The sequence below is a fragment of the Cornus florida genome, unplaced genomic scaffold (genome assembly GCF_030987335.1).
Source record: "Cornus florida cultivar Cherokee Brave unplaced genomic scaffold, ASM3098733v1 CherokeeBrave_3.0.0_Hap2_Chr03, whole genome shotgun sequence".
NCBI classification, from domain to species: domain Eukaryota; kingdom Viridiplantae; phylum Streptophyta; class Magnoliopsida; order Cornales; family Cornaceae; genus Cornus; species Cornus florida.
In genome coordinates, this window is record NW_026775573.1 from 202,072 (window position 1) to 346,250 (window position 144,179).

At 36.8% G+C, this 144,179-nt stretch overlaps 6 protein-coding genes and 1 non-coding gene across 8 annotated transcripts; 3 read left to right on the top strand and 4 right to left on the bottom strand.

Annotated features, from left to right (window-relative positions):
- Window positions 1-13,138: 13,138 nt before the first annotated feature.
- On the top strand, window positions 13,139-13,244 carry LOC132302091 (small nucleolar RNA R71). Its single transcript, XR_009480730.1, has one exon. It is a non-coding gene; the product is annotated as a small nucleolar RNA R71 (small nucleolar RNA).
- Window positions 13,245-54,937: 41,693 nt separating this feature from the next.
- On the bottom strand, window positions 54,938-60,056 carry LOC132298870 (rho GTPase-activating protein 2-like). Its single transcript, XM_059795205.1, has 5 exons — window positions 59,146-60,056; window positions 57,425-57,545; window positions 57,110-57,229; window positions 56,152-56,382; window positions 54,938-55,930 (listed from the first exon to the last, which is right to left on the bottom strand). Exons 1-5 carry the CDS (start codon window positions 59,637-59,639, stop codon window positions 55,241-55,243), a joined length of 1,656 nt encoding a protein of 551 aa, XP_059651188.1. The 5' UTR covers window positions 59,640-60,056; the 3' UTR covers window positions 54,938-55,240.
- Window positions 60,057-65,537: 5,481 nt separating this feature from the next.
- Window positions 65,538-68,004, top strand: LOC132300911 (uncharacterized). Its single transcript, XM_059798218.1, has 3 exons — window positions 65,538-66,558; window positions 67,159-67,289; window positions 67,852-68,004. Exons 1-3 carry the CDS (start codon window positions 65,538-65,540, stop codon window positions 68,002-68,004), a joined length of 1,305 nt encoding a protein of 434 aa, XP_059654201.1.
- A 5,810-nt stretch (window positions 68,005-73,814) lies between these two features.
- LOC132298871 (CDPK-related kinase 3-like) lies at window positions 73,815-84,490 on the top strand. Of its 2 annotated transcripts, XM_059795207.1 has the most exons (12): window positions 73,815-73,873; window positions 73,989-74,945; window positions 79,535-79,665; window positions 80,403-80,444; window positions 80,552-80,660; window positions 80,827-80,905; window positions 81,487-81,783; window positions 82,215-82,324; window positions 83,011-83,118; window positions 83,318-83,380; window positions 83,809-83,976; window positions 84,067-84,490. In XM_059795207.1, exons 2-12 carry the CDS (start codon window positions 74,394-74,396, stop codon window positions 84,199-84,201), a joined length of 1,794 nt encoding a protein of 597 aa, XP_059651190.1. In that variant the 5' UTR covers window positions 73,815-73,873; window positions 73,989-74,393; the 3' UTR covers window positions 84,202-84,490. The 2 variants fall into 2 exon arrangements, with proteins under 2 accessions (XP_059651190.1, XP_059651189.1); XM_059795206.1 differs by lacking the exon at window positions 73,815-73,873 and having other exon boundaries at window positions 73,951-74,945.
- A 2,308-nt stretch (window positions 84,491-86,798) lies between these two features.
- LOC132298872 (cytochrome b5-like) lies at window positions 86,799-93,135 on the bottom strand. The gene is made up of 4 exons (XM_059795209.1): window positions 92,989-93,135; window positions 92,786-92,886; window positions 87,419-87,485; window positions 86,799-87,282 (listed from the first exon to the last, which is right to left on the bottom strand). Exons 2-4 carry the CDS (start codon window positions 92,870-92,872, stop codon window positions 87,032-87,034), a joined length of 405 nt encoding a protein of 134 aa, XP_059651192.1. The 5' UTR covers window positions 92,873-92,886; window positions 92,989-93,135; the 3' UTR covers window positions 86,799-87,031.
- Window positions 93,136-94,807: 1,672 nt separating this feature from the next.
- On the bottom strand, window positions 94,808-96,517 carry LOC132298873 (vegetative cell wall protein gp1-like). Its single transcript, XM_059795210.1, has one exon. It carries the CDS (start codon window positions 96,423-96,425, stop codon window positions 95,148-95,150), a length of 1,278 nt encoding a protein of 425 aa, XP_059651193.1. The 5' UTR covers window positions 96,426-96,517; the 3' UTR covers window positions 94,808-95,147.
- Window positions 96,518-100,092: 3,575 nt separating this feature from the next.
- Window positions 100,093-102,015, bottom strand: LOC132298874 (uncharacterized). The gene is made up of 4 exons (XM_059795211.1): window positions 101,602-102,015; window positions 101,139-101,402; window positions 100,715-100,874; window positions 100,093-100,470 (listed from the first exon to the last, which is right to left on the bottom strand). The coding sequence occupies exons 1-4, from the start codon at window positions 101,869-101,871 to the stop codon at window positions 100,292-100,294; spliced, it is 873 nt and encodes a 290-aa protein (XP_059651194.1). The 5' UTR covers window positions 101,872-102,015; the 3' UTR covers window positions 100,093-100,291.
- Between the last annotated feature and the right edge of the window lie 42,164 nt (window positions 102,016-144,179).

The following is a 144,179-nucleotide window of genomic DNA, read 5'->3' on the forward strand; positions in this document are numbered from 1 at the left end:
TTATCCATAGTTAGACTAATTTATGTTTAATGTGTGTTTGTGGGTACTTTCCTAGAGAAATGGTTAAAATCGAGATTTTATGATGATATCGAAGCTTACAGAGTCGTTGTCGGTCATTCAGAGCAAGCCGAGAGCTTAAATGGTGAAGTTTGAAGATATTCAAGTCTTAGAGCTCAAGCACAAGTGTTAAGGCTCAAGCATCACAACAAAGAAAGAAGAAAAGTCAACAAGGCTCAAAAGCTCGAACCTCGTACCTTGAAGCTCGAGCCTTAACCAAAGGTGCTCGAGCCTTGACCCTCAAGCTCGAGCATGAGGCGTCGAAAATTAAAAAGTTGATTTAAATTGTGACGCTGTGCTCCCAGGCCTCGTGCCTCACCTCTAGGATCGAGCACCATCCATGAAGAATCGAGCACTAACAACTAAAACTCGAGCCTAGTGTCCTGAAGCTCAAGCCTGGTGTCCCAAATGCTCAAGCCTTGTACCTAGTGCTCGAGCCCAAGAAGTTTGGATCGAGCAATGTTAAAAGAAACCAGTCCCAGAAATATTCTAAGTGTTGAAGAAAAAGACGCTTCAGAAAATAGTTGAAGAAAATTGGCTAAGTGTCAAAATGAAGATCCAACACCATTCACTGAAGCTCGAGCATCCATTTAGAGAGGCTTGAGCCTTGTTCCTGCAACTCAAGCCTGCACCTTAAAGCTCGAGCCCTGTGTTCCTGAAGCTCGAGCCTTCCATGACATGTCACATTTAAAGTACGGGATTGCTCTCTTTATCAACCATATCTCATCCCAATTGGGCCAGAAGACCTAAAAGCCCACCAAATATTATTTTCTTCTATAAAAGAAGGCGTAAGCCTTGATAGAAGGGGTCCAAAATTTCAATCTCTTTGTCGATGTTTTCAGAAGGCTGAAAGTGTGGTGGCTTTTAGGGTTTCTACAACCTTAAGAGTGAAGATCCTGAGAAGAGAACTGTCGTCCGTGATGAAGGAGATAAACTCAACACAAATGATATCCAACCTTGTCATGAGTAGCTAATTTCTCTCTTAGGGCACTGATATAACCCAACCTAAATACTATGGTTTGATTGTTTTAACTCTGGGATTAATTTTAATATATGTATTTTCTTGATTATATGAATATGAGCACTTGAGACAACTTAAGTGGTTTTCATACTTTAATAGATTATAAACTGTTACTACCTTATCTTATATATAATAGTCTATTTTCTGTTCCCAACCTACCTTGTTGTACGGTATCTGGCGGAGCCCTACTGGATACAAGAATAGAGGTCTTATAATGGTATTCCAACGTATTTTGCAAAAGAATGTTTTCATAATCTATGCTTAGGAAAGGTGGATTGCTTGCAGCATAGTTAACGTAGTTAAAGTAGTTAGAATAGGTAGGCGGATAATCCACGCTAACCGCAGATAGGTTATAGTTAGCTAATTTTGTAAAACATCTTTCTTTAAAATCCGAATTGAACGAATGTTATTGAGTTCAATTCCTTTGGAAAATCTCATTATTAAATTCCCAGAGTTAGTATAATTAACTGTAGTATATGGTTGTGGTGAAGTCAAAGCCCTAAGATTCATCTCTCTCTGATCACTCAATTTATTTACTTTGTTTTTATTTAATTTTTAATTATAGTTTGTTAAACCATGACAACCAACAAACTTTCCAACCAAGTTACCTGTAAACCATAGAACAAAGTTAAAGACTAAATATAAATCCTTTCTCCCTGTGGGTTCGACATCTCTTTTTGTAGCACTATTCTGCAAGGAATCATTCTATTGCGAGTAAAATTACACAATAAATTTTTGGCGCCGTTGCCGGAGAAATTAGTTTTTATTTTAGTTTTTAATTAGTTATTTTGGTTTACCAGTCTTTGGACTCTCTGATATCTCACCTTACTTCTTTTTCTTTTCAGGTACAAGACGCTTGAGGGAGAAAAAGCTTCGGTTTATTTAACCTTTTTGTGAGTTCTTATTGTTTTCTATTGCTTCGAATATTTTATTTTTACTACTGTTAGGATTAGTGGAACCAGTGCACGTTAACTCGCCATAATCGGACAACACTTTTAGTGCATAATCCTGAAATAGAGAGAACTCTTAGACAATTAAGAAAGCTTAAGAAATATCTAAATTCGATAGGAAGTTCTTCTGATAATATGGCTGAACAACGTAATGCACCAGGTAATAATGGTAATGGGAATGGAAAACAGGTTCTACCTGTCCCTCTACAACCATAATTGAGGGACCATTTATTCCTACCACGTACACTTCTCCTTCATGCTTTGTTTTTTCGGATGCTGATACAACCCATTTTGAGATCAAGCCTACTATGATCCAAATGCTTCCTACCTTCCATAGGTATACAACAGAGGATCCCTATAAGCATCTGGATGTGTTTTTGGAATTGTGTTCCACTACCAAGTTGAATACTCTTACCAATGATTCTTTTAGAATGTGACTTTTCCAATTCTCTCTCAAGGAAAAAGCAAGAACTTGGTTGCAGTCCCTTCCAACAAATTCCATATCTACATGGGATATGTTGCAACAGGAGTTCTTGAGGAAGTACTACACTGTGGGTAAAACCACGCAAATGAGAAGAGAAATCATGGCATTTTCCCAAATCTCGGGAGAACAATTCCATAATGCATGGGAGAAATATAACGATCTTCTAAGAAAGTATCCACACCATGATATTGCTAAATGGCACTTAATACAGATCTTCTATGATAGTCTTACTAATTCTTATAGAAATATGGTCGATGCTTCCAACAATGGAGCCTTTCTGCGAAAGAGTCCGGCTGACGCTTGGGAACTGTTTGAGGCCCTAAGTGAGAACTTAGTACAACACGCTTCTTCCTCTAGGTCTAGGTCTTCACCTGGAATGCATAAGGTTGAAAAACTTTATGAGGTATATAAATCTAGTGAGTTAGCCGCTCAAATAGAAGCCTTAAACCGTAGGTTCGATCAAATTTTATCTTCTGGCTTTGCTTATGTTGCTAATCCACAAACTACCTTACCCAAGGAAGTTTGTTCCATTTGTATTAATCCAAACCATTTTGCTGATGCCCTATGATGGGACAATCACCTGAGATCCCACAGGAGAAAGTGAATGTTGCATTCTCTAGACCAACCTATAATCAATATTCTTCTACATATAATCCTAGCTGGAGAGATCATCCCAATCTATCATGGCGTAATCCAAATCAAGGAAACACTGTTCCCCAACCTCAGGGGCAGTATCAAAATTCATCCAATCCTATGCCATAAAATAATTCTTTCAACTAATCTGGTATTTACCATCCACCTCAGTTTATGAATTAACCCACTCAAGCTCCGAATCTTCCACCTCCTCCTAAAAACTCTGCGTTTAAGGAACAAGTACTCAATGCTTTTGTTGATCTAAAAGCTAATACCCAACTTCTTAATTCTCATTCTCAAGCTATAGCAAAGCTAGAGGCACAAGTTAGGCAAATAGCGAGTACTCTATCTCGAAAAGAGGATGGAAAGCTGCCTAGTCAGCCAATAGCCAACCCGAAAGGGCAAACTTACATGATTGATGAAACCAATTCCTCAGGTATTCATCATGAGCAAGTTCAGGCTATCATTAAATTGAGGAGTGGTCGAGTGTTTGATAACCAAGTTAAAAAAGGAAAAAGAAAGGCTTAGGATTCCCATAATTCCTATTATTCATAATCCACATCCCAATGATGTTTCCTCAAGTGCTATTTCACAATCTACAAAAGGAGTTGAAGGTGGAGTCACTTCTTCATCTGCTCCTAACCCTGAGACGGCTTATGAGCCAAAAGCACCTTATCACGAACGTCTCAAGGAACCCTCCCACTTTGGTAAACAAGGGGAGAAAATTCAAGATATGATGGAGGTCTTTAAGCGGGTCAAAATCAATCTTCCTCTGCTCGATACTATAAAGCAAATTTCAGCCTATTCTAAATTTTTAAAGGACTTATGCACTCTTAAAAGAAAATCCAAAAGCCAAGTTCCTAAGAAAGTTTGTCTCACCGAGTATGTCAGTGTTATTCTTAAGTACAACACTCATATAAAGGTTAAAGATCTTGGAGCTCCTATAATTTATTGCACTATTGGAAACAATGTGATAGAGCGAGCACTCTTTGACTTTGGAGCAAGTGTTAATCTTATTCCTTACTCGGTGTATGAGAAATTAGGGTTGGGAGAGATAAAACCTACGTCGATTGTTCTACAGCTTACTGACCGTTCTGTCATACAACCACGAGGTATTGTTGAAGATGTACTGCAATACCCCTAATTTTACAAAGGATAGTTCTGGAATTTCATTAATTATTTAATTGCAATTTTTAATGGTTAATTGTCTAATTGTTTAATTTTGCTTAATTTACTTGAATTATTTAATCTAATTGTGATTATTTGATTTATTTGAATTACTTATTATTACTTAAATGATGTGTCAGTTTGCTTGATTATTTGTTTAATTGATTTTTCATTGCATTCATTGTTTAAGTTAATTAGTTAATTATTTTATTTGACTTTATTTAATTAAATTTCATTATTGTTTTGCCTTAACGTGTTTGTTTATTGTTGCTTATATATAGTTACATTAGGTTTAAACTATATATGGGTAGCCGACGTTGTTTATATCACAGGATGGTTTATGGGCCGAGTTGGGCTCTACCTCTAATCTTATAAGGATTAGGGTTTTAGGGATTAAAGCTTATAAATACATCATCATAATATAGGTCTAGGGTTACGATCAAAGCACTTAGTTCATAGACGTAACCTAAGTTCTGTAAACACATAAACAGAGGGTTGAGAGCAGAGTATTGAAAGGTCTGCCAAGGGGAGAAGTTAGGAGGGCAATGGGAAAAGGCTAAAGGCAAGTTCTAACCTCATCTCTTTCCCTTTTACTCGTGTTCTTTGCATGCCTAAGTAGTTCCAGGAAATCATTAAACGGAATTAATTGACTATGCATGTTTAGAACTCATAATATCAGTATGCGCTGAAACTTGTTGTAAACTATTTGTTTTGTGTCCAACTGTGTAGTTGTTCTTTTAAATTACTATTAATCAATGCATAAAGGAGGTAGATGGGTTTTCTCTGGGTAGGTCTGAACACAAATAAAAGTGTTAGAAGCTGTAACAGAGAGGGACGGATGCAGTGCAGTCAAACGGAGACGAAACAAGCAGACAGAGGAGACGGCTCCATGGAACCATAGAGCCAGCTCTATATGGTTAGGAGCCCGCTCTACCATGTTTGGAGCCGGCTCTAGCATAGGCGGAGGTGGCTCACCTTGTGGGAGCCTGCTCCTCTTATGTTTTTCCAATTTTTTTGGTTTTCTGCGAGGTTTGGACTTGTTGTTGACATAGCAGATGTGTTTAGGAGCTGTGAATGGGAATTTTGGTTGATGTCTGAGACAATATAGATCTTCAAAGGGCTTGTTAATGCATAATAAACCAATTAATGTTCTTGTTTGGAACAGTATATAATTTCTAGGTAAATTAGTGGATTATTTTGGATTAAGGATTTAAACTGCACAATTTAGTGTGTAGCAGTTTATCTGTGGATAGAGTTATGGGTTGGTTGGTTATGGTTCTGGAATGATTTATAAGCATGTTAGATCACAGTATGGTTATATGCTATAATAAACCAAGAATGTGTAAATATATTAACTGTCTTAATAGCTCCTACACAACTGAGTAGTATTCTAAGGTAAGCCTATAAATTTATCTACTGAGTTACGCTTATTTGGAGTTAATTGAGAGTACATGTATGGTTTGTATTATTAATCATGGAACTGTGTGGAGTGGTATTAATTAGGTCTATTAAATTACAAGGTTTAACATGCTTAATATGAAACAGTTGATGCTTACATATAAATGGTTTACTGTTCACCGTTGGATATATAAATTTGTTGATAATTATTTTTATTACATGTGTTGTCAACTGTGGATGTTGGATTATTGCTGGATATACTATATAGTTGAGAATTACATTTATTACCAGTGTTGTCAACTGTGGATGTTGGATTACATGCACCGGTATGGGACAGTGGCATGCCTAGGTTTGGATTAGTTTCAAAATACTAAATCCTACCTACACGGAATAAGGGAATGGATATTAAAATAAATCCTACTTATAATTGAGTCGAAGAAGCTGCATAAGCTGAATGACTACTCGGATTACTCATGAGTTATGTTAAGTCAAAGAAGCTGCGCAAGCTAAATGACTAACTGGACTTTTTATGGTTAGAATGGATTTTAAATATATGTTATGGTATTGCTAGCTGAGCTTGAGTCTCAGAGTCGTCGGTTAGGGAGCGTATATGCAATAGGATGCGTAACTGGATATGAGAGGTTGAGGTATACCCTGTTAGGTCTAGGTACTCATGCCCACCTTTGGGTGCGTTTTCGCATGTTATCTTCTATTCAGGTTTAGACCCCCTCCGTAGTCTAGTGAGAGTCTTGTAGTGTGGATATAGTTATGTATCGGACTATTAGCTATTGTTGAATTACTTAGAATGCATATGCGTATCGAGTTTCTGCTTGGATTGTAGTAGGTTAGAACTTGTTCGTGGGCTTGACCCACTTCTATTTTTCAGGTACACGACAGTTCCAGACTTAGACCTGATTGTGCTAAGCAGAGATTACTACTCACTTTTCCGACGACGTAGGACTCTCTCCGTAGTTTATTTTTGGATGTTTCTTTCAGTTGTCGTTATTTCATTTTGGATTATTATTAGGGGTCTACTAGAGATGGATTTCCGAGTTGTTTAAACTATTGGAGGTATTTGGATTATTGGGTTTTAAGTATTTATTTTAAAGAACTTTATTTTAGTTTCTTCCAGCATATAATATTTATTCTTAATTTATTTTTTCATCTGTGTTCGCTTTTAAAATATTTATTGTTTGATATTGCCTCGGGTTTGGGCCTAGGCCTGATTAACCTGTGTCTCGAATCCGAGGGGTATCACATGTACTCATAAAAGTGGACAAGTTTTATTTTCCGGTCGATTTTCTAGTTCTTGATATAGAGCTAGTCCACGATTCCAAAAAGTATATTCCAATCATTCTTGGGCGACCTTTTCTAGCCACGTTGAATGCTTGCATTAACTGTAGGACTAGAGCCATGGATTTATCTTTTGGGAATATGAAAGTCAAGCTAAACATCTTTAATGCTATTTATCATCCCCACGATGATAGTGAATGCTTCTTCCTTGATGTTATTGATGAACTGGTTGAGGAATCGCTCCCAACTATTTTAGTCAAGGATCCGTTAGAAGTTTGTCTGAATCACTTCAACAATGAAGATTTCGATATCGATGCTTCAATAGTTGAAGTGAATTCTTTGTTTAACTCCATTCCTATTACAGATTTTTCTCCATGAAAATCTAGGTTAGAGCCTCTTCCACCACTTACTAGTACTCCGCCTATTCCTTCTTTAGAGTCTCCACCTAAGCTTGAGCTTAAGCTACTACCGAAAAGCTTAAGTATACTTTATTGGGTTTAAATGACACCTTCTCGGTGTTCATTGCTTCCAATCTTACAAGTTCCTAAGAAAGTAGTCTCTTAAAAGTTCTTGAGCAAAATAAAGAGGCTATTGGGTGGAGTGTGGCTGATTTAAAATGAATTAGCCCTACAATTTGCAAGCATCAGATCCATTTGAAGGAAGATTCCTGAACATCTTGGGAACTCCAACGAAGATTGAATCCTAATATGAAGGAGGTGGTATTGAAAGAAGTTGTGAAGTTGCTAGATGCGGGAATAATCTACCCCATCTCAGATAGCAAGTGGGTGAGTCCTACTCAGGTAGTACCTAAAAACACGGGTATTACAGTAGTTTAGAATTCTGATGGAGAATTAGTTTCGGTCTATGCCTTACGCATTTGGAGGCATTATCTATTGGGAGAGTCCTTTAGATTATTTAGTGATCACAAGAGTCTGCAGTATTTGTTCACTCAGTGACAGCAGAATATGAGACAGCACCAATGGTTAGAGTTTATGAAAGACTATCATTTCTCTATACAGTACCATCCAGGGAAAGTGAATGTGGTGGCAGATGCGCTCAGTCGCCGACCCTATGGTAGCCTTTCTACATTATTCGCCACTAAGTGGGATGCTTTGAAAACAGTTGATAAGTTGTCCGATGCTTTTATGGCTTGTACGCTAGTTACACCTCCTATCATTCACAAGGTACTGCAGGCACAACTCACAGATCAGCAGTGCATTGATAAGGTTGCAGAGATAGCTTCTGGGGAGGTTCCATTTTATCATATGGGGACTGATAAAGGCTTAAGGTACAAAGGGCGTTTAATAATACCTTCTGCTGACGATTTGAGGAAGGATGTGATGACCGAGACTCACCAGTCTGAGTTTTCCGTTCATCCAGGAGGAGACAAGATGTATTAGGATATGAAATGGCAGTTTTGATGGGCAGGTATGAAGAAGGACATTGTTATCTTTGTCTCTAAGTGTAGTACTTGCCAGATGGTCAAGATCGATCACCAGAGACCCAAGAGCTCTACAACCACTATTTATACCGGAGTGGAAATGGGAGAGCATTTCTATGGATTTTGTGAAGGGATTGCCTAATTCGTTCAAGAATCACAATTCCATTTGGGTCATCGTTGATAAGTTTACCAAATCAGCTAATTTCTTGCCTATTCGCACTGATTACACTTCGGAACAGTTGGCGAGACTTTACATTACAGAGATTGTGAAGTTGCATGGCATTCCGTTATCTATTATATTAAATAGGGATTCTAGCTTTGTATCAAGGTTTTGGAAGAGTTTTTAACAGGCTTTGGGTACAGAGTTACATCTTAGGACTACTTATTATCCTCAGATTGATGGACAGACTGAGAGGGTTAATCAGATAATGGAGGATATGCTTCGTTCTTGTGTCCTTGACTTTAAGGGCCACTGAGAGGAGTATTTGTCACTTGTGGAGTTCGCATATAACAATAGTTTTCAAAAAACTATTGGTATGGCACCATTTGATGCATTATATGGCCGACCATGTCGATCTTCTGTTTGTTGGATGGAGGTTGGCGAGAGCAGATTTTTGGGTCTTGAGTTTATTAAGGACACCTCTGAAAAGATCGCTCTTATTAAGAATCATATGCGCACTATCCATAGTAGGCAGAAGAGTTATGCAAATTATCGTACTTGTGCATTGGAGTTTCAGGTTGGAGATTAGATTCTACTCAAAGTGTCCCCATGAAGGGAGTAATGCGCTTTAGGAAAAAAGGGAAGTTATCACCGCGTTTTGTTGGTTCTTTCATGATTACTGATCGGATTGGAGCTGTAGCTTATCGGTTGGCACTTCCGGACCACTTACATCAAGTCCACAATGTTTTTCATGTTTCCATGTTGTGGAAATTTTTGCGAGATGAGGATCGTTATCAGTATATAAATGTAGGTGAGATTGAGTTGCAACCAGATGCAACATATATGGAGCCACCGTATCGCATTATTGACCGTAAGGATCATGTTCTTTGTAATAAGGTCATATCGTTAGTATGTGTCGAGTGGAGTCACCATAATGAGACTGAGTCTACTTAGGAACGAGAGGATGTCATTCGCTCACAGTTTCCAAATATTATGGAAGAAGGTAAGGGCGAATTCCGAGGACGGAATTCCTTTTGTTAGGGCGGAAGAATATAATACCCCTAATTTCAAAAGGATAGTCTCGGTATTATTTTAATTGTTTTAATTGCATTTTAATTATTTATTTGATTTCTTGGCTAATTGTTTACTTATTTAATTGATTTAATTATTTGTTTAAATGTGTTAATTGACTTATTTATTTAAATTAAATTGTGTGCTAAAACGTATATTCGACTTCTTTGTTTAAATTAAATTGTATGTGATGATGTGTATTTATTTAGGAATTTAATTGTTTTATTTTTGTTTTGTTATTTTTATATTTTTAAGGAATTCGATATGGATAGTAGTAATGGACCAATCAATTGAGTCCCATGAACTACTTGGATAAGGGGGGTTTAATTGGTATAGATAATTACCCATGGATAGTTGTATATGTATATATAATAAATAAATAAATGTATATATATATATATATATATATAAGAAAAGTCCTTTAGTAATAATCTGATGTATATTTATATATTATATATAAAAAGGAATATACATAGATTATACGTAACATATATTTTTAGTTACCTTTTTAGTATTTAAATTTTATTATGATTATTATTATTATTATTATTATTTTATTAGTTTGACTTGGATTGGGAAAAAGAGTAGGGTTATTATTTAGTCTATAAATATATAATTATAGAGTTGGAAAAGGGGGCCAAAAATATATCACGTAATATATTTTAGAGAGAGAAAGAAAGAAGAAGAAGGAAGAGAAAGAGGAATAAGGAGTTTAGGGTTTTTATTCGTTTCTTCTCCTTTGATTCATACCCTATGCATGCTAGATTAATTCTAATTTTTTTTAAATAAATTAATTTGATTTAATTACATGAATTAATTTAGAAATTAAAGTTCATGTGTTTTAATAATGGGTTTGTGATGAATTTTTATATTTTAATAAATTGAATTTTTTAATCTGTTTTAATATGTTAGGTGTTTTAATAATTATGTTTAATTATTTTTTTAAGCCCAAACTATTTGGTGGCTTGCATATATATATATATTTAAGCATACTTTTACATGATATATTTTGTGTATATGTATTAAGGTAGATGTTGTGTTTGCATTAAACAATTTTTGTGATAATATAACCATTGATGGAACACGCCGAACGAGGAAGGAAGCATTAGCATTAGTTTTGTTAACTGCTCATGCTGACAAAACCAACGTGTCATGTTCAATTCTCACCTGGCTAATTAATCCATTATTGTAGTTTGGAAGTAGGTCCCTGTATACTCTGAGTGCTAAAAAAGTTTACTTGCAATAAATGTCTTGCGTAATTGTAATGAGCTCACCACCAGTCAAGAAAAGACCAAAGATATTTTAACATATTTTATGGAAAGAAGAAAATGTCAATCTCATTATGTGTCAATCTCATTAAGTTGAAAAAATGAAGCAATACTATTGATGGTATGTATCAGTTTTGTTGTTTTTAAATTGAAGTCTCTTTCTTTCCATCAGGCCTACACGCTACCCGAGAAGGAAAAAAAAACAACAAGTACAAACTGATATGCTTCTGTGTTAGGAATGAATTAGTTATATAAAAAATAATAATTCTAATAATTATTATTTTTATGGGATAAATTAAATGCCTATATTTAGAATTATTATTTTTCTGTTTGTTATTCAATCAAATGCAAGTGATATTTATATGATAGATATCATGTTTACTTAGACTATTTGATAAAAATAATAATAACAATAATAATGCATCTTTATATGGATATGGAAACCTTTATTTGGTTATGATATGGATTAACGCACCATTATGGGATAGGGGCGTATTAGGGACGGATTAACTTAAGAGTTAAGTCCTAACTATTTTTAATAAGGGAACGGATTAACCATAGTGTTAAGTCCTACTTATTCATGTCAAATCAATGGAATAGTTGGATAACATATTATTAAAATAATAATTGGATAGTTTATTTTGATGGTTGGATAGAACAGATTTTACATATATAATTATATGTCATGATATGAGCTTAAGTCTCAGGATCAGTGGTTATGGTGTGTATATTGCCAGGGATGTGTAGCTAGATATGGTGTAGTTGTGTACCCTGGTAGGTCTAGGTACTCATGGCCACTACATGTGCGTTTTGCATGTTGCCTACTATTCAGGTTGAGACAACTCTATAGTCTAGTGAGGTTCCTTTAGTGTGTGTATATCTATCTATGGACTTTTTAGTTATTGTTGAATTAATTAGGATGTGTACGTGTATCGGATCTCTATTTGGGATGTAGTAGATTAGAATTTGTTTATGGGCCTGACCCATCATTATTTTTCAGGTGTTCGTCAGTTTCAATCTTAGAAATTGTTTGTGCCGAGCAGAGACAGTCATTTACTCTTCTGACTCTACGTAGGACTATTCTTAATGTTTTATTTCAATTCAGTTATTTCAGTTAAGATATTATTAGGGGTCCACTAGATGGATTCTCGAGTTGTAATAATATTGGAGGTTTTGGTTTATTGAATTGCTTTATTCGCATTTCGAGGATTTATTATTTAGGTTTCTTTCAGCTTATTTATTCTTTATTCTTTATTCTTTAAATTCTTCTTGTATTCTATGCTTGTTTAAATATTAATTGTTTGGTATCCCTTGGACCTGTGCTCGGACTTGATCACCCGTAGATCTAGAATCGAGGGGTATCACAGCTATTGGCTGACTAGGCAGCTTTCCATCCTCCCTTAGAGATAGAGTACTCGCTATTTGCCCAACTTATGCCTCTAACTTTGCTATGGCTTGAGAATAAGACTTAAGAAGTTGGGTATTGGCTTTAAGATCAACAAGAGCATTGAATACTTGATCCTCAAAAGCAGAATTTCTAAGAGGAGGTGGAAGATTAGGAGCTTGAGTGGGTTGATTCCTAAACTGAGGTGGATGGTAAATACCAGATTGGTGGAAAGAATTATTTTGTGGCATAGGATTAGATAAATTTTGATACTGCCTTGTGATTGAGGAACAGTGGATCCTTGATTTTGATTACGCCATGATAGATTGGGATGATCTCTCCAGCCAGGATTATATGTAAAAGAATATGGATTATAAGCTGGTCTAAAGAATGCAGCATTCACTTGCTCCTGTAGGATCTCCGATGATTGTCCCAGTATAAGGCAAGTGTCAGCAAAATGGTTAGGATTAACACAGACTGAACAAACTTCCTTGGGTAAGGCAGTTTGTGGATTAGCAACAGGAGTAAAGCCAATTGATAAGATTTAATCGAACTTATGGTTCAAGGCTTCTATTTGAGCGGCTAACTCACTAGATTTATCTGCCTTATAAAGTCTTTCAACCTTATACATTCCAGGTGAAAACCTAGACCTAGAGGAAGAAGGATGTTGCACTGAGTTTTCACTTAGGGCCTTAAATAGTTCCCAAGCGTCAGCCGGACTCTTAAAGCTCCATTACTGGATGTATATACCAAGTTTCTATAAGAATCTATAAGATTATCATAGAAAATATGTATTATGTACCATTGAGCAATATCACGGTGTGGACACTTTCTTAGAAAATCATTATATCTTTCCCATGCATCATGAAGCTGTTCTCCCGGGATTTGGGAAAATGCCATGATTTCTCTTCTCATTTGTGTGGTTTTACCCACAGTGTAGTATTTCTTCAAGAACTCCTGTTGCAACATGTCCCATGTAGCTATAGAATTTGTTAAAAGGGACTGCAACCAAGTTCTTGCTTTATCTTTGAGAGAGAATTGGAAAAGATGCATTATGAATGAATCGTTGGTATGAGTGTTCAACTTGGTAATCGAACACAATTCCAAAAATACATTTAAGTGCTTACAAGGATCCTCTGTTACAAACCCATGGAAGGTAGGAAGCATTTAGATCATAGCAGGCTTGATCTCAAAATGGGTTGCATCAGCATCCGGAAAAACAAAGCACGAAGGGGAAGTGTATATGGTAAGAATAAAATGATCCCTTAATTGTGGTTATGGAGGAGGAACAAATGGAACCCGTTATCCGTTACCATTACCATTACCATTATTACCTTGTGCATCACGTTGATCAGCCATATTATTTGAGGAACTTCCTATGGAATTCAAATGTCTTTTAAACTTTCTTAGTTGTTTAAGAGTTCTCTATATTTCTGGATCATGCACTAAAGGTGTTGTCCGATTATGGAGAGTTAACATGCACTGGTTCCACTAATCCTAATAGCAACAAAAATAAAATATTCCAATAACAAAAAATAGTAAAAACTCACAGAAGGTTTAATAAACCAAAGCTTTTTATCCCTTAAGCGTCTTTATCTTCACTGCTAACTTGTACTTGAAAAGAAAAAGAATTAAGCTGAGATATCAGAAAGTCTGAAGACTAGTAAACCAAAATAAACTAATTTAAAACTAAACTAAAAAAAAATCTCCCCGGCAACAGCGCCAAAAATTGTTGTGTCGGTTTGTGTACTGATTAAAATTTAATTAAACCACTCGCAATAGTACGAATCTTTGTAGGATAGCACTAAAAAGAAGGTGTCGAACCCACAGGGAGATGAGAGTTTATGTTCAACCTTTAATTAATTCTTATTGGTTTACAGGTAACTGGTTGAATTGTTAGATTTGTTGTCATGATTATAAACTACTGAAATAAAATTAATACTGAAATGAAACTAGAGTGATCAGAGAGAGGAATCTTAGGGCTTTGACTTCACCATAATTATCATACTATGGTTAATTGTTTCAACTCTAGGGATTTAATAAATTATAGTTTAAATGAATTGAACTCAATAACATTCGTTCAATTCAAGTTTTAAAGAAAGGTGTTTTACAAAATTCAGTTAAATATAACCTATCTACGGTTAACATAGACTATCCACCTACCTACTCAACTACTTTACAAATAATCCATCTTTCCTTTGCATAGACTATGAAAACATTCTTTTGTAAAAACGTTTGAACACCATTATATGACCTCTATTCTTATGTCCGGCAGGGCTCCGCCAAATACAGTACAGTAAGATAGGTTGAAAATAGAAAACAAACAGTTATATCTAAGACAAAGTAATAACAATTTGTAATCTATTTAAAACAATAACTCCGATTGAGTTGTCTCAATCGCTCATAGTCATATAATCAAAACATAATATACATTAAAATATCTCAGAGTTAAGAACAATCAGACCATAATACTAGATTGGGTTACATCAGTGCCCCAAGAGAGGAATTAGCTATGCATGATGATGCTAGATATCATCTGTGTTGGAGTCATCTCCATTGTTACGGACGACACTTCTCTTCTCAGGATCTTCACATTCTAAGGTTATAGAAACCCTAAAAGCCACCACACTACCAGCCTTCTGAATAACACCGTAAAAAGGACTTGAAATTTTGGACCTCTTCTATCAAGGCTTACGCCTTCTTTTATAGAAGAAAATAAGGATCTAGTGGGCTTTTAGGTCTTCTGGCCCATCTGTAGTGAGACACGCCTCAAAACGGAATAATCCCGTAACTTGAAATCTAATCTGCCATGGAAAGCTCGAGCTTTAAGAAGTCAGGTTCAAGCCTTAAGTTTCAACCTCGAGCTTTAGGAACAAGGCTCGAGCTTCTCTGCATTCATGCTCGAGCTTCAATAAATGGTGCTCGATCTTCACTTTGACACTTAGCCAATTTTCTTCAACTATTTTTTAAAGCGTCTTTTTCTTCAATACTTAGAATATTTTTGGGATTGAAATCTTTTAACATTGCTCGATCTAAGCTTCATAGGCTCGAGCACTAGGTACCAGGCTCGAGCTTTAGGTACTCAAGGCTCGAGCCTTAAGTAATAGTGCTTGATCCTTGAGGTTAGGCACGAGACCTGGGAGCATGGTCCTTCAATTAAAATTAACTTTTCAACTTCCGACGCCTCATGCTTAAGTTTGAGGGACAAGGCTCAAGCACCTTTAGGTAAGGCTCGAGCACCCTTTATTAAGGCTCGAGCACCAAGGTACAAGGCTCGAGCTTCAATGCCCTGTTGACTTTTCTTCTTTTCTTTGTTGCAAGGCTCGAGCCTCAATGCCTTGTTGACTTTTCTTCTTTTATTTGTTGCAAGGCTCGAGCCTTAACACTTGGGCTTGAGCTCTGGGGTTTGAATTTCTTCAAACTTCACCATTTAAGCTCTCGGTTTGCTCTGGATGACCGGTAACGACTCTGTAAGCTTCGATATCATCATAAAGTCCTGGTTTTAACAATCTCTTTAGGAAAGTACCTATAAACACACATTGAACATAAATCAGTCTAACTATGGATAGGAGTATCACTTTAGGCCTTAACATACGTATATTTAGGGGCTCGAATATGCAAATATTCAGCACTCATCAGTAATAATCTCATTCACAACTACAAAAAGTGAATGAGTTGTTTTCAATCACAAGATTAAAATATCTAAGATAAGATAGAAAAATATTTGTAATTGAATTAAAGCTCTAAAATCGATTCTTATTGAAAAATCAATTAAAAATCCTATAGATTGCACAATCATGCATGATAAAAGTTGTAATCCAATAAATAAATACAATCAAACCAGTGTGCTAAGCTAGGGTTACATCACAACCCTAGCAAAGCATTTAACCAAGCATGACTGGAATGAAATTCTTTATGGTTGAGGAAAACATCTTCACCGCCGTGGATTGATCCTTTCTTGCTTCTGAATGCTTTTTTTCTGATCTCAACCTCTAGCTCCTCTGTATGATGATGTTTCAATGCTATAAAGGACTCCCTTTAAATAATAAAATATCAGTCCTAAAGTTCCATTTTTTATATAGAAGACATACATAAAAATTCTGTCAAATAAGCACTTTAAAATTCGTACAGACTTCCAGCCCAATTTTGACAAGGTAAATAGTTGTTTTATGGAATCCTCGTGAAATACAAAACTGTAGCTCTTCGAATTTCCTTTCAACCAAAAAAGGAATTTAGCTGTTTCGACACTCGAGGAGAGAGATACAGCCAGATTACCAAAACTGGTTCAAGTTACCAACTTTGGCGAAAGTTTCCTTTTTGGAGAAAGATTTTTCCTTTTCTTATTCTTTCCATTCTCATCAACTTGTTGCTTCTTTTGGGCTATTTTCTAAGTATAATTAGATTTGGATCTTCAGCATTACTCGGTCCTACGGAATGTCATCTTTTAAAGATCAGAATTACTGGTCTTGACTGATTTTACAAATAAAGCCCTGAAATAAATAAAAATAATAAAATAATGTAAAATCACAAATAAACTATTATTAAGAGAATAAAACATGTAAGTAAAAAGGCTAAAATGTATAACATTTAACGCCTAACAAGGATGTCAGGTAGAACCATTCAGTATCGGTATTGGCATCAGTACCGTCCATGTACGGGACAAATAATATTGGTTGTCTGATCTGTTGGTGTGTTCAGGAACTACTACTACGTCTTTAGTCCCTTGAAAATGACCATCTTCCTATGCCAAGAAGATACTGCCAAAATTATCGTTGCAAGTTCGCCAAAATATGTCAAAAACCCACCGTTCATGATCTGGTCAGCTTTGAACTATGAATTGAAGGCATTCCTGAAGGGTTATGGGTGTTTTGGGGACATTAACACAATTGAAGAAGATAAAGTTGAGGAGATGCTTAACTCATCCATCATTAATTTGTAAATAGAGAGATGAACTGAAAGGAGTGTATTAAAGAGAGGCAAAGTCGGAATATTTTAATGAAAGGAAAATGAAGGATCATAGATGATTTTTTTCCTTTTTGGATAAATTAAATTGACTTCTTCAGTCAAATGACACTGACCTCACTCCTTGTTTAATAAATAATACTAAACTCCCCTAAAGTTTTTATCCTGAATATGGAGATTTTATAAATAAGAATGTACATTACAATAATTTTAAGAAGGCATACCTTCTTTTACAAAACATGAGTTAGAATAAGCCCATTTCCAGTAGACACCAAACAACATCAAAAACATTATAATAAAAAAATAGTTAACAAATCGTGTAAACTAAAATTGAGATACGCAAGCACATCCCAAATGATGGATTGAACAACATACTCAGCCTCATCTTTGTAACCATTGTGGAGGGCTGAGTTTCTCATTAACCAAATCTTCCATATAGTAGCAGCGAACAGAGCACACAAAATCTTGGACTTAGTATTATGTATGCTAGTTTGCACCACAAACCATTCCACAATCTCACTAAGAGAGCTGACCCTCGGCCACTGCAGGTTAATCAAAATGAACAGCTTACTCCAAATAGCTTTGGCATACACATAATTACAGAAAAGGTGATTATTAGTGTCTTGATACTCAAAGCAGTTGTAGCAGATAGCTGTTAGGATAATCCTCTCTTCTGAAGATTAACCAGTGATAAATTCTTGTTATGCAAAATGATACTGACTCCCACTGAAACCCATGGTCGACAGCCTTTCCAACAGAGTTTGCTCCAATTAACTTTTTGTTTTTTAGCTCTACAAATATTCCATACAGATTTTAATGAAAAAACCCCATGCCTCTAAGAAATAGTATCAGTACCAATCCTCAAAGCAATTCTGTGAATAGCAGTTCGAACCTCAATAGCATAATGTAAAGGTATACACCAAATTCCATCTGCAATAAAGACATCCACTGTCTCTGCTCTATTAATTTACCTGAACATAGTAGCACCAAATCTTTCAATCAAAGTTTGATTATCACACCAAGGATCAGTTAACAATTTGAAAGATAAACCATTCCCAACCTTGAAGTCCATATTATCCAATAAAGTCTGTCTAGCTTCAACAATTTGCTTCTAAATTGGTGAGTCACCAACCCTTGCAATCATATTCCAAAAAGAAGACCTGTTTAAATAAATAGCTTGAAGCCATTGAATCTAAAGCTTGTCCTTTTTCTGCAGAAAATCCCACCACAAAGTGATTTTTGCAGCAAAATCAATGTCTTTGATTTTTCTGATGTTAAAACCCCCTTCATCCACAGGGACAGTAATAGAGCTCTATTTTACTTGAGAAATTTTCTTCAAGTCTTGTTTGCCATTCCAAAGAAAATGTTTAAACTTCTTCTTCAGCTGATTTTTAATCCCCAGGGAACTTTAAAACCAAATAACCCGTGATGCAAGTAGGAATACATAACTGATTTAATCAATTCCACTCTACCAGCCAAAGACAAGTTATAGTATTCCAATGAGCTAATCTGGCATTAACTTTGTCCAACAAGCTACTGAAATCTCCTGCCTTAACTTGTGATTTGACAGAGGTAAACCAAGGTATTTGAAAGAGAAATTTTCAGTTTGAAATTGAAGAATAGCAGCCAGTTTTCTCTTGCATCTAACTGATTTAGAAAAAATGACAAAGCTTTTCTCTTGACTAACCTGTAAACCAGATGCATCTTTGAATTTTCTGAACAATTCTGCTATTGCTTTTGATGTTGAGATATCAGCCTTAACCACCAACAGAAGGTCATCTGCATAAAATACATGAGAAATCTTCAGACCTGTATTAACTACTAATTTGCAAAGTTTAATCCTCCTACTATCAATGTACTCAGTCATTAAAGTACTGAAATATTCAGTAACTAAAGCAAATAATAGGGAGATAAAGGGCAGCCTTGGAGAATCCCTCTAGAAGCTAAAAAATAACCTGTAGGCACACCATTGCACAAAACAGAGAATTTTGAAAAAAAGATATAAGCTGTAATACGTTTTATCCATTGATCACTGAACCCATGAGCCTTCAGCCTGCTTAAAATTAAACTCCAATTAACAGAGTCATAAGCCTTCTTCAAATCAACTTTTAAAGCCATATTTGAATCACCAAATTTCTTTCCAAAATCCTTTACCAGGTCTGAAACCAAAAGAATATTATTATGTAATCTCCTATTCTTAATGAAAGCAACCTGCTCAGAGCCAACCAAATTAGGTAAAACATCACTCAATCTATTGGCTAAAATCTTGGCAATGACCTTGTAGACCAAATTGCATAAAGCAATAGGTTTGTAATTTGAGATTTTATCAGCATGATTCAATTTGGGGATTAAAGCAAGGAATGTAGAATTGATACCTTGAGGGAATTGACTAGTGTTAAAAAAGAATAACACAGCCTTAATCACATCTGCCCCAACCACACTCCAATACTTCTGAAAAAATTTAGCTGGGAAGTCATCTGGTCCTGGAGCTTTGTCATGATGGAATCCCATTATCACTCCCTTGATTTCCTCAACAAAAATAACACTATCTAGCATACAACATTCCTCATGATTTAAGCTCTTCCTAGCTGGATTAGAATCTTGTAAAATACCCCCTCTGTGTTTGTAAAGATCATTGTAAAACTGAATCAACCACTCTTTAATAACATTAGGATCAGAGGAGACATCCCTATTCACATTCTTTAGATGAGTAATAGCATTTTTCCCTCTACGTTGTTTAACAATATTATAGAAAAAGGTTGTACATCTGTCCCCCTCTTTAATCTATTTAATTCTTGATTTCTGAGCCCACATAATCTCTTCAAGATTAAGAACATGCTGCAGATGACCAGAGGCTTCCCTTTCTATGTTTATACTATCATGAGTAACAGGCTGCAACAGCATCTCCATTTGAATTTTGTATAAGCTATCCCTTGTTCTTTTGACTTGATCTGAAACACTTCCAAAATTCTTATTCCATTCTTCAACTGTATTCTTTATAGCCCTAAGTTTCTGTTGTAGGACATGGAATGGATTACCAGCCCCTACCCCTATGGACTCCCAAGCCTTTTCTAAAATGTTCTTCAACTCTTCTTGCATGCACCGTATTTTCAAGAATTTGAAAGGTTTTGGCCCTTCTGAATAGTTGAAATACCAATTAATGCCCATTCCATAGTGATCTGATAATGAGGCAGGAGTAAAGTAAGCCTTTGTATCAGAATACTGCTGCAGCAACAAGTCATTAGTCAGTACTCTGTCAAGCTTGGCATTGATTCTTGAACTCAGATTTTGTTTATTGCACCAAGACCAATCCCCATTATTAATAGGGATATCATCCATCTTTAGATCATAGATAACACTATTAAATTCATCCAATCTGCTTTGAGGAATTCTCAAACCTCCTTTTTTCTCAGAGTTAAATCGAACAATGTTCCAATCTCCCAAAGCTATCCAAGGACCATCAATTATAGCAACTTGCTCCTTTAAATCCTTCCACAACTCCCTTATTTCCCCAACTCTATTAGCAGCATAAACAGCAGTAAAATAAACAATTAAACTAGATTGCAAATGCTTAACCTGTAACAGCATGGATTATACATCTTCATGCAGTAAAATAACATAAAAAATGGATCTATTCCATCCAACCCAAATCTTTCCCAAATGATTAGACCTGTAATTAACTACCCAAGTCTAACGAGGACAAATTTTCTTTTGTATTCTAAGAGATTTACCTTCCTTAACCCTAGTTTCCACAAGGACAGCTAAGTAGTACCAATATCTCTGCTATCTGCATCCTCTTACAAATCTTCATCATACACACTATTTGGCACCACAGAAGAATCCTCATTCTCCATATCAACACCATCCACCTCTTGTACCTGTTGCTGAAGGACAACCTCAGGTATAATCTCAATTTCCTGACTTGAGATACTTGGAGAGACAACTTTGGATTCAACAAGTTGCTATTGCGAGATAACATTAACCTCCTCCATAACAGGACTAGTAACATTTTCCAACTCCTGGGCCACAGCTTCATTATCTTCTAACAAGGCAAAAGAGTTCTTCGTAACAATAGTATTGTTTGTTTACAGATCTCTTACAGGTATATTATAAGTAATCTTGTCTACAATCTCACCTTCGACTGCATTTCTCTTTTGTTTAACCACCTACCTATCCAAAGTTTTTTCTAGGTTTGGACTGTAACACTTTTTTTGGATAGTTGTCTTCTATGTGATCTACTCTACTACAGAGTTTGCAAACCACTGGTTTCCATTCATATTCAAAAGATAAATCACAATCAGTGCCATATATGTCAACCATCATTGCTTCGGGTAAAGATTTCTTAACTTGAACCTCTACCATAACTCTGACAAACAGCCCTTTGTCTCTTGTAGTGTCAAGGTCATCCATATAGATAGGCCTTAAAAAGGATGAACAAACTTTAGACACATAAATCTTATTACGACAGTGAACAGGCAGATTGTAAACACGAAGCCACATCGGTACAGTTTCAAGAACTTCCTTTTGGAAATTGACGTTCTTGCACCATTTTTTCAAGATGATTGGTCTTCCTTCAAAAGTGTGGATCCTAGACAAAACTTTCCGGACATCAACATCGTTCTTAAATCGCACCATGAAAAAGCCGTCCTTAAGGTAAACTAATGTGAAGTCTTTGGACCAGTACTTCTCCACAAAAGATTTAAAGTATGGATAGTAAGGCTTCCTTCCCATTACGTATCCAATAATAGATGAACGCCAATATGAAACTTTTGCACCACGACATTCATGACGATATTGCAAGTTTTTAAAAGAAGATTGGGATTCATCAAAGAAACTACTATATGTAGGTTTACTGGGGGTAGGGTTCCAGCTTGGAGCTCTTGCCGGAGGTGTTGGAGAGGAGGTTTGACCCTCTTTCATGCTACAAACTCCCCTTACATGCTGCAACCCCTAGCAAGTTTTGTCGCCCTAAAATGAGAGAAAAAGGGTATTTTGGTAACGTTTAAGGATTTTACATAATCACATACCCTGATAACATTTAGTACCACTCCGTTTATAGCCGGTCAGTGTAGTCAACATTTGTAATTGTTGATGGAAGCAATTTTTATCCTTTATTGTTCCTAAATTACCCCATTAGTTGTTGTAAAGACAAATCTGACGCTTTTTTACTCAAGTAAAATTCCCAAACACCTAGCCCTCTACTTTTAAGTTCATTTGAGAGACTCAGCCATGGATTTTTTAATATATATATATATCTATATATATATATGCAGTAAGTTCAACCATGGTTTAATTTTATTATTTTTACTTTTTATTTTTGTGGGTAAATAAGTTCAGCCATGATTTCTTTCAACTCAATTAAGGTTTTTTTTTTTTTTTCGTATTTGGCAATGATATATGTTTATATAATATAGGGTAAAATGTAATAAACCCCTCTGAATTATTGAGGTATTGCAAGAAACTCCCGAAACTACAAAAACAACCTGTTTTTGTTGCATTTTACCCCATTAGAATAGATTCCGATACCGGAAAAATCAAAAGACAATGCTACCCTTTTGAAAAACAACACAGTTTCAAGCTTGATACACTTGACTTGCTAACTTGGAATATAAAATTTTAAGAACCAATTAAATAGTGCCAACACACAAGAGATAAGCCTACGTGTCTATGTAATGACCCGGTCATTTTTCTTCCTTTCCTTTTTCTCAAATTTTACGGATAAATTTTTTTCTGTTGAATTTACTTTTCCGAGTTCGGCTTCTCATCACTTGGTGTCATCTCGAGTGCTCGGGAATGGTTTCTGAAACTGCTTCCTTTGGATTGACAACTTCCTTTTAAGGACTGCGTCATTTTCACTTTTTTTTTTTTCCCGACACTATTCCCTTTTTGTCTTTTTCCCGTTTGTCACTTTTTTGGCATAACCTCACTTTTCATGTTCGGAGTTGAGTTTTGACTTCACGAGTTTTCATTTCAGTTGATTTCCCGAAAACGCGTAACTTTACTTTTGGAGAAAAGCTCGCCGGTTGTTTTTTTTCTTCCCGCAGGGGCGAGGACGAAATGATTCTTCAGAAACATTTATATTTCTTGGGGTATTTTTCATAAATATATTTTGAGATATTTTGATTAGGGGTTTTTAAAAAAATATCATTTGGAAGATATTTTCATTCTGGATCAATTTTGCAGTTTTCCCTTTTTAGAGAGCCATTGTGCAATTAACGAAAGTTATTACAAAATGCCTCGTTTTGAGCTTGGATCCTTGTACAGGATTCATTTTCACTTTTCATTGAGTCGCGTACTCTTAGAATTGTCTTCTAGTCGTTTTCCCCAATTTTAGGGTTTCCGACCTCGGTTACCGCCGGACTTGTTCGGGGCATATCTTTCTGCACGGGACTCGATTTTTGATGTCGTTTCTTTCGTTACTCATTTTTTTCTCATTTTGGTTCTTTTTCATTCATAGTGATTTACCATTTGAGCGCGTTTACGCAGATTTCACTTTTTTGGACCCGGCGGGACCCGTTCGGGGCAATGTTTGAGATTTCTAAAAATAGGAGGTAGGTGAGAAATTTTTAACTTTCTTCTCTCTTCTCCATGGCCGACCAGGAGCCCTATCATGGCTGCCACCTTCTTTTTTCCCTTTAACCCATTTTCTTCTTTAATTTTTGCCTCGATGACTTAGACTTTGTTGTCGGCATTAGCGAGATCTTCATTTCCCCTCTATTAGATCCGATTTTGACCATTTTTGAGTTCGAGTTTTGAGTTCAAATTTGGATTTTAGTGATACCTCAAGGGTGATTGTTGTTCCCCTCGTTGTCCCCGTCGTAACCCCAAAGCATCGTCGGATTCGGAGCGGTTTCCTTTAGGTGGCTTTTGAGATTTTCATCTCAAATGGAGGTAGGGGATGTTTTAGGTTTATATTTGTTGTATTGAATGTTTTCCATGCTTATATAGCTTGTATGCATGCCTTTGTATTAATTCTAGAATTTAATTTAATTATTTTCTATGTGAAAAATTTAATTCACATGATTGTATATATATAGTGTGAAATTAACTTGTGGCATGCAATTAAATTAGACTTGATATGTTCATTAACGTATATTAAATTGAAAATATTTGAATAAGTTTTAAGACTTTTATTTAAATATTTACTTTGGATGAAATTTAATTCACATGGATGTACCTAGCATGTAATCAACTTGTAATTGATATTAAATTAGGCATTGATATGTTCATTAACATATATGAAATTGAAAATATTTAAATGAGTATTGAGAACTTTATTTAAATATTTTCTTGTATGAAAGTTTAATTCACCTAGTTATATCTAGCATGAAATTAACTTGTGATATGCTATTAAATTAAACCTTGTCATGTTCTTTAACATACTTTAATTTGACAGCATTTGGATGGGTTTAAAAATCTAGAGATTTTAATTAAATGAATTAATTAAAATTTATTTAATGGTTCCATTAACTTGATTAGTTTTTAACTTGATATTTGCAATGACTAGGACTTGTTTACTAGTATGTATTAATTTGGAACCATTTAGAGTTACTTTAGAATTTAGAGATCTAATTATCATGTTTTAATTAAATTCTACTTTATTGTTCCAATGGCTTAATTATGTTTTTAATTTGATATATGTAATAACCATGCGATGATCTTGACATATATATTAATTAGGGATTAATTAGATGAGATTTGATATCTAGAGAAATTAATTAGTTTATTTAATTAATTTCGAATTCTATTGCAATAATAACTTAATAATGTATTTGACGTTGATAATATGTTTAAATCATGATTCTGAGTTTGTGTTATAAGCATGAAGTTATGTTTTCAATATTGAATAACATTGTTATAACGTGTAATGAATCGCACACTGAAGATTCGACATTTTTCATGCCATAGTAGTTGTGGACTTAGAGCATGTATTGTATGTTTCCAAAATTGAATTGTGCATGGTAGATAGCTTTTATCTTATATATACATGATGATATATACATGGTTGCACAACTTCTTGATTTTGGAAACTTGGGATATCAAAGGTTTAACTACGGCAAGGATATGGTTCTAGTACGAGGGATGAGAGCTCCTCCCATAAGTCTGATAAGCATCAAATTATTCATATTAAAACACCCTTAATTGCATTAGTTAAGCCTATTATTTGATCTGTTTATATAGATTAATTACATTTTTATGTTTTTGTATTTTTGCAGGTCTTATTGCTAAAAAAGAATAAGAATAAAGTTTTAAAGGGTTTCTAAGCACAAGTCATATCAGGCCTACATTTCAAGTGATCATCAAAGAGAAATGACATGAAGAGCGATGGATGTAACCGGAGCTAAAGAGAGAAGTCTGTGTCAGAGTAGCATGCCTGGCGTCAGAATGCCATCTTCCAGAAACTCGCGTCCGGACGCCCATTTTGGCACCCGGATGAGGTGTACCCTCTTAGGTCTAGGTACTCATGCCCACCCTTGGGTGCGTATTCGCATGTTGCCTTCTATTCAGGTTGAGACCCCTATTATAGACTAGTGAATGTCCCTTAGTGTGGATATATTTATATGTATGGACTAGATAGATATTGTGAGGTGTCTACGGTGTATCTGCGTATCGGGTCACTGTATGGATTGCAGTTAGATTAGAACTTGCTCGTGGGTCTGACCCACTCATTTATTATTCTTTTCAAGTACAGGACGGTTCCAGCCTTAGAACTTGATCGTGCTTGTCGAGGACAGTCTCACTTTCATCTGAATACGTAGGACTTCTCTCGATGTTTCTAGCATTATCTATTTTCAGTTTTCAGTTTCAGTTGAACTTTTGGTTAGGGGTCCATCAGTGGATTCCCAAGTTGTAACCTTGAAGTTTTGGAGGATTGGAGTTTCATTTTTCAGTTGTCCATGGAGGATTTTATAATTAATGTTTCTTTCAGTTTTATTCTATCTTTATTGTTCTTTTTGTCATCTGTGTTCATTTTAAAATACTTTAATTGTTTGATATTCCCTCGGGTTTGGGCCTGGGCCTGATCAACCCATGTCTCGGATCCGAGGGGTATCACAGTTGGTATCAGAGCACTCCAGGTTCAAGTGTCTCTAGGACGTTTCGTATTAAGCCTTCCGCGTAGCGTTTTGTTTATATAGAGCTTATGTTTAGGATTCGTTGAATTCTTTTACGGTTCGTTTAAACTCGTACTGATGTCTATCTTTCTATGTTAACAGCATGGTTAACACTGGAAGAGGACAGAACATGAACAGTCGACAGAGGAGAGCGGCACGTAGACAGCAGGAACGTCTACAACGTCGACAAATGGAAGAAGAGCAGCAAATGCCAAGGTTTCAGGAGGAGCTGGAGGAAGTTTAACAGACTCAGGGTCAGGACAGAGATTCAGAGATTCCTCCATACCTCAATGACCTTGTTGCTCGGGCTATAGAGGCTGGGGTAACAGCTGCACTCCGGAACCAGCCACAGGTTCAGCAAGCACCTGTACCAGCACCAGTGGTTCAGACGGATTCTTGGGGAAAGGCAAGGAGCTCTTTCACAAAGGGGAGTCCACCTGTGTTCTCAGGCTCCACCGATGCGAGAGCAGCTCACCAGTGGAAACAAGACATTGAGCGTCATCTTCGTTTGGTTCAGTGCACGGAGGTTCAAAAGCAGATGCTTGCTACTTTCAAGCTAGTTGGGGATGCACTACAGTGGTGGGAGTCAATTACCACCCCAGAGGAGAGGATGACATTGTCTTATGATGAGTTCAGTGTTCGCTTTGACGAGAAATATTTTCCCTATGCAGTCAGGGCAACTATGAAGACCGAGTTTCTAAGTCTGCAGTAGGGAAACATGACAGTGGCAGAGTATGAGCAGCAGTTTACACGCTTGTCTCTCTTTGCACCGGAGGAGGTGGATACAGAGGAGAAGAAGCGTAATAGTTTCGTCAAGGGACTGATGTGGTCTATCAAGAGAGCTATTACAGGTAGTCCAGCCTATTCTACCTATGCTCAGGTGGTAGACGCCGCGCTACAACAGTATCAGTTAACTGTGGACATAAGACAGGCTCGTGGTGAGAAGCGGGGTGATAAAGACTCTGCTAATCAGTCAGCTGAAAAGGGGAATGGCAATGGTCACCGGCAGAATGACAAAGGCAAGTTCCAAGGGCAACAGCCTTGGAAGAAGCACAAGGGTGGTTCAGATGCTCACCGGAATGGGGCACCTATTCAGAGGCAACAGAATGGAGGACCACAGGCAGGACAGGGTCAGCCACAGGCTAACCGACAGAGGAGGCCATTTGGTACTTTCCAGGGTAGTTGTTACACTTGTGGAGAGTATGGTCATACCACTAGGCAGTGTCCTAAAGCAGGACAGGGACAGGGACAGGGACAGTATGTGCAGCAGGGACAGAGGGCGCCAATGCCTTTACCAGCTCCACAGGTTCCACGGGTTCAGGGACAGACACATCTGGCTTTACCGGCACCGCCGCAGACTCAGGGACAGGTATCACAGCAGTTGCATTATGGCAGGATGTATAACCCCAAGCCACAGGATGTTCAGGCACCTCAGACTATTGAGGGTAAGTTTCCTATTCATGGTTTACCTGGACGTGTTTTATTTGATACGGGTGCTACACACTCATTTGTAGTTAGGACTTTTGTTGCTTTATCTGGGATGAGGGCGAGGGTATGCACTAGACCTCAGGGTATTTCTACACCATTGGGTGATATAGCTATTATACATGAGAGTGATGGGCCTGTGACACTAGATATTGGCAGACTCAGGTTTCTAGCCAATCTACTGGTCCTGGACATGCACACTTATAATGTGATACTTGGGATGGATTGGTTGTCTCACTACCATGCCCAAGTTGATTGTTTTGATAGATCTATTATTTTTACCATACCTGGTCAGGATATGTATGTAGTAACTATGCCACATTCTAAAGGAGGCGGTAGCACCTATTTGTTCCATGTGGAGGAGGAAAAGGATGAGGGGATTACTGTGTCATTGGATAACATACCAATTGTACAGGATTTCCCGGATGTATTTCAGGATATTCCAGGGTTGCCACCTAGTCGCAAGATTGATTTTGTGATAGACTTAGCTCCAGGCACTGCGCCTATTGCTAGGGCACCCTATAGGATGGCACCAGTAGAGATGAGAGAGCTGAGGGATCAGATTCAGCAGTTACTCAGCCAGGGTTTTATTCGTAGGAATACATCACCTTGGGGAGCACCGGTTCTGTTTGTGAAGAAGAAGGATGGTTCGCTTCGTCTGTGTATAGATTACAGGGAGTTGAACAAGGTTACGATTCGAACAAGTATCCTTTGCCCAGGATTGATGACTTGTTTGATCAGTTAAGGGGAGCCACATACTTCTCCAAGATTGATCTGCGTTCTGGGTATCATCAGCTGAGGGTTAGGGAGCAGGATGTTCCTAAGACAGCGTTTCTCACGAGATATGGTTCTTATGAGTTTCGTGTTATGCCGTTTGGGACGACTAATGCACCTGCAGTGTTCATGGACTTAATGAATAGAGTCTTCCGAGCTTATTTGGATCAGTTTGTTATTGTCTTTATTGATGACATCTTGATCTATTCTCGGTCGGAGGACGATCATGCTAGACATCTTTGCATAGTCTTGCAGACGCTTCGTGAACACCAGTTATATGCCAAGTTCGAGAAGTGTGAGTTTTGGCAGCGGGAGGTGAAATTTCTGGGTCGCGTGGTGTCAGAAAAGGGGATAGCAGTGGATCCGGCCAAGGTTTCAGCGGTGGTTGAGTGGGGACAGCCTACATCACCTACTGAGATTCGGAGTTTTCTCGGTCTGGCCGGATATTACAGGAGATTCATCCAGGGGTTCTCCAAGATAGCAGGACCACTCACTCATCTGACCAAGAAGGGTGTATAGTTCGTGTGGGATGAACACTGTCAGCGAGCTTTTGATGAGCTGAAAAGGAAGCTGACTTCTGCACCGGTTCTGGCTACTCCGCAAAGCGGGATAGAGTATCTTGTTTACACGGATACGTCATTGCAGGGTCTTGGATGTGTATTGATGCAGGAGGAGCGACCGATTTCTTATGGATCTCGGAAACTTAAGCCTCATGAGCTTAATTATCCAACACATGATTTGGAGTTGGCAGCAGTGGTTTTTGCCTTACGTACTTGGAGGCATTATCTGTTGGGTGAGTCCTTCAGATTATTCAGTGATCACAAGAGTCTGCAGTACTTGTTCACTCAGCGGGAGCTGAATATGAGACAGCACAGATGGTTGGAGTTTGTAAAAGACTATCATTTTTCTATACAGTGCCATCCAGGGAAAGCAAATGTGGTGGCGGATGCACTCAGTCGCCGACCTGTTGGTAGTCTTTCTGCTCTATTCGCTATTGAGTGGAATGCTTTGAAGAATGTAGATGAGTTGTCAGACGCTTTTATGGCTTGCATGGTGGTTACACCTTCCATCATTCGTAAGGTTTTACAAGCACAACTCACTGATCAGCAGTGTGTCGACAAGGTCACAGAGATAGCTTCCGGAGAGGTTCCATTCTACTATGTTGGGGCTGATGGAGGTTTAAGGTACAAGGGACGGTTAGTGGTACCTTCTGCTGATAATTTGAGGAAGGATGTGATGACTGAGACTCACCACTCTGAGTTCTCTGTTCATCCAGGAGGCGATAAGATGTATCAGGATATGAAACGGCAGTTTTGGTGGGCAGGTATGAAGAGGGACATTGCTCTTTTTGTTTCTCAGTGCAGTACTTGTCAGATGGTTAAGATTGATCATCAGAGGCCGCCAGGAGCTCTACAGTCACTACCAATTCCGAAGTGGAAATGGGAGAGCATATCTATGGATTTTGTGGAAGGGTTGCCAAATTCTTTCAAGGGGCATAATTCCATATGGGTCATTGTGGATAGGTTGACCAAGTCAGCTCATTTCTTACCTATTTGCACTGACTACACTTCGGAACAGTTGGCGAGGCTTTACATTTCAGAGATTGTGAAGCTACATGGCATTCCATTGTCTATTATATCGGACAGGGATTCAAGCTTTGTATCTGGATTTTGGAAGAGTTTTCAGCAGGCTTTAGGTACGGAGTTACACCTTAGTACTGCTTATCATCCTCAGACTGACGGACAGACTGAGAGGGTGAATCAGATTATGGAAGATATGCTTCGGTCGTGTGTCCTGGATTTCAAGGGCCACTGGGAGGTATATTTGCCACTTGTGGAGTTTGCTTATAACAATAGTTTCCAGAAGACTATTGGGATGGCACCTTTTGAGGCGTTATACGGTCGACCGTGTCGATCACCTGTTTGTTGGATGGAGGTTGGAGAGAATTGATTCTTAGGTCCTGAGTTCATCAAGGATACTTCTGAAAAGATTGCTCTTATTCGAGATCGCATGCGTACTGCCCAAAGTAGGCAGAAGAGCTATGCTGATCATCGCACTCGTGCTTTGGAGTTTCGGGTTGGAGATCAGGTTCTTCTCAAAGTATCTCTTATGAAGGGTGTAATGCGCTTTGGGAAGAAAGAGAAGTTGTCACCGCGGTTTGTCGGTCCATTCATGATTACGGATCGAGTGGGAGCTGTGACTTATCGGTTGGCACTTCCGGATAACTTGGATCGCGTTCACAATGTATTCCATGTGTCCATGTTGCGGAAATTTCTGCGAAATGAGGATCGATATCAACATTTCGATGTTGGGGAGATTGAGTTGCAGCCGGATGCAACTTATTTGGAGCCACCATGTCGTATTGTTGACCGTCGGGATAAAATCCTTCGCAATAAGGTTATCCCTTTGGTTCGTGTGCAGTGGAGCCATCACAATGAGGCCGAGTCCACTTGGGAACGAGAGGATGTCATTCGCTCGCAATTTCCTGAAATATTGGAAGAAGGTAAGGGCGAATTCCGAGGACGAAATTCCTTTTGTTAGGGGGGAAGAATGTAATACCCCAAATTTTAAAATGATAGTCTCGGCATTTATTTATTATTTTTATTGTATTCTTGCATGATTATTTGGTTTACTTATTTTATTTAATTGTTTACCTGTGTGACGTGTATTTAATTGGTATCTATTTCTTTGTTCTATTTATTTAATTGATTATTCGTGTATTTAATTGTATCTATTTATTTGTTTAAATTGCATTCTATTTATTTAATTGATTATTAAAGGTTTTAATTTAGGAAGTATTTTAATTAACGATTTTTCAAAATTGAGGGTTTAGTTTCTTTAGCTGACACAGGATTTAATTAAGTTCTATGGGCCGGTTAGGATTTAGTTAGGGCTCTAATTAATTTAGGGTTTTGGTATAACTCTATAAATATATGGGTATATGTCTGCCGAGGGTTTCTAAAACCCTATTCACCATATTCCCGTATACAGTAAAGAGAGAAGTTGAGAGAACAGAGCGTCGTAACGGTCTGTCAAGGAGAATAACAGAGAGGACCAAGGGAGGTGTTTGGTGGATTAGATCAGAACCAGAGGAGGCTAGAAGGTAGTCAGTGGTTGCCGGAAAGCTTAGAACAACGGCGTCAAGGTTCTGTTTATAAAACTGTACAGGCAAGTTCTTCTCTTTCTCCTTCCCTTTGGCTTGTGTTCTGTGCACCTAGACAGTCTCTAGGAGATTAATTGGCCTTAAACTGAACCATGCATGTTTGATATATGATTTGCTTGATCGTTTTATCTGTGCAAAATTTATTTACAAAATAATTATAGCGCATATGTTTTCTTGACTCTGTTTTGGCATAACGTCCCACTGTTCTAATTTTTATTTTGAATCTTACTGAAATCAATCAAGGTCTGACTGGATACTAGACGTAAATTAAGACTTCAAATTTAAATTGGAGAAAGAACAGAGGGGTGGGATAAAACTGATCTTGCAATTTAGTTTCAGTGCCGTTCTTCAACAACGCTAGTTTAAATGGCCTGATTAAACTCTGTAATTGCTTTCAAAACTATTGTAAACAATCTTGAGGAATGCTTCTAGACTAATTTACGAGTCCTAAGGTTGGTTTTAAAAACTAACAGAGGGTTAGGAATAAGCCGGAGAAGGAGCACAAGAGCTGAAACACGCACCGGGGACGAAGGCTCACACAGGAGGTGAGAGCCGGCTCCATGGAAGTGGGAGCCGGCTCCCACAACAAAGTGGAGCCGGCTCTAGGGAGTCCTAGAGCCGGCTCTAGGCTGGAAAAGAGCCTGCTCCAAATTCTGGAGCAGGCTCCCTTGGTATTTTTAATTTATTTTACGATTTTTTTTAATTTTCTACATACTATGTTCACTGTTGGAGCATGGAGACTGTTGGAATGAATTTGGAACTTTACAGAGGGATCAAGGAATGAATTTTGAGTGTTATTAAGACCCTAAATTGAGTAAAGTTTAATTCTAAGTTGTCGGGACAAACAGTGTAAAAATTAAGGCACTTAACAAATGGAAGTTGAATTAATTGTTGAATTAAAATTCAGCAATTTGATGGAACATAATGTGTTTATAAAATTTGTTTTAGAATGCATTCAAGTGCATGATAAGGTCATTTAATTATTAATTTTGATCTATGCATGCTTAGGAGGCTAGTTGCTGAATTATTAATTTGTTTACTGCAACTATATGGTTAATGCTTGGATTTAAACTGCTGAAATATTTAGACAATCTTCTGAATTGTTTTAGCAATTTATTGGTTAATAATAGGATTATTTAACCTATTCACATGCATGATGGAGTCCCTGACATATTAAATTTGGTCTATGCATGCTCTGGATGTTAGTTGTTGATTTGTTAAATCGTCTCCTGCAACTATATGGTTAAATGCTTGGATTTAAATTGCTGAAGTTTTAAATAGTTTTCTGCAATTGTTTGGATGGTAGTTTTTGGTCTGTACATTATTGAACTGTTATATATGTTGTAATTTACATGGATATGGAGGATGGTATGTACCGGTATGGGACGGTGACATACTAGGGACGGTTTAGCTCAAAACGCATAAACCTAGCCTAATGGATTAATGGAATGGATTGAAAGATATCGAATCCTAATTGTGGCTAAGTCAGATCAGCTGTAACCAAGTTGGATGACTTCCTGGATTAACGGATGGTAGTTAAGTCATATCAACTGAATAAGTGGAGTGACTAACTAGTTAGTTTATTGTAGGTCAGTTTAATAAATAGTTGAACTGCTTACCCTGGATTTGGACGGACTTTATATATATAGGTATGGTACCACGAGTTGAGCTTGAGTCTCAGACTCGTTGGTTAGGGTGCGTATATGCAGTGGATGCGTAGCTGGTTATAATAGGTTGAGGTGTACCCTGTTAGGTCTAGGTACTCATGCCCACCCTTGGGTGCGTATTCGCATGTTGCCTTCTATTCAGGTTGAGACCCCTATTATAGACTAGTGAATGTCCCTTAGTGTGGATATATTTATATGTATGGACTAGATAGATATTGTGAGGTGTCTACGGTGTATCTGCGTATCGGGTCACTGTATGGATTGCAGTTAGATTAGAACTTGCTCGTGGGTCTGACCCACTCCTTTATTATTCTTTTCAGGTACAGGACGGTTCCAGCCTTAGAGCTTGATCGTGCTTGTCGAGGACAGTCTCACTTTCATCTGAATACGTAGGACTTCTCTCGATGTTTCTAGCATTATCTATTTTCAGTTTTCAGTTTCAGTTGAACTTTTGATTAGGGGTCCATCAGTGGATTCCCAAGTTGTAACCTTGAAGTTTTGGAGGATTGGAGTTTCATTTTTCAGTTGTCCATGGAGGATTTTATAATTAATGTTTCTTTCAGTTTTATTCTATCTTTATTGTTCTTTTTGTCATCTGTGTTCGTTTTAAAATACTTTAATTGTTTGATATTCCCTCGGGTTTGGGCCTGGGCCTGATCAACCCGTGTCTCGGATCCGAGGGGTATCACACCATGCCTACGGAAAATGGTTCATACTACAATCTAGTTTAGGTGGATGAACCATGCTAACCAAAGATGGGTTATGCTTAATCCTGAATGTATGATCTTCTTGATAATGTTGTGGTAGTTTTATGCTCCTACACATCATTTTATGTATATAATTATCAATCCCCAAGTTGAGTGCAAGTTCAACATGTTTATGAGGTTGAGATGAAGTCAATTCCCTAGCATAAGTTCAATCCATTTTTTTTGACATTATTTATTATTTTCTGAAAGTTAAATTCGTAGGTTAAGTGACAAATCAATTGATTTATCATTTCTTTTATCAAATAGAGGAAGTAGTTTTACAATTCTGTTTGCCATAAACTAGCAATCCTTGTGGTTCGACATCCCCTATTCTAGCATTAATCTGTAATGATGAAAGTGATATTATTATAAGTGGTATTTTTAAGTGGTACACATTTGTGCACATCAACTTTTTGGCGCCGTAGCCGGGGATTGTATACGGTTTTGTAATCAATTTTAAAAATTGTTTCAATATTTGATTGTATATATCTTTTCATGTTTTTGATGTTTTTGTGTTAATAGAGACTAAAGACTTTCCAGAAGATTTAATTGCGAAATTTGAAGTTTTAAGGACTTTGGGTAAGTCTTTGAAGTTCCTAGTTATATTTTGTTAGGCCCTTGTCGAGGCTATTGCAAATTTATTATTTTATTCAAAGCATAGGTCCTTGTCGTGGCCAATTTAATTTATTTTAATTATTGTTGAATTGAGGAGAAAGGGATCAATGTATGTGGATGTATTGGTGAAGGGTTCTTGTGATTGTTGTGTTTGATAGTTGATGGTAGGTCGTAGATCATTGTCTTTACTACATCTTGAGGAACCAATTGATATCGCTTTACTTGAAAGAACTCTTAGGCAGCAAAGAAGGAAACTTAAGGATCCTAAAATTTTAAGAGAACTTAAAATTGAAGTAGATAAAATGGCTAATGAACATGATAATCTCGGAAATCCAAATGCTGAAAATGAAAATTTAGCACCAATGACTCTTAGGGACCATTTTGTACCCTCTACATACATATCTCCATCATGCATTGTCATGCCTAATGTTGAGGCTCATCATTATGAGATCAAATCTACCACAATTCAAATGCTTCCAACATATCATGGGTTTAATAATGAGGATCCTTATAAATATCTTGATGAGTTTTTGGAAATCTGCTCTACCATCAAGATGAGAGATTTTCCCTAAGATGCGCTTCATATGCTTCTCTTCCCATTCTCTTTGAAAGATAGAGCAAAATATTGGTTGAACTCTCTTGTTACTAATTCCATCACTTTATGGGTCTAATTGCAATAAGAATTTCTTAAAAAGTATTATCCTGTGAGTACAACCAATCAAATGCGTCGTTCCATTTTTAGTTTTTCCCAAATTGATGGGGAAATATTCTATTAGACGTGGGAGAGACTTCAAGATTTTCTGAGGAAGTGTCCGCACCACCAAATTTCAAAGTGGCAATTGGTGCAAGCCTTCTATGATGGTTTGAGAGAACCACATAGGCAATTAATTGATTCTTCATATGGGGGCATGTTTATGTCCAAAAATCCAGATGATGCATGGACTCTACTTGAGAATATAAGCGAAAATTCTATGTAACATGGTTCTCGTAGAGCTTCTACATCTAATGTGGTTAAACCCTCAAATCTGTGTCAACCACGGATTCTTAGGGAAGAATCTTCTCAAGTGGATGCCATAGCTCACAAAGTTTTTCAGCTTGTGGCACCACATCTCTCATCTTCTCAAAATTCTTCATCAAGTGTTATGTGTGCACATTGCATAAGTACTTTTCATAATGCAGAAAATTGCCCCATACCGGAGTAATTTTCTGAAGATATGCCAGAACAGGCAAATGCCATGTTCTCTTACCCTGAAAATAATCCTTATTCTAATACATACAATCCGGGTTGGAAAGATCATCCAAATTTCTCGTAGAAAAAACAAGCCCCATAAAATTCATCATTTCAAGGTCATGGGTAATCAAATCAATCTAATTCTCAGTCCATGAACCGGCCATTTCAAGCTTCTTTAAGCTATCGTCCTCCTTCCTACAATTTAATTTTTTCCAATCAAATCATGTTCCTTCGCAACAGTCTCAATTGGATGAGCTAGTAATTTCCAATAAGCAGATAATGGCTACTCTTAGTGGTTTGCAATCAACTGTGCAATTGGTTAATACTCACTCTCAATCAATAGCTAATATTTAAACCTAATCGGGACAAATGGCTAATTCAATAAATCAGCTTCACAAGAAGGACACAGGAAAACTTCCAGCTCAACATATGGTGAACCCGAAAGGGCAGTATATGATTGATGAGATCACTTCTACGAGTGGATCAAATCTTGAGCACGTTCAAGCAACCACCACACTTCAGAGTGGAAGAGTTGTGGACAACAAGGTAAATGAAAAAGCTGAAATTCTTACTCCCAAAGATTCAACTTCTTCATCCAAAAATCTGAAAGATAGTCCAAAAATTCCAAATCTGCCAATCCAAAATGTTGAGACATCTTATGAGCCTAAGGCTCATTTTCCTCAACACCTCATAGAGTCCACACATTTTGGGAAAAAGGGTGATAAAATTCAGGATATGTTTGAAGTCTTTAAGCAAGTAAAGATCAACATTCCTCTCCTTGACGCCATTAAGCAAATTCCACCTTATGCAAAATTTCTTAAAGATTTGTGTACTTAAAAACGCATTTCTAAGAGCAATATTCTAAAGAAGGTGAGGTTAACTGAGCAAGCAAGTGCTATCATTCAGTATAATACACCTCCAAAGTTTAAGGATCCGGGTGCCTCGACAATCTCGTGTGTCATTGGAGACAATAAGATAGAAAATGCCCTCATTGACTTAGGATCAAGTGTAAATCTGATTCCTTACTCAGTATACTTGCAACTTGGCTTAGGAGAACTCAAATCCACTTAGGTTGTCCTGCAACTTGCGGATAGATCTGTAAAGCAACCTCGTGGTATCATTGAAAATATACTCATCAAGGTGGACAATTTCTACTTCCCAATAGACTTTATGGTTCTAGATACTAAACCAGTCTATAATCCAATAAAATATAGTCTTGTAATCCTTGGTCGACCTTTCTTAGCTACAGCTAATGCTTCAATTAATTGCCGAACCGGGGTGATGGATATTTCTTTTGAAAATATGAAGGTGAAGCTTAACATCTTTAGTGCTTCTCAACATCCTTAAGGGGAATATAAGTGTTTCTCTCTTTATATCATTGATGAAATGGTTAAAGAATCTCTCCCATTTATTTTAAGTCAAGGTCCTCTTAAAACTTGCTTGGCTTATTTTGACTTTGAAAATTATGATATTGATCAATCCATTTGTGAAGTCAACACTTTGCTTGAAGCCAATGTAATCTCGGACTTTCCTCCTTGGAAAGTGCCAAAGGAACCTCTTCCATTAATTTCCAGCACTCCTCCTGTCCCTTCATTGAAATCTCCACCTTAACTTGAGTTAAAGCCGCTTTCTGTCAATCTCAAGTATGTATTTTTTGGTGTAAACAAAACTCTTCCGATCATCATTGCATCGAATCTTTCAAAAGATTAAGAAAACAGCCTTCTAGCAGTGCTACAAGAGCACAAAGAAGCTATTGGTTGGTCGGTGGCTGATTTAAAAGGAATTGATCCTTCCATTTGTATGCACCGCATTCTTTTGGAGGAAGAAGCTAAACCTTCCCGAAAGGTGCAGCGTTGGTTGAATCCCAACATGAAGGAGGTTGTTATGAAAGAGGTAATCAAGCTATTAGATGCGGGAATCATTTACCCCATCTCGGATAGCAAGTGGGTGAGTCCTAGTCAAGTTGTTCTAAAGAAGTCTGGCTTCACTGTTGTTGAAAATTTAGCGGGAGAACTCGTGCCACAACGTACTACCACTGGTTAGCGTGTGTGTATTGATTACAGAAAACTAAACTCTGCAACTAGGAAAGATCATTTTCCACTCACATTCATTGATCAAACCCTAGAGAGGTTAGCTGGTCAACGTTACTATTGTTTTCTTGATGGTTATTCAAGTTATAACCAAGTGGCTGTAGATCCTCAAGATCAAGAGAAGACCATCTTCACTTGTCCTTTTGGAACTTTCGTTTATCGTTGCATGCCCTTTGGGTTATGTAATGCACCAGCCACTTTTCAAAAATGCATGATGTCCATATTTTCTAATATTGTTGAAAAATTTCTTGAAGTATTCATGGATGATTTTTCTGTCTTTGGATCTTCTTTTGACTTTTGTCTCCATAATCTATCACTCGTCCTTCAAAGATACAAAAAAACTAATCTGATTTTAAGTTGGGAAAAGAGTCACTTTATGGTGCAAGAAGGGATTATCCTAGGACATATTATCTCTAAAAGAGGGATTGAGGTCGATAAAGCAAAAGTTTAATTAATTCATAGCCTTCCTCCTCCCTCTTCAGTGAGACAAATTCGATCTATTCTTGGTCATGCAGGCTTTTATAGCCGTTTCATCAAAGATTTTAGTAAGATATCTCGGCCTTTGTGCTACCTTATTGAAAAGGACACTAATTTTAACTTTGATGAAGCATGTTTGGAAGCTTTCAAGAAGCTCCGTTCGCTACTCTCTTCTGCCCCAATCATGAAACCACCTAACTGGTCTCTCCCCTTTGAGATCATGTGTGATGCATCCGATTATGCATTAGGTGTTGTTTTGGGCCAGCGTGTGGATATAACTTCTTATGTTATTTACTATTCTAGCAAGACTCTGTCAGATGCTCAAATGAATTATACAATAAATGAGAAAGAATTGCTAGCTGTTGTCTATGCCTTGGATAAATTCCGTTCATATCTTCTTGGATCCAAGGTCATCGTTTTCACGGATCATGCCACATTAAGACATCTACTTATGAAGAAAGAGACCAAACCTCGACTCATTCGTTGGATACTCTTACTCCAAGAACTCAATATTAAGATTAAGGACAAGAAAGGAACTAATAATGTAGTTACAGACCATCTTTCTAGGTTTCTTATTGAAAACACTTCTGATTTTATCCAGTTCATGACCCCTTTCGGGATGAGTAACTGTTCCAGATTTCTCATGAGTCGCCTCCTTGGTTTGCTGACATTGTCAACTATCTTGTGGTTGGAAAAATTCCATCCAAATGGTCTAAGCAAGAGAAAGACCGGTTTTTCGCTCAAATCAAAAATTTCTTTTGGGAAGACCTGGAATTGTTCAAGTATTGCCCGGATCAAATAATCTGGAGATGTATTCCTGAATCCAAAGTCCAAAACATCTTGAAATTCTGCCACACTCTTGAATGTGGAGGACATTTCAGTGCCAAAAAGACTTTATCTAAAGTCCTTCAGAGTGGATTTTATTGGCCTTCATTATTCAGGGATGCTTACAACTTTTGCAAGTCTTCTACACGATGTTAAAAGCTTGGGGCCATGTCAAAAAGGGACATGATGCCATTGAACTCCATTTTAATCATCGAAATCTTTGATATTTGGGGAATAGATTTTATGGGACCATTTCCATCTTCATATGGTTATTTTTACATTCTCCTAGTAGTGGATTATGTATCTAAGTGGGTAGAAGCTGAGGCAACCACAACCAATGACCATATTGCAGTGGTCTGGTTTATTCAAAAGAACATATTCAGTCGTTTTGGTACACCTCGAGCACTCTTAAGTGATGGAGGATCTCATTTTTGCAATCATTATATTTGATCTGTTCTCTTTAAATACTCTACCAATCATAAGGTTGCCATGCCTTACCATCCTCAATCGAGTGGTCAAGTGGAAGTTTCCAATTGGGAAATCAAGCATATTCTTGAAAAAACGATTCGACCAGATCACAAAGATTGGTCATTACGACTGAACGATACGCTTTGGGCCTACCGAACTGCGTTTAAGATGCCAATTGGCATGTCACCATACCGGATTGTTTACGGTAAGGCATGTCATCTTCTGGTTGAATTAGAGTATCTATAAAGTGATTTAATTTTAATCTTGATCAGGCCGGCTCTAACAGAAAATTGCAGCTCAATGAGCTAGAAGAAATCCGGAATGAGGCTTATGAAAATGCAAAAATTTAGAAAGCAAAGACTAAAGCATTCCATGATAAATATATCATTAAGAAGTCTTTTGCTTCAGGTTAAAAGGTTTGGCTTTTCAATTCCAGATTGCAACTTTTCCCAAGGAAGTTTCGATCACGCTGGGAAGGTCCTTTTCTAATCACTTCTGTATTCTATTATGGTGCAGTTGAGCTGAAAGACCCGAAGAACAGGAATCTTTTTAAGGTCAATGGTCAGCGGCTTAAGCCTTACATTGATAACCTAGTCCCGGTTGGATATGTGGATTCTATTATCTTGACGGATCCAATTTATGAGGACTAGATGGATTCCCATAATGTCTAGCTATTAACGTTAAATTTAGCATTCCAAGGAAGCAATTTTTTCTGGTCTAAGCTTCCTTCTATACCTGTTACCATAAACCAAAAAATCTCTACAAATGGTTAATAGAATTTCCACTTTGCATTTTTTAAGAATCATTGATATGTCCATTCAAGTGGCCATAGTGGGTTTCTATAGTCATGCAAAGGTTTGGTACCATTTTTGGGTGTCTTTGATCAACAATTCATAAAAGCTACAGAAGCACTCGCGTCCAGGCGCCATCCCTTGCGTCCGGACGCCAATCATCACCCCATCTCACGTTCGAACACCACATATAGCGTCCGGACGCCAATCATTGCCTCATCTCACGTTCGGACACCATATATAGCGTCAGGACGCCACCACCTAGAAGCAATCGTGTCCGAACGCCATCATCGACGTCCAGACGCCAACACCTGATACTTCTCACTTCCGAACGCCACCACCGGCGTCCGAACACTATTCTACCACTATCAGCCTTCACCGCACAACAATCCGCATCCGGACGCCATGGCTTGCATCAAAACGCAAAAGCCCATGAAGTAACCCGAGCCCAGCTCGGGTTTTATAAATTTCATTCTTTCATTCCCCTCATTTATGATACCCCTCGGATCCGAGACACGGGTTGATCAGGCCCAGGCCCAAACCCGAGGGATATCAAACAATTAAGGTATTTTAAATCGAACACGGAATACAAAGTGAAATACGAAATAATATAATAAGCTGAAAGAAACTAAAAGAAAATCCTTGTAACATAATTAATCAAAACCGATAATCTAAAACTCCATAAGTTTACAACTCGGGAATCCATCCATTCGACCCCTTATTAAAATTCTCAAACCAAAACTGAAATAATAGAAATAAAATCCAAAGCTAACATAGAGAAGATTCCTACATAATCGGAGAAATGAATATCTGTATCTGCTCTGCACGTCCAAGCTCTAACCCTGGAACTGACGAACACCTAAAAAATAAAGGAGTGGGTCAGGCCCACATGCAAGTCTTGATCTACTACAATCCAAATAGTAATCCGATACGCAGATACATCCTAGGAAGACTCAACAATATCTAGAGTAGTCCATATGTGTTTATAGTACACACTATAGGACGCTCGCTAGTCCAGTAGGTCTGTCTCAGCCTGAACAGAAGGCAACATGCAAATACGCACCCTAAGGTGGGCATAAGTACCTAGACCTACCAGGGAACAACACATATGTCCAGTTATCTATCCTAGGCGATATACGCGCCCTAACCATGGTCATGAGACTCAAGCTCATACCATGGCACCATATAATATATATATATAAAGTCCGTACTCCCCCTAATACAAAATACCATCCATCTGTGTAGTGGTTTGATATATGTATAACAAATCCATCCTGAAACCATAGTAGGTCATTCAATTCTCAATTGATATGACACAAGTAGGTGATGGACTTAACCTATATGATTAATCCATACCTTAATCCAAGTTAGGTAGAACTTAGTGTTTTAACTAGTCCATACCTAATATGTTACCGTCCCATATCGGTACATACAATCCAATCCATCCAACATAATTATTAAGATAATTACTATTATTTATCAACCATTATCCAGAATATGCATAAATACAATTTAATACATATCACATGACTTTAGGAAAATTATTACAGAACCTAAACATCACATTCCATCCATTAAAATTGCTAATATGAGTAATAACATTCAAGTTCTCCATAAAATCCATAAATTGATAGAATTTACAAAATATACTTATCAATTTATTCCATATCAAGAATAGATGATTTCAAGTATTTACTATTCTTATACTTCTGTTTAAATACAACTAAACAGTAATAAATTATATGTGCCAGAAAAATTCCAAGTTCCAGTACATGGTTTAAATGTTCAAAACAGTTAGCAACTCCCGATATTTCTTAAATTTAATTTGCTCTAATCTTTAACCCAATCATGGATTAATATTTTCCATAGTATAACAGGTTTATTCCAGACCCAACAACAATTTAAAACAGCTTAAACAAAGTTCCAATACCTTATACAGACCAAACAGTGCACATAAACCAAACTGAGTGTGTTCGATTGAGAGCAGGCTCATTCAGAATAAAGAGCCTGCTCTTTTTTTTCAAAAGAGATGGCTCAATTGTCCTAAGAGCTGGCTCCTAGCATGCTAGAGCCAACTCCACATTCCTTTGGAGCCGGCTCTAAGGTAGAAAGAGCCGGCTCCTCCTCTTTTTGGAGCATGCTCTTCTCCCCTTAGTTGTCGTCGTCCATTCTGCTACATCTTCTTCGATTCCGGTGTTTTCCAGACCTCTGTAAGGTTCTTAATGGTTGTTCTAGGGTTCAATCTTAGTTCTAGGGTAATCTTAACCCATTGTTAACCAATCCTAACTTGTATAGAACACAACCCTTTTTTGAAGCAAACAATTACAGAATTCTCAGTTCTAAACTAATTCGATTCAAAACAGATTTCTTCGGTGAAATTTGAATACTACTTTTACCACTTGAATTAGAGTTTAATCTCAGCCCCAGATTAGTTACTAATCATCAGTACATAATCATGATCTCAACTTAATCAAAACTTAAACATAAACACCGAGAAGAAACCAATAACAGAAACATCAAACATTACGCAAATTTCTTATGTCAATGAGATTAATATAATTCATACATGCATATAAGACTTGATATAATATTCGTTTAATCCATTTTAGTCTTTAAATATATCCCTGGAGTCTAACTAGGCATGCACAGAACATGAATTAACGGGAAAGAATATAACAGAGACTTGCCTCTGATTTCCGGTTGAAAATCTAAAATTGTCGTCACTAGCAACTCCGGCAACGTCAATTGTTGTTATCAACCTTTGCTGCTCCTAGTTAAATCTAGAACTCCTCCTTGAATGCCCCCCTTAATCTCTTAAGGTTCTCTCTGTATTTTGTCTCACAAAACACACTCAGTTGCCCTCTCTAATCTCTCTGTATCTTAGGTACGTGGATATGGTGAATAGGGTTTACAAAAACCCTTGACAGACGTATACCTATATATTTATGGGTTTTATTTGAAACCCTAAATTCAAATCCTAAACCAACTACAAGTCGGCTCAAACCCAAGATACGATTTAATTTAAGCAAAACCCTAAGTCAATTCACGCAATTAATTTAATCCATTTTAAAATAAAATCCAATTAAATACACATGAGATAAAAAAAAATAACTAACCACATAACCTAAAGATAAAACCATTTAATTTAAAGAAGATAAAACACAAGTAAATAACAATAATACAACATGTAATTCAAATGAAAACACTTAAATAATTAAACCAATTAAAATAATTCAATAAAATTACACATAATCAAATAAAATGCAATTAAATACAATAATTAAATTCTAGAATTGTCCTTGTAAAATTAGGGGTATTACATCATTCACAACCTACACCTCCCACTTTCTAACACTACCTTTCCCAGCCTCTAAAACTTGTTATTTACCTCTCTCAATCTTCATTATTCATCAAATCATGCTCTTCCATCATCATCATTCAATCAAAGAGGGCAAGGTTTCATTCTCTAGATTGAGGTAACTTCTTTTCTTTCCAATCTTTCAATCCTAGAATAGTTCATAGAGATGATGGTTAGAACTTCATCTTGTGGGAAATTGATTCTTTTTAAGTGAGGAAAGGTTGTGTTTTCATTCTAGATCCATGCTTGTTAGATTCAAATAATATAATCTTCACAAGTGTTCTTTACTTTTCAGTCTTGCACACCACGTATTCAACAAAAGTCCTGAACCAATTTCTTTCACTCAAATGGCTTCTTCTTCCGCTTCTAAGAGCCCTCGTGCATCCGAAGAATCTTCTGATGACACTCTTACCCCGGATTGGACTGACTGGCCCATTGAATATGAGACCAAATTCACAATTGAGCATGAATTTCAAGACCATCCGGAAATGGCTTGGTCGGTTTTAGAATTGAAAAATCATGGTCTTGTCATTTTATTTAAGCCATGTACTCAGGTCTTCCTTCCACGAATCGTTCGGCAATTCTATGCCAACATGTTTCACTCCTGCACCGAGCCAGACGTGATACGGACAATAATTGATGGTACGCCTTTTGCAATCACCATCAATGACATTGCTACAGCTTGGGACATTCCTCTGACTTCTCCATTGAATGATAAGGATGAGCCGATTTATGGTGTTTGTCCGCACACAGTTACGCTACAGGACATTATACATGAAATTTGTCACAACAACTTTACATATCGTCGCACAACGAGCACTAACAAGTCCTATATTCCATGCCGAATTTAGTTTTTAAACTCTGTCCTCACCGAAAATGTCTTCCCGGTTGCTAGGCATTCCGAACGAAAGGGTGTTTTCCTGAATACCCTTTATGCTGCAGAAAGAGGATATTAGTTTTGTGTCCCACAGCTAATTTGGGATCAAATTCTGAAAGTTTACCGTCACCTCATTGTGAAGCAACAGGATAATGCTTTGACTTGGGCATTTCCCTTTCCTTATTTGATCACGAAAATGTCAAAGTAGAAGGGACTCAAGGTGTGCAAGAATGAGGAGAAAATGAAAAATGTGTATCAGTATAATCTCACTGAATGGAAAAAGAGCCGCTCTTAATTAAAGTAGACAGGTACGCATGGGTGACAACTTTTATTGGGGTGATGTGAATATTCCTTTGGAGGCTGAACATGATGACCCTACACCTGTTGGTCTAATGCCACATGCGCTGGCTAGAGCAGATTATGACTCTCTTAGCACTCGGATTAATGCTCTTCAGCTGCAGGTCGATACCATGGAGGGAAATCTTACAGATTTTCATAAGGAAACAAGAGAAGGACAACAACTTCTGCAGGCAATGATGCAGTCACTTATTGATCGTGGTGGTGCTGCTTCGGGTCCATCGTCTTCCACCTTTATGAAGGGTTGAGCATTGTGTTGCTCTTTAGTTTTATTTAGTTCATGCTATTTACTTTTATTTTGTGTGCTTTGAATAATTTTAGGATTTGGGCCATGTTTAACATAACAATTATGGGTGCACTTTTTGATGTGCACATATTTTGATTTTTTTTCCTAGTTTTGAATAAAGCATGACGTGGTACTTTATATTTATATCTTTATATATGTCGATGCTGTTATGCTTGGTGTATAGTTTTTTGAACAGATTATCACGTCCAAGTTTGGGGGAAGAAATTTCGCTGTTTTACTACCACTGGTTGCACTGAAGGCACTGTTTCGCACTTGGTAGTTTCTCTCTTTTTATACTTCTATGCATGCTTAGTTTCTATACTTGTTTTCATACATTGAGGACAATGTATCATTTAAGTTTGGGGGTGTTGAGAGTTGGCAAATTGTCATTGTTTATTTATGGTTGAATTGTTTTTTTTTTGAAAAAAAAAATATATATATATATATATATGTATGTTTAGGCAAATGACTTTTGGCGTTGTTGGAACTAAGTTTGTGGGGGAATTTATGTGATTAATACAGCTTGTATGCTTATATAGGATATCAAGGAATGATTGAAAGTTGTCAGCATGATTGTTCAAATGAAAAAGGTCCATTGCATGATTTAAATGTTTTATATTGGAGTCTTTAATCTCTAAGTGACTTCACAATGCACATTGAGCACACACAAAATTGCATTCCCTTCCTTGTGCTTTTACTTAATTGACTCCCTGAATTAGTAAGTCGGATGAATGAAATTATCCTTGGCATATATATAAATAAAAAATTAAAAATTAAAAAAAAAATTGAATAAAACTACATTATTTCAACATGTCAACTGATTAAAAAGGAAGACAAGGAAAGAATGTAAGATGTATGATTAGTTTGAGTTTGTAGACAAGACATTCAGAGTTATTACGCCTTTAGGAGCGTCTTTACACTTAACGTCCTAAGACCATCTGGTTTGAGAGTCGTTGGCTCAACGCTTGTTACATGGGGTGATTAGAGAGCTTAAGGAACTTGGACATTGCACATGGTCATACATAAAATATATATATATATATATATATATATATATATATATAAATTAAAAAAAAAAAAACACACAAAATGTGTTCAAATAAACGTATGCCTTGGATTATGAATTTAAAAGATTGATTAAGGATGAGAAAATGTTGAATGAGCCATAAAAGGGTTAAAAGTGCATTGTAAAAGAAAATGAAATTTCGGTTCACTTCTAAGGATCTTGAGATGAAATTCTATTATAAATGAGATGTTGAAGATCATGTATGTGGACTAGTCTGTTGATGCATGAGAGCTGGGAATTGAATATTGTTTTGAGATGTCATTGTATGCATACTTGTTGTAGTCTTCTTGATAGAGTTTTTCCCAAAGTCATATGTTTCAATGTACACTAGAATGACCCTTGGTGTTTGTGGGTATCATTTTTGATAAACCCTCACGAGACTTCACTCGTCCTCTAAGGATACGTAGGAGTTAAAAAAGCTTGTTGCATATGCTAAATACAATCGTCACTTCCACGAAATAGAAGAAGTCTATGTTTCAATTTTGTTTTGCTAAGGGACTAGCAAAATATAAGTTTGGGGGTCTGATAAGCATCAAATATTTCATATTTAAGTGCCCTTAATTGCATTAGTTAAGCCCATTATTTGATCTGTGTTTTAAAGGTTTTCGAAGCACAAGTCATATCAGGCCTACATTTCAAGTGATCATCAAAGAGAAATGACATGAAGAGCGATAGATGTAACTGAAGCTAAAGAGAAGAGTCTGTATCAGAGTAGCATGCCTGGCGTCTGGACGCCATCTTCCAGAAGCTCGAGTCTGGACACCCATTTTGGCGTCTAGACACCCATTTTGGCGTCCGGACGCAAAACTATCAGGGCCTCGCGTCCAGACACCAATCTTCGCGTCCGGATGCGAGACCACGGGCCCCCATTTTCTTTAATTCCGATTTTGTCTATCCTGAGATGTATTTTCGAATTTTAAATGAGGGATTTTGTATTTTTGAATTCACGGGAGGATAAAGAGGGGGAAAGGCTGAAGGACTCTATCTCGTTTTTGTTTTTGGAAAAAGATACAGAGAAAGGAGAGGATTTTTAGGGTTCTTGGAGGAGGCTTGCAAAGATGGTGAGAGAAGGAATTCTATTATCTTCTTCAATCCTAGAGGGTGTAGCCATATTCATGAGAGGCTAAATCCCTTTTCTAGGGAGTTGATGTAACCCAGACCAAGTAAACATGGTTTAATTTGTATTTCAATTTGGGGATTTTTACTGTATATATATTAGTTTCATAAATTATAAGTATTTATATTGACTTGATATTCTTTACATTAAATTGATGCATGTGTTTATCATATGAATATATATTTGTATTGATTTGTTATCTTGTCTTAAAAATCATATTGATACAAGTATTACACTTGATTTCCTATGGTGACAATGGAAAAGAATTTATGGAATGATTATATTGGCATGAAATTAAGCATTTATATAGGTTATACCTAAGAAAGATAGACCATAATACACCCTTAGATTAATATAGTTAGGTAGATGGTCCATACCAACTGAAGATAGTCTATGATATTTAATTAATTTCATGTGCTGCAACATACTATTGAAGGACCTTGATAGGCCATGCTTAGGGAAGGTGGTTCATACCACAATCTAGTTTAGGTGGATGAACCATGCTAACCAAAGATGGGTTATGCTTAGTCCTGAATGTATGATCTTCTTGACGATGTTATGATAGTTTGATACTCCTACACATCATTTTATATATATAATTGTCAATCCCCAAGTTAAGTGCAAGTTCTACATGTTTATGAGGTTGAGGTGAAGTCAATTCCCTATCCTTTTCTTTATAAGTTCAATCCATTTTTTTTTTTACATTATTTACTGTTTTATGAAAGTTAAATTTGTAGGTTAAGTGATAAACCAATTGATTTATCATTTCTTTTATCAAATAAAGGAAGTAGTTTTATAATTCTGTTTGCCATAAACTAACAATCCTTGTGGTTCGACAATCCCTTACTTTAGCATTAATCTACAATGATGAATGTGTTATTGTTATAAGTGGTATTTTTAAGTGGTACACATTTGTGCGCATCAGAGTCTAGTGTGCACGTAGCCCAAAAGTAGCCCCATGTCGATCTAATCCGATCGATATCCGAGTATCCACCTTTGTTGATTTCACTTTTCATTACAAGTTAATAGCATTAAATTATTATAACTTCTTGTTTCTGAATTTTAGATTTTGAGTTGATAACTTTGATAATCTATGTCATGATGCGTTGTATTAGATGTTCTAATGATACTAAATTGTTATATTTAGTTGTTTTTCACATTTTAGATTTCAAATGATTATATTTGATAATCTATGTCATGATGCGTTGTATTAGATGTTCTAATGATACTAAATTATTATATTTAGTTGTTTTCCACATTTTAGATTTCAAATGGTTAAATTTGATAATCTATGTCTTGATACGTTGTATTAGATGTTCTAATGATACTAAATTGTTATATATAGTTGTTTTCGCATTTTAGATTTCAAATTGATAACTTTGATAATCTATGTCTTAATGCATTGTAATAAAAGTTCTACTTTTACTAAATTGTAATATTTAGTTGTTTACGCACTTTAGGTTCCAAATGGGTAACTTTGACAATCTATATTTTGTTGCGTTATATTGAAAGTTCCAATGTTAGTTAAATTGCATTTAAATTGTAATTTGTGTTTTAATTTTTCTAATGTAGCCTAGGATGATTCCTTAGACTCATTTGGAATATAGACGTTAGGTGGCATGAACCGTTTCGGTTGCTTTCGCATTTTAGGTTCCAAGTTGATAACTTTGAATACCTATGTCTTGTTGCGTTACATCATATGCTCCTATGTTGTTTACTTGCATAAATATTATAGTTTATGCTAGAAATGTTTTAAAATAGCTTATGACATATATGTTAGGTGGCATGAACCTTATGAATTATTTCACATTAATGTGATAAACTTGTAAAACGTTATGTCTATGCATGCTCATCTCCTACGAGTAGCTTTATGTTACTCACCCACGTAGTGGGAATATATTTTCAGGTACAGGAACCATGATATGGGATACACATCATGCCTTGGATGTTTTGTAGACTTGAAGTATTTGATTCATGCAATTGTTAGCATGAAATGCTATTTTTGATTCAAAATGTCAAAATTTGTATATTTGGTTCTAAATATGTAATGTGTACGTAAATACACCTTTTGTGATGTATTTGACGTGTATGAGATGAGACCATGGGCCAATGACATTTATTTTGTATTCTAAGTACTTTTACTTTCAAGCTATGTTGTTGAAAAATAGAAAAACAGCATGCTTTAGCTTCACTACATTTGCATAGGTGGTGGGAAGTGGGCCTTAACACTTCCATAGGGTCTCTTCATTTATGCATGAAGTGTGGCCAAGGGCCAAACGGTCTTTTGAAACCATTTTATAATTTTTAGTTTCAAATTTTCTTTTTAAAGTTCATTTTAGGCATTTTTGAGTTTTGATAGGTCAAATTTTGCATCGGGCTTATATGGGGCTCACGAGTCATTCCCGCACACTTAAAATCACTATTTACATTTGTGTGCATGATCGTTTTAGCACACAACACCATTTAGGGTCAAATGAACAATTGGTGCAAAGTTTTTTATTTTTTTTTCTTCGTTTTTGACTTAAACTAATCTAAGGGCATTTTTGGGGATTTCACGTCAAAAATAAATTTTTCTTTCTACATGGTCAACTTGGAAAAATTATTTTAAGGGGGGTTTTTTCTTCATATTTTTCCAAAAAAAGTCGTTTAGTGCCTCAAAATGGCACACGATTTCAGCATTTTTCTGTCAAAAACACTATTTACACCTTCAAAAACACTATTCACGGTCGCAGCGACATCAAAACTTTATTTTGACTTTTCTCTTCCATCCGAATTCCGAATCAAGTGATTATTGAGTCTACCTTGATTAATTTTTCGCTGTCTGTCCAATGATGTGCTCGGTAGCACCCAAATCTTGCTAAAAATTATTATTTTGCCATTGGGGCTAAACTTATCCGGTTTTCTTTTTAAGTTGCTTCTGCTATGCTTTCTTTTGAGTTTCGTGACTTCATGGAAAGTCACGGATGTGTCTTGGAAATGATGTACATTTCTAGATACGTTGCTTCTATGTAAAAAGACTATTTTGCCCTTGGGGGCTTCTTTGGTCTTTTTATGATTTTTTTCCTTCCGCGTTGGTTCTTGTTGAGTTTCGTGGCCTCATGGAAGGTCACCTTAGCATCTTAGAGATGCATTGCATCTCTGGGGACTTGGTTTCTGTCTTCACTTCCGCATTCAGATCCGTTATTGAGTCAATCTTCTATTCATCACAGGACACACTAGCTTGAAAAACTAGGGCCGTCACTGTCTCTTTATTGCAATCATTACATTTTAGAGAGAAGAGAACAAGAAAGGTATAAGTAACGGGAGAAAAATGAAAAAGAATGGAACGGGAAGGAAGATGATGATGGTGAAGAATTGAGAAGGTACAGGGTAACGTGAGAGAAAGATGAAAAAGAACAAGAAAAAATTGAGAGCCATAACAATCCTTTGGCTGATGACTGCTCTCCATCGTCTTCTTTACTGGCCATAAAAGTGATTAGAGCTTCCTCTAGGTATCGCGATTCTTCTGTCTCCTCTGTTTATGGCCATTTATGTGAAATAAAACCATCACATAAACCCACAACCACCACCCAAACAACCACAACCACCACACACCGTAAAAATCCAATTGAGCCACACAAACCCACTGCCACGACCCCACCCCACCCCACCCCACCCTACCGCACCCCACCCCACCCCACCCCACTACCACCACCACCTGTCACCCCACTAACCAAATCTTCTCAATCTTTAGTAAGGTGTTGGCTGATGGTCCTTAGATGCGCATGTTGGTGAAGCGGAAGTTTAAAAACTTTTAGAGGGATTTTTTAATAAAGATCTTGATTCATGTATAGAGACAGGCTTTATGCATGAAGAACATGATGATCTATTCAATTAGAGATAGCAGAAAACTTACATCAAGGTTTGAGTAAACCTTAAATCTCTACTCTAAAGTGAATGTTTTTACTTATTATAGATCTCTTTGCTAGATGTCTCTTCCTTGGATCTCCATCTTGTTGGTAATGATCTTGTCTTTAGGAATCACCCATAAGCCTCCATAAATGACCTTGGAAAGCTTAGCTTGTGGGAGCCTCCATTAGATGAGAACACTAACCCAAAAATCTCAGAGAGAGAAAATATTTTCTTGTCTTTCAAAAAAAATTGCAGAAATGCATAACCTAAAATATACATAGACCCCATGTATATATAGATAACATAAAAATAATAATTGAAGATAATATATTTTTCTCAATCTCTAAAATTTACATGATATCTCAAATCTAATGGGCCTCCAATATCAAGTTGGGCTACGAGTGAGAATCCTTTGGGTTTATTATTTTCTTAGCTACAATGAATTAATAATTGGCCCGGTCCATTATACCATGGACCCAATTCAATTAATTCATAAATTAATTTCTATTTCACTAAATGAAATTAATTGAATTCCAATTAAATAATAAATAACCTCTAAGTCAATGTTGCATTTTGGCCCCTCTATATATGATTAGTTATCGGATAAATAAAGCCATCAATTCGACTACTAAATTAATATATTTATTTTGGTACCTTTGATTATTTCCGCTATGATCACAATAAAACATTTGTTTGACAAAAATAATAATTTAAATAAATAAATATATAGAAAATCATTTTATCTAAAACACACGAAGGCCTCCGAATTTCGAAGAATCCGCCGAACAAATTAAAATAATTACTAATTAATAAAAGAGTCTATATTTCTCTCATTCTTAAAAGTCAAATGCCATGACAGTGATAGGGAGTAATTGCATACAACGACTCTCGCAATATATCTCAACCTAATGTGGATCCGGTTCAAGTCTTAGTTAATAATGAGTCCATCCGTAATTACCGATTATGAACTATTTATGATTACTATTTATATTCATGTATTGATCGTCATCACATACATATAAATATCTCTTGTAATTAAGTAGACACTATCAATTCCATAATGAATCGAAACATAAGATATTGAATTCACCAATTGTATAAAGCATAAATATTTCAGATATATTTGGAACATATGTCACTTTAATCTAAATAGGAATTCGCTATGTTAGGGCATACAAACCCCAACAACACATGCCCGGGGAGCATCATACAGTGGCATTCCAATTACCAATTTAAGATAATGTATGAAAAAATTATGGAAAAACTACATATAGGTAGAGTTAGGAGTTTTAAATAACAAAATAGTCTATTTTAAGATTTCATATTTCAATTTGATTGAATTGAACAAAATAATTATAACTACATCAAGAATTATTGTTAAGGTTCAAAATACCTTCCAAACTTTTATTTCAAAATACCAAAATATCCTTGTTGAAATCATATAATTCTAAAATACCAAATGCCTCTTAGTTGCTCTTTATTTCCTCCTCCTTCGATAATATTGCTTAATTATATATATAAAAAATCAAATAAAGTTGTCCCAAATAATTATCTCTTCAAAGGGATTTTATGTATAATCTATACTAAGACCAAATTCTCAAGATTATAAAATAAATTAAAAGGCAAAAACAATAAATAAAATTATCAAAAGAAACCTATATTATTTTGCTAACAACACACTAGGGGAGGTAATGATAAAATCTGTCCGTGCAGTTTCTGAAGAAAGTATTCTAGCTAGCTCCTAGAAAAGATTACTGTTGCAAGCATATAGTGTCCCCATTCATGAAAGAGTTATAAGCCTGCTTTGTCAAACTCAAATCAAAGAGTTAGAAAAGGAACAATTATTGCAATCCTGTGGGGGTTGGGGGTTGTATCCAACACAGGGAAGAGTGGATCTATAAAAATGAACAAAGTAAAAGAGGAGGACGAGAAGAAGGTACTATGGACTATAACAAAGACGAGGTTACCATATTTTGTATCCATACCAATAGAAAAATATAGTAAGTATCCGTGTAAATAAATTTAGGGTTGGAAGAGATTCTCTAATCACTTGTCTCTTGTTGCAATAGATTCGATTTTATTCATGGATTTTCTTCAATCAAGCACAACGCTCCTTCCAAGCACAGAAACCACCGACTTCAGTAGCGTTTGATAGTTTTCTAAAATTTTTGATATTTTGAAATTATATGATTTTATGAAGGATATTTTTGTATTTTAAAATAAGAGCTTGGAGGGTATTTTAGACATTAACAAAAATTCTTGATGCAATTGTAATTATTAAGTTTAATTCAATCAAATTGGGTCCAACAATTCACACTACTAGCCGCCTCTAACTTTTCCCCTGTTCTCTCTCTCGCAGCCGCTCAGCCCTTCCGCCTTTCCTCCCTGCTCCCTTCCATGGGAGTGGGGAGGTGACTTTGCTTGCCTTCTACAAGTTAATAGTATAGGCCTGTCACAATAAGTTTGCATGTGGGTGGTTTTTTACGTCGTTTTTTGTTTTTGTATGGCTAGATCTGCTCTTGTTTGGTTTGTTTCAGACTCGACAGGGTGGATCTGTTGTTTTCTCTTCGGCTAGATCTCTGATCTAGGTCGTTTTTTGTTTTTCCCTGCTTGATTCGATCTTGTGCGGGGTTTGGTGTGTGGAGGCGCCTTGTGGATGCAATTTTGGAACTGTTGCCTTGATGATGACCTGACTTTTGGTCACTCCAGTGTGCTGCTCTTCTCCCTTGATGGTTTCCGTTCTAAAGCGGTGGCTCTTTTTCAACAAATCTGGAGCATGTTCTTCATTTTATTGTATTGCTTCATAATTTGTATGCCTTAATCTGACTTGGCTTATGCCTCTGTACTGCCTCTTGGCCTCCGTACTGCCTTAAAAAAAAATTGAATTGAAAAATAATTATTTCGTTATTTAGGACTCTTAATTCTACTAATTTTTTCAAAAATTAGTATAAATGCCAATTTGGATAAAAGTAGTAGTACGTGAACATCCCTTTAGAGCATTGGGCTTAGATACATACATAGCAAGTGAGGGTGTGGTACGTACAACAGAAAACCTATGTATGCTCTGCTCCGGTTGCAAATTCTTTCGTCATATATGTCACAAACAACTATTCTCTTTAGGGCCCATTCAGATTAGAATTTTGCATAATACCCAAATTTGTTGGAGGGAGGTAAAAAAGGTCATACAATTAGGGGCGTAGTTTTTACATTTATTGAGATGGCATATAAAGATCGATATCCAACAAAAATCATACAAGGCAAGGCATATATACCTGCAGGGATATGTTGATTAGCTAGGCTAGAAGTAGAGTTAGCACGTACAGGTACCACAAAACATTTTTAGAACTACGTTCAAATGCTCTCTAACTAACTAAATAACTAGAGAATTGACAAAAGAAAACTGACATATATATATATATATATATATGTCTACACAATTAAGTATTGTTTCCACGGCCATTGAGGAACAACACAATTAAATCTGGACGACCTAATTAATATAAGTTGCACGTACAATCTCATACGTACCCAAGCTTTAATCACCAACTTAACTACTAGCTAGTATTTACAATCCCAAGGCCTCCTCTTCCTCCAGTACTAGTACTAGCACTAGTACTGGTCTTCTTCTTAACTAGTAGTGGCTTATTCAGTTGAAACACAGGGTGTCTGCTCAGCTTCCTTACTCCTTTTCTCAAACGTAGCCTATCCAGTATTCCTATTTCAACAACTTCTTCGCCATTATTATTAATGTCGTCATGCCCCCCACCTCCGCATCCATTTTCTACTACTGTCCTCCTTTTGCACATCATCATATTCATAGCTGAACTACTACTTCTACCACCTGAAACCACCGTCGACGACCTCTCATCAATTAATTCCTCTCCACCATCACTTTTACTTTTGAAGCTCCACAATTTGTCCTCCCAATCACTTTCCACTACTCTATCTAAACTAACACTACTACTACTTCTCAAAAGGCGGTGGTTACCATTAATAGAACAAGTTTTTCGACTCTCAGTACGTCCACAATTACCATCAAAACTACACTCACACGATAATCCTCCTCTGTAAGACTTTGATGATGAATAATATATGGGGTCACCCTGCACCTTGTTGCTAGGAGAGTCCACCGACGCTGAGGCACCACCTGATTCTTCTCTTTCTCTAAGGGTTCTCATTATTAGTGTCTTAAGCAAGTTCATAACTTGAACTGCATGAATCAATGCAGTCAATGGATCAGCCATCTGCATCATCAAATTAATTCCATTAGTTAATTGACTATCATATCTACATCGTAATTGATACTTGGATGCATTTAATTAATTATTTGCAAATCAAATCAGAAGAATTCCCATGTTCGTTATAAAGACATCACACAAGTACAACAGATCATGCATGTTTCGATCAAGTTCCACATGCAAAACATGAAATTAAGAAAATAACAGAACAAAAAATTTAAAGGCACCTGAGTCATGTTGGGTGCAAAAACCATTGCGATGTTACGTGCATTCATCTTGTTGTAATTTTCATGGTGCACCACGTCTGCCATCAAATTTATGGCCCAGTCCAGCAATGCAGCTTCGGTTGGAGGAAGTAACTGTACAAGTTGAATGCACTCTTCTTCTGTATTGCAGTGCATCACCTGTTCTGGGGTCAGAGAATCAAGAACTCCAGTAGGAAGTTCCCTAAACCATGCCTGGAGAACATAATATATATATATAAGAAAATTTCAGTAATCAATCCAAAAAGATAACGCAAATTAACCAAGAGGAAGTTGTTAACTATACAACTTCTAACAGCAATAAAAACATAATTCAGGGTGGAGGACTTTGAAGTTGTGATGGGCTCATCAAAGTTGTTTTGTATTTATACACACACACACACACACACACAACTTTGCTCAACACACACACACACACACACAACTTTGCTCAACTCGATTGATAAAGCCCTGAATCCAAGCAAATGCAAAGTCAGTTACACAAATCTCTTCTTAAATGCAAGCCATTCAGCAAACTCTTAGATTCTAAGTTATACGACCCAACTCCCAAGTATTGTCCTTTAAATTAAGCCTTGGTATATAAGGCCCACACGTCAAAGCCTAGGCCATCAAATCATCCAGTTTCTACTTAATTTCTGCAATAATACTTGATTTTCTCATGAAGTAGATTAATGATGCAGATCTAGACAGATAAATTCAGTTTTAGTAAGTCAATCCACTCATGCATCTAAGTTAATATATAGAATCATTATCAATTCAAGATACACTAAATTAAGCCATTGTAAAACAGTAGCATATATATATATATATATATATATAAAGGACGATAAATTATCACCAATTGAGAAAAGGAAAATTAACTTATGATCGATATAATTCTGATCCAGTACTCCACCTTGGTTGCATATATATGGATGCATACCTTTATTAACCCTGCCAAACAATGAACATCAATTCCATGTGGCACAACCCCTCTATTAAGCTGGCCCCGGACATGCTCTTCTTGACCATTGTCAGCATTTATTCGGAAGATTCCTTCTGCCTTTAAACATGCAAGACATACATATAAAAACAAATTAATTAACCTCAATTTTTTATTAATTAATTAATTGCCACAAGTCACAACCTACATACAGATATTGGCAACATGCATGCACACACGTACACATACTGACATATATATAATTGAAGAAGTTATATGTAGATAGATTATAAACAAAAATACATCCATACGTACCTGAAGTCCTCCTTCTGAATACAATCGCTGTTGCACCAAAAGAAGAATTGTTGGCACACTGTTCCCTCTTTGATCATAAGAACACTGCATCGACTTTGCAGAAACTCCAAACACACTTGCGCTGGAGAATTAATTGGAGAAAATATATTAAAACATATATATGATTTATCTAACAAATGCCAAGTAGTAAGGTACGTAATTAACCAGAATATATTAATGCTAGAATCAGGACTATATATATATATATAGAAAGATAGAACAGTAGTTGTATTTGCATAATGCAAGCTAAAGCTAGAGCGAAGAAGAAATTAAACCATGCAATTGACAACTGTGAATTCAATCCATCATAGAGATGACGTAGAAACCATTCACTCAATTGAATCTCGTGAGATGAAGCTAGCTAACTACGTACTGTACTTCATCTCATAATACAATAATACAATACATGTTCACAACCAGGTCCGCTCTAAAAATTTCTATCAACTCATCATTACTATATGCCTATATTGTCAAAAAAAAAAAAAAAAAAGCTCGGGATCTTCTCTAGCTCTTGTTCATTATATCTGACAAATAGGAGGAGGATAGCAAAGGGATGATGATGTCAAAATTTTAAGACTTCCTCCTCCTCTTAACCAGCTAATAGATTCTTTAGGTATCCCAAACCCAAACAGCAAGGCCCGTGATCTTAATACCTCTGGGCTTAAGCTTTTTTGACAGGAAAATGGGCCGAGATATATGGGGCAAAAAGGCAATTGATGAGCCAATGATATATATTGCCCAAGGGCTGTATGAGAAGTGGACTATTGGGCCTCTAATAGGGTTTCAATCAGGCTGGGCTTCATTGAGTCAATTTTCAGCTTAATCGGGGTCTCTAACTGAGCTTAACTCCTTAGAGGCTTAGAGTAATTGGACTTTGTTCAGGCCTCTAATTGAGCAAATCTAAAGGTTAATAATCTACCCTATCTATAAAAAAAACGTTTGTATCCAATTTTGAATTTTGTATCCAATTGGTATATATCCTGCCAATTTTAAATTTCTATCCAAAAGAAGTGGTAGTTTCCCAGTCACGGTATAATATATATATATCAAGGTACATATAGAATAAGTCAATAGGAGCAAAGGTCAATTGGTTATGTGTTCCTTTCCTCCTTTGCTAGAAGACTTTTTCAATACATCCTAATTAAATTAGTTAATACTCTAATCCAAATAATTTCCATTTTGGGATATGATATTGATATGATGTAGAGATTATTATTGGTATATACTTGCTGGAGAATCAAATCAATTGTCTTCTGGTTTGCATTAAATATCCTGCCTTTGGCAAAATTAATAGCAGGAGTGGGAGGGAGGTGGTAAGCTTTTACTACATTTCTCTCTGGTCCTAGTCAGTAGTCAGAGGCAAGCCCGCTTCACCCAACTAAACTAAAGTTTTAGCTACCAAGGTTTCTTCTATTACATTGAAAATCTTGAGGAAAATTAGCTCCTACTTCTTCAATATTCCATTATTTATTACTAAGAAACAAGATCAAGCCGTTCAAGACCAATTTTTTTTTTTTTTAAAAAAAATATACATGTTGGTTTGAACTCAACCTACAGAAACGAATTAATCTTGAGATAGAAAAACCAATCCAATCCACAGTAAATATCTAAAATAATTATTAAAAAAAAGTAATCAAAGTAATTGGGGTTTGAAGAAATCAATTAATTATATAAATACGAACCTGGCGCTAGGAACCTTGCGGGGGACGTCGGGCTGGAGCTCAACGGGCAAGCCAAGAAAGCCATTGAAACGATCGAAGGTGACGTGAGACACGTGCCTCACATCGGTTGGGCAGCCGATATCCATATCCATATGCATATCCATATTCATATCCATGTCCATGTCCATGTCTGTGGAAGACACATCCTCCGCCTCCACAGCACTGCAAGTGACCAGAGACTTCCTCAACGCTGCCGCTAATATTGCCAGTATCGGGAATTGATGATTCTGATTCACTTGCCTCCGCCGACGATCTGGAGTACTTATAAACGGCATCGTGAATACAGAATTGTTATTATTATTGGCCAAGTATTGATCCTCCTCCTCCTCATCTTCTTCTTCCTCTTCATCTTCGTTGCTTAGATACAGAGAAGGACTCGGAGGGGAAGAGTTGAACACCGAAATATTAGAGGTCCGTCCTACTCCCCAAGACTTGGATCGGAAGAGCCGAGTCATTGTAACTTACAATTAATTATGCAAGCAAGCTCTATCGATCTGTAATTGTATAATTACTCCTCCTACACGAGATAAATATGAGCTAGATAGAGACGACGGTGAGAGAAGGGAACGGAATTTTAAAATTAGGGAGGGGGCCGGCGTGCTTTTTAATAATAATAATTAATACTACTAATAGCTAGCAATTAATAGTGTGTGTATGAGAGAGAGAGAGATAATTAAAGGGGGTTGCTTGGGCTGTGGAAATGTATAATTGGTGAGGCTGGTTTTAGTTTTAGTTTTGGATATGGTGAGGATGATGGGGACTTATTGCCTTTTGTTTTTGTGTGTGTGTGTGTTTTTGTGTTGCTGAAGATGATGATGAATAAGATGATGATGAGAGACAAGAATAAAACAGTAGGCATACCGAGTGTTTTGGAAGCATTTGGATTCCCTTTCAATTACTCTTTATATTTATATATATTTATTTATTTATATATATATATATATATATATATATATATATTCGTGCAGAGTCTAAAGGGACCCTCTCTCCCCGTCTCTATTCACTCCGATCTATCACCACGCTCTTTTTCAACTTTATTACACGGGAGCATTGAGTTAACGTGCATTATACCGGAGAAAAAAGAAAAGAAAAAAGTGCATTATACCTCATATATGATGTTGAAACTGAAAGATGGATTGAATCCAAATTCATTCATCCACGGATAGCTAAGCCAATCCACCAGCATCAATAAATTTATGGGGTACGTAATTAACTCCATAACTTTAGAGGTTTTAATAAAGTAAGTAATACTTTTTGTAACTAATTCAATTTTATATGTAATAATGACATCAATAAATATTAATTACCAATTGCATCTACTGCATAGTGCATTTTCCTTAATTGTGATCTTTTTGTACACTATGTTTTACTTTTTGTCTCACCTTTCTGTGCCTATAATTAATTAATGTAGACAAAGCTTATGAATATCCCCAAGTATAATAAAGGGCCGTGTTATAATTCATCCAAGTACCGCATCTTCTCTCTATGTATATATAGACACACTACATATACATGTATGTCATTTTTTTTTTTTTTTTTTTTTTTTTGATAACCCAGAACTCCCCACGAAGCGGTCCTTACGGACCCTAACATGTGGCACCAAACTGGAGGTGTAGGGCTGCCCCCACCATACACCGGGTGAGTCAAGAGAATCTTAACAGGAGGAAGGCTCGAACCTGGGTCGAGTGATGACTTAAGCCAACACCTTACCATCACTGCTAGGCTCCCAGGGGCTACATATACATGTATGTTAGTGTACTGAGACACGCTACATATACATGCATGCAATAAATAAGGAAAACACACTAGGGAGTAGTGATTGAATTTATTTTCAAAAAAATTATTTTCTTTTTTTATTAATTTATTGATTTTGAAATAACAGACAATATGTACATTTGTGATTATATCACATCTTACCTGCCGGCAAGAATTGTCCCTTAAAAAATTTAGAAGAGAATTGTTACTAGTTACTAGTTACTATTTACTATATATTTTACTCCATTTGTTCCACTTTAAAGTTTAAATGTCAACTTTGAAAACCGTGACTCATGAACTCGAAGCCGACATTTAAAATGGGACGGAGGTAGTACTATATGTGTGTGTGTGTGTGTGGGTAATCAAGATTAATATAATATAATATAGAGTCCTGATCTCCTGTTGCTCGTGGAATAAGAAAATTAATTTACACTTTTTATATGAACCGTTACATTTAATCTGACAGTCATTTTCCAAACCCACTCATGTTCTTTCATTTTAATACAAAACCACTCTCACCTTATTTTTAATTTTCATATTTAATTTTATCATTACCACCTATTGTAGCAATAAAAGGTAATTACAAAAATAAAAATAGAAAAATCTTTGTTATTGCATTATCCAATTTTTATATCTTTGAACACAAGTGCCGGCAAATTCAACAAGAGAATTTGTGCCATACTCAACTCCTCAAAATCAAGTTGAGCTAGTTTGAGAACACCAAGATATCTTAAAATTGAAATAGAAAGAAATTTTGTTCAAACTTTAAATGAAAATTTATCCAATTTCAATTCCAATGTATCAATTCGATATTCCAAAATACAACATTATAGTATATTTGTTCCTAAATTTACTTATATTGGAAAAATATATTTATTTGAATTTTAGTATGTACACATGCAAAAAAGACTACATATTATTGATGACAACAAGATGTTTATTAGAAAAACGCTATAATATCATACTAGTGGCTCAAGTTTGATTGCAAAATTACAAAATACGGGTAATAAATCGATATTATTTTTCTTTCAAAGAAACATTTAAAGAAAAACAATTTTCAGTAATATACACGGATATTATCTTTCTTTCAAAAATTTCTATTTTTATTTTGGCAATTACCTTTTATTGCTACATAGGTGGTAATTGTAAAATTAAAAATAAAGTAAAAGTAATTTTATGTTAAAAGAAAAAAATATGAATAAATTCAAAAAATAAAAATCAAACGAAAAGTATGAATTAATTTTTTTACTCTACAAAAAGCAAGAGATTAGGACTCGTTGCTTTAGTGTCGCATATAATATATGTTTGTGTAATATATATCCACCCACAGCATACAGTGACAGAGGTCACATGAGTGCGCACATGGGATGTCCCTTTCAGCTTTCCTAATCAAGCCCCTACAGAGAGGGAGGGCTCACTCTCTGCATTCGCTGGCATGTCACTTTTCTAATTACTACTCCAGCTCAACACCCAACATTGAACTACATACGTATTCCACTCTCCTTTAATTTGATTAGGAATCAAACCTCATAAATTAGATTGTTTGACGTCATCCATTATAAATTCACACTCCACATTGTATTAAAATAAAAAAAAAAAATTTTAAAAAAAAAAAAAAAAAAGACAATTTTTTGATCGATCCAAATAAAGCTCAATTACCTCTGTATTTACCAACATTAATTTGATTATTATCTATTCAAAATTCCTAATCTCAATGATACCAATATTGGATATATGCTTGGAAAAAAAAAAAATATATATATATATATATGTATTGGATATATGCATAAAATAAACTTAACTAACCTTATAATTAATATATAGTATAAGAATTCGAAACTTTTGAAGTAAGTAGCTAGGGTCGGTGACACGTGAACACACACACAATGCAAATGCAGCTGTGTCATTACTATTCCTTAAGCAAGCGGACTGTTGATCCAACGGTGACTCTACTAGCTACATGGTCGATCCATGATGCAATTCATTAATTTCACTGCTTGAGAATGATATGATATACATCAAAAAGCTACATTAATATATGATATATTATAGATCTGCATTATAAATGAACCAAGATCACTGCTTGAGAATCCCAGTCCTTCTAGTTTAAAAGCTTGTCTCATGCATACTGATGCTCTCTCCATCCTCTTCTTATTTTTTTCTAACTTTTTAAGGTAACATGTATTAAATATATATTCAAACTAGCTTTTAAAATTAAAATATTTATATTATCAATTTGAGAAATTTCTCAAAACTTAAATCTATTTTTGAAAAGATAAACTTTGACTTTTTGAATGACACGCATAATGAAAAAATGAGAGAAATATTTTGAAAAAGAAGAAATAGTATATGTAGTTGATAGAGTGCACTAATCCAAATGAAATTTCATGATTCTAAAATAAAATAATAGGATTCAAAACGTATATACATCAACGATGAAATTTTATCAATTACTTGATGTAACAAATACATGGTATTTAATGTTTTTCTCTTTAAAGATGTTCTAGTTATTAATTGAGCAAGTATAGCTCTCTCAACAAAAATATTTCATTTGATGATGAAATGATTTCTACCATATTCTAGCTAGCTATTCAAAGATCTTCCTCAATAAATTAAATTAATATATAAGGTTGTGTTTAAAGCATTATAGATCATGCACATTTTGGTCAAAAAAAGAGAGGGAGAAATTGAGGCTCGCATACATATCTGAATTGTTGAAATGAGAAGTTTGTTTGTTAAATGAGTTCCTTTCAAGCTACTCCAAGAATATATCTGTTACGCCCCCACATGTCGAGAGATTAGGTAGGCTTTAATGTAATGGCTCAACTAAATCACCAACAACAATGGGCCGGGCTTCGTTTACATATTATTATATGTAATCATCATTAGGTCTAAGTCTAACTTGGCGTTTGAACAAGAAACTTGTTATTAATATTTAAGATTAATAATTATAACAACATTAAATAATAATAATAATAAAATAAAAATACTAGCAGGCTATTTTTTTGGAAGGCGCAGACTGCTCATTGGACTAGGACGATCGATCCAGTTAGCTAGGCAAAGGCTGATCCACAATGGCGTTCAGTAAGCCTTGGTAGGAAGGTTTTATACCCGAATAACATACTGACGTGGGCTAGATCGCCAACCCAAACTTCATAACGACTTCCTCTTTATCATGCCATTTACTTTAGCAAGTACATAGAGCAGATATGACATTAGCAGGTTGCAACACTATCTAGCCCACCGTTTTCTGGTATGAACTCTTGTTCAACTATGGCTGCGTTGCCCTTGTTATTAGCAAGCCTGTCTCAGGTTTCGGCCCAGACCAATGTTAGGCTCCAATTCAACTTTGGGCCTAGGTTCTTTTTGACAAATTTCAATGTCAAAACGTATTCGATAGAATTGTAATTTTTTTTTTTTTTTGAGTCTCAACGACCGAAATGGAACAAGTTGTTCAACCAATATGCGTTCGATTTGATTCGGTTGCGAACATCATGTTAGAAAAAGTATGTTAGTGAGGTCATGTTATTTTTATTACTGATGATTTTTGGTGTTCAAGCACTTAGGAAAATTTAACATCTAACGCTTTAAAAAGTCCACTGCCACTATAGAGAACCGGTTCGCCCAGTTGAATTGGTTGCGTTGTTAGATTCAAGATACTCTTTTTTGCAAAAACTCATTGCCCATTGTGGAATCGGTTCCACCCCATGGAACAGGTTACAAACATGTTTTACAAAAATACATTTATATTTTAAAACTCACTCAATAAGTGGAACGGGTTGCAGTCTACAAACCAAAAAGAAAATTTCAAATTGTAGTCTGTTTTGGTTTCCTCTTTTTGGCTATAAGAGCAAGTGGTGTGGGCACACAAGCTCTCTATCTACTTTTTGAAAAGTAGAGTGTCACGTAAGCTGAAAAGTAGAGTGTCACGTGATGATGTGGTAATTTATTTATTTTTTATCTAAATGTTCCATGGTGTGGAACCCAATTATCTCATTCTCTATTTATTATTTTATTAATTTAATTTTAAAAATTAATAAAAAATTTGAATTTGAATTTAATAATTTTTTATTTTTTTCTCAACGGCTATATTCCCAACGGCTATATTTCAATTTCTATATAAACCACTGATTCTATCTTCTTTCAATTATGAAATCCACTTATTTGCATTCTCAAGTCCATTATTTGTTCTTTCAATTTCTATATAAATCACTTATTTTATCTTTTTTCAATTCTATCTTCTTTCAATTATCAAATCCACTTCTTTACATTCACAAGCCCATTCTCTATTATTTGAGTTTTCATAGTTCTTAGACAAAAAAACAATGACTTCATCGTCACGAGATATACCCGTCTCTGAGTCTATTTTTCCATTGAATTCGTCAGATTCAGATGGGGAAGATATTTTTGAAATCCATCAAAAAAGGATGAACGATGTGAGCAGATTATTATCGCCTAATAGGGTGCGGGCATTATTTCAACCTCGTAAGAGAAAGTATATTCAACATGATCGAGAGGAGGCAGCACAACGGCTATTCCGAGATTACTTTGCTGAAAATCTGATTTAACCACCAAACATATTTCGTAGAAGGTTTCAGATGCGACGAGAGTTGTTTCTTCGCATTTTGAACAGTGTTACAACATACGATGAATGGTTCATCCAGAAACCCGATGCCCTCGGTCGTATGGGGTTCACTCCTATACAGAAGATGACTGCTGCAATCCGTATACTCGCATATGGAATTTCAACTGATCTTTATGACAAGTATATAAAGATTTCTGAGCGCATTGCGATCGAAAGCTTGAAGAGGTTTTGTGATGCTATAATTGTTGTGTATGCGGAGCAGTACCTACGCTCACCAAATGTAGATGACATTGCATGTCTACTTCGAGAAAGGGAAGAGAGAAGTTTTCCAAGTATGCTTGGCTCTATAGATTGTATGCATTGGGAATGGAAGAACTGCCCCACAGCATGGCATGGCACGCACACGAGAAGAAGCCATAAACCTACCCTCATATTGGAGGCCGTTGCATTGAAAAATCTGTGGATCTGGCATGCTTTCTTTGGTATGGCTGGTTCATACAATGACTTGAATGTTCTCGATCATTTCCCAGTATTCAAAAGTATGATCAATGGTTCAATGCCTCCAATTAATTACGTGGTGAATGGGCATCGGCGTACAATGGGGTATTACCTATCTAATGGTATATATCCTAAGTGGGCAACTTTGATGCAGACCATCCCGCACCCAACAACAGTCAAAGAAAAATTATTTGCTAACAAACAAGAAGCTGTTAGGAAGGATGTAGAACGGGCGTTCGGCGTGTTGCAGATGAGGTGGGCTATAACGCATCAACTGGTACTTTATTGGAATACAGAAGATCTAAACAAGATAATGAGAACGTGCATCATATTACACAATATGATCATTGAAGACGAGGGCGAACACATTTTGCAATGGACACCTCCAACAGATGACCCAATCTCCCTTCCATATTACGTTCGAAACCCATCAATGTTGGCGGCACACATTTCCTCTCGCCTAAGTAGGATTCGCAATAGATCAGACAATGCCGATCTTAGGAGAGATCTTATGGAACATTTGTGGAATCAATTTGGTAATGAAGATGTTTAAATTTGTTGTAGTAGAATAAAATGTAATTTTCATATTGCTGATGAATAAACAATATTTTAAAAATTATTTGTTTCGATTAGATTTGTTAAGAAATTTAAAATAATTATAATTTAAAGAAATATCCATTACATATATAAATAAAAATTACATTAGCTTCCCACAGATAGAAAAAGAAAATTACATTACATTAGCTTCCCATAGGTAGAAAAAGAAAATTACATTGCATAACTCCACAAACTACCCCTTTTACTGAAACGTGCATAAATTTCATTTTGTTGATCAATGATCCATGCTTTTGTTGCTGCTGTTGGAGCATCATTTGGATTTTTAAGCATCATTTCCCTTTCGAAATCAAGTTGCTTTTGCTCAAATTCCAACTTTTTCATTTCTTTTTGTGCCTCAATCTCCATTCTTTTTGTATGTTCTTTCTCCAAACCTAAATCGAATGTAGCTTTCAATTTCATTTTTTGAGATTCAACTGCCAAGGCATTCATCAACTCACTTTGATGGGTAAAATCTTTAAATTGTTCTAGAAATAAGTTATGTTGTACCTCCTATTTGTTTTTTTTGCGACCCTTCTTAGATGTTTTTCGTCCAAGAGGTCGTATAATGCCATGCGAACTTTCAACACTAATTGCAGGTGAATCATCGTCGCCAAGGTTTACTGAACCTGGTGTTGACGGAGTAGATGGATTGGTTTGGACTGTTGACGAAGTAGGTTGAACAGTTTCTGGCCAATCCCTAGGCTCATTCATATCGATCTCCCCTCTTTTGTTTTTCCTTTTGTCATTGCTGTTGGAAGTCGAATTCCATTTTAACGAATTCTTTAAAATACACCAACAGTGGTCCAACTTAAATGACTCATTTTCTGACGCTTTAAATAAATTTCTTGTTTCAATGAGCTATAAAAAATAAAAAATAAATGAAATTAGTTAGATTGCCAATAAAAAAATAAAAAAATTAATAAAAAATTTATGAAGTAAAAAACTTACTGCATCTTCAACGTTGAAGCCATTAGGAGTATGATGTTGGATCTATGTGTAATATCCAGAAAATTTTCCCACTTTTGTTTTAATGTGTGAGAAATGATTTTGCAAAGCTGGTACATTTCGAGACGTCGTGCCCCCTAGTTGCAGAATAAAATTTTCACGGACTCGTCCCCAATACGTGATTTGCTTCTGATCCGAACCCGTTATTGGATCTTCCCCAATGTCAACCCATGCTTTGCATAATGCGTCATCTTCTCCAATGGACCAATTTGTTTTCGAACGCCTAGAATTACGTTGGGTTTCAAATGGTTGGGATTGAGAAGGTTGGGATTGAGATGGTTGGAACTGAGATGATTGGGATTGAGATGGTTGGTATTGATAAGGTTGTAATTGGTAATGAGGTTGGAATTGGGGATGTGGTACGGGTGGGTACTGAGTAGGTTGGAATGAGAAATAAGAGTATTAGGGTTGAGATGGATTTTCGGATTGAAAAAAAATTGAAGAGTCCAAATTATAATTGGATTGCGGTGGTAATTCGGAATTATGAGATTGGTTGAGATGGGGGCGATAAAATGGAGGTTGAGAATCCATAAAGATGAATGTGAAAAAAAAAATATTGAGAGAGAGAATTATTGAAGATGAAAATTATTGAAAATAAGAATTAGTATTTATAGGCTAAATAATATAGCCGTTTAATACTGTTTAACACTAGCCGTTTATTACTGTTTCAACAAAAAAAAAAAAAAAAGGCGAACAAAGGAAGTCGTTTTATTACTGTTTTAAGACTAGCCCTTACTGTACAATTCAACACACGAAAAAGCGAATAAAGAAAGCTACAAAATTAGTAGCGGTACTCCAAACGGATCTCTATATGCAAAGAAGGTGATAGAGAATATCATGCGGGGCCCAACAATGGAGTACCACAGATAACATGCATGCCTTCCTCTCTCTCTCTACTTTTCACAGTACCGCCCCAGATGCTCTAATATTGTTGTTATGATTTTTTTTCATATAATATGAATAAAATATTGATGGGCAAGAAAGTCACCATTTCTTAGGCATTATTTGGATTAAAAAACTGAAGTTATTGAAAAAAAAAAAAAAAAAAAAAAAAAAAAAAAAAAAAAAAAAAAAAAAACATTAATTTCACTACTTTTAAATTTTGATCACAAACCCTCAACTTATTTCAAAAAAACTCCTTCTACTTTAAAAAGTGATCACATTACCCCAATATCCATACCCAACCCGTTAATCAGGCTGTGAAATGATAAATTTGACCTTACTATTATTTAATGTTAAATTAAGAACTAAAAATAATTTTTCTAAAATTACAAAACTACCTTCTTCTTCTTGACCCCTCTCTCTTTGAAACTCTCTCTCTGAAACTCTCTAATAACGTGATAAAATAGAGGAGGAGTTAGTGGTGGGTTGTCCTACCTTTTCTTAGAACAATGGCATCGTCCGGAAGAGCTGCCACACTTAGCAGTAGCATTCACCGGTTGTAGGACATTGGTGTTGTCAGTAAACAAGGACATGAATGAATTCGCCGCCGATGCTCGTGACGACGCCACCACAAAATTAATTGCGGTCTCCTATCTCTCGATATATTCATTTTTGACCAACTGGGAATAGTTATGAGGTAGAGGTGGCAAGCACTGAATCAGAGTGGGACAATAAACCCTAGAAATTGAACTATGTGTTATCCTCCACCGTGTGATTATTGACTGTCGTTTGAACGAACGGCTCAGATTCTAGGGCTTTATGTTGTTATTAAGGAGAAGGAGGAGAAATAGGATCTCTTCGAAAACAAGCGTGACCGGTTCTGGTCCAATCGAGCAAGGAAATTAATTTCTTGAACTTATTGACGACAACTGCCCTGTAATCGGCGTCGCCGCCATTCATGGCCCCTACACAGTGGCCCTGGACGTCATGCTCGCACCAATGATCTTCAAAGACTTAACACTAATTTCTCACCAATCGCAACACCAAACCCAAATCAATTAATATGGACCAACAGCAAGCTTCGCTCAATACCATCAAACCCTTCTCCATCTCCACCATCAGATTCCTATGTAGTTATGTACGGCGGCAGAACCCTCTCCCGTTACCCCCAATGGCAAGCTCCGCTATCACGGCGCCACACCCGCCTCATCTCTCTCAAACTCTCCATCTCCTTTGCCGATCAGTCCCTCTTCTACTTCATATATATATATATATATATATATATATATATTGATGGTACACGTATATGTTTACTTTGTTAGAAGACGTGGATGTTTACAGAACCATCACTTGGTTTGGTGATGAGTCTGTTTGAGAGAGAGAGAAAAAGGGGTGAGAATTTTAGGCTTCATTTGGATGGGAAGATTTGGGGGGATTTGGAAAGAAAAGAAAAGAAAGAATAAGGAGTGTTGTGTTTGGATGGGATGATTTGAAAGGGAAAGAAATGATTTGGAAGGATTTCGAGGGATAGTTATCCCTCCAAATCCCTCATTTGGAATCCCTCTAAAATTGACAAGATTTGGAGGGATTTGGAGAGAAAGGGAGCCAATTCCTAAAGTATCCCTCCCACGAAGTCGCTGGAAGTTGCAGAGATCGTCGGAAGTTACAGAGATCGTCAGCGCTTGCAGTGGCGAGTTCTCCTTGGCCGTAAAATGACTTAAGAAGAGAGAGACCGAGATGGAGAACGAGACCCGCGATGGAGAAAGAGGCTCGGCCGATGAGGCCAAGAGCTCGCTGGAGTTGCTAAAGGTGCGGCGACCTGATATGGCGCCAGAAAATACAGAGAAAGAGAGAAGGTGTGGCTTGCGGTGGTGATGGGGTTAAACAGAAGGGAGAGAAGAGATGGGGGTTAGGGTTTTTGAGGAGGCTTCGGGTGACCACCAAAACCAAAACCCATTTCCAAAATTCACTAAAAAATAACAAAATTTAAGAAATTTAAGACACCCATGTCATCAAATTGAACAATCAATGAGCCAGAAGAAGGGGAAAAAAATACCTGTCAATGAAGAGCATCCCATCACAGACGCATCCAAAACAAAACAAAAAGAGTCAATTTTTGAGATAAAAAAAATCCTTGAAGTTGAATCTATTTCTCTGCTCATCAAAGACATTGTTTACTTCTTTTGTTTAACCAAATTAATAACTAAACTACAATGAAACTCATTCTTATCTTGAGTCAACTTTGGCCAGAAAGTCAAAAACAGGTCTAATTTAATACCAAATTGAGCTACATAGAAAGCTATAGCTCGATGAAGATGAGATCAAAACAGAGAAAAAATTCCTATTGTGTGGATTTATCTTTCTCTGTTTATGACTCTCTCTTTCTATAAATATATATACACATATATAGTAGTGTATGATTTTCTCTCACCCAACTCTTGTTTTTTCTCTAAGGGTAATATGGTAATTTCATTATTGCCAATTCCTTTATTTTCTCACCTTTGTGTTATCCAAACAACAATATTGCCAATTCCTTTTTTTTCTCTTCTATCTATCCAAACATGAATATAAATTAGAGCTATCATTTCCTTTCTTTTGTTTTCTTTTCTTTTCTCTTATAATCCCTTCCTTTTTTTTTTATCTCCTGTGTATTCAAACGAAGCCTTAGGGTCAGTTTGGTGTAATGGAAAAGGGAGGAGGAAAGGGAAGGTGATTAAAAAATTGTGTTTGACATAAATGTATGAAGGAAAGGGAAGGTGATGGATAGGGATGGCAATTTGACCCGCTCCCTGCGGTTACCTACTTCATCCCGCTTCGTTTTTGGCAGTTTTGGGGGACCGTTTTGCTTATTTGGGCAGGGATGGTTTGATGCAATAAAAACCCACGCGGGTTTGGTACGGGGGTAGGGGGAGGTCGCCCCGCCCCACTCCATTTAGATAGGCAAATTACTTAAGTAACCTTATTTAATTAGTATATATATTTTCCACTATATATTAAGTACCCTATATAGCAATATTAAAGTAACAAATGAATTTTATTAAAAGAAAGTTGCAATGGTGAAGAATTGAAGATGAGGGGGAAAAAAAAAGAGTAAATCCATTTCAACAATAATTAAATTATAGTCTTAAACGGGGCGGGGCGGGTACTCGCGGGGGTAAAAATGTTAAACGGTTACGGGGATAGGGTGGAAAGTTCTCCCGTTTTTGCTGTTTTGGATGGGAAAAGGGGCGGGGTTTTTAAACGGTTGCGGGAGCGGGGGAGGGTACACCCGCCCAAACCCGCCCCCGTTGCCATCCCTAGTGATGGATGGTTTTGGAAAGATAACTCAAGTCATGATTAGTAATTTTCTTAACCTCCCAAAAATGGGAGGAAATGGAAGGAAAGGGAAGGCTAGGGTTGATGAATTCGTTCTGATACCAAATTTACATTTACACAAAATTAATATTACACTTGATTTTAGGATTTAGTTTGCAAAATAAGAATTACAGACCTTGATTAGTTGATTTAGAAAAAAAAAATTTAAAACAAAACCCACACATACAAGTTAGCAGTTACAGCGAGAGGGGGGGCAAGCTTGGAGAGTTGAGAGACAGCGGCTGAAGCTTGCGAATGGTGAACCCGAACTGGAACAGCGGGCGATGGGAACTGGAACAGCGGGCGATGGAAACTGAAAGATACGGGTTTTGATTTTTTGAACAATCTGAAATGATATGCCAATATGAGTTTTGATTTTTTGAACAATTTGACATGTAGATTTTGTAGTTTGTAGTTGCACAAAGAGAGACAGAGGGCAAGTGCAGAGTTGAGAACGAGAATAGAGATGGAGGCGGAGGCTGAAATGATTTGCCCTAAAAATATATATATTTTTATCAATTTATTTTTTTAATATATAAAAGGGTATAATAATAAATTTATATAAATAGTTTCATTTCCTTTCTTTTCCTTCATTAATCAATCAAATACGATTGAGGGTTAAAATTATCATTCCCTTCCCTTTCCCTTATAATTAATGTTATTCTTTCTCTTCATTCCCATCGTACCAAACATAGTTTTAGTGAGAGGGGTGATGAAGAAATAAGGGTATTTTTGTAATTTTTTAAAAAATAATTTTAAATTTAACATTAAATAGTAAGGTCAAATTTGTTATTTCATAACCGGGTTAATGGGTCGGGTATGGATATTAGAGTAATGTGATCATTTTTTAATGTGTAAAGGATTTTTTGAAATAAGTTAGAAGTTTATGATTAAAATTAGTCGTGGAAGTTTTATGGAATTAATCCTAAAGAAAAAAAAAAAAAAGAAAGCCTTATAACGATTGAGGATTAAAATTATCCTTCACTTCCTTTTCCCTTATAACTAATGTTATTCTTTCTCTTCATTCCCACTGTACCAAACATAGCCTTAGTGAGGGGGGTGATGAAGAAGATAAGGGTATTTTTGTAATTTTTAATTTTAAATTTAACATTAAATAGTAAGGTCAAATTTGTTATTTCATAGCCGGGTTAATGGGTCGGGTATGGATATTAGAGTAATGTGATCATTTTTTAATGTGTAAATGATTTTTTGAAATAAGTTAGAAGTTTATGATTAAAATTACTCGTGGAAGTTTTATGAAATTAATCTTAAAGAGAAAAAAAAAAAAAAAGAAAAAGAAAAAGAAAAAGAAGGCCTCTTAATAATAGTAATAACATTAGTATAATTTACCTTGTTTTATCGTGATTACAAAACCATTATATATATATATTTATATATTCAAGAATCACTTTAATTATGGAAGTGCCATACCAACCGAATGGATAGACCCAATTTATGCCAATAGGATGTGGCAACGGAACAGTCCTGTTTTTCTACCCATTTCAACCACTTGAGTAGAAGAAATTCGCACTAGCATTGCAGTCCAAACAATAGATTAAGGGCTTTAAATTACTCTAGCAATGCTATTAGGAAAAACGAAAAAAAAAAAAAAAAAAAAAAAAAAAAAAAACATATACACATATATGTATAATATATTTAACCATTGACAAAAAGGCTAGCACTAGAAGTGGCATCATCTATGCCATTCATCATAAATCAGCAATTACTGAGATAACATTTGAAGGCTAAGAAAGTGAGACACACAGACACAGGATTATAAAGTTCTATCTTTGAACTGTCCCTAGTAACTGGAACAGACACAGCCTGTTTCCGGTTTGGTCAGCTCTGAGTCTCTCGGCCGGTAACAGTAACAGTGGGATTTATTTTAGGATTAATAACCATCTTTAAAGTACCGTAAACGCCCTAGGTAAGGAATGGCGCATCATCGCGTGGGGATGGTTTAACAGTTGATAGCAAGAAGCAACCGAGTAGTAGAGTCACTCTTCTATTTCTGTAAGATAAAGTAATTTAAGCTGCTTTTAAATTAAACTAAATACTAGCTTAGCTTAATAAGAAGGTAAAATTTTTAGGGTGTTTTGTTGATCTGAAAATGAAAATGTGATTGCAGCAGATGCATCGTAACTATCTCCAGCCAAAGGAAAGTCCCGCGCTTTCTACATAGGGATTCTGCAATTTCAACATCTTCAGATTTTCCTCTTGTATTCTTCCTTTTTTTGGACTACATACTATAATAGTATATATATATACTATATACATAACATCTCTCTTCTACAGTCTATCTATCTGACTCGATTCTTTTCATTCTCTTCTTTTATCGTTTTCTCGCCGTAGATCTCTTCTGTCTCTCTCCTCAAATTATTTTTATTTTATTTTTTATATTTTATTTTATATATTTTTTCACCTATCTCACCCAAACTTTAGTTGATCTTCAGATCTGTTTGGGGATTGGTTTCGACCTTCAGATGCTTCGACTCTGAATTTTGACCAGGTCGCGATCACTGCGGGAGAGGCCATGGGCCAGTGCTACGGTAAGACCATTCCCACTGGCGATAACGACGGAACCACTATCACCACCGCCGCCAGTGCCGCTGCCGATCGACCACCGTCCACCCCAGCACGCTCCTCGGCTAACAACGGCTCTGTTAGGTCAGTCAAAAACACACCAGCTCGATCTTCGGCAACCAGTCCATGGCCCAGTCCCTACCCTCATGGCGCTGCTAGTCCGCTTCCGGTCGGAGTGTCTCCGTCTCCGGCCAGATCCACGCCGCGAAAATTCTTCAAGCGCCCGTTCCCACCTCCTTCGCCGGCCAAGCACATCAAGGCTTCTTTGGCTAGGCGGTTTGGCCAGGCGAAGCCCCGGGAGGGCCCAATTCCCGAGGACGGTGCTACAGAGTCTGATCATTCCCTTGATAAGAACTTCGGTTACAATAAGAATTTCGGTGCCAAGTATGAATTGGGGAAGGAGGTAGGCCGGGGGCATTTTGGTCATACGTGCTATGCCAAGGGCAGAAAGGGAGACCTCAGAGATCAACCTGTTGCTGTGAAGATCATCTCCAAATCCAAGGTTCGTTTTTTCCTTTACCTTCCCCCTCCCATCCCCACACCCCACCCAAATATATATATATATATATATATATATATATTCAAAAGCCTTTTAGTCTTTGGAAATATCCTGATTTTCAACACTCGAAGGTACTGATTGACTCAATGTTACATATGCTACTCATTCTTGCTCCATTTGCAGTTTGATCAAGTGGATTTTGCAGCTTCATTGTAGATTTTGAGCTGAATTTGTTGTCTCACTGGCTGTGCTTTCCTCTGATTTGGGTTAGCGGCTTGAATTCACATAATGTTGTTTATGGGAAGACATAGTTTTTAACTCCCACACGAAATAATGAAAATAATATATATATATATATAAAGACAATAACCTCAATGAGAATATACGAACTGGATATCTAACTCATTTAAAAGATTTCATCCACCATATCCAAATTTCTAAATGTTGACAATTTCTTTCAGTTTGTTTAATAGTAAAGGCAGTGTTAAAACTAATGAGAGGACTGGGGGAAATTGATCTGCAAACATATAAGAAATTACATAAAAAACAAGTTATCCATTTAATTGAAATATTCTCAATTAAACCTTAATAAAGATCAGAAAACTTATAACTAATAAATAGTTGACATCTTATTGGTATATATAGATTACAATGCATTAACGAACTTCGAAGATTACACTCTATATTTATATTTTCTAGGAAACTTTCATCTTCATTCATAGCACTCCAATTTCTTTTTCGTAATTAAATATTTTTCAACATAATTCTACTGAGTGTACCATGTCTTCAGGCTTTGAGTTCTTCTTAGGTCATTCCATATGCATCTTATCAAGATTTGTGCCTCAAGTAGGCGTAAATAGTCCATTCAGTTCTTTATCTTTCTTCTCCTTCAAAAAATTGCCTCTCCATAACCCTTTCTTTATTTTAAGAAAGCGGAAAGATACTGTTAATTCTAATTTTACGTATACAAAAATTCCCTTTTGCACAATGCATGCATGGTTACAAGCGTCGGATAAGAATATCATTTATCCGACATGAAGATATGGACAAATTTGGATTGCGACGTACCAACGACCATGTCAAAGTGTATTTGACTTGCCTGAATGTCGAACTGATTAAAACGACAAAAATGGTTAAAGTGCATGTGTCATTAACATTTGTTGCATATATTCAGCGCAACAAGACTCAGTTTATTGCATCATTCTCAAAATTCATCATGGGTATTAAGATCAGCCCGTATTTAGTTTTTTTTTTTTTTTTCCTATAGTTTTAATTAGTTTATATAAATTTTATGTTTTATTAATTTTTATTTTCCCCTTTACAATAATTATATTTATTTAGTATTGTTGATATCATATTAAATCACCTTTGAATATTCAAAAAGTCCACAAAAAATTGTTAGAAACCTATATTATTGGATTATGGGGTTAAAAGTATGCGTTGTTATGTTTTGGGGTGAGGTATACAGGTTGAGAAAAATTCACGACTTTAATGGCCAATACTGCCACGTAACACTCGTTACGCACTTGCATTCATTAGATTGCAAATGTTTCGAATTGGCTATTGCGGTTGAACCTATTCCCTATTCCAATGTTAGAATGACTGTTGTATGCATGTTAGGCATTGTTTTAATTTTTGTATTTTTTTTTTCTTTCCATCTTTCTATATGATAGGGGTAAAATTATTTGTATGTAGACAATTTTTTAATGGTTTTTGTTTTTTTTTCCCCTTATGTCTTTCTATATTATATGGGTAATATAGTTTTTATGTTGTCTATAATGTCTTACAAGAATACTCATATAATGTGGAAAAGGTAAGGAAAGTATAAGAAGCATTCCATCAAATGTCATTTCTTGGTGCAATGTAAGACCTCATCTACTAAAACTAAGTGCTTGATTGAGTATGAGAGTAAACCCTTTCTGCAAATAATGTTGAGGGTTAAATCTATATACCGGCATCTCTTCCAGCATCCTGTATTAGCTGGACCAACACTTGGTTATGGCTTTGTAGGTTATATTTTTAAATATATATATTGCTATTTTTGCATCATATGATCTTGCCAGATTTGTGCCACCTCATGCTTGACTTTGAAATGTCAGCTTCTTTTTTGTTTAATATTGTTCTTTGTATAATTTGGCAGGAAAGCTTTTATTCATTTCATAGTTTATACTTAGCAAATTGCTAAAGTATAAAAATTTTGACTGATTTCGCAGCACTTGTGTACCAAATGAGTGACACGTTGTACTTGTCAAAAAAAATAAAAAAAAATAAAAAATCAGTGGCATTGTGTAACTGCCATGGATATTTTAATTATTGGTGAATTTGTGGCATCTAGAGATATACATGCTTATATTATAATATTATTGCTTTATATAGTTTCATTTTATAAAGTATGCAAGATGAAGACTGATTTGCTACTAACTTGTTTTTATTGTTTGTTTAATAAAATAATATTGAATACTACTGACACTTGTGTAACATTATAATTGTTTCTATACAAATTATTAACAAATGGAGGAAAGCCACTCCAGTATTTGTAGACGACAAATGTCGCATTATAGTTGCACCAGTTATTGTGGTGTCAAACTTATAAGTCATACCAAAAAATTGATGAAGCAGTTTGTCATGTGCTGGTGGAAAGGTTTAGAGAGAACAAGGATGAGGTTCAGTGGCATTTTGACTTGAAAAGCATATGACCGGTTCCTTAGAGATAGCTAGAGAATATTCATGGATGTATAAAGAGAAAGGGGTGTCAAATAGATATTTTGATGCAAGAGAATTAGCACTTTCAGCCAAGAGAATTAGCTGATGCTATGGCTTTTTCGTGCCTTGCACGTTTATTAAGTAACGTAAATTTTAGTGTTAAGTTTTTCATATCTTTAAAGGTTGAAAATTAGATCTTATATTTTCGTGCAATGAAAAATTGGAAGGAAAGGAAGGTAGATCAGAATATGGTTTGCGGCTGTGATGCAATCACATTGGCCTACAATTATTTAGGACATGGTTTTAGATGAAGAATGGAAATGGATTAACTAAGTTATTGGAACTTAAGGCCGCCCTAATCTGAGATGACAGAGCTAAATCATTATGCGGTGCAAAAGTATTGCGAACGTTAAGAAACCTAAATTATACGGGCATGGAGCACAGATACAGCATGACATGAAATATTGAACATATAATTCTTTAAAAAAAAAAGGGGACATGGAAGCGACGGGGACATGACAATAAAATAACAAGGAATTTCCAACGGTAGCAGTCTTGTAAGAGAGTGGAAAGTGAAAGTTTGTTTTATATTAAAATTATATTATATACGATTATAAATATTTTATGAATGTAGCATGAAATTTAACGTATACATCATATACAATTACACCTATTGCACAAGGCAAAACAAGACACGAAATATATCTATATGTGTGTATTTATGTGCATATGTAAATATATACGTGTACAATTTTATGAAATACATAATTTAGTAAAATATCTACTACTTTCATATCCTTTCTTTTAATAAAATATTCCTATATCTTTAATTTTCCAAACTTTTTATAGATTATATAAACATTTAATTAAGTTTTTCTTATAACTACACTTTCTTCGATGCTAAAGAAAGTTTTATCTAATGTTCAAGATTGATTAGTGTAGTTAGTGCATGATTAAGAAATGCTGTCAAAGTGTCGAAAAATAAGAATTTTATTTTTAAATTACGGACATATACAAGATGTTCCATATATTTGTCCAGAAGTGTCTGTGTCTGATACGTGCCTGACATGAGCACTTGATATGTGCCTGAAACGGGGCGTAACACCTTTTTGGAAGTGTCCATTCTTTTGCGTTTTCAGTCAATGCTGTCATTTCTTTTCCAATAGTTGCACTCATAGATCTTGGTCTTCATTCTTTCTCCACTCATTGAATGCAACATCTATTAGGCAGAGAATTTTTGTTATTGGCCAAGTTAAGAAAGTACTAGAGATTCCCTTGTATCACTACAAGTTGTACTTTATGAAGTCTATTAATTAGTACAACAGCAATGACAACAGCAGCAGCAAGTATTAAATAACTAAATCAAGCATCCATAAGTTGTTTCTCAGCGATCCATAAAATGCAGTTAAAACATTAGCGTTGTTTTTTTTGGTAGGTAATGTTTACCTTGTTATATGAAGTCTACTTATATATATATATATATATATATTCTGATGAGCGTAAACAGGACAATGGTGAAGAAACCTTCAGTTTACACTTTTAAGTATGATATAACAGCAATTTGGCAAGGCTTTTTTGTTTTTCCTATTTGGCATTTGGCGTTGTTTCAGTCATAACATGGTTAAGTTGTTGTGGTCCCATATTTTTTAGAAAATAAATGTCAATAGAACTTTCCTAGATAGTATTGAACTTCATGCTCTTTCGTAGAGTTAAATTTTGAACTAGAAAGAGGGAGAAAGTGCATTACTACTGAATATCTACACAAGTAGAATTCTGTCAAATGTTCAAGTTTATTGTTAACTTCTGTGCATTATAATCTTGATGTCTGCTTTATGTTATATTCTGTTATGGACAGTATCTCTATCTCAACAAGTGGCTTTGCTTTGCAGATGACAACCGCGATATCAATCGAAGACGTTCGTAGAGAAGTGAAAATATTGAAGGCTTTATCAGGGCATAAGCATCTGGTCAAATTTTACGATGCTTGTGAGGATACCAATAACGTTTACATAGTCATGGAGTACGTCTTTCCTTGTCTCTATTCAACTTTGTATCAAATGAGGTTACAAAAAATGTGGTTCAGCATTGCAAACAAAATTTATTTTCTCGTTCTTTGTTTGTAATGTGTATTCCTAAGTTCAATGTGTATACCTAAGTTACATGGACTGGGTTACTTCTGCTAGGTGGGGGTGTGTCTAATTGTTTTACCTCTTTGAACTACAAATCTCATGATCCAGGGATTCGGCTCGAGATGTTTCCAAAAGTTGGGTATGGATGCGTAGACATGAGCATAATTTAAAATATTATATGCCGTATACTATCATGAAGTATGTGAAAAGTCCCATCTCTCTCTCTCTCTCTATGTGAAAAGTCCGAAATGTTGTCTCCTATCAAATTTTAGATTTTTCTTCTTATATCATTATATGATATGTAGAGGATCAGCATATACAATTTTGGTTTATGTACCTGAGACTTCCCATATCCATACTCCAGCAGTGTCATGCTGACACTAGTAACTTGGAAGGAGCAGCAGAGTCCATGTAATAAGAGGCATATACTGACAAACTTCAAACCTTCCTTGTGACAAAGAATGTAGTTTCAGTTCCTGTGGTCTGATTTGTAAATGCATCTGTAAGCTTTTAATTTAGATTTGGGTTATTTGTAAAACATTTAAGCTTCTCCTCGTAGCACCATATCAAGTCACATTTCTTTCTTGATTTTTGTTATGATGAAGCTCTTTTTCTGTTTTCTGATCAGATTGTGTGAAGGTGGAGAACTACTTGACAGAATATTGTCAAGGTAAGCCGTAAAACTAAAATTTCTTCTGAAATATCATACTTGCATATATATATATATATATATAGTTTAAAGTTTGAAATTTGTTACATGCTTTTGCTTTGCTGCAGAGGTGGAAGATACACAGAAGATGATGCTAAACTTATTGTTGTGCAAATTTTAAGTGTGGTTGCATTTTGTCATCTTCAAGGAGTTGTGCACCGTGACTTAAAGCCTGAGGTTATTGCTTCTTGAACTTGATGTCTTAGTTCTTTGGCTTTATTAGAACAAATTATCTTTTTGAATTTCCTAATAAAAATTGTTTTCCCTTTTCTATTCTATAAATATTCCCTCATCCTTTGTTTTCTTCATTGTTAATTCCTCTATCCAATTGCTTTCATTACAGAATTTCCTTTTCACCTCTAGAAATGAAGATGCTGATATGAAACTTATTGATTTTGGTCTTTCGGACTTTATCAGACCAGGTAATAGTCATATCCTACTGGGTTTGTTCATTAGATATTCATACCAGGGTCAGTTCATCCCTATCTCTGTCAATGCAAAATACTCCGTCACATGCTCTAAAAGCTCGGTGGCATTATTTTACTTTTCGTCTTTTCTTTAGATTTTGGTTTATGGTGCTAGCATGCTATATATATGCACGATGCCTTAATATCACAGCTCTAATAAAATTGAGTTTGTTTGCTTACTAGTTAATCATATGCATTAGCTTGTTTACTTATTAGCTTACTTTAAGCTTAATTCTCAATACATCCCCCCTTCCTTTTCCCCTGCTCGCCCGTCGAATCAAATTAACAAACTTAATATTATATTTCTGACATTCTCATGTTTTATGTTTCCTTTTTAAATTGATTTATTTTAATGAGCAGTGCTCACCCAGACTTCTGTCAAATGGATAGAGTTGTTTTTAACATGAAATGGTCCTATTTCCGTTGGGCTCATGCAGCAAAAAACAGTAGTAACTCACAAGTCCATGGATCAGAGTTGAGCATCCTTAGTTTGTTATCTCATTTGTATTTTATCTTTCAAATGCATGTTTATGCAGATGAAAGACTTAATGATATTGTTGGAAGTGCATACTATGTGGCACCAGAAGTCCTCCATAGATGTTACAGTCTGGAAGCAGATATTTGGAGCATAGGTGTTATCACCTATATTTTGTTATGTGGAAGTAGACCATTCTGGGCAAGAACAGAATCTGGTATTTTTCGTGCGGTTCTAAGAGCTGACCCGAACTTTGATGATTTACCTTGGCCTTCTGTGTCATTAGAAGCAAAGGACTTCGTTAAAAGGCTTTTGAACAAGGATTACAGGAAAAGGATGACTGCTGCTCAAGCTCTGAGTAAGTCACAAGCTCTAGTAGTAGTTGTCTGAATATAACCTGGATATCTGGCCAACTGTTAGACCTTAGGTGCAATTCAGTTTTTTCTTGAATAGTTTTCTATATGAAATGTTTCACTCAAATTTGGTGAAGCTATTGGCATGGACCATTAACGTTTTATCACAATAGATTGCGAGAATACTCCTTTTCCCCTGGGACTTTTTGGTAGAGTTATTTGGTTGTTTCTTTTTTCCCTTGGTTTAAATGCCATTACTTAAACACCCCCCAGCAAAAAAAAAAAAAACATTTAATACTGTTGAAAAATCGAAAATGATACTGGTACACTGCTTTCCCTTGTATACTTAAAGCGCAGAATTCGTTTTTTAGGCATTAATAATGATAATTAATGTTTCTTATTTAATTAATTTGTGATTCCCTTTTTGTGATTGCAGTGCACCCATGGCTGCGGAGTGAAAACCAACCTATCCCTTTAGATATATTGGTTTATAAGTTAGTAAAGTCATACCTTCATGCTACTCCTTTCAAACGTGCAGCATTAAAGGTACCACTTGTTGTCTTCAACAATTGCACCATCATCTTTTTCCTGATTAAATTTTCACTGGAAGCATTAACTGAGTATTATATCATAAATATACATTTTACTTTCCTTTTGTAAGGGAATTGTAATTATACTTTGTATCACTTTAGCCATGGTTATTGATTTTTTTGCATTCTGTGTATCATCCTTGTCACGTTGAGTTTATCAGTTAAAGCATTAGTATTACTGGAGTCTCTGTTTATTTTGAATGGTAAGTACAAGTCATGATACTTAGATGAGTTATTGCCATTTCATTTTTACGGCGAAACTTCAGTTGATAGAAAGGATATTTATATTGATACATTCAATCGAGTCCCATTTATCTTCATCCATCAACTGCCTTGAATGAAAGCCTTCCTTATTTTGAAAACGAATTAGAAATGGGCTTACACCCATCCAGTGGAATATTCTGACCATCTACTCTCCACCCATCATCCTTTGACCATGAAGCTGGAGAACAGCTGCTTGAAAACAGACTCAGCTTATCTGTCTTGCTGAGTTTGTGGATCGCTTTATATGTTGAATGCCTCAATTAGATGGCTTGAAAATAGTCATACCCGTAAAATTATTTCATGCTATTATTATGACTGATTGAAAGATTCTGGTTTTGGTTATAATTTTTGTTATTGTTGTTTGTTCTTCGAATGCAGGCTCTCTCAAAAGCTTTAACAGAGGATGAGTTGGTTTATCTTAGAGCTCAGTTTATGCTTTTGGAACCTAACAAAGATGGACGTGTCTCGCTTGATAATTTCAAAATGGTTATTTACTTCCCTTTCTTTCTATTTGATCCTTAAATTGAAGTTGATAATGATTTCAGGGAATGATTGTTCTAATTATGGAGATGACATGGTCATGTGATAATAGAAATTATGTTCTGTGTTAGCCAGTTTTCTCATCCTCATTCCTTCCTATAAAGTCAAAGTTATGGTCAAACGAGAACTGAAAACAAATTTGCAGGCTCTTGTGCGAAATGCAACTGATGCAATGAAGGAGTCAAGGATTCCTGATATTCTCAATGTGGTGAGGACTTTGGGATCATTATTGCTCAATGAAAAAGTATATGATCATTGTATCTGATATTTATTCTAGTGTTTATGATATTTTTACATGTTTAAATGCTTATAAAATGTGTAGTTCCTTGCGAAATAACCATTTTTGCTTGATTTTCTTGCTTGGTAATATGTTTGTTTAATGATAAACAATCTTTAAGCTAAATTAATACCTGTTACTTAACTACAACTTCAGGTAGGTACTTCGTATTAGTTGGAACATGTCCAGGGTTATCTGCAGCAATCAAATAATCTATAGACTTTTTATCATATTCCATTTCTATTAGTGCTTTTTGTCTTGTGAATCCCGAATATTACGCTGAATTATTTTCTTCTTCTTTTTTCAAGTTTAAAATTAACATTGCTTTTCCCGACTCTGGTGCTTGTCTTTTATTGTAGATGGCGCCACTGTCCTATCGGAAGATGGACTTTGAAGAGTTCTGTGCAGCTGCAATCAGCACATATCAACTGGAGGCTCTTGAAAGATGGGAGCAGATTGCATCTACAGCATTTGAGCTTTTTGAACAGGAGGGTAACAGAGTGATCTCAGTGGAGGAATTGGCTCGGGTATTTACTAACTGACTTTAAAGTTCAAACACATCATTTTTGGAGTTCTGTTTTATTTCTTTCTGTTAATGTTGTACTCCATCAATTCAGGAACTGAACGTGGGCCCAACAGCTCATTCAATACTCAAAGATTGGATCCGAAGCTCTGATGGAAAGCTCAGTTTACTTGGGTATACCAAATTTTTGCATGGCGTGACCATTCGCAGCTCACATACAAGACAATAGTAGGTTCTTTTTATCGATTGATGAAATGGTGCATGACCATTCGGTTTAAAAATTCATGACATTTAAAGGACTTTAAGGATTTCGTTTTTTTCTTTTTTCCATCAGAGTGGGGAAAAAAAATGTGTACAAATGAAAAGTAGCAGTTGAGTCAGTTGGGATTAGGCATATTTAAAATTAATTAATTTTTTTTTTTCTCCATGCTTATACTCTTTGCAGATTGTAAATCTGTTTTGGGTTGAGCTCATGGTCCAAAATTATATATAGAAAGTATTCAAAAATTTTAATTTCATCCAGCTTTTCAAACTGTGTTTGTTTAATCTAAACATCCAAAATGATTGATTATTGACGATGAAAAGGGATAACGAGTCTTAAAACTTGTTTTTTAACCTTTTCCTCTCTTCTTTAGATATGGTTTTTGCAGTTGTTGACTTGGTTCCATGACTGTTATATCAAAATGCAATGATATATAGTTAGTTGGAAATTAATTTGCAATGACTTGGGCTCTACAGCTGTTGTTGTTGGGTCTGAATGATTTGGGCTCCGATTGTAATTTTATAACTAAGCTTACGTTGTTACGTCTAATATTCTTTGAATTTGAGTTGTACTGTTGTTGGGCTGTTGTAGGCCCTGCACATTCCTGCATGTTGGGTTGTTGGGTTCGATATTGAATTCTTGTAGTCGAAGCTCATCCCCCAACGTTAAGGATCTTTTTGTATCGTTCGTTCTTCTTGTATTCTATCAAAGCTTATCGTGTGGTATTCAGCAAGCGTGGTTTTTTACCCTTTAGTGGAAGTGTTATAGCAGATATCTGACATAAAAAGACATTTACAAGATATACTATATTATTTAATATATAGAGATATTCATTGTACATTTTCATTTGAGTTAAATCAGAGTATAAATATATATATATATATTGTAAATTTTACTTTTATGAGCAACGATGGTAGAAAATACATCTGCGAAAGGTCAACTTACTGCATTTAATTATTAATTTTATTGGTACACTAAAAAAATTATTAAAAGTTACTTTTAAAAATTGTACCAAACAAAAACGCCCCGATCTATTGGATCAAGATATATAGACAGCCTCTCTGTTGGATTAAGTTTTATTGACGGCATGGAATTCAATTTAGTTGAATATATAACATCCATAGTTGTCACTTTAATTTAGGTGGAGCTATATAAGGTGATTTAAAATTACTTTGTATTCATAGAATTCAAATCCTGTTTGACGATTAAGTTTCATAGATTTGACATAATAATAATAATAATAGCAATGAATATTAAATTTTAAAAAGGAAAAGAGTAGTTAATACTCAATTATACAATCTTTAGTGTCGCTATCACGATCCGCTGGATGGAATTTGGAAAGAAAGTTGTATACAGCGATATAATTAAATGACAGTTGAATAAGGAACGCCTAGCTATCAATAATATTTGGAAATCTCCCTTTATGGACTTGGTCAAGATTAACTGATACGAAGGAAGGAAGCATTTCACAGTGATGGACAAACTACATATATGTGTGTGTGTGTGTGTTTATGAGAAATGCAAAAGAAACTAGTAATTGATTAGAAATTAAAGATGATGAAGAGGGGGGATTGGGGTTGTTATGTAGGGTTTGTGTTGGTTTGGTGCTGTGTGTTTGTTTTGGTTGTGGGTGGACTGATATGAGAGTGAGAGATGCAGTATCGAGCATGTCATTCGATTAGTTTTCTTCCCACTGTATGGAGAGCAAAACATAGTGATGATACCCTCTGGCTCTGGCGATAGTGGTGGTGGTGGTAAATGGGTGAGCATCTCCATGGACCAAAGTTCCAGTTCTGGCTTCCATTCTAAGGAGCCTCATACGCATGGCTTCTTCAGTGCTGCCATTAAACTGCCCCAACTGGACTACGTACACAGCAGGTGTGGTGGTTACCTTTTATACTGCCAACAATCAAAGATTTCCGGGCAATCACGACAAGATCGATTTTGAGTTCTTGGGTCACATCAGAGGCCAACACTGGTCGTTGCAGACCAATTTTTATGGCAATGGAAGCACTCACACTGGGAGAGAAGAGAGATACGCGCTGTGGTTTGATCCATCCCATGATTTCTGTGGACCGAGAATCAGATAGTTTATTACGTGGACAACGTTCCTATCAGAGAGGCAATTAGGAGGACACAAGCAGAAGCAGAAGCAGCAATGGGAAGCAAGCAGCAATGGGTGGTAGTGGTAGTGGTAGTGGTAGTGGTAGTGACTGGTCATCGAACCCAATGAGTTTGTAGATGGCTCTAATTGGGCAACCAATGGAGGCAAATCCAGATTTAGTTAACGGTAGTGGTAGTATGGCGCTTTCGTTGCCACTTACTCTTATTTCATCATCTTAAAAATGGAGAACCACTAAATTCAACGAAACTTGTTTCAAAGCATAGAACATTTATATATATATTTGTCGTCTTTCTGGCAATGGAGGTTCAAAGTTCGAATGCCAGAAGAATCAAAATCACTCCGCCTCAACTTGCAAGTGACTAATGTCATGGCACTGAATTTGACTTCTGCCCTCCCCCCACTACCACTACCAAAAACTGTGAGATATAAATCCGCTGCGTACAACTCACAAAAACAACATCATAGAGTAGTAAGTTTGAGAATCCATACAGAAGGATGCTCAATTACAAGTTCATAACAATAAGCAATAATAACAGAACAAATTCTAATAGTAACACACAGTACCAATTTCCAATTATTTTACCACACCTCAAGTAAATACTAAGCAACACAAGGATGGGTTTTTTAATACGGTAGTCCCTTGGCTCAATGCACAAATCCACATATATATACCTAATCTTTTTTAGTATATTGCCGCAGAGCAAATGCTAAACCCAAGATCAATAGAGGTACCAAGAATTGTAATATCTTGGACAAAGCTCCAGAACTTGTGTCGGATGCCAAGGGTTCCCTTAAAGGTGGTATATTCTGGCCTTTTACTGGAAGAGTGGAGCTGTCAACCTCGCCAATGTAGTATTTGTTCATCATCTGTCTTGCATCATCACTGTGGCCCACATCTTCAAAGTCATCCGTTGCATCTTTCTCTGCAAAATTTTACACAGATTTAGTCAATGTCTAATATCAGTGGCTGCATTCCCGATTTCATGAGGTGGTGAGGCAGTAATATCATATGTAGCGAATGCTATTAATTAATGGTAAACTCAGATATCACAATCTTACCAGTTGATGTTAGCAAGACCTCGTCACCACCAGGATGATCATCCAAAAATGTTGTCACATCATAGACCTAATACAGAGGTTTAAGATATACGCATAAATAAAGTGATGCATTAATAGGGAAAACAATGTACCACCAGAGTTGCCTAGTGAAAAGGCTTTCATTCTGATCTACTTTTCAAGTTCTACCTAGCATTAGAAGAAAGGATTTCACCTATGTTTCTTAACAAAATTTCTAGCATCACATTCCATATCCCACTAGCTTACAGGTGTTCCCATCTTTGTTCTCACTTGTCTCTACAAACTAACATTTATTCTTACAATGTATGCTGATAATTGTGATACAATTATGCAAGTCAGAATCTAACAAATGACCATGGAAACAATACATCAGGTGGCCAAAGCGCCACATCTTGATTCCGAGCTAATGATACTAGTAATCTCTTTTGAAAGTGATTTTGTCCAAAACTTCTATTCTAAAATGAGAACATCAAGTATGCCAAAAAAATTCTGCCTGATTTGCCTCTGAAATCTGAATATGAGTTGCCACATAATCCATAATTCTTTGATAAATTACCCTGACCTCCAGTCAGGTTTAGGAAAAATCATCCTGGGTTTAAAGTTTCTTGAAAATCAATCAGACATCCCTATAAGAATTAGGAATTAACAGTCCAAACGTCCATTAAGGATTTTAGGAAATACCAAATGCTTTTATTGTATCAATTTAATACCTTATCCCTGATGTAAGCAACACATTACGAAATAACCAATTTACCCCTCTTAAACTCTCTTTGTTCACTCTCTCTCTCCACCGCCGCCAACTCCACCATAGCCCTTCCTCTCTCTCTCTCTCTCTCTCTCACACACACACACACACACACACACACACTGTGTCCCAAATGCCGTCTAAAGTTCGGGTTATGGAAGAATTGGACCGGTCCAACTTATGCGCACCACTCCAACGTGGTTGTAGATTGAAGATCAAGGTTCTGGTGGAATTGGACTCGTCCAATGTGCGGGAGACAATTTCTTATTCTGTTTTGGAAGCCTGAAGAATTGTGGAACAAGGCTAAAGATTTGGGAAGGAAGTTGTGACTTATTAGACTGTTATTTTTAGAGTTCGAAATTGATATGGTAACTCTTTGGTAGGCAAGTTGTGGAATTCTTGCCCAACAAGGAATTGGGTTTGAAAACTCTGTAAATAGAGATGGGATTGAGAGAGAGGGGAAAGATGTAAGGGATTGAAAGGGTGAATGTTATAAGGAGATGGGAGAGTATATGTAATTCCCGGGGATGTGGACTGAGAAGAAAAGTGTGAATGGAAGAGTGTGTGGGATTTTGACATCTTTGGTTGTATATTCTCTTCCTTGATACATAATAGTGAAATCTCTTTCTCCATAAACGTAGCCCTACAGTTGGGTGAACCATGAAATATATTGTATTGTGCGTTGATTGTATGATTGTTATCTCCATATATGTTGGTGTGATGATGATGCTTCCGCTGTGTTGAATAAATGAGGGATTTAATTCTCAACTGGCCATAGATCTGGTTCGAGAGAGTTAATATCCCTAACAAACTGGTATTAGAGTCGATGGTTGGTTATAGTCAGTGGTTGAGGTTGATCGTGAGTTGTTTTGGAGATTTAATAAGAGTTGATGATGTCACGAGATAGATGGTGTGAAGACACGAGCCCATGAGGTACAAGTATTTGGGACAAACCAAAGAGTGGGTGCTAGTTCTCAAGATGGGACGAGTATGTTGTGAGTGGATGTAGAGGTTTGCTCTAAGTCCGATAAAGAGCGAGTGGAGTGTGAAGGGGAGTGTATGAAGAGGGTAGAGAGGTTTGTTGGTTTGAGTCAAAAAAGCAGTTGATGTAGATGAGTGGAAGTATTATTGGTGGGTTACCGTGACTGAGTGATCATGCACCAATGGGGAAGTATATTGGTGGGTTGCCATGCGTGAGCAACTATGTTCTCGGACTTGAGTTCGGGTGCCAGACACGAGTACGTGTCTAAGGGTCGAATTCATCAATCTATCAATTTATAGGATACAGGGACTCAGCTAAAAAGTGTCCCAATATTTAGCTATGGGTACTTGGACACTTTAAAAGAATAAATATTATAGGATTTTATTTTTTAATGTATGAGACATCATTTTCTAATAAAATAAAAACATAAATATATAAGCTGTACTTTTTTATAGGAAATTTTATTTTATTACTGCGGTTGTTTGCCTCATTTGCAAAGTCAAAGCATAATTAGAGAGGGAGAACAAACAAGGCTCAATAATATATGTGCATACACACAGATACACGATATTTATTACGAGTAGTAAAAGTAAAGTAACAATTGTAAAACATTATACCACACAGCTGTAGGTAATGGTTTACAACAGAGACTTTTCACTTTTGTTTATAGCCAAATGTCTCCATCTCTTCATATTTAAATAGAGATGTGGCGTCATCTAAGGCAGGGTATTAAAATTATGGTTAATGATCAAGTAATCGCGTGAAACCGCGCTCAACTTAGGCACATAAAACTGCGCAAAGACAATGCCTATACACAAACAGAAAAGTCTTCAACCTTCAAAACCCTGATCTCGAACCTGACCGCCATTTCTGAACTAGAAAGATTCCAAATGCAGTGAATGGTTGTCGATTTAACAAATAAAAAATGAAAAAAAAATTCCTAATCCTTCACAAGCATCAACCTGCCCATATTTTTGTGTGTTTTCGTTGTCAGCCGCGTCCGGTAGAAAGATGAAGGGTCCGACTTATATCCCGTATCGTGTCGAAGTGAACACTCCAGCCGGGCACCGGCGAGTCCGGGTAACGCAAATGAGCAATTATTAAGCAATAGAAGGAAGGAAGAAGAGTTTTAGTTTGAGGTCGAGATGTTCAGTCGAGGTGGAGCTATAGAGGATTGTGTAAAGATGGAATTTGAGCCAATGTGGAGATTGTTATAGTTTTGTCTCAATTTCTTTCTAAAGTTAGGCATCTGGAATAATTGGACCGGTCCAACGTTGCTGTAGATTGAAGATAATTGGACCGGTCCAATGTGCCTGTTGAGTGTGGGGGCTTGACATCTGTGGTTGCAAATTCACTTCCTTGATACATAATAGTGAAATCTCTCTCTATGAACGTAGCCCTAGAGTTGGGTGAACTATTGTGTTGTGCTTTGATGTCTATGATAGTTATCTCCATATATGCTTGTTTGATGATGTGACGATGCTTCCACTATGTTGAATGAAGGAGGGATTTAATTCTCAACAACAACTAGCCATGGAGCTAGTTGGAGGATGTTAATATCCCTAATATCCACCACCACCATAGCCCCCCTCTCTGCCTTTCCAAGCTCTCTCTTTAATAGATTATTTCTAGTTGCCCATATCCTTTCCTCCTCCTTCTCCCCTAAACCCTATCTCCATAAAGCATGTTCCTATTTCCCTCAATTAGTCATTTCTCAATTAAATTTTGTCCTATTTCCTTGTTCGATTTTTATTCAAAAGTTCAAAAATAGTGCAAATTTGCCAAACTAGGGTTGGGAATTGATATTCAATACGCTGAGTAACCACTCACTTCGAAGCCCTTTCTCTAGTGTGCAAGATATTTCTCTTGATCTCAAATCGGCTTTGCGTCAACTTTGCTATCGTCAACCCAACTATTCTCATATAAAATATGTAATACCTATATAATATTTAAAATAAATTTCAACTATATATTAATAGATGGGTAGTGTATATGAATTCCAGTTCGAAAACCCTAAATCGGTTTAGATGCATACCCGGAGGTCGGAGAAATTATTAGATAGTCCTGGTCTATTTAAAACTTGGTGGACTAATTCAATGAAGACCATCTGGTCATGAAACTTAGTAATTTATTAATACACTCTTGTGAGGCTATTTTCTCAATTCGAGAGTTTGTATTTAACTGGTCCACCAAGTGTTAAATAGACCAGGACCATCTAATAATTTCTCCGGTGGTAGGGTCTATGGGTCTAAATATGGTGGTGGTCCGGTGGACAATGATGGCTTGTGTGCATGAGTGTATTGGTAGACTGGAGAGAGGGTGAGAGAGTGAATCTAAAGGCGATGGTGTTGACTATGAATTTATGAATAGATCCATAATTGGTTTTCTTTGAGAATCCATGAGAGAGAGTATAACATATAGTACAACGGATGAAGAAAAAAAGGCTATTGCATATATACAAAGTAGGTGTTAAATGTTTTATATAATAGGGTCGGTCTTATTGTACCACCAAGCCACCAAATTCAAACACCTTACCTAAACCAGTAACTAGGGGTAACAATACTTGACACAACACATTAGCACAGCTTGAACACGGTATGGGATAAATGGGGTTTTGCTTTCTCATGTTTGTGTCCTAATCAAGTTGACCTGAATTGACACATTAATTAAACGTGTTATGTTCATATTTGACCAGCTAACCCATCTATAACATGATTAAACCATTTAACTAAATGTGTAAGAATTATTGTGTTTGTCTTTAAAATGACCCTAATATGGAGTTCTAATTAAATGTGTATTGAAAAATCATTTTGTGTTGTGTTTGGTCTTAATTCATTTATTAAACATGTTATGCGAGTTGTATCTTTTTAATAATCGTGTTGAACAATAATTTTGTGGCCTTCATGTCAATCTATATAACAGAAAACTCATGTCATAACACAACATAGAAGCACGAATTGCAACCCTTACCCGTTGCTTAACAACCTCGTCATCCTTTTGTTAGTCTTGTCCCCCGCTTTAGTGCCATGTGGTGTCTTATCCAACACCATGATAGATTGGTCGAATGAGGAAGAAGCAAGAATTAGATATGGTTATTTCGCCTCATGCTTGATATGATTGGCTTGAAGATGACGATTTAGTTAAGAATTTGATTGCAAACCCTTTAATCCATCCAAATGACCACACCATCGTTGCTATGATGGCTTCGGGGCTGCTCAAATTTTAGTTACATGTTTTCAATACATATATTTATATTGTTGTCGTCAAATATTGCTTTAATGAAATCCGTTTGTAGTTTGTACTCCTATGAACATGAATAATATATTTGATTCTTTATTTGGAAGTGATTGGCATATTCATCAACAAAATCTTATCAAGAAATTAGCGTTTTCAAACTAATCTATTCTGAAATAAAACTAATTTTAGGAATGTACATATTACATAAAAGGTTTTAGACGAGAAGGAATCAAATATCTAATACAGATTTTGTTTTATAAAAAACTCAAGCTATAGTTCCACTATTTCACAACACGTTTATAAAAATAGTGCCGCTAAACTAATATAATCTAAAGTAATGCCAGTAAAATTGACAAAAAAAGAAAAAAAGAAAAGAAAGACTAACCTTGCCAGAGATTATAAGCCAGCAATCCCCTTTGTTATTGTGCTTTGCGACCTCATCAAAGGAGTGAACTTTGTGATCTGAAGCCATTTCTTCCAGTACAACTGCTCAAATTAAGGAGAAAGAGAGAAGACAGTAAAATTAAATGGTAGATTCGATACAAATTATGTAAGAACGTGAAAATCTAAGCGAAGATCGATGCATACAAGAGAGAGAAAGGGAAGGAGAATGGGGTCAATGGACGGAGCGTGAAGCAGCGAGCGCCAGTATTGAGTTTGTGTGAGATTTGTTTCCGACAGTCAAACCTCAATCAGTATAGTCCCTTTTCTTATACAATTTTACACTTGGAAGGCCTTCCAACTTCCAGTATTTATGCAATGGTACGCATAACAAATGACCTTTACCTGCCCAACAACAAACCAACCAACTAACCAAATATCATTTATGACCGACCACCCTAATTCATTTTTAAAGATTGCTTGCTACCCCCACTAGGCTCGGCATTACTACTTCATCTTTTTAATGACTGTCCATCATTATTGTTTGATCGAATACTAGTAGATTTTATTCGAAAGAAAAAAAAAACTATCTTACAATTGTCGTTTTTTTTCTAAATCAAAATGATAGCTAACGCACTGAATAATTTCAGAGCAATTCTTTTTATTTTTCGTAAGTAATTAGAGAGCAATTCTTGAACTTATCCATTGTTAATTTTTGGTTCATGAGCTGATTGAGGGTTGCCAGCCAAATCTAATTGTTGTTGGTCTGGTGTAGTGGCTTTAGGCTGTGTTTTGTAGAAGGGTTTTGTTTTGGGAGGTATATTAATAAGGACAATGTTTAGTTATTCATTAGCGAGTAACTTCACTCTACTCACTCCTTATGTATTTTAATAATAAAATAACATATCAACTTTAATAACAAAATTAAAAAATAATAATAATAAAAAAGAAAATCAAATCGACCCGTTTTAATTAGATAATCACCCTTTTTCTTTTCTCTCTCTTCCATCGTTTCCCAAACCCACACCATCCTCTCACTTTTTTATGGATTTACAAACTACCAAAAAATAGTTAATTAATGTTGCGATAGTTTGACCAAAATATAGTTTTTGAGTTGACCAAAATATAGTATTTGTTACCAAACTTCCGGTGCAAAGTCAAACTCCAAATTCATACACGAGAGAGAAAAGAGAAAGGGGATTATACAATTAAAACGGGTCGATCCGACTTTCTTTATTTATTTATTTTTATTATTATTATTTTTTATTATTTTGCTAATTTTGTTATTAAAGCTGATGTATTATTTTGTTATTAGAACACATAAGTAATGAGTAGGGTGAAATTATTTACCGGTAAGTAACTAATCATTGTCTGTTCACATATACCCAGATGTTACAATACTAGCTGTCCTGTCATATATGGAAGTGATACGACTTACTATATTATATGTAATTATATATTTGAAGGCAAGGCAATACTAATTTGGAGAAAGTTATTATAAAAGGTGGTTTTTATGCACGCCTGCTGCTTTACATTTTACATTTGGATTTTGGAACCTGGTGCTGTGGTAATTAAGATGTAAATAAATAAAATTTTTTTTTCAAAGCACGTGTATCGATTATATAATATACGTATCATTTAAGTCAGGAGTACCGTTCAAAAGCGAGACTCAAACACTTACCTTCTGAATCTCCCTGCCACCAACTTAGTCCCTGAGGACTCACATCTATCTATTCACCATATAATTTATAATGGTATTAATTAGATCATGTAAATGGACAAAGGAACCATTCTTAATTAATGACACAGCATCTTAAGATGCATGAGTTTTGATATTAAACCATTCCACTTTTGACATGACCTAGATAATTCACAAAAATAAATAATTCCCTTTATATTGTAAAAACTAAATGATGGATAATTTGCAAACACTTTTTAACAATCAATCACATTCACCACATTACACAGATTGAGTATGGATGTACATCGACGGTCGACCTTTTGAGAACAAGCAATCTGACTACTATTATTCAAATAATGTTGCATAGCAACGTGAACTGTTTATTACTTCATGATATTTATACATAAATCCACTCGGTCATATCACATCAAACATAAATAAATAAATAGGGGTGGCTTCTCTTCAGTAACCTTAATCCATGAGGCCAGCTGGAATGCAACAAGGCAGAATCAGAATCCATACCCCTTTTTATCATATGTGTGTGTGTATATATATATATATATATATATTTATTTATTTATTTATTCCAATTACATAAAACTGCAGTACGTAGTTTTCCTTCATTAAAATTAAACTCAAAACAGAGGTTGATTGAATACCCTAGCTCAGATGATCGAGATGGATGTTAATCCTTGAGGTGCATTCCATGGCCACCATTGAGCTTTCTGGAGAGAGAAAGGTGGACACCAGGATCATGGTGAGTGGAAGAAGAGTTGAAGAGAATGGAGTTATTCACACCCTGTACGTTGCTGTTCATGAAAGCGGTGGTCATGGGTGGTGGTGGTGGTGTACGTGGTGATGTCTTGTGCTCATTATTTATCATCTTGCTCAACCCCCCTTCTGATTTCTCATCATCGCCCAAAGCTATATTGCCTTTCTTGTAAAGAACATTATGAGGAGGAGGGTTTCCCCCAATCACATGCGACTTCTTCTGGGAAGGGCTCAACTCCATAATAGCACCTTTGTTTTCACCTGCAAGTGTTATAATTCTCATCCCACCCTCTTCAGATTCCGAAGAAGACCACTTCTTATACTTACCTCCTTTGTCTTTGGACGTCTGACTGTCTGGTTTCTTTACTTCTCGCCCCCCATACCTTTGGAATTCACCATTGGAAGAGGTTTTGGGCATCACCACAGGTTTTTCAATGGTTTCTTGTAACAACACAGTTTTCTGCTCTGCTTCTGCCGGAATCTTGGGGGGTTCTGGTTGCACATCAGACTTAATTTGAGCCGGGGGTAGGATTAGAGGAGACAACGGAGTACTAGGCTTCACCTTTGGGGGAGATATTGTTGGGTAGGCAGCACGAGCAGTCATGAGGACAGATGTGGGGGCAGCACGCACAGGGGAAGGTGGTGGTGCCACTGGCGCTGGATAAGAAGGCTCTACCAGTGCTCTGGCACTGGGGGCAGCATAAGTTGGTAATGAAGATGAAGGAAGTGAAATTACTTTTATTTTAGGAGATGGTGGTGGCACTGAAGAAGACGATGCAGCTGAAAGAGCTGATGGAGAAGTTGGTAATGAAGATGAAGGAGCTGAAACAATTGGTTTAGGTGATGGAGGCACTGAAGAGGAAGACGCACCTGAAAGAACTAGTATTGTTGAAGCAGGCGCTGGAGAAGATGTCAATGAAGATGACGGAGCAGAAGCTTTGGTAATTGGAGATGATGGGACAGAAGCGGTACCGAAAGGAGGAGGTGCAGCAGGTTCCTGAGGTTGATTTGGCTGAGACTGAGCTACTGGGGGCCTAAATGTTTGGACAAATGTGGGTCGAACAAAAGCTGGCCTTGGTTGGGGTGGGGCAGGTTGAAAACTTGGGGTTGGAGATGGTGCAGGGGCTGCTGCCGGGGCAGGGCGAGCAGCTAGTCGGAACCATGGGCGAACAGGTGGTTGTTGGCTTGCCATATTTGATGGATAGAATATGAGTTTGGAAAGACTCTTCCAAACTAAGTTATATATGTAATCAAAACAAACATAGAACACGAAAATGAAAGGGTGATGTATGCTCTTATTTATAGTAGTAGTTAATTATCGTGACTCTATGAACAAAGCAAGCATGAAACAGACGCGAGAGAGAGGCATCAGATTCTGCTAGCACCTACAGCTAAAAAAAGTTCACCGAGCAAGATTGGTATCAACTATCAGCTGTATTGTCACTCGGGACTAAGAGTAAAGAAGACTAAAGAATTGCACTTTTCTATGGGCCCTTGAACAAATATTTTAACGGTGTCACTAGTAGACCAATTTAAACTTGTGCCCCCTAAAGCACAAGACACTTTGCTATTGCAACAAATTTGTATTCTAATTCCGTAAAGTAGGCACTAATTATTCGCATAAATATATTCTGCAAAGGAAAATATTCTACACAAATACTCTCTTACTGTATATATCTCTCCCTCTCTACACATACACACACGAACAAATTCCTGAAACCATAAAAAAATAGTGTCCGCCTGCCCCTTCTATGTCAAAAAAATGTGCTTATGGTGGCACATAATTCAATTCTATTTCTCTATGTTTACAACACTTGACACTTAATTTAGATTCCTGAATTGAAACGCAGAAACTGGTCACGGATTTATTTCTGTTTGTTTCTTCACGCTGACTTTGCTTGCTGAGATGTGATGCTGTCTGCCTTCCCTCTTCTCTGCAATGTATCAGCTTCCAAAGAGAATATTGCAATTCACAAAAACAATATAAAGATGAAATGCTCCAGATAGATAAATCTTCTTGTACAATTCAAATAGGCAGATGGACCCATGCCTCTTGAATCCTCTATCCCTTTCTTAAATCACAATGTATCTACTCCCCCCAAAAGAAAAAGATTAGATTCTTAAAAGTAATAACCCACTCTAACAAAAGGAAAGAAAAGAATTTAAATGTGGGCCAATGCAAGGTGTGCCCAAGAAACAAATATAAATCTCACTGTTTTAGCTTCCACTGAAGAAGGCTCCATTCACCAAGTATATAATAGATCTCAGAAGTTAAAACTAATAACTGGAAAAATCAGTAATTATTCATTCACTTTATATCATGTGAATGACACCCTTCTTTTTCGATAATTCTGAAATGTTTTCCCATATTCTGAAGAATTTGATCAAATTGTCAACCAATTTTATCTCTAATGGATACAATCTATCAAACAAAATGTAACGTGTGAACTTGTAACGATACATCATGTTCTTTATCGAGTTGATAAACTGATATTTGTCACATGATCATACTATAAAAATTGGGAATTGACTTTCATTAAGTTGACAATAAAGTATTTTTAGTTTGGAAATCCTAACACGAGAAGCTTGAACACACCTACAGTACAAAGGTTTGCGATATTGAACTGATTGCAATGACTATAGAAACGATTTGGACAGCCGAAAGGCCAAATGGGCGGGCAAACATGTTTTCAGGATAGTTTCGACAAACCCGTTTCAACTTGAGGATATCCATTTCCGTTCAGAATCAGGCCAATGATCAATACTCACAAGCTTTACTCGTGCCATGCATCATTTTTCTGCTGAATTCCATTCTTTAGGGACTTGGAATTGGGTTTTTCAATTGTACATGAAGACTACTGAATATTTCAAAAATTTTGTCGGAGGTCTAAACAGACTCTGATTGTTCTGATTTTTTGATATTTTATTAGTTTTTAGCAATTAGGTTTCATTCCCTATTTTCGTAATTTTTAGAGTTCGTGTCATTTTGGACTTCTTTTTAGGTTTCATATGTTGCTAGGTTTTCTTTACTATCATAAATACATATAATCCAAGAGCACAATACAGGTTCATTATTCATTAGTGATACTTCAGAATTCTCTTTGGTTAAACTTTGTGGATAAAAAATTGATTTATTGGTCCTTTGTGACCATTCATAAATTCGGCTTCATCAGTTTGGTTCCCAACCTCCACAAGACTTGTGAAATGTTCTAAAAACATTGACACGATTATATTGTTGGATCATGCATGCAACCTATTTAAATGGTAAAACAATAACCCTTGATCCAATATCAAATGTCTTTACATTGCAACTTAATATTTTTATAATTCTTGCGCTCAACTTTGCATAATAATCAAAAAGGCCTTATTAGTCATCAAAATTACTTTGTTTATTAATAGCATGATACCAGGCAATACAAGATCAGATTATGGGCAGGCAAGAGACCTGCATATGTGTAAACTATGTCTAGCCATGCTAGGGCTTCTCCAAAACACACACACAAGCACACATGTTCCTGAAAGAGTAACGGAAATTTCATTCATAAACGATGCCAATGCCCTAATATAGCCACCAACATTCTGAATTTTACTGTGACAAATCAATTGTTCCAATATTCCACTTTGTTATAATCATGGTGTGATTAGATTAGGATTCGAAATATGCCCTTTAAAATTTAAATTGCTTTCGAAATTACTATACAAAGAGCTCACAAGTTAAGCTTGAGTTCTTTGTCATAGTAGAATTGTAGTAGCAACAGAAGTAACAACAACAATAACAATGGTAGTAATGGATGTCTCAGATAAATTCATCAATCTTGGGAGTGGAATTAGCTTTGGAACCAGGGCAGAGGAATGAACAATCAAGGAAATGTTTATTCTAAATTTATTGTGGATAACATTCATCTTGGGTCAAAACAATAGGAGGATATGCCTTTTCACTTTCAGCAATCTTGCTCATTGATATGTGAAATCTATATTTCACAACTGGAAAAAAGGAAAAAGAAAAGAAGAATGAAAGTCAACATCACATATCAATGGAAAGGGCTTCTGTTAACAAGAATCTCGAATTCTTGTCTGTTATCTAAAATATGGACAATAATAATAGCTTGCGTTTGTAGAACTAGGCAATTGAAGGTAACTAATCTATTATGTGATCTAACAGTAGTATTTTGAAGATGATAGAAAGAAATTCCTCAGCTTTCCATGGAAATAGTCTTAGCTAGGAAACTTGGAACAAGGTGTCAGAATGACAACTGCTGAAGAAAATTGAGAAAATTTAAATGTAGGGAATTTAGAGGGAGCACTGGAAACGTTTTTTTGAAATAACTACTGCAAAATTTGATGTGTATTTGTTTCCAAGTAGGAATTGTGAAATGTATCTCTCGGATTTCCTTGGACGCTTGAAAAGCGAAATTGTTGGATGTCACAGACTTAAGCTTGTTAGTGTTTTCATGAGAAATGACATTTATGCATAAAAATGGAATTGTTGAAACCGGATATGTAGCCTATATATGTATGAGATGTATATCTTTATCAGAAATATGACACCTTTCCAGACCTTAACTTCATTGGCCAGCACAACCAAGTGAATACACCCCATTGCTAGAATGTGATATTCTAAACCTCTTAACGATGCCAACTGATATCAAGCACACACAGCACGCAAGAGATTGTGATTTATGGATCAATGATTTACAATGGACTTTAAAACCATGGAGTATAAGAATTTATGGTGTGATTGAATTTAGTTTGGTAGCTCCACTCAGTTGACAAAAATGAAGTATTCTTTACAAGATGAAGATTGCATCATAAGTACATATTGCTCAAGACAATGTGAGACATTTCTCACAGTCCTGAACTTTCAAAAAAAAAAAAAAAAAATGAAGCATTATCAACATTCAATGCTTTGAAGTTATTTGTTATGATTGCATAGAAAGTATATAGTAACAGTACAATATATACTAGAAACAGTAACAGAGGAGAAAAGAGAAGAAAATGACTTGTAATGAGATAGACCTAATTGAAGAAACAAGAGGACTCACTTGCAGAATGTGTGATTCAAGGCCATTGAGTAAATTCAAAGACCTTGAAAACTATATCAATTCCGGTGGGGATCTGCCACACGAAGAGCAAAACATTGAACACATTCAATGCGATATGAAGATTTCTGGCCGTTTCACTCCCCTTCTGCATTGATGGTACAAGAGCTGCAGCTGCTGCCCATAGCACTGTTATGGCTGCTCCACAAGAATGAAACCAACAAAAATGAAATCAGAAACCTAAATGCCAAGAATATATATATATATATATCCACATAGCAAATGCACAATAATTTGAACCCAAGTCAAAATCAATGAAATGAAGTAAAAGAAAGAAACTTGAGTAACAGCAGCTTGGGAATGGCTACATATATAGGAGTAGAGCATTTAAAGTCTTAATATTTTGTGAAACTAATCCAATGGAAAGGTCATAGTTTATTACCTGTTCCTGCAAATAAATGAGGCCCTGGGAATAGCTTCCCTGTCCGAAACCAGGTGTTGACCCCTCCACCAACTGCCTCAAACACGCCGAATCCTAGCAGTATTGAGCCTGCATTGAAGTGTTTGTCCCTGTATGACCCTTTAATCAACTCCTTCCTCTCCTGAATTTAGGAAGAACCAATTTCTTATAGTACTCCAAAATTCAGCTTTATTGTATATATACTATAATGGGGAATCGGTTATATGTAGTAATTTATAGTATTTGAATATATACATATACTGAATGTTGATGAGTAGTAAAACTATTTCACGTTGATATATACTTGTATGGCAACTAAAATTGCCAGTCTAAGAAACAAAAATACGTACAGTGAAGGCACAAGAATTAGTGACGAGAATATATATATATATATATGATTGTTTACCTCGGTGAGTTGCTGAATCTTGGCATCGAGTGGCGATGGTGTAGGAGGTTGGGATGGTGTAGGAGGCTCGGTGACTGCAACAGGCTTGACTTGCTTCTTGAGCTCATTAATCTCATTCTGTATGGTCCGAACTCGCCGCCATTGCCAACCCAGATAACCAGCCCACAGAGTGTAGACAAACAAGCCACCCATGACGATGGGGTGAACAAGAGCAAATGTTCTTCCTTCAAGAATTCCAAACTCACCACCAACAGCAAATGCATCCTATATATTTAATAATTACCATTCAATTAAAACCCAAATTATATAAATAAATAAAAAAGAAGAAATTAACAATTAAAAGCAGCAGCTATTAATTAATTTAAATCAATCAATGAAATATATATAAATTAGTAGGAATTAATACTTGGATTGTGAGTGTTATACCGCACATTACATATAGAATAGAATAGAATAGACTTACCTTTGGATCTAGAAAGAAGGGTAATGCGAGTGCTGCAAGGGGAAGAGGAGCTGATTTCATATGGCGAATAGTTTGATTTAGGAGTTTTTGTGGGTTATATGAAGAAGAAGAAGACTCGTCGGAGGAGACATGTAGTCGTCGTTTAGTCGGGTTGGACAAAACTGGGAGGACTTCTGAGTGAGTGTGGGTGTGGATGTGGGTGTGGGTGTGGGTGTGGATTGGTTTTGGGGGGAGAACACTGAATTTCAGGAGAGTGAGTGTGGCTGCCATGCTCTTAACTTTTCTCTTCTCTTGTGTTCGTTCTGTCGGCACAGGCACACACAAGAGTGTATGTAAAAGATAAGGAAGTGAGATTTCGGGATGGGTTGGTTCGATTTGGTTTGCTCTTTGCCTTTTGCTTTCCAGATATGGCCCCTCCAACCCACACCTTTTCACTTGAACAGCACACCACAACACTAGTTAAATCTAATTTCAATGGAAAGAGAAAACAACCATCATATTGTCCCCATCCTACCCAAGTATAAACTACAAGTCTACAACTACAATGCTTACCTGTTTTTGTATTTTATTATTATTATTTTTTTTTGTGACATTCTACAAAATTTGCTCTCTTTTGATTGAGGTCTAAAGAATATTCAAACCTTGTCAATCACACGGTGTTCTGCGTGATTTTTTTTTTTTTTGGAATATTTTCATTTGACATAAAATGATTTGGTCAAATATCAATCTAAAACATCTTTCGAAAATAACTATCAGTAAAGTCCATTTTCGCTTTTCCTTCACAACCTGCTTTTCCGTCACAACCTCAGTTAAAAGTATAGAAAAAAACAACTTTGTCCCTATTATTTTAATAACATTTATTTTAAAATATCAGATTAGTTAAAGACAATTATAGCCCTGACAATTATATAGGCACAAATAAAATCCATACTTCATCAGCTCTCCGACGATGTCAACCCAATTACAGAGAGATGATCAGTGCGGCAATGGTTGTGGGGTGAGTGGTGGTTGTGCAGCGAGAACAGTGGTGGTTATGGGTCTGGTGGTTGTGATGTCGAAATCATACGAACCATTCATAGTTTCGATGACTGATGTCGTCACCTGTAGTGCCGGAGGTGATGAAAACTATGAGGGCTTGGAGGTTTCTCTGTAAACCCTTCCCATACCCATACACAATCAATGTATCTAACGCTTTAAATTTTCTAGAATTTTCCACACTAATTCGGTATTCGAATTAGGTGGCGCTTGGAATGGAATGAATCGAATGAAAAAAAAATGTCAATTGAGATCAGATTTAGGATTCATAAGCGAAATTGAAACGAATTGGACTGGTTCGGACTTCGAATTAAGGCTTTGAGTGATCCTTTATGATGCTTTATTTGAGAAACAAAACGGCCGTCGTACAGAGAAAATCTCAATTCGTGTTATGATTCATGAACTTAAGAATGCAGAATTGTGTGTCATATGAAAGCAATCCTTGAGTTTATTTTTTCTCCCCCAATTCGTGTGGTAGTAAATTGTTCATTTTTCCCTATTTGTTCTGCGGAGTAGAGTGTTTGCATGAATGCTCTTGCATGTTCGATGTTCCTGTTCTTTGTTTTCTGTTTTTAAATAGTTTTGCAAATATCTAAGAATCTTAGGGGTTTTAATTTCAGTATAATTCTTTCAAATTTGCATTTTACTGAAGATTTGACCGTAGGTGTAAAGTTTTCATCTTCCGAAGGTATTGCATTATGTTATCATTCTAGAAAGTTGTTGCGTTGGTTGATTTATTTATTGTTTCCATTGATTTTTCATTTTATCTGTATGAATTTGTTTAATGTCTTGTCATCTATGAAGATTTCTGAATTTGTTATCGTCTTGAGATTTCTTGTTGGCTGCCTTGTTTCCATTATTTTGGCACTCTGGTTTGTTCAATTGTAGTTGTATTAGTTATGTGATGGCATCTTCCTGTTTTTATTTTGTGGTTGGGATATAGAATTGGTGGTTGTGGTGGTGGTGGTAGGGAGAGAGAGGAACGGTGATGGTGGTGGTAGGAGAGACCGGTCTGGGAGGTAAAGGGTGAGGGAGGTGACGATATATAAATATAATATATATATATATATATATTGACCCAATTGCAGAGGCTGATTCTGGTTTCGACGGGAACAGAAAGAGACGGAGGCGAGACGACTTTTGGCCTGCTGCGGCCAAATTGGCCGCTGAGAAAGGTATTGGAAAGATGGTTGGTGAGGTCGGAGAGGGTGGTTTGGTGCTCAGCCACCACGATTCGGCTGTCGCCACCACTATCTCTTATGTTAACATCCTCGCCAGTGTCAGTGGTGGTGTTGTGCTTATGTGTGTGTGTGTGTGTGTGTGTATAGAAGTATATGTGTGTGTGTGTGTGTGTGTGTGTGTGTGTAGGAGTATCTTTTAAGGGCCATATTGTCTTTTAATACTGATATTTTGGAAAAAAATAAATTACAAAAATGAGGGTAGGCCAAAGTCGAAGGGTCAAACCAAAGTCAAAGGGTAAGAATGTCTTTTTACATGTAAAAAGTTGTCTGACATACCTGTAAATTAACTTTTGTGGTGTGAGTGAAAAATAGAGCAAACGGTTGTAATGTGAGTGATAGTTATTTTCGAAAGATGTTTTAGACTGATATTTGGCCAAACTTCAGGGAGTGTCAGTGAAATTATCCCTTTCTTTTTTAAAATCAGTCTTTAACAAATTTAAGATAAATTCTTGTAAAAAGTCCAAAGTATAAACAAATTGTTTATGGTAGTTTTTGATGATGTGAGGAGATCATTCCACATTTGTCGGGGATGTTGAGATCAAAGGCTGAGTGGAGCTTCAAGCTAGCACAAGGGACTCTCCGTAGAAAAAATTAAGAGAAAGAAGACAAATTTGTTTAACACCCAGGGTAGCTCGAGTCCTGGAAGACCATTCTCTATGGTTATGGTTGAGGTGGTGTGTATGTATTTCCACCTGTTAATTGATGAGAGTTTAGTCCTATTTATACTACTTTATTCTGGATAATGCCCCCTAGTTGCGCGCGTACACATACGCCGGGGGAGGGGGGTAACCTCCCCTTGACCATTGGTCGCGGAGGGAGAAACCTCCCTTTGACCAGTGGGCCAGAGGGACTTCCTCCTGACTGATGGAACATCAGGAGGGCAGCCCGAGGCAACATGCGCCTTGGTTCATGTGACGTAATGATGATTCTGTGCCGCAAGTCATTTCAGTGCATTTAATGCGCCGAACGACTTCTACCCTTCCGGACCTTACTTGCAAGTACTACTGAGCATCTCCTCCCCTTGGTATAGGCCTTAGGATAAGGAAAGAGGGAGGGGGGGTAGGTCATATCAGTCAATCAATGGTATATTTAATGCATTATGTGGTCTGTATTGCTAGAGCTCAGATATTGGGTATTAAACATTCTCTCCCCCTTGTGTAGACCTCAAGGTGAGGTGAAACCTTGGAACCCAGCCACCTAACCACTGATTATCAGATTCCCGCAAAGTAGGAGGAGATAGGGGAATTACTTGGGACTTGCCTTCTTTGGTCCCGAGCTTCCACACATCGTATAAGCTCCCGAGCTTCTATGCAGGGGGGGCTCGACGCGAACAATTAAGTTTAAAGCTCCCGAGCTCCTGTACAGGGGGAGCTCAGGATGAATAGCATAGATGATCCAGATATAAGGAGGCCTCAAAGATGGTGCATGACGATACCCATCTAACTGGAACGGGGTACTTCCATGACAGTAGGAGAGTGAAGGGTAGCAACCCCTTCTTCTAAATAGTGTAGGCGCATAGAAAGAAGCCCATCCGACTGGAGCGGGGCCCCTCTCGTGAGGCCAAATAGATAGAGCTCTTGTGATACCCTTCGGATCCGAGATATGGGTTGATTAGGCCTAGGCCCAAACCTGAGGGAATATCAAACACAGGTGAAGCGAACCATATTTCTTCTTTACAAACAGAACCGGTGCTCCCCAAGTTGAAGTACTCTTGCGAATAAAACCCTAGCTGAGTAATTGCTGAATCTGATCCCTCGGCTCTTTCATCTCCACTGGTGTCATCCTGTATGGTGCTCTATCAATAGGCGTAGTGTCTGGAGCTAAGTTAATCACAAAATCGATCTCTCGATTAGGTGGCAACCCTGGAATCTCCTGAAAAACATCTGAAAAGTCCTGTGCAATTGGTATGCAATCCAATGACACAGTAACCTCCTCCTCCGTTTCCTCCTCCACATGGAACAAATAAGTGTTACTACCCCCATTAGAACGTGGCATAGCGACGACGTACATATCCTGACCAGGTATGGTGAACACAATAGACCTATCAAAACAACTAATTTGGGCATGGTAGTGAGACAACCAATTCATCCCAAGTATCACATCATAAGTGTGCATGTCTAGGATAAATAGATTAGCTAGAAATCTGAGTCTACCAATATCTAATGTCACAGGCCCATCACTCTCAGGTAAAATAGTTATATCGCCCAAATATATAGAAATACCCTGAGGTCTACTGCATACCCGTGTCATCATCCCAGATAAAGTAACAAAAAACTGAGATACAAACGAGTGTGTAGCACCCGTATCAAATAAAACACGTCCCAATGAACCATGAATAGGAAACTTACCCTCAACAGCCTGAGGTGCGTGAACATCCTGTGGTATGGGGTTGTACACCCTGCCATAATGTAGCTGCTGCGGTGCCTGTCCCTGAGGCTGTGGCGGTGCCGATAAAGCTGGATATGTTTATCCCTAAATCCGTGGAACCTGTGGAGCTGGTAAAGGTATCAGTGCCCTCTGTCCCTGCTGCACATGTTGTCCCCGTCCCTGTCCTGCTTTAGGACACTGCCTGGAAGTGTGACCCTACTCTTCACAAGTGTAGCAACTATCCTGGAAAGTACCAAATGGCCTCCTCTGCCGGTTAGCTGGTGACTGACCCTGTCTTACCTGTGGTCCTCCATTTTGCTGTCGCTGAATAGGTACCCCATCCCTATGAGCATCTGAACCACCCTTGTGCTTCTTCCAAGGCTGCTGTCCCTGGAATTTGCCTTTGTCATTCTGTCGGTGTCCGTTGCCATTTCCTTTCTCAGCTGACTGATTAGCAGAGTCTTTGTCACCTCGCTTCTCACCCTTGGCCTATCTGAAGTCCACGGTCAACTGATACTGTTATAGAATAGCGTCTACCACCTGAGCGTAGGTAGTATAGGCTGGATAACCTGTAATAGCTCTCTTGATAGACCACATCAGTCCCTCAACGAAACTGTTGCGCTTCTTCTCCTCTGTATCCACCTCCTCCGGTGCAAAAAGAGATAAGCGCGTGAACTGCTGCTTATACTTTGCCACTGTCATGTTCCTCTGCTACAGATTAAGAAACTCAGTCTTCATGGTTGCCCTGACTACATAAGGGAAATACTTCTCATCAAAGTAAGTACTGAACTGATCATAAGTTAATGACATCCGCTCCTCTATAGTGGTAACTGACTCCCACCACTGTAGTGCATCCCTAACTAGCTTGAATGTAGTAAGCATCTGCTTTTAAACCTCCGTGCACTGAACCAGACGAAGATGTCGCTCAATATCCTTCTTCCACTGATGAGCTGCTCTCGCATCGGTGGAGCCTATGAACTCAGGTGGGCCCCCCTTTGTGAAAGAACTCCAAACCTTCTCCCAAGTATCAGTCTGAACAACCGATACTGGTATCGATGCCAGCTGTACCTGAGGTTGATTCCGAAGTACAGCCGTTACCCCTGCTTCTATAGCCCGAACAATGAGGTCATTGATGTGAGGATGATACTCTGGATCTCTGACGAAATCCTGAGCTTGCTGAACTTCCTCCTGCTCTTCATGAAACTGACCATCATCCTGAAACTCTGGCAAATGCTGTTCTTCCTCCATTAGCTGACGCCGCAGGCGTTCCTGTTGCTTACGTACCACTCTTCTGTCGACTGTTCATCTGTCATCTTCTAGTGTTAACCATGCTGTTAACATAGAAAGATAGATATCAGTACGAGTTTAAACGAACTGTAAAGGAATACAATGAATCCTGAACTTAAGCTCTAATCAAGAGAAAACGCTACGCGAAAGTCTTAATACGAAACATCCTAGAGACACCTAAACCTGGAGTGCTCTGATACCAACTGTGATACCCCTCGGATCCGAGACACGGGTTGATCAGGCCCAGGCCCAAACCCAAGGGAATATCAAACAATTAAAGTATTTTAAAGCGAACATAGAATATAAAGATTTAAGAATTTAAATAACAAAACTAAAAAGAACTTTGAAATATAAATCCTCCAAATAATATTAAATAAAAATATTCCAATTCTTCAAAACCTCCAAGAGTACAACTTGGGAATCCATCTAGTGGACCCCTAAATAAAAATCCCCACTGAACTGAAAAACAGAAAATAAAACTAAACTAGAACATTGAGAGAAGTCCTACATAAGTAGATGAAAAAGAGACTGTCCTCGACAAGCATGATTAAGCTTTAAAGCTGGAACCGTCCTGTACCTGAAAAGAATAAAAGAGTGGGTAAGGCCCACGAACAAGTTTTAATCTAACTACAATCCATACAGTGACCCGATACGCAAATACACCCTAAATACCTCACAATAGCTATCTAGTCCATAAGTATATATATATCCACACTAAGGGACATTTACTGGACTACAATAGAGGTCTCAACCTGAATAGAAGGCAACATGCGAAAACGCACCCAAAGGTGGGCATGAGTACCTAGACCTAACAGGGTATACCTCAACCTACCATAGCTAACTACGCATCCACTGCATATACGCACCCTAACTAATGAGCCTGAGACTCAAGCTCATCTCGTGGTACTATAACCATATATCTAAAGTCCATCCCAAAACCAGAGTATGTCATTCAATTATTCATTGAGGTGACATACAAAACACAATCCAGTTAATCACTCAACTTATTCAGTTGATATGACTTAACTATAACCAACTAATCTAGAAAGTCATTTAATTTAGCCAGTTGATTTGACTTAAATACAAATAGAATTCAATATTTTACAATCCATTCCTTTAATCCGGTAGGTTAGGTCTTAGCGTTTTGAGCTAAACCACCCTTAATATGCCACCATCCCATACCGGTGCATACGATCCTCCATATCCATGTAAATTACAAAACATAACTAGTAGCTTAGCAATTTACAGTCCAAAACCATCATCCAAATAATTGCAGAAGAGTATTTAATATTTCAGCAACTAGAATCCAAGCGTTAATCCATGTAATTGCAGAAAATGTTTCATATTTCAACAATTAGCATCCAGAGCATGCATAGATCAAAACTAATACATAAATGACCCTATCATGCATTTGAAATAAGATTTATAAACATACTAGATCCCATTAAATTTCTAAAATTTAGTTAAGAAATTAATTTCTCTACCATCTGTTAACAGCATAGAAAGTTTATTAATTTTATATTGTTTGTCCCATTGACTTAGAGGTCAACTTTAATCAACTTAAGGTCTTAATAACACCCAAAAAAAACTTCTTAATCCCTCTGTGAAGACCCAGAACCATCAGAACAGTTCCCACGCTCAAACAGTAGCAACAGTGTGTAAAAACAAACATTAGAAAGTGTAAATTGGAGAGAGCCTGCTCCATGACTTTGGGAGTAGGCTCTTTATGCTTGGGAGACGGCTCCAAGGACCTTGAAGCTGGCTCTGTGAGTGTGGGAGCCGGCTCCTACTTCCATGGAGACGGCTCTCACCTCCTCTGTGAGCTTCCAGTGTCGTTTCGCTCCGTTCCAGCCCAACTGCTCCGTCTCTGGCCATTCCAACCTTACTGTTCTTCCTCTAAATTGAACTTAAAGGTCTTAAATCTCATCTAGTATTAATTTAAACCTTGATTTAATACAGTAAAATGCAATACAAGATTTAAAACAGTGGTGACTCTTTATGCTAAAACAGAGATGATAAAAACCATACATGATAGAATTATTTCAAATAAATTTCACAGATAAAAAATAATCAAATATAACATATAATAATCGTGCATGGTTCAATTAATGTCCAATTAATCTCCTAGAGACTATCTAGGTGCACAGAATACAAGCCAACGGGAAAGAGGAAAAAAAGAACTTGCCTGTGATTTCAGTTATGAAATCTCGACGTCGTGTCCACGTTTCCGACAACACTAACCTACTGTCAAGCCTCCTAGTGCTCTGGGATAATCCACCACAACCCCTCCTTGGTCTTCTCTATTTTCCTCATTGACAACCCTTACGGTGCTTTGTTCTCTCAACCCTCTCTTTACAGAATTACTTTTATGTTTTTTCAAAACCCAAAACCAACGTGATAATTATATTTATAGGCTTAAAACACTAAAACCCTAATCCTTGTATAATTAGAGCTAGAACCCTAATGTAAAAGTCTAGTCGGCCCATAAAACAACCTATGTTATATATACGTCGGCTATATATACGTGAATTTTACTGTAAAGCTATAACCGTAACTTAATTTAGAACAAATTTAACATTATATTGATTACACTAATTTAATCCCATTAAAACATTTAATTAAACCAACTTACACATTAAAAGGAAAATGCTAAATTACTAAATTAATCCAAGTAAAGAAAAATCAATATAACAATTAAATACACAATTCAAAAAAAAAAAAAAAAAAAGAAGAAATCAATTAATACAATTTAAATTCATAATTAAACAATTAAATCACACTTAAATCAAATAAATAATGAAAACAACTAAACACTTAAACAAATAAACAAATAGTCACACAAAAATGAAATAAAACAGTAATTAAAATGCCGAGACTATCCTTTTAAAAATAGGGGTATTACAGCTTTGGCGTACGGTACAGGCTTTTTACAGTATGTAAATGTGGCCTTGCATTTATAATATTAAAATGACAGGTGGCATCAGACGTAGAACAGTTATTTACATTTTGCCCCCTGCTTGAGGTTGTGAGGAGAGAGCTCGAGCAAAAGACTGAAATAGATAAGGGAATTATTTAAAGAAATGAGTGAACTAAATGAGTTCCCTACAAGTGTATGAAAATGAACTCATCGATGAGAGCTCATTAAAGAGATGGGTTAACAATGGGGCTAACGGAAATAAGCTCTCTAGAGAAATCAATTTGATTAAAATGAGCTTATCGAGGAAAGCTCATTAGAGATAGGCGTTTTACAAAAAAGGGGTCATATAAAAGTGAGGAGATTTACAAAGGGCGAGCTGATCGAAAGAAATGCTCTAAATTAACTTTATAAAAATAAGCTCATAGAGAAAAGCTTTCTAGAGAAAGGAGTCTTGCAGAAGGCGAAATGACTAAGAGGAATGCTCTCAAGAAATTATCCTAATTAAGATGAGCTTACTAGAGGGCTCAACTTTGTGAAGAAATGAACTTACTGAAAGGAGTTCGTAAAGAAGTCAATTTTTTGTAAATGAGGTAAACGAATAAAACTAAATAGAGTGGTCAGCTTTATGAAGAATGGGTTAATCGAAGGGAGCTCACCGGAGAGCTAGTTTTGTAAATGTGAGTTAACCAAGGGGAGTTCAGTAGAAAGATCAGTTTCATAAACGTGAGCTATCAGAGGGCAGCTCCGTAAAAAGATCAGTTTCATACATGTGGGCTATCAGAGGGGAGCTTCGTAAAAAGATCAGTGAGCTACCAGAGGGGAACTCCGTAAAAAGATCAGTGAGCTATTAGAGGGGAGCTCAGAAAGATCAGTGCGCTATCAGAGGGGAGCTCCGTAGAAAGATCAGTGATTTACTAGAGGGGAGCTCCGTAGAAAGATCAGTGAGCTATCAGAGAGGAGCTCCGTAGAAAGATTAGTTTCATAATTGTGAGTTATCAGGGGGGAGCTCCGTAGAAAGATCAGTTTCATAAATGTGAGCCATCAGAGAGTAGCTCCGTAGAACGATCAGTTTCATAAACATGAGCTATCAGAGGGGAGCTCCGTAGAAAGATTAGTTTCATACATGTGAGCTATCAGAGGGGAGCTCCGTAGAAAGATCAGTGAGCTATCAGAGGGGAGCTCCGTAGAAATATCGGTTTCATACATGTGAGCTATCAGAGGGGAGCTCCGTAGAAAGATCAGTGAGCTATCAGAGGGGAGCTCCGTAGAAATATCAGTTTCATAAATTTGAGCTATTAGAGGGGAACTCAGTAGAAAGATCATTTTCATTTTAAAGCGGTGTCCTAAGACTTGGACTCGAGGGTGTAAGGGTGTAATACCTCTAATTTCAAAAGAATAGTCTCGGTATTATTTTAATTGCATTTCAATTGTTTATTTGATTTATTGGCTAATTGTTTACTTGTTTAATTGATTTAATTATTTATGTGTTAATTGAATTATGTGTTTAAATTAAATTGTGTGCTAAAATTATGTGTATTCGATTTATTTGTTTAAATTAAATTGTGTGTGATGATGTGTTGTTTAGGAATTTAATTATTTTATTTTTATTTTTTATTTTTAAAGGAATTGGATATAGATAGTAGTAGTGGACCAACAAATTGGTCCCATGGACTACTTAGATGGGAGGTTAAATGGGTACAGATAGTTACCCATGAATAATTGTATATGGTGTGTTTGTGTATATATATAAGGAATGAAATTTATTAATTAATATTATTTATAACATTAAATAATCTGATGTGTATATATATGTATTTCTATAATAGAGGATATAGATAGATTATATATATATACTATTTAATTAGTTACCTTTTTATATTTTATTTAGATTAACTTTTATATTTTTCTTTTTCTTTTTCTTTTTCTTTTAATTATAATTGGATTGGGAAAACAATTAGGGTTATTTTATTTGCCTATAAATATATAACTATAGGGTTGTAAAAGAGGTTAGAAAATAAATCACGTAATATATTTTAGAGAGAGAAAGAAAGAAGAGAAAGAGGAAGAAGGAGGTTAGGGCTTTTATCAAATCCGTTAAGGCAAGTTTTAATTCTTCTCTTCTCCTTTGATTCATACCTTATGCATTCTAGATTAATTATAGGTTCTTTGAATAAATTAATTGGATCAAATTACATGGATTGATTTAGAAATTTCAGTTCATTTTTTAATAATGGGTTTTAATTATTTTCTTCTGCCTGTTGGTGGCCTTAGTTTTTAATTTAATTTGTTTTATTTTTAAATGACTTATGCTAGCATGAATAAGTGGTGTGTTTAAATATAAAATTAAAATTTGTACATAAAGCATGCACACAAAACAAGGAAGTCAATACAATAGTGAAAATAATAATAATAATAATAATAAATAAAGAATTTTCCCATGCATCAGTTTGTATGCATGTGAGTAAAGTCAAAATTAGTGGTTCTTCACAAGTTAGGCACACCGAACAAGGCAAATTAGTAAGTGGCATGAATCAATTTGTAATATTTCGTAAAATTGTAATTGAAATTTGCTCTTTCATAATTTATGCACGCCGAACGAGAAAGAAAAAGATATTTTGGAATGCATCAATTTGTAATATAGTTGTAGTTAGAATTTGTTTCTTTATGAATTGTGCACGCCGAATGAGGAAGAGAAGATAATGGTTTAGGAATGAATTAGTTGGGTATATAACATAATTTGTTTTGCATTAAATATTTTTAATGTTAATTCGATTAATGCTGGGATTATTAAATTAATATTTGTTATTTTTGATTGATGGATTTGTATTAAATATTTATTTAATTTAAATAAATTCATTAAGAATTGGGTTGCATGATTTAAAATACTCATGCTAAGTATGAAATTGAATTTAAAAAGATTAAATTAATTAAATAGGGTTGGGTTAAATTATTTAAATCAATTATTTGGATGAATTTAATCAGATTGTGGAGGAGAACAATTAATTAAGATGCATTTTAATTCTTACAAGGTAAAATTAATTGCAAGATACTTAGAATTGTTATTTTTGCTCAATTAAATATAAGTGATGTATATATGATTTATATCATGTTTGTGTGGATTATTAGATGTTGAGGTTGTTTGCATCTTTATATGGATATGGAAACCTTTATGTGATTATATTGGATTAATGCACTATTATGGGATATGGGCATGTAAGGGAATTGATTAACTAAATAAAATTAAGTCCTACATATTTTCCTGTCAAATCAACAGAATAGTTGGATGACATATTATTAAAATAATATTTGGATAGTTTATTTTGATGGTTGGATATGACGGATTATATATATATAATTATGCCATGATATGAGCTTGAGTCTCAGAATTAGTGGTTAGGGTGCGTATATTGCCAGAGATGTGTAGCTAGATATAGTGTAGTTGTGTGCCCTGGTAAGTCTAGGTACTCATGCCCACTATATGTGCGTTTTGGATGTTGTCTACTATTCAGGTTGAGGTAACTTTATAGTCTAGTTAGGTTCCTTTAGTGTGAATATATTTATATATAGACTATTTAGTTATTGTTGAATTAACTAGGATGTATAAGTATATCGGGTCTCTGTTTGGAATGTAGTAGATTAGAACTTGTTTATGGGCCTGACCCACCATTATTTTTAAGGTGTTTGTTAGTTCCAGTCTTAGAGATTGTTCGTGCCGAGCAGAGACAGTCATTCACTATTCTGACTCTACGTAAGACTCTTCTTCATGTTTTAGTTATTGGATTTATTTCAGTTCAGTTATTTCAGTTAGGAAATTATTAAGGATTCACAGTAAGGATTTTCGAGTTGTAATTTAAATAATTACTGGTATTAGAGGATTGGAGGATTTTATTATGGGATTTTTAATTATTATTTATTTAAGGATTATTAAGTGAGGATTTATTATTTAGTTCCCTTCAGCTTATTATTTATTTATTATTCTTTTTGTATTCAAATGGTTGTTTAAATATTAATTGTTTGATATTCCTTGTATTCTATGCTCGGACTTGATTACCCGTGGCTCTAGAATCGAGGGGTATCACAGAGGGTTTCAAGGCTCTAGAATAAGGTACCTCGGAAAGGGACGTCTTGTGGAGGTTTCCAAAAGAAAACTTAACGATGAGATATCGAGCGAGACCTGAGGCTTTTCTACAGGTGAAGAGCTCCTTGAGGTGATGAGACATCTCGTGGAAGTTTGCTGGAGGAAACCTATGCGACGAGGCATCCCTATGTGGGGCATCTCGGTGGGATGTATTTGAAGGAATCATATCGTAGAGGCTCTGAAAGGAAAACCTAGGTAACGAGATTCAATGTTGTGGGTTCAAAAAGGTACTAAGCTCGAGTTTGAAAAGAGTTTACTACGGGGTTAATGTTGTAGAAGTGAGGGGTAAGCTTTTCAAAGATCAAATCCTTCATTGGGCACCCTAGGTCCTTTGTTTCCCTGTTTAACATTGTAAGGAGCACCTAATGAGTATACTAAAGGTTGCCCCTTGCTCGACGTCACGAAGAGGGAGCTCGAGCAAAAAAACTCTGTATGTATAGGGGATCCCATAAAGCTTTAAGTTATTCACCTTGAGTTAATGTACTAAGTCTACACGCTTTATCCAAGTCCAGATGTTCCTCATACAACCAAAGGATAAAATTTTGAAAATGAGCTCCTTGAAGGGAGCTCATTAAAAAGATCAATTTTGCGACTGTGAGTTCATGGAAAACAACTCACCAGAATGATAAGGTTTTGAAGATAAGCTTCTTGAAGGGAGCTCGTGAAAAAGATCAGTTTTACGATAGTGAGTTAATGAAAAATGACTCACCAGAATGATAAGTTTGTAAAGATGAGCTCCTCGAGAGGAGCTCCTGAGAAAGATTAATTTTGCAATGGTGAGTTCATGGAAAATAACTCACCAAAATGATAAGCTTCTGAAGATGAGCTCCTTGAGGGGAGCTCCAGAATGATAAGCTTTTGAAAATGAGTTCCTCGAGGGGAGCTCCTGAGAAAGATCAATTTTGCGATGGTGAATTCATGGAAAATAACTCACCCTAATGATAAGCTTTTGAAGATGAGCTCCTTGAGGGGAGCTCCTAAGAAAGATCAATTTTGCAATAGTGAGTTCATGGAAAATAACTCACCAAAATGATAAGCTTCTGAAGATAAGTTCCTCGAGGGGAACTCATGAGAAAGATCAATTTTGCGATGGTGAGTTCATGGAAAATAACTCACCCTAATGATAAGTTTTTGAAGATAAGCTCCTTAAGGGGAGCTCATGAGAAAGATCAATTTTGCGATGGTGAGTTCATGGAAAATAACTTACCAGAAGGGATAATCTTCGTGAAGGTGAGTTCCTTGGGGGAAGCTCACTAGATATCAAATTTATTGAGGTGAACTCATGGAAAGAGCTCGTAGTAGTGGAATTATATGGGGTCAATATCTTACAAGCTCGACATCAATGAAATACTCGTCTCCAGTGACCAAAAAGTTGATGGTATTTAATGCGCCGAGTGACTTCTACCCTTCTGGACCTTGCTTGCAAGTACTACTGAATATCTCCTCCCCTTGGTATAGGCCTTAAGATAAGGAAAGAGGGAGGGGGGTAGGTTCTATCAGTCAATCAATGGTATATTTAATGCATTATGTGGTCTCTATTTGTGATACCCCTCGAATCCGAGACATGGGTTGATCAGGCCTAAGCCCAAGCCCGAGGGAAATATCAAATAGTTAATATTTAACAAACACAGAATACAAAAGCATTAATGAAGAAATAAATAAATACACTGAAAAGAATTCTAAGTTCAAAAATCCTTGAATAAAATAAAATTAAAATCCAAAAATCAAATCCTCCATAAAACATCCAATAATTAAATAAGTCGGGAATCCATCTCTAGTGGACCCCTAATAAAAATCCAAACTGAAATGAAACTACTAAAAGAACATCCAAAGTAAACCATGGAGAGAAGCACTACATCGTCCGAAGAGTGAGTGATAGTCTCTGCTCAGTACGATCAAGCCTACGACTGGAATTGTTGAACACCTGAAAAATAGAAGTGGGTCAGGTCTACGAACAAGTTCTATCCTACTACAATCCAAGCAGAGACCCGATACGCATGTACATCCTGAACAATTCAGCAATAACTACATAGTCTGTAGATATATATATATATATATATATATATATATATATATATTCACACTACAGGACTCTTACTAAATTACAGGCCCATCTCAACCTGACTAGTAGGCATCATGCAAAACGCACCTGAAGTGGGCACAAGTACCTAGACCTAGCAGGGTACACATCAAACCATCATAGCCAGTTATGTATCCCCATGCATATATGCTTCCTAACCAACGACTCTGAGACTCATGCTCATATCGTGGTATCATAACAATATATTTAAAATCTATCTGAAACCAAGTATCATTCAACTATTTAGTGAACTGACACAAACATAAGTAGGACTTAATTTATGTAATTAATCCATACCCTATTCCAGAATAGGTAGGTTTTAGTATTTTGAAACCAAACCGTCCCCAGTATACCATCGTCCTATATCGGTGCATACCATTTAACCATCCAGCAGTTGATAATACAGACACTAAACGTATATAACAACTAATCCATACATCCAACAATTGATACTAAAAATAATAATGTAAGCATCAATTAATCTCTAATAAGTATAGTAAAATTGTATACATAAACATGCTTAGTTCATACTGCTCCACAAGATCCGGTAAATTGATAAATTTAAATCATAATACCATTAAACATCAACTCATCCCTAAAGAGCATAATTGAAACACATGATCATAGTATGTTGCGATATAAGCTTCAATTATATTATCATTAACAGAAAATTGCTAACAAAAAAGATTAAGCAATTTAAATCTTCCAACTCCAAAACTGGGATACCCCTCAGATCCGAGATACGGGTTGATCAGGCCCAAGCCCAAACCCGAGGGAAATATCTAACAATTAATATGTAACCGAACACAGAATACAAGATGAAATAAGAAATAAAATGATAAACTGAACGAATGCTAATTGAAAATCCTTAAAATAAAATTATTCAAATCTGATAATCCAAAACTCCATAAGTTTAACAACTCGGGAATCCATCTAGTGGACCCCTAATAAAAATCCCAACTGTAAATGAAAATACTGAAATAAGATCCAAAGCTAAAAAGTAAGTAGTCCTACGTAGTCGATGGAATAGAAGTCTGTATCTGCTTTGCACGACCAAGCTCTAACCTTGGAACTGAAGAGCACCTGAAAAATAAAAGAGTGGGTCAGGTCCACATACAAGTCACGTCCTACTACGATCCAAACAGTAATTCGATACGCAGATACATCCTAGAAAGACTCAACAATATCTAGAGTAATCCATATATGTATATATAGTACACACTAATAGGACGCTCGCTAGTCCAATAGGTCTGTCTCAGCCTGAGTAGAGATACCATGCAAATCGCACATAACGTGGTCATGAGTACCTAGACCTACCAGGGAACAACACCTATGTCCAGTTATCCATCTTAGGCGATATACGCGCCCTAACCATGGTCCTGAGACTCAAGCTCATACCATGGCATCATATACTAAATATATAAAGTCCGAACTCTTAATATAAGATATCAACCATCTGTATAGTGATTTGATATATGTATAACACTCCATCCTGAAACCATAGTAGGTCATTCAATTATTTTATTGACATGACACAAGTAGGAAATGGACTTAACCTTTATGGTTAATCCATACCTTAATCCAAATTAGGTAGAACTTAGTGTTTTAACTAGTCCATACCTAGTATGTCACCATCCCATACCGGTACATACAATCCTTCACATAACATAGTTACAAAATGAACACTATGTAAGCAACAACCATCCTCCAAAATATACATTAATATAAATTCATACATATCTAACAATATTAGGTAATCAATTCAGAACCAAAATATCATGCTGCAACAATTTATACAGCTAAAATAAGTAGTAGCATTTAAATTCTCCATATAGTTCGTAAACTGATACAATTAACAGCCATTAAGTACCAATTTATTTCAAGCCAATCATAGTTGAATTTACAGATAATCCCCTATGTTTATAACATGGTGAAAATATGATTAAATATAATTAATTCATATACCAAAGATTTGCTAAGTTCCGGTACTTAAATTTCTTAGCAAAACAGTGTAACGTATAGATTTTTCCTTAAGCTATTCGTTAATCCTTTCCTTAATCCATTATTGTAATAAATGTTTCCAATATTTATATAATTCCCTAAAATTTAATTACACCATGTAGTAGCCTTTAAACAGCTTTAGTAAACACTGTACAGCCTAAACAGCCCCCAAATAACCCAACCGTATGATTTCAGGTGAGAGCAGGCTCTTCCAAAATGAGGAGCCTGCTCTTCTTCAACAAGAGCCGGCTCCAATACCTTAGGAACCAGCTCCTAGTAAGGTAGAGCCGGCTCCACACCTTAGGGAGCCGGCCCTAAGGTTAGGAAGAGGCGGCTCCTTTTCCTTTGGAGCCTGTTCTTCTTTCCTTAGATGCCGTAATCTGTTCCTGCATCGTCTTCTCCATCCCTAGTGATTTCCAGAACTTTTATAATGTGTTCTAATTCTAAATCTAGGTTCAATCTTAGTCTTAGATAAATTTAAACCACTGAACTCCAATCCTAAGATGTATATATTCACCAGTTTTAAAGCCACGATTACAGAACCTCTGTTAGCAGTTTTTAAGCAAGTCACGATAGATTTAAAATAGATTTATTTAGTACAATTAAATATTGTTCTAAGCACTTGTTCTAGAGTTCAAACTCAATCCTAGATGAATTACAAGGCCTCCAATTGTATTACTAATCTCAATTAAAGCAACGCTCAATCGTAAACCACAGAAGGAACAAATAACAGAGCGTCACAAATTCATGCAAACCAGTTAATTCAACGAAATCAAGTAAACTTCATATATGCATAAAAGACATGTTATTATGTTTGTTTAATCCATTTTTAATCCATGGAGTCTAACTAGGCATGCACAGAATACGAATTAAAGAAAAAGAATAGAATAGAGACTTGCCTTTGAATTTCAGATTTGAAGCTCTAAACCACCGTCTCTGAGGTTTTCCGACCACCTTCTAAACTGTCGTTCCACACCTCTGCTACTCTTGGTTAAACCCAGAAGCAACCCCGTTCCTTTCTCCTTGAACCTCTCTATTAAATTCTCAAGGGTTACTCTCTGTTTTTCCTAAAATTCCTCTCTATTGCACTCTGTATTTTCTCTCTGTTTCTTAGGTACATGAGAAGAACTTTGTGTATTTTCTAAAACCCTAAACCACCGTATTACATATATTTATAGGTGCAAATTAACACTAACCCTAATCTATGTACAATAAGAGGCTAAGCCCTAATTCCAATTCTAACCGGCCCATGAAACTATCAGTTCTAACCTACGGCGGCTCTTATAACTGTAACCCTAAGTTACCATAAAGAAAATACAGTACATTAATTAAAATAAACAATTAAATCAGTATTAAAAATTAAACAGGTAATTAATCCACGTTACATAACTTCAGCACTTAATTTAATTTAAATAATTAATTAAAACCAATTAAACAAATAATATTTAAACAACACAATAAAATAATTAAACAATTAATCAAATAAAAACAATCAAATCAAAAATTAAATGAATCAAAAATTAAATACCAGAAATATCCTTTTAAAAGTAGGGGTATTACATTCTTCCCCCCTAACAAAAGGAATTCCGTCCTCGAAATTCGCTTTTACCTTCTTCCAATATTTCAGGAAATTACGAACGAATAACATCCTCCCGTTCCCAAGTGGACTTAGCCTCATTGTGATGACTTCACTGAATACGAACTAATGGAATAACCTTGTTACGAAGGATTTGATCCCGTCATTCGACAATATGGCACGGTGGCTCTAAATAAGTTGCATCCGCCTGGAACTTAATCTCCCCAACATCGATATGTTGATACCGATCCTCATTTCGCAGAAATTTTCGTAAAATGGAAACATGGAATACATTGTGTACGCGATCCAAATTATCCGGAAGTACCAACCGATAAGCAACAGCTCCAACACGATCCGTAATCATGAATGGACCGACAAACCGCGGTGACAACTTTCCTTTCTTCCCAAAGCGCATGACACCTTTCATAGGTGACACTTTGAGTAGAACCTAATCTCCAACCTTAAACTCCAAAGCACGAGTACGCTGATCAACATAACTCTTCTGCCTACTCTGAGCAGTACGCATGCGATCCTTAATAAGAGCTATCTTTTCAGAAGTATCCTTGATGAACTCAGGATGCAAGAATCGGCTCTCGCCAACCTCCATCCAACAAACAAGCGATCAACACGGTCGGCCGTATAACGCCTCAAATGGTGTCTTCCTAATACTCTTCTGGAAATATTGTTATAAGCAAACTCTAAAAGCGGTAAGTAATCCTCCCAGTGGCCCTTGAAATCAAGAACTCACAACCGAAACATATCCTCCATAATCTGATTCACCCGCTCAGTCTATTCATCAGTCTGAGGATGATAAGCAGTACTAAGGTGCAACTCTGTACCCAAGGCCTACTGAAAACTCTTCCAAAATCCTGACACAAAGCTCGAATCCCTGTTCGATATAATAGACAATAGAATGCCATGTAACTTTATAATCTCTGAAATGTAAAGTCTCGCCAACTGTTCCGAAGTGAAGTCAGTGCGAATAGGTAAGAAGTGAGCTGATTTCGTCAGTCTGTCTACGATAACCCAAATAGAGTTATGATCCTTGAAAGAGTTTGGCAATCCCTCTACAAAATCCATAGAAATACTCTCCCATTTCCACTCCGGTATCAGTACTGGCTGTAGAGCTCCTGGCAAGTATTACATCATGAGACAAAAAGAGCAATATCCCTCTTCATACCTGCCCACTAAAACTACCGCTTCATATCCTGATACAACTTGTCGTCTCCTGGATGAATAGAAAACTAAGTGTGGTGAGTCTCAGTCATCACATCCTTCCTCAAATCATCAGCAGAAGGTACCACTAACCGTCCCTTGTACCTCAAACCCCCATCAGCCCCAACATAATAGAATGGAACCTCTCCAGAAGCTATCTCTGCAACCTTGTCAATGCACTGCTGATCTGTGAGTTGTGCCTTCAAAACCTTGTAAATGATAGAAGGTGTAACTACCATACAAGCCATGAAAACATCCGACAACTCATCCACTGTCCTCAAAGCATTCCACTCAGTAGCGAACAGAGCAGAAAGACTACCAACAGGTCGACGACTGAGTACATCTGCCACTACATTCGCTTTCCCTGGATGATACTGTATAGAGAAGTAATAATCTTTCATGAATTCCAACCACCTGCGCTGTCTCATATTTAGCTTCCGCTGAGTAAACAAATACTGCAGACTCTTATGGTCGCTAAATAAGTTGAAAGACTCACCCAACAGATAATGCCTCCAAATACATAAGGCAAAGACCACAGTTGCCAACTCCAAATCATGCGTTGGATAATTAAGCTCATGAGGCTTAAGTTTCCGAGATCCATACGAAATCGGTCGCTCCTCCTACATCAAAACATATCTAAGACCCTGCAACGAAGCATCCGTGTAGACCAGATACTCTATCCCGCTCTGTGGGGTAGACAAAACCGGTGCAAAATTCAACTTAGTCTTCAGCTCATCAAAAGCTTTCTGACAATGTTCATCCCACACAAATCGTACACCCTTCTTAGTTAGATGAGTGAGTGGTCCTGCTATCTTTGAGAACCCCTGGATAAACCTCCTGTAATATCCAGGAAACTCCGAATCTCAGTAGGTGAAGTAGGTTGTCCTCACTCAACCACTGCGGAAACCTTGACTGGATCCACCACTATTCCTTTTTCTGACACCACGTGACCCAAAAACTTCACCTCCCGCTGCCAAAATTCACACTTCTCGAACTTGGTATACAACTGGTGTTCATGAAGCATTTGTAAAATTATCTGTAGATGTCTAGTATGGTCATCCTCTGACCTCAAGTAAATCAAAATGTCATCTATAAAAACAATGACAAATTGATCCAAGTAAGCCCTGAAGACTCTTTTCATCAAATCCATGAAGACTACTGGTGCATTAGTCAACCTAAATGGCATCACCCGAAACTCATAGGATCCATATCTAGTGAGAAACGTTGTCCTCGGAACATCCTACTCCCGAACTCAAAGTTGATGATACCCAGACCGCAGATCAATCTTAGAAAAATAGGTAGCTCCCTTCAACTGATCAAACAGATCATCGATCCTGGGCAAAGGATACTTGTTACGAATCGTAACCTTGTTCAACTTCCTGTAATCTATACACAGGCGGAGCGAACCATCCTTCTTCTTCACAAATAACACTGGCGCTCCCTAGGGTGAAGTACTCCGATGAATGAAACCCTGGCTAAGTAGCTGCTGAATCTGATCCCTTAGCTCGTGAATCTCCACTGGTGCTATCCTATAGGGTGCCCTAGAATTAGGCGCAGTGCCTGGAGCTAAGTCTATCACAAAATCGATCTCACGACTAGGTGGCAACCTTGGAATCTCCTGAAATACATCCGGGAAATCCGTACAATTGGTATGTTATCCAATGATACAGTAGTCCCCTCCTCCGTTTCCTCCTCCACATGGAACAAATAGGTGCTAATGACCCCACTAGAACGTGGCATAATGATGACATACATGTCTTGACCAGGTATGGTAAACACAATAGACCTATCAAAGTAATTAACTTGGGCATGGTAGTACGATAACCAATCCATCCCAAGTATCACATCATAAGTGTGCATGTCCAGGACCAATAGATTGGCTAGAAATCTGAGTTTGCCAATATCTAGTGCCACAAGCCCATCACTGTCATAAAGAATGGCTGTATCGCCTAACGGTGTAGAAATACCTTGTGCTCTACTGCATACCCGAGTCATCATTGTGATGGTATTACAATCATCCCAGACAAAACAACAAATGATCTAGTTAGAAATGAGTGTGTATCACCCGTATCAAATAACACACGTTCAAGTTAACCATGAATAGGAAACTTACCCTCAACAGCCTGAGGTACCTGCATATCCTGTGGCATGTGATTGTACACCCTGTCATAATGTAACTGCTGCAGTGCCTGTCCCTGAGGTTGCGACGGTGCTGGTAAAGCTGGATAAGTTTGTCCTTGAATTCGGGGAACCTGTGGAGCTGGTAAAGACACTGGCGCCCTCTGCCCCTGCTGCACATACTGCCCCTATCCCTGTCTCTGTCCCTATTTGACTGTAGGACACTGCCTGGAAATGTGACCATACTCTTCACGGGTGTAGCAACTACCCTGGAAAGTACCAAATGGCCTCCTCTGTCGGTTAGGCTGTGGCTGACCCTGTCCTGCCTGTGGTCCCCCATTCTGTTGTCGCTGAACAGGTGTCACATCTCTGGGAGCATCTAAACCACCCTTGTGCTTTTTCCAAGGCTGCTGTCCCTGGAATTTGCCCTTATCATTCTGTCGATGTCCATTCCCATTCCTTTTCTCAGCTGACTGATTAGCAGAGTCTCTGTCACCTCGCTTTTCACTCTTGACCTGTCTGATGTCCACGGTTAACTGGTACTGCTGTAGTGCGGCGTCTACCACCTGAGTATAGGTAGTATAAGCTGGACTACCTGTAATAGCTCTCTTGATAGACCACATGTGACGGCCTTGGTTTTTCAAGCCAGTGCGTCCTGTGATGAACCGAAGATTGACCCGATAACTGACCCGAATTGCGGAAACGAAAACAGAAAACAAGACTTTAAGAAGTCAAAGTGACCTTCCATGAGGTCGTGGAACTTAATGAAAACTGATGCGGAAGCAAAAGATCAAAAATATGACAAATAAGCCCTCAGGGGAAAAATAGTCATTTTTAAAAATTGTGGACTCAAGTGCCATCGAGCACACCACTGGAAGGATAACAAAAAACCAATCAAGATGGACTCGAGAATCGCATGATTCGGAGTCCGAATGAAGGAGAAACGGTATGACTAAGAAAAATGAGCACTTAAGGCTAAAAGGGTAAACTGGGAATTATCTATGAAGATTTGGATGCAACCGAGCACACCGTTAGAAAGACAGTGAAAAATTAATCAAGTTCAAAAAAAAGTTCACTCGATTTGGAATCCGGACGAGGGAGAAACGAGAGTTTGAAGTTTTGACGTCGCGGCGGCTCGACGAAGGCCATGACATGCCCCATGCGCACCCGGCGCCCTGATAAGCGCCGAATATTGTATATTCAAGCGCCCTAAATTGCATTAGTAAAGTCCGTTGTATGTTAATTTATGTAGATTATCTTCATTTCTATGTTTTTATGCATTTTCAGGTTCATTGGCCAAAATGGAACAAGAATAAGGCCTTGTGGAATCTTGAGCAACAAAAGGTGCCAATGCTGAATTCTGGCAGCAGTAGAACCTGGGCTTTGCTCGCCATTTTGACCTTCCAAACTCGAGAACTGGACTTCCCTCATAACATGAAAGATTTAGATCTCTGAATTAGCTTTCTAAATCTTCAAACGGTTTGTCATTCGGAGCTCGGAGCAGAGAGTTATGGCCTTGTTACCAGAGGTGCGCAGAACTGCCTGGCAGCAATGAAATTCTGCCTTGATCTTCATTTTCGACCGACCATCCTTGAGAATTGGATCTCCACTAAAACATGAAATATTTAGAGCTCTGAATTAGCTTTCTAAATCTTCAAACGGTTCATCATTCGGAGTTCGGAGCGCAAAGTTATGGCTGTTTAACCGAAGTAGGTCTGGGCGGAGCAAGGCAAGAATGGAGCATTCTGCTCCAATTTCGAGTGCTCGAGCCCTTATTTCGAGTGCTCGAACTTAGGGCAGAATTGCATCCGGAAATGGCCCATTTTCAGCCACTTGCATCTTGGGTTCCTCAATTCTAATTTCCCTCTTTAATGGTTGGTTGGAGATGTTGGTTGGTGGGGGTTTCTAGAGCCTTATCTCTAGAAGATAAGAGAGGGAAGCCACACAATATGATAGAGATTCATTTTACAAGATTAGAGGAGAGAGAAGAGAGCAAAAAAGGTGTGTTCTTGGAGCTAGAAGAGGGGAGCTCGAAAATGGAGGTCAAGGCTTTGATTCCTCCTTCCTCTAGTGCATCAATGGGTAACTAAACCTCCATCTAGGGAGGTGATGAAGCTCTTCCTTGTAAGCATGTCTAGTTTTTGATTTATTTTGGGGAATGAAATGTGTATTTGACTAGTTCCATAATCTAGAGCATGTTACATAATGTAATGGATGTTTTAATGTTCTAAAGATCATGTTGCATTAAATACTCTTGTCTTAGATGATTTAATCTCATGGTTGTATGGCTTGTAGTTTCATAGTGACAATGGAACTAAGACTATGGAATGGTTTTAATGGCATGATTTTGAGTAGCTTGTTAATTCATTGCTTAAGAATTTCTTTTGATGAATTAACCTTGTGACTTGTTATCATGTGCTCTCATCAATTGGTTACTTGTTTGACAATCTCTAGCTTAGTGAGCATGTTGAGGATTGCACCATAGTTTAGGTAATTTAAGCATGTGGAGCTTTGATAGGTTGTTCTTACATTTTAATTAATTGAATTTCTTGAAGATGATATAGTAGTCATGAATTGCTATTCATCAAGGTCATTTCTACATTAATTCCCCAAATCAATCATATAATTAGCTTGTGTAGAGGTTTGGAGTGGATTCACTTCCCTAGACTTCCTTCTCTAAATCTTCTCTTTTAATCTCCTTCAATTTATTGTGTATGCATTCTGAATTTGTAGTTAAGTGACAACAAACACAACCTCTATGAACACCCCTTCATCATCCTAAGAATGACTCTAAACACTTAGGTTGCCTTAGACTAGCGCAGTCCCAGTGGTTCGACTTACCCGACCAATAGCCCTATTTTACAATGATTCGTGCTATTGCGAAGGTTGATGTATAGTTGATCAACCGATCAATTTTTGGCGCCGTTGCCGGGGACTGCAAACGGTTTAGCAACCGAAGTTTCTAGGGTTAAATTTAGTTTGATTGTGAATATTCCTTGTGTGTTTTGACCACCTTTGTGTTTTAAGTGTTGTAAGATTCTAGGGACTCGAAGCTCGCCGTGGGAATGCTAGCAAATTGTAAGTCTAGAGGACCCCAGGTAAGTCTCGTGACTTCTAGTTTCGAATTGTGAATATCGTGCATGTGTTAAGCTTAGAAGTAATTAAATTACAAGCCCTTGTCGAGGCTATTTCAATTGTTTTAAATTTCGTATTCAAGCATTGGTCCTTGTCGTGGCCATTTACATTTTTTGTCTTGATAATTGAGGAGAATGGGAACATTGTATGTGGAGGTTATGGTGATGAAGTGTTGTGTTGATTGCTTTGTGTGTTGTTGAATTACTCCTAGATGGAGAATAGTTATCTTCCAACTCAATTCTACACACCTCATGAGTTTTGTGCTTTTTGCTCTAGTAATACACATCATACAAGAGATTGTCTTCCAACGAGACAATTCTCGGACTTCTATCTAGAGCAACCAAATGAAAATTTCTTTGAACCGGGTAGTGATCCATACTTCAATGGTTATAACTCGGGTTGGGGAGACCAACAAAACTTCTTGTGGCATGACATAGGAAATTCAACCCCACAATCTCATATGCAACCTTTTCAACCCAATGATCATCCTTTCCCGCCCTCTTCTCCTTTTCCACCGTCTCCATTGGATGAGCTAATTGTTGCTAACAAACAAATGATGGAGTCTATGCACACGCAAATGATGGACTCCAACAATCAACTATTGGCTTCCCTTGCTAGCATGCAATCCACAGTAGAGTCTATCAATCAAGTGGTACCATATCACCAGTCCCAAGTTAGTGCAATGATAGATGACCAAATATCTCAAATTCAACAAAGGATTAATGCTAAAAATCATGAAGAGGAGGAAACATTTTCATTTGAATTTATGGCCAATCCAAAAGAAAATTCTATGAATGATGAGATTACTCCTAGTAACTTTCATCATGAGAATGATCAAGTGGTTATTACATGTGAAAATGATAAAATGGTGGTGGAAGATCAAATTGTTGCCCCACATCAAAATGAAGCAATTGTGGCTCAAAATGGGAAAAATAATGATGTAGAGATTGTCTACCCTACTCCAAAACAGCCCCTACATAATCCTTTGCTTGATACACCTCCTTCAATGGAGGATCCTCTAAAAGCTTGTTTGGCTCATTTCAATTGTGAGGATTTTAATGTTGACAATTCCATTTCGGAGGTGAATTCTTTGCTTAATATTCATCCACATATTCATTCTTTTCCTTTGTCAACATCAAATGTATCTCTTTCTTGGGAGCTTGCATCTCATCCCATTCCCTCACTTGAGTTATCTCAAACTGTTGAGCCCGAACCACCGGATAAGTGTGGGGAGGATGTTGAAAGTTTGAAGGACAATTCTCCGGGCATTCCCGTGCTAAATATGATTTTTCAAAACCCTTTGCTAGGTGTGCCCTCACTTGATCCATCTTCCCATAATCCAAATCAGCCCCATAGTCCAAAGTTCTTCATTGAGAAAGAAGAGTGGGTTGAGGTCTTTCCGTTACCTCTTTTCCACTTTTGTCTTCAAAGTCTTCCTCCTCCACTTTTAAAAGAATTATCCTATTTGGGGACCTATGACTCTCTAGAGAGACATGGTATAGGGTAAGGAGGACTAACCTGATCTCGGTGCGTCTAGCTATCGACGTTAAATTTAGCACCCTTGGGGAGCAATTCTTTCGACTTCAATGCCTCCCTAATGATCAATTGCCTGAGCCATGAAATTTTATAGGAAATGGTTAAGAAATGCCAAAATTTAACTTTCTCTGGAACTATCTTAAGTTGTGTTCCACATTTTTAGACTGACTTCTTAGACCTTCTCCACTCTTGTTTTCATTCCCGGAAGTTTCTGGCTCTATCAGGCAATTTTCTCGGACTTTCGACATGGCACTCACATGCATAGCCTCTCATCTTTAATGCATTGTTGGATCATGGTTTCTCAAAATCATCCATGCGTTGGAAAGGTGCTACATTTTGAAAAACTTTCCAAATTGTCCATGCATTAGAAAGAAGTTGAAAAGTTTTCAAAATTTTCCATCCATGCATTACATTGGAATGAAAGTGCAAAGTTTAAATTTTTCCATGCATTGAATTAAAATGGAGTTGCAAAGTTTAAACAAAAAAATATTTCCATGCATTTGAGATGATTGCAAAGTTTGAAAAAAAAAAAAACTGCAAAGTTTAAAAACAAAATTTTCAAAATTTTCCATGGAATGGAATGAAGTTCATTGGAGGAAAATTGCACAATCTGAAAAATTTTCAAAATTTTCCTTGCGTTGCAATGAAGTGTAGAGTTTGACAATTATCCATCCATGCATTGGATTGTATTAATTTGCAATGTTTCATTATTTTCCATGCATGCAAGGTGAAAATAATCCATCCATGCCTTGATTTGGAAGCATGTTGCAAGGTTTTATCAATTCTTCAGCTCTCAGTTGATCATGTATACATTCACAATGCATAAGAATGAGGCACCTAATGGAATAACATGCAAAGTTCATCTCTCAACCTCACTGCATAATGTTACAATGCATGCAAAAGTTCATCTCTCAACCTCAATGCTACTGCCTTCATTTCGAGCACTCTATTTCCTCTTTGGAGTGCTCGAAAGCTCTATGAAGCTTGCACAAAACCATTCCGAGGCTACTGCTTGTATTTCGAGCGCTCTAAGTCCATTTTCGAGTGCTCGAAATGTAAGCCTCTTCATTTTCCCGAGCTTACTGATCCAATTTCGAGCACTCGAATTGGCATTTCGAGTGCTCGACATCCCTCCACATCTTGCCAATCTCACTGCCCCAAGCTCGAGCACTCTAGCTCCCATTTGGAGTGCTCGAGCCTAGCCAACATGCCCACCATGCAACAAACCAAGCAACCTTCCCATCATCAACCAACCTCTTCACCCCATCCTCTCCACCAACCTCCAACCAACCCACAACCCCTTCACCTCACCATCTCTCCCATTCTCGGCAACCCAGCAACCACCACCCCTCAACCTTAAACCTTCTCTTCCTCCCTCACCCGAGCCCTCATCTTTCACAACTCACCTCACCAAACCATCACCCTTACCACCTCTCGGCATCAACCATCTTCCCCATCTCCCTCACCTGCAAACCACCAACTCAACCTCAACCCCACACACCACCCTCCTCCCTCTCGGCAACTCCTCAACCAACCCACATTAACCCACACCCATGCATGCACAACCATGCATGCACAACCTTCATCTCAAACGCATCAACCTCACCTCATCATTCTCAACCCGCATCTCACCTCCCAAACCAACCACCATCCCTCTCGGCCTCACACCATTCAACCACCATCAACCTCACTTCACCACCCTCATCTCATCCCACCATGCATGCAACCCATAACTCAACCAACACCATTCCCTCAACCTCATGCCTACCCAAAACCATCTTTCTCTCTCGGCACTTTCATGCAACTTGCATGCACCTCACAACCAACTCCAACTTCACAACCCAACCACCCTCAACCTCACCACCCCATGCAAACCCACCTTCACCTCCTCCACCTTTTTTCCCACTCTCCTCTAACCCAAGCACCATCATCAACCTCCCACCCATCCCCACCATTTATCCCACGCACACAGGGCCTTTGGTTCTCCATTGTTGGGTAAGTGTCTAACCCTCTTTTTCTTTTAATTTTTGATCAATGGAGGATGGGATTACTTGTGGGAAGGATTTGTGATTGTTTGGGAGTTGTGTATTGCATTTGCAGGGCCAAATTTTTGGATTTTCTCATCTCTAATCAACCTTTGGCCCTCTTCCTTTTTGTCTTGCACACCACGTGTTTGACGAATTGCCTAAGCCAACTTTATCTCTCTAAATGCACGGCTTTTGGCATTGTTTTGTTTTCCATTTTACACTTATGACTCATGTGTGCCAATTTGTATTTTGTATGGATTTTTACCTTGCAATCACATTCGTCGTAGTGTTTTCATTTCTGTTTTGATTTTTTTTAAGAGACCTATGCTTTCACCTGTGTACATTAGTTCTGTCTTGATAGGTCTTCATGTCCAAGTTTGGGGGACGCCGTTGCGCACTCACATGGCTGAACATCTACGTCGTCGTCACTCCACTTGGTATTATTGTTCTTTTACCCTCTTTGCGCTTATTTTGATTTACTTGTCTTCTCACATTGAGGACAATGTGACATTCAAGTTTGGGGGTGCATTTATGTATTTTTGGTTTTACACTTTTGCTAAGCAATGATAATGGAATTTGAAACCTGTTGGAGATGAAAGCATATGTTTAAAACTTTGTGTATAGAAGCAGCTGATATTTTTGAAAATAAAGAAAATTTGAGTTGAAATGATCATGTAGATTCAAATTAGTCTGTATAAATGTCTCAATTAAATTCTCGCTGGATTTGACACTCTTTTAAGCTTCACAATGCACAGATGCACATTGGAAACTTAACTGTGAGGCATGCAACTTGATTGACCTTGACCTTGCCCTAGTTAATCTGATTTGATGAACCTAATGGATGAATATCTTTGGCATGATTTAAGTTGTCTAAAAAAAAAAAAAAAAAAAAAACTGAAAAGGAAAGAAAATAATGACCAGTTGACGTTCGTAGCCTTTCCAACTCGAGCTATTAAGCCCTAGGAGTGTCTCTACACTTAACACCCTAAAGCCATCTGGTTTGGGAGTTGTTGGCCTAACGCTTGCTACAAGGGTTGGTTAGAAAGCTTAAGGGACTTAAACATTGCACGGTCATTCAAAAAATAAACTGGTAATAAACATGGTTCGTTGGAGTTCGTAGCCTTTCCAACTCGAGCTATTAAGCCCTAGGAGTGTCTCTACACTTAACACCCTAAAGCCATCTGGTTTGGGAGTTGTTGGCCTAACGCTTGCTACAGGGGTTGGTTAGAAAGCTTAAGGGACTTCAGCATTGCACAACCATTCTATGTTTCGCTTATGAGTTACAATAAATTGTCAATAAGCAACAAAAGTTGTCTTGTAAATAAAATCATGCCTTAGGGACCTCATTTAAAGGGGAATTCAATGATTTGAAAACTTGTGCTTTGGAATTGGAAAAGAAAGTAAAAGCCGCATGTTGAGAATCCAATTCACTTTCACTGAAGCTAGAGTTGATTTCCATTCAAGAGATGATAATTGAGTTATTTATATAGACTTTGATGTTGATGCATGTATGTGGAAATGTATTTAGCCAATTTTTGTATCAATACTTCATATATGCAAGGTAGTCTTCCCAATGACCCCATCTCCAGCTCTTTTTCTATTTCAAGTTATTTTTGAGCAATGTATATATCTTATTTTACCATGGATGATATTTTTGTAGTAGCAAGCCCATGGTTGTCTTTTCATTAAGTTTTTCATTGTAGTTTTGCTAAGGGACTAGCAAAATGTAAGTTTGGGGGTGTGATAAGCGCCGAATATTGTATATTCAAGCGTCCTAAATTGCATTAGTAAAGTCCGTTGTATGTTAATTTATGTAGATTATCTTCATTTCTATGTTTTTATGCATTTTCAGGTTCATTGGCCAAAATGGAACAAGAATAAGGCCTTGTGGAATCTTGAGCAACAAAAGGTGCCAATGCTGAATTCTGGCAGCAGTAGAACCTGGGCTTTGCTCGCCATTTTGACCTTCCAAACTCGAGAACTGGACTTCCCTCATAACATGAAAGATTTAGATCTCTGAATTAGCTTTCTAAATCTTCAAACGGTTTGTCATTCGGAGCTCGGAGCAGAGAGTTATGTTCTTGTTACCAGAGGTGCGCAGAACTGCCTGGCAGCAATGAAATTCTGCCTTGATCTTCATTTTCGACCAACCATCCTTGAGAATTGGATCTCCACTAAAACATGAAATATTTAGAGCTCTGAATTAGCTTTCTAAATCTTCAAACGGTTCATCATTCGGAGTTCGGAGCGCAAAGTTATGGCTATTTAACCAAAGTAGGTCTGGGCGGAGCAAGGCAAGAATGGAGCATTCTGCTCCAATTCCGAGTGCTCGAGCCCTTATTTCGAGTGCTCGAACTTAGGGCAGAATTGCATCCGGAAATGGCCCATTTTCAGCCACTTGCATCTTGGGTTCCTCAATTCTAATTTCCCTCTTTAATGGTTGGTTGGAGATGTTGGTTGGTGGGGGTTTCTAGAGCCTTATCTCTAGAAGATAAGAGAGGGAAGTCACACAATATGATAGAGATTCATTTTACAAGATTAGAGGAGAGAGAAGAGAGCAAAAAAGGTGTGTTCTTGGAGCTAGAAGAGGGGAGCTCGAAAATGGAGGTCAAGGCTTTGATTCCTCCTTCCTCTAGTGCATCAATGGGTAACTAAACCTCCATCTAGGGAGGTGATGAAGCTCTTCCTTGTAAGCATGTCTAGTTTTTGATTTATTTTGGGGAATGAAATGTGTATTTGACTAGTTCCATAATCTAGAGCATGTTACATAATGTAATAGATGTTTTAATGTTCTAAAGATCATGTTGCATTAAATACTCTTGTCTTAGATGATTTAATCTCATGGTTGTATGGCTTGTAGTTTCATAGTGACAATGGAACTAAGACTATGGAATGGTTTTAATGGCATGATTTTGAGTAGCTTGTTAATTCATTGCTTAAGAATTTCTTTTGATGAATTAACCTTGTGACTTGTTATCATGTGCTCTCATCAATTGGTTACTTGTTTGACAATCTCTAGCTTAGTGAGCATGTTGAGGATTGCACCATAGTTTAGGTAATTTAAGCATGTGGAGCTTTGATAGGTTGTTCTTACATTTTAATTAATTGAATTTCTTGAAGATGATATAGTAGTCATGAATTGCTATTCATCAAGGTCATTTCTACATTAATTCCCCAAATCAATCATATAATTAGCTTGTGTAGAGGTTTGGAGTGGATTCACTTCCCTAGACTTCCTTCTCTAAATCTTCTCTTTTAATCTCCTTCAATTTATTGTGTATGCATTCTGAATTTGTAGTTAAGTGACAACAAACACAACCTCTATGAACACCCCTTCATCATCCTAAGAATGACTCTAAACACTTAGGTTGCCTTAGACTAGCGCAGTCCCAGTGGTTCGACTTACCCGACCAATAGCCCTATTTTACAATGATTCGTGCTATTGCGAAGGTTGATGTATAGTTGATCAACCGATCACGCCCATGCCGGCGCGCGCGCCGGCACCTAATGGCATGCCCATGCTGACAATAAGGGTCCAAAACAAGTTTTCTGGAACGGAGGTCAAGACGAGTTTTTCTGGAAAAGCACAAAGAAGAAACCCCCACTAAAATCGAGTTTTCTATGTGACTCGCGAGAGAATTAAAAAAAAAATCACTGCAAAATACCCAAAATGCCCCTCCATGAAATCTGGTCATGAAGGCCAAAAAGCTGCTAAATGCAAACTGGAAGCTGAAACTTCACGAGAGATTTCCGGTATCAAGACGACATTTTCTGGAAAAATATGAATAAGAAACTCCCCCTAAAATCACATTTTCTATTCAATCATATTGAAAAAAGAAATTAAAACTGATGTGAAAGGTCTAGAATACCCCTAGATCAGATTATGCAACAAAATTTCAAAATGAGTCCATAGGGGGCTCATTTCACCAAAGAAGAAGGTTTGCCCGGAAACGACCATGCACACAAACGTAACTTACCTATTTGGACGTGCTACAATGGTTCACGGCTTAAAAATACCACCGATACAAAATCCGACCCCCCAACAAGCAAAAAGGCAAAAATGAACAAAAAAAGGAAAATTTGAAAACCAAAATTATCAAATAATTTCAAATTACCATTTGGCCCTTGGCCACACTTCAAACATGATTAATGAGACCCTACGAAAGAATAAAAATGAAATTTCCACACCCGATGCAAAAATTATGAAGCAATGACATAGCATTTTTCAATATTTTTATAATATTTCATAAAGTTAAAGTTGCATAGAATACAAGATACATGTCATTGGCCTCTGGCCTCATCTCATACATGTTAAATATATTGCATAGAGTGTACTTATGTACACATTACATAATTAGAATCAAATATACACATTTTGACATATAAGGCTACAAGTGGCATTTCAAGCCAACTTTTACAAGAATTGAAACCTTCAAGGCTACAAATCATCCAAGCAATATGAGAATCTCAAATCTTGATTCCTGTACCTGAAAAATGTCCCCACTACGTGGGTGAGTAACATAAACCTACTCGTAGTAAATGAGCATGCATCGACCTAGCATTTTAGAATAAGATCACCATATGGTGAAACATGTTAAAAGGGCTCATGCCACCTAACGTCTATATCAAAATGAGACTCAGGGAGCATCCTAAGCTACTCATGCAATTGAAATGAACTATGGCATACAAGTATACATGCCAAAGTACACTAAACCGTATTAAAACATGATACACGACATTCAAGTACACATGCTCACAAGTATACTAAATCATGTTAAACGGGATAAGCAATATCTAGCATACATACACAAGTATAAGATATATGTGTAGAGTACTCATAAATCAAGTATACAAACACAAGTATACTACGCTAAACACATACGCACAAGACAAGTATACATGGCACAAGTATACAAAAATGAAATCAGCACACACAAGATAAGCATACTAAGCGTAAATACACTAGATAGAGTTTAGATACACCAACAAGGATACAAGTTCAAGTATACAGTTTCAAGTATACTAAATGAGATCAAATACATGGGCAAGCACCAATTCTCAAGTTACAAGTAATCCATGATTAACAACTTGAAATTGAATGCGAAATCAAAGTAGAAAGACTAGGACATGTGGTCACTAGACCAAGCAAGTGTTTCCGGGTAATTACGACCCGCAAGGCACTACATAGTGCGCACATGCATAAGTTATTCTGAGCAATTACGACCCACAAGGTACTACCTAATGTGCACTTATGACTTAGAAGACTCTTATCTCCGTACTAGAGCCAAACCCTAGCCATCACATGAAATATGCCCTTACAAGCTTTCCAAAATCAATAAGTCCAAAACTTATACAAAAATCAATAAGTTAGACCAAACTTATACCAAATCCACTAATGCATAAAACCATCTTCCATGCACAAATAAGGTTGAATCCACACAAACCATGTCCTATAATTCAAGTCTAGATAGCATATGACATGTCAAGTTTCCAATATGCAATTTATACACCAAAACAATAATATTTTACAACAATTGAACCACATTATCACACTAAGCCACAAGTACTAAATAAGTCCCAATTTAGTAACTAACTTTCAAGGTAAACAATTGTAATATTCTAACAAGCTATACACCTACACAAGATATATCTAAACAAGTTATGCAAGTCAATGATATTTTATGTCATGCTGAGTCCAATTACCATTTCAAGAGGTCTTAAGTACTAATTCTACATCAAATTAGTAACATGCTCACAAGGTGATTGAACATACTACATTTCATGGGATTATCAACCTATTACCTCCAATATCAATTTAAGTGACCAACACACTTAAAATAAAATTAATTAAGCTCATTAATTAATTTTTCTCTAGATTTTTAAATATCTCTAAATGTCCTCAATTTAATATATGTTAAAGAACTCACCAATGCCTAATTTAATATCACATTACAAGTTGATTCCATACTTGATACAACTAGGTGAATTAAACTTTCACAAAAGATAAATATTAATTAAAATTTGCAATTCTTATTCAAATAACCCCAATTTAATATATATCAACCACTATACCAAGGCCTAAATTTCTAGCATGCGACAATTTAATTCTAAGTTGCCTAGCATCATGAGAATTAAACCTTAAACAATGAAAATAATTAAATTAAATTCTAAAAACTTGAACAAGGCATGCTCACAAGTTGTATATGTTTATAAAACAATCAATACAACAATAACATAAACCTAAGACACCCCCTACCTCAATTTGAGATGAAAATCTCAAAAGCCATCAAAACGAAACGGCTCCGAATCCAACAATACTTCGGGGTTTCGTCGGGGACAACGCTATGAACGATAAACTCCAAAGAGGAACCATGAAAATCACAAGTTGACTTCAAAACCAAACTCAAAATTTGGCCAAAAATGGGTTCTAATAAGGGAGAAAGAAGCGCGTAGTCAACACGAACACAAAACGCAAAGGCCCTACTATGTTCTGACAAAAAAATGAAGTTCAAATGAGGAGAGAGAAGGTGGCAGCCTCCCTTGGGCTGCCATGGAAGCTTCAGGTCGTGCAAGAGAGTGGGGAAGATGAAAAAATAAAATATCTCATCCCCCTTTTATAGAAATCTCAAAAAGTTCCCCGAACGGGCCCCGCCGGGTCCGGAAAAGTAAAATTTGAGCAGATTTGCTCAAACGGCAAAACTCTGTGAATGAAAAAGATTCAATATGAGAAAATATGAATAACGAAAGAAACAGCGTCAAAAATTGAGTTCCGAGCAGAGAGATATGCCCTGAACAAGTTCAGCGGCAATCAGGGCCTGAAACCCTAAAACAGAAGAAAAACGACCAGAAGGAAATTCCAAGAATTTACGAGTCGATGAAAAGTGAAAATGAATCCCGTATGAGGATTCAAGCTCCAGACGAAGTATTTTATAATAACTTTCATTAATTACAAAATGGGCCCTCCAAAAAGGGTTAATTGCACTAATGCCCCAAAATGAAAATATCTTCCAAAAATATTTTCTTAAAAACCCCTGAAATAAAATATCTTCAAAAGATATTTACGAAAAATACCCCAAAAAAAGAAAATAATTCCAAAAAACTTTGCATCCATGCCCCTATGGATACCGGGATCAACCAGAGTACTTTGTTGCAAAAGTAAAAATACGTATTTCGTGAAAACCACTCACGATAATGATATGTGAAGTCAAAAACCAACTCCGAGCACAAGAAGTGAGGTTTTGCCAACAAAGTGACAAACAGGGAAAAAACGAAATAGGAAAAAGGACGAAATAGGAATAAGGACAAAAAAGTGAATAGTGTCAAAAAACGAAAATTGTATAAATGACTCGGTCCTCAAAGGAAGTTGTCAATGCACGGAAAAGAGTCTCAGAAACCATTTTCGAGCACTCAAGACGACACTAAGTGATGAAAAACCATCCACAGAAAAGAAAAGACAACAGAAAAAATTTATCCGCAAAATTTGAGGAAAAAGGAAAAGGAAGAAAATGACCGGATCATTACAACCTTCCCACCTTAAAGGGATTTCGTCCTCGAAATCTAGCCCCAACAAAACTAAAGGCGAAACTAGGATAACTACGGAGTACATCTCCGAGTACCCCACGACATGCTACGAGAGCAATTCCAAAACTAGAAGACAACACGCAAACCAATGCCATTCGCACCACGTGCTTACGACAGGACAACCTCTCAAAATAAAAATGACCGCACGGCCACACGACAAGTCAAAGGTCACTCACAGAACCCAACGCCAGACAAAGGAACAGAAGACAACAACCGTAAGCATTTCTCCTGATGAACCATCATACCGATCCAAAAACAACCCCCGAAAGAACTCCAAGATAATCACGTATCAAATCAAGGTACAGAACAAAGACAACATGGCAGTACGAATAGCGACCAGAACCCGCCCACGACGTACTCAAATGTGTGGTAGCAACGATAGTACCTAGTGCCCACCCACACTTACTCGTCAGTAAGGTAGTATCGACGGCAACTAGCACTCGCCTACAACACACAACTTTGTACGGTAGCATGACAGTATAAGGCACTTGTTCATAACCTGCCCCCCACTAGGTCTACCCATGAAACCTTTTGATACCAATGACATCAATGTCTTGAATCATCATTACCAACAGTACTACGGAAACCAGGCATCTTGTGAGAGTTGGGGTAGCAAAATCCCAAAGCTCTGACAACAATGTCATAGGTACCGTTACGCTTAAGGCCTTAAATCCTCAATACCATGGAAACAATAACTCCAATGTCTCGAAATTCCAGATATCATCCTGAAACAGATCAACTACAATACCACATCGAAATCAAACATCGGATCAAAATCCCTATCACGGATGACTAAATCCCCGAAATACAAGTCCACTAAGTGGTACACATATCAAGTCCTGACAACCAAAGTCACAAAATGAATCTCTCAAAACCGTGCTTGGCATCACCAAGCTAAATCAAAATCCTTTAATTTCAATCCACAATCAATCACTGGAACAACAATTCCTCAAAACTGCACTTAGCCATAACTAGGACGAGAAAACTCCATAAACAATCCAAATCCAACAGCGATCTTTCAAAACCTCTCCTAAGAGTCAACCACATCCAGGTCTCCAAAAACCAAAGCAAGTCTCCAAAAGACATTCTCAAAAGAGCATCGAGCTCACCTCATGAATCAACCAAATCCTCAATCAAATGGACACAAGAATTCGAAAATGATCTCACACAAATCAATTCACTTTGAGCACCATAACCCCATCTCTGAAAGAAAGACAATAAGGTCAAAGACTTCACCCCCTCCATGGAAGTAAGTTGACCAAAATCCACCAAATCCTCACCAAGGACTCAAAATGACAAAAATGATCCTCACAGACCAACCAACCCCAAACCGTGCACAAGGCAACAAAGAGAAGAGACTCACTCCTTGTGAAGTCCCAAACACAGACCAAGAAAAGGTGAGAACCCTATCCCCCCACAAGTGTTAACACGACGAACACGAAAAGGAAACATTCTTCCCACCTTAAAGAAATAGACAGCTCAAGACAAAACAAATGTGACAACAACCTATCTCAAAACAACGTGAGCCCTTACCACACTGGTAAAACTCTAATAATCCATCTCTAAATCTAGAGGTGACACTACAAGTGACACTAACGGTGCAATGTTCTCACCAACCCCAAACGTCAATCAATTGACTTGATCCTAAAACCCAAAAGCGTCATCACGCAAGGAGAACTCAAAGAAAGAGGCAACTATTGACATACCAACAACAACCAATCACTACAACTGATCCCCAACACAACATCATCATCATCGATCAAAAGGACAACACCTATCAAAACAAAAGCCAAAGCTGATTCCAGCCGAACTGCGCTCGTAGCTAGCCAGCACGGTAGCATGACAGTGCCATACACCCGCCCACAACGTACCCGCCCACGAAAATTACAATCTCAGAGGAACCTTCCAAAATAACCAAGGTGCCCAAAAGGTCCAAAACCTAATCATAGCCCAAAATCAACAAATCCAGTACTCCGATCGTGCCTAATGGCTCACCCCACGAGAGCCTAAACAAAAGGTGTCTCTCCACCTATCCAAAGTTAACTCTAGGTCAACAACAACCTAAACTACAATAAAACTATGACTACAATCACCATCAACCTCAACTCGTGCCTCAATGACCAATCCCGTGTCATGCCAAATATGCAACACAATCATGCATATACAAATCTAATCTAGCATACATCATATGTCATGCTCTTTACATTAGAATCAAAATAAGCTAAACAAATAGCATAACACATATAGCACGTAAGCACATAAACATGTTATCAAGCCAAAACATGTTATCATGAAGCATATTAACACGTAAAACAAAGCAACAGAAATGTGATATGCACCCAAAACCCGTCGTCCCAAGGTATTTAAACTTGGGAGCTCTGATACCATCTGTGACGGCCCTAACTTGAAAAACCAGGGTCGTCACACCACATCAGTCCCTTGTCGAAACTGTTGCGCTTCTTCTTCTCTGCACGACCAAGCTCTAACCTTGGAACTGATGAGCACCTGAAAAATAAAAGAGTGGGTCAGGTCCACATAGAAGTCATGTCCTACTACGATCCAAACAGTAATTCGATACGCAGATACATCCTAGAAAGACTCAACAATATCTAGAGTAGTCCATATATGTATATATAGTACACACTAATAAGACGCTTGCTAGTCCAGTAGGTCTGTCTCAGCCTGAGTAGAGATACCATGCAAATCACACATAACGTGGTCATGAGTACCTAGACCTACCAAGGAACAACACCTATGTCCAGTTATCCATCCTAAGCAATATACGCGCCCTAACCATGGTCCTGAGACTCAAGCTCATACCATAGCATCATATACTAAATATATAAAGTCCGAACTCCTAATACAAGATATCAACCATCTGTTTAGTGGTTTGATATATGTATAACACTCCATCCTGAAACCATAGTAGGTCATTCAATTATTTTATTGACATGACACAAGTAGGAAATGGACTTAACCTTTATGGTTAATCCATACCTTAATCCAAATTAGCTAGAACTTAGTGTTTTAACTAGTTCATACCTAGTATGTCACCATCTCATACCGATACATACAATCCTTCACATAGCATAGTTACAAAATCAACACTATGTAAACAGCAACCATCCTCCAAAATATACATTAATATAAATTCATACATATCTAACAATATTAGGTAATCAATTCAGAACCTAAATATCATGCTCCAACAATTTAAATATTTAAAATAAGTAATAACATTTAAATTATCCATATAGTTCGTAAACTGATACAATTAACAGCCATTAAGTACCAATTTATTTCAAACCAATCATAGTTGAATTTACAGATAATCCCCTATGTTTATAACATGGTGAAAATATGATTAAATATAATTAATTCATATACCAAAGATTTGCTAAGTTCCGGTACTTAAATTTCTTAGCAAAACAGTGTAACGTATAGATTTTTCCTTGAGCTATTCGTTGCTCCTTTCCTTAATCCATTATTGTAATAAATGTTTCCAATATTTATATAAGTCCATAAAATTTAATTACACCATGTAGTAGCCTTTAAACAGCTTTAGTAAACATTGTACATCCCAAACAGCCCCCAAACAACCCAACCGTAGGATTTCAGGTGAGAGCAGGCTCTTCTGAAATGAGGAACCTGCTCTTATCTTCAACAAGAACTGGCTCCAATACCTTAGGATCCGGCTCCTAGCAAGGTAGAGCCAGCTCCACTCCTTAGGGAGCCGGCTCTAAAGTTAGGAAAAGGCGGATCCTTCTCCTTTGGAGCCTGTTCTTCTCTCCTTAGATGCCGTAATCTGTTCCTGCATCGTCTTCTCCATCCCTAGTGATTTCCAGAACTTCTGTAATGTGTTCTAATTCTAAATCTAGGTTCAATCTTAGTCCTAGATAAATTTAAACCACTAAACTCCAATCCTAAGATGTATATATTCACCAGTTTTAAAGCCACAATTACAGAACCTCTGTTAGCAGTTTTTAAGTGAGTCACGACAGATTTAAAACAGATTTATTTAGTACAATTAAATACTGTTCTAAGCACTTTTTCTAGAGTTCAAACTCAGTCCCAGATGAATTACAAGGCCTCCAATTGTATTACTAATCTCAATTAAAACAACGCTCAATCGTAAACCACAGAAGGAACAAATAACAGAGCGTCACAAATTCATGCAAACCAGTTAATTCAACGAGATGAAGTAAACTTCATATATGCATAAAAGACATGTTATTATGTTTGTTTAATCCGTTTTTAATCCCTGGAGTCTAACTAAGCATGCACAGAACACGAATTAAGGGAAAAGAATATAATAGAGACTTGCCTTTAAATTTCATATTTGAAGCTCTAAACCACCGTCTCTGAGGTTTTCTGACCACCTTCTAAACCGTCGTTCCACGCCTCTGCTACTCTTGGTTAAACCCAGAAGCAACCCTGTTCCTTTCTCCTTGAACCTCTCTATTAAACTCTCAAGGGTTACTCTCTGTTTTTCCCAAAATTCCTTTCTATTGCACTCTGTATTTTCTCTCTGTTTCTTAGGTACGTGAGAAGAACTTTGTGTATTTTCTAAAACCCTAAACCACCGTATTACATATATTTATAGGTGTAAATTAACACTAACCCTAATCCATGTACAATTAGAGGCTAAGCCCTAATTCCAATTTTAACCGGCCCATGAAACTATCAGTTCTAACCTACGGCGGCTCTTATAACTGTAATTCTAAGTTACCATAAAGAAAATACAATACATTAATTAAACAAAACAATTAAATCAGTATTAAAAATTAAACAGGTAATTAGTCCACATTACATAAATTTAGCACTTAATTTAATTTAAATAATTAATTAAATCTAATTAAACAAATAATATTTAAACAACACAATAAAACAATTAAACAATTAATCAAATAAAAACAATCAAATAAAAAATTAAATAAATCAAAAATTAAATACCAAAAATATCCTTTTAAAATTAGAGGTATTACAAAAACAGTGTACTAATTTGTTTAAACCATATACTGTCCAAGCTACCCCAAGTAATTAGTTTATTAACATGACTCCTGAAGCCTTAATATGACTATAAGCCTCATTTAAACTTCCCAAATACAGTCCTAAACACAACTGGAACCACCGAAAACCATCCACTGTAGCCAAAACTCACTGGAAACGAAAAAATAAAAATAAAAATTTAACAAGGAGCCGGCTCCCACACTTTGGGAGCCGCCTCCGCTCAATGGGAGCCGGTTCTCTCCAAGGAAGAGCCAGCTCTCTCCCTTCTCTGCCTCGTCTTCTCTTTTTCCGGCGCCTTCTACACCTCCGGTACTTCACTGCTTAGGTTCCCAGAAATTGTAACTAAGTCCCAGTATGTTCCAACCCGTGTTTAAGTCCTTATTACATTACTAACATGGATTTAAACATAGAACTATGTAAGCAAATTTCACATTTCAACAGTTTAACAAGTATACAACACATACTGTTACGATTAAATTTTAAACATGAAAACAGAGAACGTTTTTAACATTCAATTAATCCTGGAACTATTTAGGTATGCAAAGAACATGAAGCCTAAGGGAAAGAGTTAAGGATAGAACTTGCCTGTGAGATTTTGGTTCAAAATCTCAGCGTCATCTTCCTAAGTGTTTCCGACGAATGCCGACTGTAAACCTTCATCTGTTCTCTCTCTGCCTCCACTATCGTGACAAGAGTTCTTAAAACCCTAGAAAGAACTTAATACCTATATATATAGGCAAAACTAAACCAAGGTCGAATTATACTCAGAGACGGAAAACTTATCTCAACCTTAGTCAGCCCAAAACTTGATATAACAGAATACAACCCTATTTTTGCATTATTAATTAAACCCTAATTAACTACCACAGACATATAAATAATTAAAACAAATAAAGCAAAGCAACAGTTAAATAAAACAACTAACCATTTAATTAAAATTAAAAAAAACAACAATTAAATAAAACACTAACATTTAATTAAAATTAAATAACCAATTAACAATTAAATAAAACAAATAATTTAAAGTAAGCACATAAACAAATAATCAAATAAAATGAACTAAAACAATCATTAAAAAGAAAACAATAATTAAAAATGCCGAGACTATCATTTTGAATATTAGGGGTATTACACTACTGCTCGAGCTTAGATATTAGGTATTAAACATTCTCTCCCCCTTGTGTAGACCTCGAGGTAAGGCGAAACCTTGGAACCCAGCCACCTAACCATTGATTATCAGATTCCCGCAAAGTAGGAGGAGATAGGGGAATTGCTTGGGACTTGCCTTCTTTGGTCCCGAGCTTCCGCACATCC

Excerpts from the sequence above, each read along its gene's own strand:
- LOC132298873 (XM_059795210.1), bottom strand. The coding sequence starts at position 96,425 with ATGGCAAGCCAACAACCACCTGTTCGCCCATGGTTCCGACTAGCTGCT.
- LOC132300911 (XM_059798218.1), top strand. The coding sequence starts at position 65,538 with ATGCGACGAGAGTTGTTTCTTCGCATTTTGAACAGTGTTACAACATAC. Across the intron at positions 66,559-67,158 it reads ACATTTGTGGAATCAATTTG|ATGTTTTTCGTCCAAGAGGT; the intron begins GTAATGAAGATG and ends GACCCTTCTTAG. Across the intron at positions 67,290-67,851 it reads TGGTTTGGACTGTTGACGAA|AATTACGTTGGGTTTCAAAT; the intron begins GTAGGTTGAACA and ends TCGAACGCCTAG.
- LOC132298870 (XM_059795205.1), bottom strand. The coding sequence starts at position 59,639 with ATGACTCGGCTCTTCCGATCCAAGTCTTGGGGAGTAGGACGGACCTCT. Across the intron at positions 56,383-57,109 it reads GTTTGGCAGGGTTAATAAAG|GCATGGTTTAGGGAACTTCC; the intron begins GTATGCATCCAT and ends TATGTTCTCCAG. Across the intron at positions 55,931-56,151 it reads TTGCACCCAACATGACTCAG|ATGGCTGATCCATTGACTGC; the intron begins GTGCCTTTAAAT and ends TTGATGATGCAG.
- LOC132298872 (XM_059795209.1), bottom strand. The coding sequence starts at position 92,872 with ATGGCTTCAGATCACAAAGTTCACTCCTTTGATGAGGTCGCAAAGCAC. Across the intron at positions 87,486-92,785 it reads GGCTTATAATCTCTGGCAAG|GTCTATGATGTGACAACATT; the intron begins GTTAGTCTTTCT and ends CCTCTGTATTAG. Across the intron at positions 87,283-87,418 it reads GGTCTTGCTAACATCAACTG|AGAAAGATGCAACGGATGAC; the intron begins GTAAGATTGTGA and ends AAAATTTTGCAG.
- LOC132298871 (XM_059795207.1), top strand. The coding sequence starts at position 74,394 with ATGGGCCAGTGCTACGGTAAGACCATTCCCACTGGCGATAACGACGGA. Across the intron at positions 79,666-80,402 it reads AACGTTTACATAGTCATGGA|ATTGTGTGAAGGTGGAGAAC; the intron begins GTACGTCTTTCC and ends TTTTCTGATCAG. Across the intron at positions 83,977-84,066 it reads CAGTGGAGGAATTGGCTCGG|GAACTGAACGTGGGCCCAAC; the intron begins GTATTTACTAAC and ends CCATCAATTCAG.
- LOC132298874 (XM_059795211.1), bottom strand. The coding sequence starts at position 101,871 with ATGGCAGCCACACTCACTCTCCTGAAATTCAGTGTTCTCCCCCCAAAA. Across the intron at positions 101,403-101,601 it reads CCTTCTTTCTAGATCCAAAG|GATGCATTTGCTGTTGGTGG; the intron begins GTAAGTCTATTC and ends TTAAATATATAG. Across the intron at positions 100,471-100,714 it reads TCATTTATTTGCAGGAACAG|CCATAACAGTGCTATGGGCA; the intron begins GTAATAAACTAT and ends CTTGTGGAGCAG.